At 41.2% G+C, this 144,179-nt stretch overlaps 2 protein-coding genes and 1 long non-coding RNA gene across 7 annotated transcripts; 1 reads left to right on the top strand and 2 right to left on the bottom strand.

Moving 5' to 3' along the window:
- The first annotated feature begins 33,904 nt into the window (after positions 1-33,904).
- Positions 33,905-69,500, top strand: THUMPD2 (THUMP domain 2 tRNA and snRNA guanosine methyltransferase). 4 transcript variants are annotated; one of them, XM_060653185.3, is made up of 10 exons: positions 33,905-34,059; positions 42,504-42,639; positions 44,275-44,684; positions 45,859-45,936; positions 48,356-48,408; positions 50,196-50,283; positions 57,069-57,140; positions 57,655-57,769; positions 65,247-65,355; positions 68,321-69,500. In XM_060653185.3, the coding sequence occupies exons 1-10, from the start codon at positions 33,934-33,936 to the stop codon at positions 68,643-68,645; spliced, it is 1,512 nt and encodes a 503-aa protein (XP_060509168.2). In that variant the 5' UTR covers positions 33,905-33,933; the 3' UTR covers positions 68,646-69,500. The 4 variants fall into 4 exon arrangements, with proteins under 4 accessions (XP_060509168.2, XP_060509157.2, XP_060509178.2 ...); XM_060653174.3 differs by having other exon boundaries at positions 44,275-44,702; XM_060653195.3 differs by lacking the exon at positions 45,859-45,936.
- LOC132691659 (uncharacterized) lies at positions 50,364-54,800 on the bottom strand. Its single transcript, XR_009615931.3, has 2 exons — positions 54,195-54,800; positions 50,364-50,624 (listed from the first exon to the last, which is right to left on the bottom strand). It is a non-coding gene; the product is annotated as an uncharacterized LOC132691659 (long non-coding RNA).
- A 21,671-nt stretch (positions 69,501-91,171) lies between the features above and the next one.
- TMEM178A (transmembrane protein 178A) lies at positions 91,172-142,930 on the bottom strand. 2 transcript variants are annotated; one of them, XM_060653157.3, is made up of 4 exons: positions 142,409-142,930; positions 105,693-105,806; positions 102,487-102,624; positions 91,172-92,156 (listed from the first exon to the last, which is right to left on the bottom strand). In XM_060653157.3, exons 1-4 carry the CDS (start codon positions 142,806-142,808, stop codon positions 91,915-91,917), a joined length of 894 nt encoding a protein of 297 aa, XP_060509140.1. In that variant the 5' UTR covers positions 142,809-142,930; the 3' UTR covers positions 91,172-91,914. The 2 variants fall into 2 exon arrangements, with proteins under 2 accessions (XP_060509140.1, XP_060509145.1); XM_060653162.2 differs by lacking the exon at positions 102,487-102,624.
- Between the last annotated feature and the right edge of the window lie 1,249 nt (positions 142,931-144,179).

Below are 144,179 nucleotides of genomic sequence, written 5' to 3'. Positions count from 1 at the left end.
GGAAGGGACAAGGGGAGTCAGCTATGGGGTAGATGAACAAGAAGTAGGACCCACATAAGGAGAAAAATAGATAGGAAATTATGAAATAATAGAGCTGGGTCATTTGTCACCTGAACAACCTCACCTAATGCAGGCTCTGATTGAACAGGTGCCCTATAAAATAGTGTCAGTCCAAAAGTTGAAATTTTTTGCTTGGAACAGCAGTTTTACTACAGTGTTTTCATTTTTGGCAGCCTGAAAGATATCAGAGCAATGATTGTCTCCTGCCAGCAGTGTGCTATTTTGTTGGCTGTGCTTGTGGCAAAACAGTTTGATTCTGGCTGTAAAGGAGGGTTTCTTCATTACCTGCGTTAAACCCCTCACTAAGGGCTGTGTGAACAGATTCTGGGAAGGGCAGGTTACAGGAGCTTCAAGAGCTCCCAAAAGAATCTAACACACACACACACACACACACACACACACACGGGCCTCTTAAGCACAGCACAGACTTGCTCACTCAACTAAAAACAAGACAGAAATATATGTCACCCTTTTTTAGAAACAAGCACCTTTTCTGGAAGACTCTGTCCCAATGCTACATGCACACAGCTGAAAATCAAAGGGATTCTATAATTGGCTCAAGCCCCTACCCAAAATGTGTATCTCAAATCCTCTAAATATCATAGGGGATGATTGTCACTCTCCCTCCTTGATGACTAGTACAATAAGCCCAACAATTTGTGTCCTTCCCACAAGTCTTAAGTCAACAATTGGGAGCAGCTCTTTCTCAAGCGAGTTCCAGCCCAGCAGATGGACTAGCAGAAGCTCCCAGAGGCAGTGCCTTGTCAGGGGGTTCTCTCCAGCCTTCATGGCTCCTGGCGTCTCACTGAGAGATAGAAACACAAGCATTGGTGTTTCAGAGCCCCAGAAGGGTCCTGCTGAGCCCTCTCTTAACAATAAGACACAACTCTTGAACAGAAGTTGTTCAGGATCTCTTAGCGTTGGATTCAGCACTCTAGTCTCTGAAATACCACCCAGTTCATACCCTTCCAGTCTGTTCTCTGAGGGAAGACATAGGTGTCCAGACTCCCTCTGCACCAGGTCATTTCCATATGAAAGGAAGCCTCTCCTGGCAGTTCTCTCCTGGCAAATTCATACATGGATATTGTAACAACCGTCAAGCATCACTCGGCATAGGCCTGAAACTGGGATGACAAATACCCACCCAGCTACCTCTCTTACTCCTGTGGCCAGCTGCAACAGTGGTGCTCCATCCTGCTGAGCTGGAAGTACTAAGGTGCTAAGTATGGCCTTCATGGAAAAATCATGAGTAAATGCTGCCCCGCCCATCTCGTTATGGAAAAAAATAAAGGAAAATATTACCAGAAGAGAATAAAGAGCTTGAGGCTACCTACATTACAAGGTCATATTTACTCAACTGTCTGGTTAGAGTTCTGCCAGATTTACTCAGAAGCCAAATCCCTTTGATATTCTCACTTCATGTGGGTCTAAATACTTGGATTATGCCTATTTAAGGGATCCACTTTTTACAGTTTGGAGAATCACTACAGATGATCCCTTCTCATTGTTTTTTTTTTTTTTTTAATGTTAAAAAAATTATTCACCATAATGTGCATTATATCCCCAGAACTTACTCGTCTTACAACCAGAAGTTGTAGCCTGGGACCACCTTCACCCATTTTCCCCATCCCCTCCTCTGGCAACAACCAGTCTATTCTCTGCTTAAAATATACTTGTTATACCCTTTTACTTTGAATGTTTCTGTAGCTTCAAAATCAAAGTGTATCTCTTATAAACAATATACAGGTTAATTTTGTTTTTTAATCCAGTCAGACAATCTTTATTTTCTAGTGTGTTTAGTCCATTTACATTTGATATAATTACCCTATACTGAGGTTTAAAATCTACCATTTACTTTTTTTGGTCACAACTATTCTATTTCATTTTTCTCATCTTCTTGCTTTATTCTGGATTAAGTAGTATTTTATTATCCCATTTTCCCCTCCATTAGCTTCCCAGCTATACAATACATTCTTTTATTATTCTTGTAATAGTAACCATAGAAATTACAAATGCAACCCTGTTTTATTAAAATATAATTTAAATTTGTGGTTTTACCAATTGCTGAACAGTGCCAAGATCTTTGAGCATGTTAATTCTATATCCCCTTCTGCCATGTATTTTAATTCTCCATATATTCTAAACCCCACAAGTCCTCATTGCCATGGTAGCTCTCTGATGTGCATGCATGCACACACACTCAGCTTTTCTAGTTTTTTTTTTTTCTTTCAATGCAGGAGTTGGTCAGTAACAAGCCAGTTCTGTCATTGTTGGACACGGAAATCCAAATAACTCTATTTTAAATGGATTAGTAAACTCTGATTTGTTCACTAATGTTTCTAAAGATCATATTTGTTATATTGTTATGATATATATTTTTTAATTTTTTTTAATCTTTATTTATTTTTGAGAGAGTGAGAGACAGAGTGAGAGCAGGGGAGGAACAGAGAGAGAGGGAGACACAGAATCCGAAGCAGGCTCCAGGCTCTGAGCTGTCAGCACAGAGCCCAATGTGGGGCTCGAACCCACGAACTGTGAGATCATGACCTGAGCTGAAGTCAGACACTTAACTGACTGAGCCACCCAGGCACCCCTTGTTATGATATATTAATAGATTTTTTATATTTTCACCAGCAGTTAACTTTAAGTTTCCCTTATTTAATTTAGGAGTTGGAAAACTAGTCTGTGGACCAAGTCAGGCCTGTCACTTGTCTTTGTAAATAAAGTTTTATTAGAAAACAACAGTCACACCCATTTACATATTGCCTCTGGTTGCTTGCACACTACAGGCACCATATGGCCTGCAAAGCCAAAAATATTTACTATCTCACCATTTACAGAAAAAGTTTACTAATCCCATGACTTAATTACCATTTTGAAAATCAGGACTTTTATCCATTCCTATTTCTCTGGTCTCCTTACCTCTACTACATGTATTCCAACCCATTCCGGATATCACCAGTAGATTAATATTTCAAAATTCAGTTATCATCACATAATTCTTCTGCTCAAAATGATAGTATTCTACTTTATATGTTATTTGTATGTGCTTATTTTCTTACTAAAATATGTATAGTATTCCTTCTTTGAAAGAAGAATTTTTCCTTTGTATTCTAAAGTTCCTTTTTACTATGCTACACATGATAGGTAATTAATATTCATTTAATTAAATAACAAGTTTATTGTTAGAAAAATTTAAATGTTCTTTTCTACTCCAGAGTCTGAGCATTGGTAGTTAGGCATCTGAAATGATACGTATTATTTCCAAATCATTTAACTGCAATTTTGCTTGAAAATAATGCACCACTGCCTCTACTGGGATGTTTCCTTCTCTGCCATGCATCATCCCCCATGGGACCTAATTTTATCTTTCCATCCCAATCTATGTTCTCACTGGCCAATTCAATTTTAAGCCCTCCTAATTAATTAAACATTTGTCCTTCCAACCACATCTTTCTCAGTGTGTATGAGATGTATTTTGTCTTAATCTGTCTTGCCTTTTTGTTCAGAAGTCATGATTTATTAGATAAAATCCTGCTCTGCTAAATTGTATTTATAGCCAACTCACCTCCCCACTCTCCTTTTGATTCTACAGCCATAGGATTTAACTAGAAGAATAAACTAATATAAAACCTCGGTAACCTTTGCCTTTCTCCTCTATTTTCCTGTTGAGAGACTCAAATCTCTGTAGAAAATTATAGATGACTCATATCAAGTGATTCAGTAGATGTAGAGAAGTTTGGGGTAGGCAGGACAAGCTACCAGGCTACAATACACATCAAACATTATTCTGAAAAGGTCTCCAACCAACTCTTCCTACACCCCTTTGTTTATTATTGAGATAGATTTAACTCAGAGTTTTGCACAGATCGTTCTTTAGAACATGGGTACTCCTCGTAGTGTACATCGGGATTGTGTAAAGATGACTTTCTTAGTTACATTTTGGGAAATTGTAAGTTAAACAGGTTTTTCTACTGCAAATGTCTAATGGGCATCCTGGATCTTCAAGGGAGGAGTACATAGCAAGAACTTTCCCAAGTTCATTTCAACTCATTTTTGGAGATCAGCTACTATATTCCTGATGAACTACCAGTGTTCCTCGAAAAACAGTTTGGTAAATGCTCATAGAACTCCCAGCTACAGATTGGTTGGGAAGGGAGAGAATCTTTTTCAAGCTAGAGCACTAAAGAAGATGTTTAAGACAGAGGAGGACTTTTGTTGAATTATATTCCTCTCATTATCAAACTGTTATTCCTTTCTATTGAAATACTACTTCACTGTCAACTTAAACTCATAGTTCCCACGAAAGCTTAATTTCTCACAGGCAGAGTATTCCCAGCAAGGCCTAACCTAGCTCTCTCTGAGCTTCCCTGGGGGGCTGTGAGTAGCAACATATCTCCTGATGGTGCCTAATTTGATTTGGATAATGCTGAAGTTAACCAGCCAAAGAAACTACAGAAAACTCTGATTTGGAGTCTTTATAGTTCTATATATTTTTCTTTTATTTTATCCTCCCTGTTTGATTTTAAATTGCTTTAAGTGATACTCAGGGTCAAAAAGGAAAGTAAATTACAATTATTCAATTATATCTGTCTTTCCCAACCCTTCTCTTGTCTCTCTTTTTTTTTTTTTTCCTTAAAAGAAAATAGCCCCGACTCATTTGTTTTGCGTTTCCTTTTCCTTTCTGGGTAAGATTATTAAATCAGTTGGGTATTGGTTTGTCACTTAGACCACCTTGTTGTAGAAGCAATTTTTTCAAACTTATTTCTCATCTCCAACACATTGATAGAGAAGTGCATGATTAGTTTATGAACAGATGCACACTGCAGATACCTTCAATAATGTGACCATATAAGAAGCAATCATGTCAGTCCAGGAGCACTTATGAGGCCACTTGTGATGATCAGAGAAGCCTGGTGGCATATTGGTAAGAAATGGATGACAGAGGGAAGTTATAGTTTACTAACCTATTTCATGTTCAGATGAATTTTTTAAAAATCCACTTTCAAGCCTGTTATTTTACTACTAGTTTATAAATAGAAATGGCTTCCTCTCAGAAACTTAAAATACTCTTGTAAAGGGATTACCCACTTGCAAAATTAGTAAGATTTAAAATTGCATCCACGTGCATTACTCCTGTCTCTTCTCCTTTCCCAATTTGTACCTCTTTTAACATGGGATGAAAAGGGAAACTTTAATGTGATTATTCAGGCATAATTCGATCACATCCTGATGTTTCAGTCATCTGACTCTTAGGAATTTTTTCTAGGAAAACACTTTAACAATACTCTAAGTATTAATAATAGGGAAATGTTAAATAATTTATCTGTAACATGACATTGGATAGTAATATTGATATAGAAATGTTGTATATATTCATAGAAATATTGTATAAATTAAGTGAAAAGGCAAAATGCATAAATTTTAAAGTCTGAAAGAAACATATACACATATGGATATACTAGGAAACGCAAATCAATGCACTGGCTAATTTTCACCTTATACAAATTTATATTATTTTAGGTGAATGGTTTATTGCTATTCTTTGTGAGGATGTACATAGCATAGAAACCACTTCAGCATCCTTATATCCTTTTTGGGCCTAGTTAAGATTGCATTTACCAAGTGAAAATACAGTATACACCATTAAACTTGAATTTCAGATTTTAAAAAACAACTAATTTTTAGTGTAATGAGAATAAAATATAATTTAGTATAATAGTTTAATTTTTAGTATAATATGCATGTAATTTGGGGATATACTATACCAAAAAATTTTGTTATTTTTATCCGAAGTCTAAAGAGGAACTGGAAAAAGAGGTTAGTATATGGGAAAAAAAGATCATTTAAACTCTAGTGACTCTTCTCATTTGTGTTCCAAAAGAAGTGCCCATATTGAGTTTCACACCAATATGGACGAGCTTCTCCAATGACTAACTCGTCCTGACATGCCTTGGCCTTAAACATTGTTCCTTAATGTGGTCAGAAATGGTTTGCTCTACAAACATAGAAGAAACCACAGAAATTTCATACAGATAAAAAAGTCTGAACTACTGGGGCCCCTGGGTGGCTCATTTGGTTAAGGGTCTGATTCTTGGTTTCGGCTCAGATCATGATCTCACAGTTTTGTGAGTCGAGCCCCGCATCAGGCTCTGTGCTGGCAGCGAGGAGCCTGCTTGGGATTCTTTCTCCCTTTCTCTCTGCCCCTCCCCCACTCACACTGTCTTTTGTCTCTCTCAAATAAAATTAAAAATTTTAAATATATATATTAAAAAAAAGTCTGAACTGCTTTTCTCAGATGGGGGTAAAAAAGCACTTAGATCTTTTGGACTCATCTCCATGACAAAATTCAAATGGAAGAATAAAATATAAAATGCTTCCCTCATGTCAATCTTAAAAATCAATATATCTATATGCAAATGAGCTTTTATAGCAATACTATCAGTACCTTGCTACAGGAGGCAGATTGGTTTGTGAAAACAGGATTATAGGAATCAAAATAGAATTTAATATAAGTATTGGTAGTCCTTCAAATTCTCAATATTTTCCTTTACTAACCTATACTACTAGTCTGGTTATCAGAATTTTTAATGAGGGAATATCATAAAAATCTCAAAAGTACAGATGACAACTTAGAGAGTAGAGAGTTACATGCCTTGTTTCACAAATAAAATGGAGGTACCAACAGGTTAAATGAGCTGTTCAAGGTCACATCTACTTCCTGACTTCCCTTTAGGAAGAATAATTGAAATTTTTCCATGTTTTTCACCAAGGCAGAAAGGTGATTGAGGACCAACCATTGACAGCAGTGAACTGATTTACTTGGACTAGGAGGTTTATGGTAAGCAAAAGGCAAAAAAGACTTAGGACAACATAGGTAATTCTTGACATTTTGCTTTCAACACAACTCAAAGATGAGTTCAAAGATTATGATTAACAAATATGTATAGATGTCAGCTAAGAATATAAAGACAATTTGATTAGGAATTACACTGATTTCTACTTTATAAGTCAAAGCTTTGCTGTGACAGCCTTCAATTTTACATTCAGATGAGTGTGTGTTGATGGGTGCATAGAGGGGTGTAGGTGTTCATAAAAGTAACATCAACCAAATCAGAAACAAACCCTGTATCCATTTTTTTGCTTTCATAGACAACAGATCTAAACATCTCTCTGGGAGAAAATTAGAAGCTTCAAATTGTGGAGAGTAACAATGTTATTTTGTGGCCTTTTGTAACAGCTTGACTCTACATGAAAAGCTACGCTAATACCAAGAACCCAAAGTAATAAAGCTTGTGCACACAACTGTAATCCATTGTCGGATAAGATGGAAAAGTAATGTTTCCATAACGCTTAAAAGAGTTTTGGAAATTGCCAATAAGGCACTAGTTTTCTTTCCTTGCCCCCAAACGTGATAGAACAAAAGACAATTGCTTTTCCTTCATCTAAGATGAAGTTCCTTGATGTAAAAGCAAGAGAAATGGACTCATAAAATACTTGCATTTTATCTAGTTATCTTAGTCTCTTCTTTTCAAGGGAAGGGTGGCATCTTGTGGCACAAACATGACTTACTTCAATAAGCTTACTTTCCCTGGGAGCAAAACAGTTTGGAACAGGACATCTGGTTCTGAGCAATTATGCGTATTTTTAAATTTCTTTTCCCTCTAGGATCAGCCCCTTTCCTGCCCTATTGTGGTTGCAGTTGCTGTCAGTAGACAGAGAGCAGTGGGTGGAAGGTGCTTGGTTTATTGAACACAGTGTGACAGCCAAACCACCGGAACACGATGCTTTCCACGCAGCTCCGCTCACCTCTTCCTCGCCCTATTCTACTGGGGCGGGGATCCTGATTTTCAGATTGCCTGAGATTTTTCTCTCCTTGCTAACTTAGCCTAAATGATTAACCCTTCCTATAATTACAGTCTCAAGCAGTTTGCTTCTAAAAGCACTTGGCCTATTTCTGGGGTAGAAAACAGTAGCTGTAGGTTTATAGCAATTCAGTGTTAGAGTTTTAATCACAGTGCAGGGAAGGAGGAAAGAAAGCCCTACCAGCTTGGGGCCATGGAAGAAAGAAGCAAAAGTGTTCCTAAAATGTTAATTTCATAGCAAAGGAAGGCAAGAACTCTGACGCTGTCATGACCTTTGTGGGAGTTAACCTTACATGCAAACTTGTGGCTTTTCAGACAATCTAATTTGGGGAGAGGGGTATTTTCTTTTAATTGTCAGTGACGAATAAGACCGAGGTCCACTGTGTTTCCTCCACGTGCTGAAATCACATCACCAGATACGGCAGATATACGTGTGCACAACACAGAGATCCATCCATTGAGCCCCTCTGCAGCTTATTCTATAACAACCAGACACATCAAAGGCTTGCAGAGAGGTTTTAAACCATGTTTACAGGTGCTCCCTATGCTACTTTATAAAAATAACATCAGACCACAAACTGTTTCATAAACAGATGATTTCAATATACATGTTGTGTGTGCAGACATTTGCCCATGGCATGGAATTTAATGACAACAGTTGTCTATATAGATATATTTTTTAACCCCCATCCTTACCACAACTGTTAAGCACTTAGGTAGTTCTCCCAAATAATACTTTGTACATCTTTGTGCACATTTCTGATTATTTTCTTAGGAAAATTGTCCTCAAAAATAAAATTTCTGGGTAAGACAATATGTATATTTCAAGAGTTTTGAAATATATAGTTTTGAAATATATTGCCAATGTGATCATCTAAAATATTGCATCAACTTACATTCCTTGAGCTATATTTTCACACGGCAATTTGAGTTTTATCACCTTTTTAAACCTTGCCATTTTGATAGGTGAAAACCAGTGTCTCATTGCTAAAAGATACATTTGTCCTAGTGGACAAAATATTTACATATTTTCACTATATATGATTATCTTCATTTTTACTTTTTCAAATACTTTGTCCATTTTTCTATTAAATTATTTATCTTTTTTATATTTGTTGGAATAGTCTTTTTGTGTGTTAACAAAATCAACCCTTTAGCACCTAAGTGCAAAATATTCTCCCCAATTTTTTAATTTCATCTTAATTCCATTTATGGTATTTTTCTTTGGATTCTGGTTCAGTGTGTTTATATATCTTACATGTGCCAGTAGCCTCTTTTCTTCTTTTTCTAGCACACTTTAAGTTGCCTAGATTTTGGAGCCTTTATTCCTCCCAGAAATTGACTTCCTTCATCCGTCCAATATTTGTAACAGGTTGTATTTCATGTCTGAAAAGAATGGATTGTGGTGCCTGGCTGACTCAGTTGGAGGAACAGGGTCGTGAGTTCAAGTGGAGATTACTTACATAAAAAATAAATAAACAGAAAACTTAAAAAAATACAATATGAAAAGAATGGATTGATTATTCAATAAATGGTAAACAGGCAATTAGATACCTAGAAGGAAATAAAATTTAGATTCTTACTACAGGCCTTAAACATACACACAGGCATGTGTGATTTCCCAATGAGTTCAAGATCCAAAGATAAAATAAATAATAAAACAAAACACAATAAATAATGAAGTAACTAGAAAAGGTAATGAAAAGAAATAAGGTCTCAAATCTCAGGAAAGAATCTTGTACTCAAGTCCAGCAGGGTAGCTGAAGCAATGGGGCTTGAAAAGCAGGCATATGGATGATATCCATATGGAGTATAGAGCCCAAGGACCTGGCCAAATATATTGCTCTGCCTAAGAGAATCTTCCCACATCCATGAAGGTTTAGGAGAAGAACCCCAATGATGACTACCATGAATGTCCATCTCTGGGAGGGTATTGTGAGAGATGCACATAATTGCATTTAAAGAATATAAGGTAATATGGTAGTTCCTACACACCTGACTGGAGTTACAGACTCAAAACTGATAGATGATAGATTGATTGATAAATAGATAGGTGATAGATAGATAGATAGATAGATAGATCAAAATCCAGATTCGGTGTATTTTAAAACTCCTGCAAAACAATAAAAATACAGTGAAAATGGGTGAAGTATATGAATATAAAACTCACAGGAATAATATACAAGTGGGGAACATACATATGAAAAGATCTCTAACTCATTATTAGTCAGGGAAATGCAAATTACAACAACGATGAGACATCATTCTTTAAAAAGCTGGCAAAAATCAGTAACATCGATAATATCCAATCTTGGGAAAAACTAGCAAACACTCTCAAAGGAGTGTAAATTGGCACAGTTCTTTTTGGAAAGAAGTACCTTCTCATGTTTTAAACGTACAAACATTTGAGTCAGAAATCCACATGTGCCCTTCCTAGAAAAATACTTGAAACTATGGGTAAAAGTGGTGTAAAACTTTTTTTTCAGCATTATTTTTCAGTTTTATAGGAAAAATTTCAATTAACACCTTTGTGCATTATTTTTGTAAGCATGTATTTCTATAGAAAAGAAGTGAATTTGCTGAGTCCAACGTATACACGTTTAAATTTTTTGTCAGTAAACTGACATTCCACCAAAACGGTCTTACTAATGTGCTCTCTACCAACAGGGTTTGAGAATGCCTATTTCCCTGTTTTCTTGGCAAGAACAGGTATTGTCAACTGTTACCAAACAGTGACTGAGAGGATAAAATCTGTTAAACAACTTGCCTTTCCCTAGTTATTAGAGAGGGTTTCAGTTTTTATGTGGTTAAACTGGCTTATAGTCTCTTTTATAGCTCTTGAGTTTTAGACATTTTTCCTAATGCTATTTACTTTTTTACCTTTTGAAAAATTGTAGTAAACTACACATAAAATGTACTAGCTTCACCATTTTTAAGTGTACGGTTCAGTAATGTTAAGTACATTCACACTGCTGTACCTCCAATCTCCAAAACTCATCATCTTGCAAAACAGAATTTCTGTACATATTAACCAACACTCCTCATTCACTTTTTCCCCAGCTCCTAGCAACCATCATTCTACTGTCTCTCTCTATGACTCTGGGTTCCTCGTATAAGTGGACTCATACAGTATTTGTCATTTTGTGACTGGCTTATTTCAATGCACTTTATTTGAAAAACTAGAAACGACTTAGTAAAAGATAGAATAGTTAAATAAACTATAATATATCCCTACCTTTTATACCATGAAATTATTTGCTTGTTTTATAAAACAGATGTAAATGCACTGGCCAGGCAAGAGGGAATGATGACTTGGAAAAAGATCACCATCTTGGATGCAGATGGTAAAAACTGGCCAGATTCTGGACACACTGTAAGTTAGCGCCAACAGTATTTACAAGTGGATTGGATAAGGGATTTGGAAGAAAGATGTCACTAGTGTTTCTGACCTGCGGAAAGGGAAGATTGGAGACAGATTGGAGATGTCTTCCCAAGATTGGGACGATGACTGGAGGAACAGTTTGGGATGTGCAGGAATCAAGAGTTGGCTTTTGGTCATGTTAAATCTAAGATGTATAATTGACATCTACAGTTGCATATGAAAATAGAAGAATCATTTAAGAGCATTTATTTTAATTCACTGTCTCATGCCTTGAGATTAGAGCAATATGTGTATATTTTTTTAAAGGATTCAGTAACTTCAACTGGCTGGATTTTAAATGTTTTTTTTTTAACATAAAAAAATGAGTACCATATGCAAATACAATCTTTTAGCTAAATTTGCATTTTAATATGGTGGCCTATTATACAATGCTACCACCTGTGTAAAATGAGTCAAACATGGCTCAATAGGACTTGGATATAATTTATAATGTAAAATAGAACTATCACATTTGGTGATTATCAAAACTGCAAGCTGAATAAAATGAGAAGTTCCATCTGTTACTACCTACCTTTCACCCTTACATGAAGGGAATATAAAAGGGAAGAGTTATAGGAGTTTCTCCAAGTGGTTGCATAGAATGAAAGTTCCCATTTGGCAAGGACCGTGTGTTATTCATTTTTGTATCACCCACAGTGGCTTGTGGGGAGTAGGCGTCCAATTAACGTTAGTGGAGTTTAATCAAAGTCTATTGAGCTGTAAAGAAAAATGTCACAGTCATTATTCAATACATTTGCACAAGCATTTGTTATGGGATGTTAAAAAAACATAGCTTAACTTCTGGTAACTTCAATTATCTACAACACGGATAGTAACTGAGAAAACAAGTGAAAAAGGATTAACTACCATAAGAATACTTGTACTTTGCTATTTGAGAGAAGTTAGTTGTCACCTTCAGGCCAGAGAAGGGCTTAGAATTAATTCTAAGTAAATTAAAATTCATTGATTTAATAATAGCATATACATAATAGCATACACAGGAGGGCATCTAGTTTATCCTAGGAGCGTATATAAGAAGACTTACTCTAAGTGCTGATACTCAGACTCAATCCTAAAGACTCCTAGTCCTGAAGCAAACAAACTCAGTGGAAGATGCCTTCAAAATCTAATCAGAGGACCAACTCGTCTCTACTCTTGAGCCCATCATCATCTGAAAATCGATTAACTTAATAATTCTATCAAGTATCTCTCTTAGAGCCTCATCCTCTCCTTTCATAAAAGCTCTTTCTTCTCAGCATAGAAATATGTTCATCATCTTCATCTTTGTTATCTTTTGCTCCCATGACTCTTCTAACTATTGCCCGACTTCTCTTCTTTCCTTTACAATCTTTTATAAAACGTGCTCTGCTCCCTCAGCTCCCATTCATTCTTCTTGTTACTTTACCAGTAATTAGTCTTGCCCAGGTTGCCAATGATCTTTTGCCTGCCAAATTCATTTAATATTTTACCTTGTCTTCCTTGACCATTTTTTCTCCTTCTGTGGCTTGTCAAGTCTTTCAGTGACTGTCCACTATATTATAAAAGTTCATGCTAACAGGATTTTGTGTGAGGACTTATCCAGTTTGAGAAACCAGTTTTTATTTCAGAAACAAATGCCTAGAAGGAAGTAGACGAGGATATATCACAGGGAAAGCATATTTAATCAGATAATCAATTTACAAATATAATTTAAGAAGCACGTGACAGAATTAATGGCCTCACCAGAGCCTTTACTACCAAGCTAGGGTCATGGACAAGAGCAGACCAACATTCCTGATCTCTGTAGACAGGGAGCTCTCAAGGAAGAAAGGAAGAGCAGACTAGGTAATTTGAACTAACCTTCTCACTGAGGACAACTAAGAAAACTGGACCAATAAAATAAATTAACTTACAAAATTATGCAGTACCACTAGGCCAAGACTAGACGAGAGTTAGAAAAAGTAAGCCCAGCTGCTCAAAGCTACATTTTTTCCAAAGGCACTTGCCTATGATGGAAAAGAAACTATGAAGTTCATTTGCATTTTGGTGTCCTCTTGAGGCCAAAGAGATAGGAATCAAAGCCTGGACACTGCCAAGGGATGGGACTCTGATCAATTAATTCCCACTTTCATTATGAAATTGAAATTTCAATTTATTTATTTCAATTCAAATTATGAAAAACATGCCCTCAGAATAGATGTGAACTAAAAATCAGTAAACCTCAGCAGGAATTTGTAATCTAGTCTCTAATCAGCAAGATATCCAGGAATCTCAAGCTTTGAATCAAGGTTAAAGAGGTCCCAGAATGGTAGCACTCCCAAACACCTAGCTGAACCAGATCAAAGTCCTCTTTGGGAGAAGACACCATCATCCTAGGCATCAAAACATTTCCCTAAATATCTTTTAAATACAATGTGTAGCACAGACTTACAGGTAACCAAGCATACAAGGAAATAAACACCTTAAGAAAAAAACAACATAAACAACAAGTAACAGAAATGATCCACAAATACAGTTTACTCTTGAACAACACTGTGGTTAGAGGCACCAACCCCTGTGCAGTCAAAAATCCATGTATAACTTCTGGCTCCTTAATAACTTTACCAATAGCCTACTGTTGATCAAAATCCTTACCAATAACATAAACAGTCAACATTAAAATAAGCTAAAAAAATGTTATTTAAAAAATCATAAGGAAGGAAACAACACATTTACAGTACTGTACTATATTGAAAAAAATCTCCACGTAAGTGGGAACCAAAAAATTCAAACCCACATTGTTCAAGGGTCAACTGTATATGATGTATTGAAATTGCCAAATACACACTACTAAAAAAGCAGAACAACAAAAACCAAAACCATGTTTATTATGTTGAAACAAATAAAGGTCAAGATTGAAAACTTTGCTGAAACTAAAAACCATAAAAAATAACAAAGGCAAGAAGAAAAACAACTAAAAGTCTAGAACTGAAAAATACAATTTTTAAAATCAAGAACTCAGCAGATGGTTTGAATAATATATTGTTTACAGAGAAATGTAGTCAACTGAAACACTGAAAGTCAACTGAAAGGTGAAAGGAAACTAGAATATAGCACAAAAAAATTCAGAAAAGAAAAAAGATATCTGGAGGATATGTTGAGAAAGAGGAGGATATCTGGAGGATACGTTGAACAACAAACGTTTTGTTGCTGTTCCCAAAGAAAAAGAGAAAGAGGATGTGTCAGAGGCAATAGCTGAAGACTGATGAAAGACATGCATCCACAGACTGAAGAAGACAAAAATATTCCAAGTAGGATATATACAAGGAAATCCACAATTAGACACATCATATCACAAAGGCAGAAACAAAGACTAAAGGGAAATCTTAAAAGCAGTCAGAGTAAAAAGAGTTTCAAAGCATCAAAAGTTAGAATTATAGCTGGCTTCACAATAGCAATAATTGAATCCAGGAAACAATGGAATATCTTCAAAGTATGGGTGTGGAATTCCATATCCAGCAAAAATATCTTTCAAAAATCTGGGGTGCCTGGGTGGCTCAGTCAGTTAAGCATCTGACTTCAGCTCAGGTCATGATCTCACAGTTCATGGGTTCGAGCGCCACATCAGGCTCTGTGCTCAGGCTCAGGGCCCGGAGCCTGCTTCAGATTCTGTGTCTCCCTCTCTCTCTGCCCCTCCCCTGCTCATGTTCTATCTCTTTCTCAAAAGTAAATAAATGCAAAAATATCTTTCAAAAATGAAGACAAAATATTAACATTTTCAAATTAGGAAAAAATACTAAGTCATCACCAGAAGACCCATGTTAAAGGAAATTCTAAAAAATATACTTCATGCAAAAAAATAAATAAATAAAGATCTGAGATGGAATCTGAAATGCAGTACAGGATAAAGGATGAATAAGGTGGTAAAAATAGGAGTTAAATATGAAAGAATATTAGCTGTATAAACTAAAAATAATGTCTTATGATTTTTAAATAAATTTTTAATAACAAGATTACCTGGAAACAATAGCATATTGGGAAGGTAATTAATGGAATTAATAAGATTCTTGGATTACCTTGGAGAAGGGTAAAAACCTTGATTAATTTAGGCTTTCACAAATTATTTTTGTTAATTTTATTTATCTATTTTGAGAAAGAGAGAATCCCAGGCAAGTTCTGCATTGTCAGCCCAGAGCAGAGGCCAACACGGGGCTCAATCTCATGACCCATGAGATCATGACCTGAGCCGAAATCTAGAGTTAGACGCTTAACCTACTAAGACACCCAAGCACCCCTTGACTTTCACACATCATTAATGATTATTTTTTGGTAACTATAAGGTAACTTCTAATTTTGAAGGTAACCCTTAATAGAATAAAATAAAATGTATAATTTTTTGAATAATAGATTTTTAAAAGATGGAATTATATAACTAAATTCAAAAGAAGACAAAAAGAGAGAGAGGGAGAGAGAAACAAAGAATGAGTATGACAAGTAAAAGACACATAATAAAATGGTAGATTTAAATCCAAACATCAGTAATTTCAGTAAGTGGACAGACTCAGAACTAGAAAGCCCTCCTCATCTAGTCACAGTAATGGCTGGAACAGTCACAGGCCTCTCATGGACACCGATGGAGGCAAGCCGCCTTGTAAATGTTGCAGCAGGGAGAAACAGAACAAAATGCATTCTTCCTTGGGGCAATTTGATCTCAAAGCAAAGCAGAGGGGAAGGGTGTCTGGATGCCCACTTCCTGTTCCCACGTTTACTAGGCAAATAATTAACTTTTCACAAAAGAAATGTATGAGGGGACAGAGAACTGTCAAGAATATTACAATGATTGATAAAGCTAGGGAAAAGTCCGCCCACCACCATAGAAATATTTATTGCTCTAGTCTAGGCCACTGTAACATACTTGGTTGAGGAGAGGTTAGGGACAGAGGAAGGGAGGGTACATATAAGGTAAATCTTAAGAAAATTATAAAACCTCTACCAGGGTTAGGGAGGAGTAAGGAGAACGTCTCAGATTTTTCCAGCACTTATTAGGACAAAAACAGAGAGCAACAGGAGCAGATAGGAATGATTAGGAGAGATTGAGAAGAAGAATTGGTTAATATAAAATTTCAGATGAAATATAATTCCTCCAAGGCTGTATGTCTGTCTTAACCTACATCCCTTGAAAAATATCATTAGCACAGAAGCGCTTTTAAAGAAGGTGCATTTTTCAGCTAAAATTGGACAGCAGTTTCAATCAAAGGACTCAAACAGAGTTAGAAGAGATATCACCTCAATCCCTCCATCTTTAAAAATAACCCTAAACTAGACACCTCAAAAAGCTAAAAATGTACCCTATATGTAAAGACCTCCAGAGAAAGATTTTACACGCCATCTCGGTGATTAATTTTAGCACTTAACACAAATTCTTTTTTTCAACTAAATTATCATTCACAACTTGAACAGGAATTTCTTTGAAAAAGAAAACAAACCCAATTAATTTAACCTACATCTTAAATCTAATTACTTTTCCTCCAGGAAGATAAATATTGTATGAGTTCTATAAGGCTGGTGGTAAGATGCCCTGTGGAACTCTAAGGCAAACCTCCCCACAAGAAGACATAAAAGTAGAAAGCGGCACAAAAACGGAAAGAATCGCCCTTCATCCTTATTGCCTGACAGATCCGGTGTAGTCGCAGGATTTATAATGCTGAAGTGAATTGCTTGACTTTGTGGAAATCAATGAAAGTAAAATTCAATTTAAACTTTTTATTAAAATAACATAAATTTTAAGATGTGACTTTCCTGTCAAAGTAAATCATCAAGACGTAGTAAGGATTGCTAGAGGTAGAACCAGAGAACCATCGTTCGAGCACATGAATTATACCCTGAGGAGCAGAGTGTTGACCCTTTCGGGCCTGTCACAAAAAAAAGAAGTTGGGTCAAGTCCATATACTCCAGGCACACCATTCTTTCCATGTCAGTAGTCTCTAGAGATAGTGATTGATATTGCCAAGTCCATTATACAGTAATCACCAGAAGATTAATTATTAAAATTACTGCAATTCCTAAAATCGCTGAAATTCGGGAAGGAGCCATGGTATACACCGTCCTTTTCAAACACCGTGATAGAGCTTGAAAACCGGCAATGCTATAAAGAACTTACACTTGTAACATGACATTGAACTAGCCCAGGCTGCTGGCTCCCTCTCCTGAACCCTACCCTAAAGAAGCGAAAGTAAAACAAAGCAAAAAACAACCAAGAAGGAATCAGATGTACTTTCAAAAACTAACATAAAACTCCTAAGATACCCCTGGAGACACTGAAAATGATTATGACTGTGAGTGGACTGGAAACGGTAGTCTCACCAGAAGGTTTATAAACCAGGGCCTGAGCTTCAGACTCCTTTCCCTGGATACTCATGAAAAGCCCACGTAGCAAAGACCCCAGGCAATATAAGCTCGGAAGGAAAAATGGCATACGAAGAACATAAATGCTATAAAACAAAAGACAATGAACAATAGCAAACAGCAAACAGAGCGAATTAACGGAAGGAGCAGATTAAGAGTTTAAAGTAGGCAGAAGATCAGGTATTGGTGACATGATGCAGAAATAAGAATCTTAAAGAACCAATGAAGAATCATGAAATGCAGTATATAGATGGAGTGGAAAACTAATTTAGTGAGCTGGAAGACCAAGACTAAGAACCAGTCTAGAAGGATTCAGGGATGGATTAACAGAATATATGTGGGATATTATGAGTGTATGTTAGAGATATGAAAATAAAGCATCACTCTCTGCTTAATAATATGATGGGAAAATAAACAGAAGGAAGCAAATATCTGAAGAATTAATGACTGATAGTTTCCCAGAATCAAAGATGAAAAGACTTCAGGTTAAGAAGGCATACAGAGTGCCAAGGGCCAAACAGGAGAGACAAAAGGAGAAGAAAATCCAAAATCCAGATATCAGTGGAGGAAAACCAAAGGACTTCAAAGTCTATGGGAAAATTCTAAAAGCTTCTAGAAAGAAAGAGTAATTCAACTACAAAGAATAAAATTCAGATTATTCATTCTCTCAACAGCTACACTAGAGAAAATGGAAAAATACTTTTAAAGTATTTCAAGAAAAGAACATTAAACTTAATATTTTAAGTCCAGTAAGTCACATTTAAATAGAAGGCAGTAAGAATATCCTTTACATACAAAGCCTCAGATGGTTTTTTTTTTAATTTTTTTTAATGTTTATTTATTTCTGAGACAGAGAGAGACAGACAGAGTATGAGTGGGAGAGGGACAGAGAGAGAGACACACACACAGAATCAGAAGCGGGCTGCAGGCTCTGAGCTGTCAGCACAGAGCCCGACACGGGGCTCGAACTCACAAACCGTGAGATCATGACCTGAGCCAAAGTTAGTCGCTCAACCAACTGAGCCACCCAGGTGCCCCCCCTTTTTTAAATTTTTATTAATGTTTATTTCTGAGACAGAGAGAGATAGAGCATGAGTGGGAGAGGGACAGAAAGAGAGGGAGGCAAAGCCTCAGAAGGTTTACCACACAAAGACCTGCTGTGAAAACATTCTTAGAAAAAATATTTTAACAGAAAGAAAAAATAAATAAAGCCAGATATAAAGGAAATCAGGGTGAGCAAATGACTTAATAAGGTTTATTTTGTCTAAAAAAGGAAGGGGGTATGTATATTATGTATATTAATACATAAAAATCCATAACTAAAACAGGATGATACTAAGTACCTTGCTTCAGAGAAGAGGGAAGTAGAGGTTGTAGTCAGAGAGAAGAAAGATTCCATTTTACAGATGAGGAAATGAGTCACAGAGAGGTTAAGAAACCTATACAAGGACACACAGCCAGTAAGAGGCAGTGCCAATCATTCAAAGTCAGGCCATCTGGGGTGCCTGGGTGGCTCAGTCAGTTGAGTGTCCGACTTCAACTCAGGTCATGATCTCACGACTCGTGAGTTTGAGCTCCATGTCAGGCTCTGTGCTGACAGCTCAGAGCCTGGATCCTGCTCCAGACTCTGTCTCCCTCCCTCTCTGCCTCTCCCCTGCTCATGCTCTGTCTCTCTTGCTCTCAAAAATAAATAAACGCTACAAAAGCATTTTTTTTTAAGAAGTCAGACCATCTGATTCAGAGTACAGTCTTCAAGGGGGAAGACATAAGTATTGACAAAATCAAGAACTATGAAAGAAAAGATAAACATAAGAGAGGTCTTAGTAAGGTTTAAGTAACCATCAGATAATTAAAAATATAAAATGTAACTGTCTTATGTCCAGGGTAAGAATATTTGATTTATTTATTGGAAGGAAGGAGAAGAGAAATAAATTAACCATATAAAAGTATGATAAAGAAATAATTTTAATTAGATGGCCTCAGTACCTCTAAATACGACCATAACTAAAATAAATGTAAATGGTTAAAACTAACCAAGAGAAATAGAGTGTCAGATTGGCATAAAAATAAACAAAAAGTAATATGCAAAAACAAGTCGTCTACAGAGATAAACTTAATACAGACAAGTTGAAAATGAAAAGGAGGAAACAGATATAATAGGCAAGTACGACAAAAAGAAAGCCAGAGAAGAAATTTTCATGTCAGATAAAAGTAAATTCAAGGCCAAAAATGGCAGGGAAAAACATGAATATGATACATGGATTAAAAGATATAAGCCAGGGGCTCCTGGGTGACTCAGTCAGTTAATTTCTGCTCATGTCATGATCTCGTGGTTCGTGGGATAGAGCTCCACACTAGCGCTGATAGTGTGAAGCCTGCTTGGGATTCTCTCTCTCCTTCTCTGCCTCCCCGCCACTCATGCTCTCTCTCTTTCTTGATAGATACATACATACATACATACATACATACATACATACATACAAGCCAAAAATGTAAAATGATTATATCCCTTCATTTAGTGCTTATCATATTCCAAGCACTATTCTAAGACCTTTAGATGTATTAATTCAACTAATCCTCAACAACCCCACGGGATAAATATTATTATCATCCCCCATTTTGCAAAGAAGGGAGCTGAGGCACAGAGGGTTAAGACACAGAACATGCTAAGACTGTCTGATTCAGAGTTCACATTCTCAACCTCTATTTTCTGCTAATATTCTAGATTGTAAAGTAACAACTGACAGGTTTTAAAGGAGATATATCAAGAATAAATGATAAATTTGGAAATTTTAACATACTCTATGGAAATTGATAGGTCAGGTAGATAACAAAGTAATAGAACATGGGTCAGCAAATCATGGCTTACGGGCTGGCCACCTATTTTTGCAAATAAAATTTTATGGGAACACAGCTATGCTATCTATTTGCATATCATATATGACTGTTTTGGCATTACAAAAGCAGAGTTGAGTAGTTATGACAGAAATTGTATAGCGTGCAAAGCCTTAAATACTTACTTTCTGTCCTTTAGGAAAGTTTGCCAGCACTTGCTATAGAAGATTTAAACAAAATTAACCGGCTCAACCATTGATAGAAAGAGCATTATACCCAGAGAAGAGACTCTGTACATCTTCCAAACAGTGCATTGATTACCATAAAGCTCTAATTCTACCCTCCTTGCACAATAACACAGGTCTCCAAAATATAACCGTAATCACAATATTATAGAATAAACAAACATGAAGGCCAAATAAATAAGATGAAAACCACTGCCTTAAGAAAAGGCATTTGAATGTGACAGTGAAATGCACAGATCTTTGGGGCTAATTTAAATGAGCGTAGAAGTATGGACTAGTAAAACATCTCAATGCAACTGTGACTATTAGTCAATGAATTTTTAATAAGCATTTACTATACAGTTACTTGAAGTATCTACTGCACATCTCTTGAAAGAGAAAGCCAGTAAGAGCCTGGGCATTGAGGTCAAGCAGCAAGAATTCTCTTCTCAGTTCTGCCCCTTAGCAGTCAGTGTATCTATGGAGAAGTCACTTAACCACTCTGTGCCTCAATTTCCTAATCTGTAAGATGAAGCTAATAATAACACCCACCTGATTACAGAGTTATTGGGAGTAATAACAAGATAATGTAAACGAAAGGGGACTAGCATAGTTCCCAACACACAGGAAGTTTTCTATGATACTACTGAAGAATATCTACTGATAAATGGGATACCACTCAATTGATAATTGGGAAACCACCATGACTCCAGAAACAATGTGCTGTGAGATTACTTCCTTCTACGTTTTTTTTTAATCTTTTTCCTGTTTTAGTCACTGAAGCAGCCATATTTTGAGAGACCAGTTTGCTGCTATCCACTATTTTCTCATTTAGTAAGAATATCCAAGCATAGAAGCAAAGAGGTTGTGGGAGAGGAGGCAGGGAAAGAGCCTGACGTGTATAGTAAAGGGAGAATAGATTCAAAATGTAAGGAAATCCAAGTTTAAGAGGCTATCTTTTATTTAGTTCTGTGAATATCTCCTAATAATGACTGTCATAAATGATGGTCAAGGCAGAGATGTTTTTATGATCAATACCATAGAAAGCAAGATGTTTGTGGCAAGGTTCTCTCTGATAGGGAATCAATTTTAAGAACAGAAGTACAAAGAATATATTCTCTTAGCTCTAACCATGATGCTGTTGTTCAAAAAGCTCTAACTCATTCTGATCAGGGGTGAAGAGATATAGAAACAGGGTTATCAGACTTCACCACAATTTAGAGAATCCAATTCTTATTACACAGGCATCAAAAATAAAGGCAAAGCAAGAAAAACTGGCAAAGCTCACAACTCAAAGATCGGGTTTAAGAGCAGAACTTGGACCCAGAATAGGTCATTAAAGACGCTTTGGGGGAAAGTTCAACTTTACATACCTCTTGAAAAACACTTTAATTTGTATACTCAAAAAATAACCATAACCTTTGTAATGAAGGAAGCCTAGGGAGGAAGATTAGAGTATGTCTATCATTTCAGATAAAACTTCTTCCAAGATTATGAATCTCTTTTGTAGGAAATTTCTAACTGCGAATATTATCCTTTATATAAATAGAACCAATTGATTCATGGCTGACATTGTGTATCATGGGTTTCATGTGATCTGAGACCCTTTATATAAAATGTGGGAACCTCATAAATGATCACTGGAAACCCTTAAGGCCTTCTTTTTTTCCAAAGCCATTTTTTTTCTCCTATGCCTGTAAGTCCTTGTAGGGCAGTATGCTGATTATCTCATCAAGGCTCAGCCATAAGGACCACAATTGGTCATTTTCATTGAGACTGTTTTTTAGAAATACCCAAAATAAACTCTGAAAAATCAATAGTTTGAGTTGTATCATTGTCATAAGGTTTCACTGGTAGAATTAAAATTTTTTATTTAAATAAATTATAGTATCAACTCCAAAGGAAAAATAACTAGAACAAGTTTATAGACACTCCATCTACTGATGTGCCTCTTCCTAGAGTATATTGAAAAAAGATTTTTTTTTTGGTTTCTAAATATTTTTATTGAATGATGCCTAACCATACACAAAACATATAGCCTTGCTGATTTTCAAAGTCAAAGCAGCAACACTAAGCAACTTGGAATTTGATTCATTTTTCATTCTGACATTTATCTACTGAACTTGTTGAACAGTAAAAAAAAAAAAAAAGAGAGAGAGGGAGAATAATGTCACTTCATAAAATCTCATTTCTATAGGCAGTGCTAGTGTTAATATAATCAAATAGCACAAACAGGAAAACACTTATAAAAAATTGTTTCCCGTGATGATTACTACTTTTTAAATTTGTTCCTCAGGTCATATCTTATCACACTTCTGTTTACACTTAATCCAGGATGCACATAGGATGATTTACCTCTGCCAGATATTGAAGCTTGGATAAAATAAACAGTTTTCATTTGGTGCCATAAAACTTGAGACCAGAAACAAGGCCATCACAATAACTCAGGGAGGCAAACAGAACAGCGCAGTCCAAACAGAACGTTGTTTTTCTCCTCTCACTTCATAAAACCGAACTGGGCTAAAACCATGCAGTCACAAGGCATCGGGCAGCCTAGATCACATCTCTTGAAGGCCCTGACCTCTAGAGACTTCTGTTTCTCCTGCAAAACTATTTTATGAGCAAAATTTTATGATTATCGGTTGCCCTAAAGAGAACATGAGGACTCCCATATAGTGCTACAGTTTGGCTAATGGTGAAGCTATCTCCCTTTTCATGGATATTTTTACAAAAAAAAAAAAAAAAAAAAAAAAAAGGCGTTCTTCCTGGTTTTTAGTGTTTGCTCTATTCCTTATCCCCCAAGTACATTTAAATGAGTACTCTTCTAGGGCGCCTGAATAGCTCAGTTGGTTAAGCGTCTCACTCTTTTTTTAAATTTCTTTAATGTTTATTTATTTTTGAGAGAGAATGAGAAAGAGAGAGCGTGAGCAGGGGAGGGGCACAGAGAGAGGGAGACAGAATCTGAAGCAGGCTCCAGGATCCCAGCTGTCAGCACAGAGCCTGATGCGGGGGTCGAACTCACAGACTGTGAAATCATGACCTGAGCCGAAGTTGGACGCTTAAACGACTGAGTCACCCATGCGCCCCAAGCATCTCACTCTTGATTTCAGCTCAGGTCATATACTCATGGTTCGTGAGATGGGGCCTTAGATCAGGCTCTGTGCTGATAGCACGGAGGTTGCTTGGGATTCTCTCTCTCTTCTCTCTCTGCCTTTCTCTCTCTCTGTGTCAAAATAAATAAACATTAAACATTACTTTTCTTTTAAAAAATAAGCCAAGGTGTAGCTAGTGAAGAATTTTCCCCACTGTGATCCCTACAAGAACCTCTATGTTTATTTATTTATTTATTTATTTATTTATTTATTTATTTATTTTTAGAGATGGAGAAGGAGGGAGGCGCAGAGAGAGAGAGAAAGAGAGATGCATGAAGTTTGACGCAGGGCTCAATCCCATGACCCTGGCATCACGACCTGAGCCTAAAGCAAGAGTCAGATGCTTAACGGAGTCACCCAGGCACCCCAGCCTCTTCTAGAACTTCCCACCTTCTGATATACTACATAGCTTCTTTATTATGATAATGGTTTCTTTGCTTGCCTCCCTCACCCCCTAACTAGAATGTAAGTGCCACAGAGGTATTTTTAAAGACAGACACTTGTTTTGTTCATTGGTGTTTCCTTCCCATGTGCTTAGCTAAAATCATGCCTGGCACAGGGCTGACTGATACTCAGGAAGATTTTTTTGTTCAATGAATGGATATTATTTTTTAAAAGTAGATATGCCATTCTACCACGCTTATGTTAATGACTAGAAATATAAAAACATAAATGTTAAACTGAGTAAGAATTATACCAGCCATGGTCTGTTTTTGATCATTTTATCCCAATATATTTTATGGGAAATATCATGAGCTTTTGTGATAGCTGTTACACATTTAGACAAATTGTTTTAGAGTTTTAGCCAGGTTTTCTGAAAATCATTTCATCCTGGGGATTTATTTGCATGTAGTTTGAGTTTGGTCTAGGATACCCTTTGTTTCAGTTCAGGATGCTTTTGTAAGCAGATAATTAAGGAGAGAGCCACTGTTAGGGAGATTGAACCATAAAGGCATTTATTGTTTACTTAACAAGAAAAGTAGGTAGTCCAAGAGTTCAACAATGTTATTCCGGATCCAGATTCTTTCCAACGTTCTGCTTCCCCATGATTAACTTGTTGGGTTTTTGTTCTTAATACTTGCCTCGTGGTTGCAAGATGGCTACCAAAGCATGAGGCATCATATCTGCATTCAAGACAGAAAAGGGGAAGAGGCTACACCATTGAGTTTTCTGGTATCTGTTTCTTTTATCAGGAAGGCAACAAGTTTTCCAGAAGACCCAGCAGAATTCTACTGGCCAGAACTAGGTCACATGGCCATCCTCAGGGAATAAAAAGCTGGGAAAAGCAAATAGCTAGCAAAGAAGAACAGGATAGCCTTATAATGGTTCTCTATCCTAGGAGACTTTTAAACTCCTAGTGCCTCGGCCCCACTTCAAACCAATTAAATCAGGATCACCGAGCGGGGGGAGCAGGAACCTGTATACGCAGGTAGGGATGAGAGCCACATACTGGATCATTCAAGAGTCTAGGATGAGGCAGCTAGTCATCACAAGGGAAATCTGGGTTTTGTCAAAAAGAGAAGAAATAAAGAGGATAGGTTAGGAAAGGAAATAACAGTGCCAGCCACAACCTTTTACTATTAGTCCCATAACTCTACTTGAAAAGACTCATTCTGATGTTCTTTCTGACCTTCATTAGCAGACATTTATTAAGCTCCTCCTAAGTGATGGCCCCTGGAAACAAAATATGAATAAGTTCCATAATTTAGAGACTAGTGAAGGGGGCAACCATGTAAGGAAAAAAATAATCTATCAAAACCCAACATGCCAGGGGCTGGGGGAAGAAGGAAATGGGAAGTTGTTCAGTTTTGCAAGATGAAAAAGTTCTAGAGATCTGTTGCACAACAATGTGACTACAGTCAACACAGCTGAACCACACAGTTAAAAATGGTAAATTTTATGCGAGGTGGTTTTTACCACAATTAAAAAAACAGAAACGTAGCAAAAAAAACCATTCTGGTAAATAAATCCAAATAGAGGGATATTTGGGAGGGAGGGTGGCCAAGAGCCCCTCCGCCGCCGTCACACGCGACCACCCGACTGTCAGCTCCACTCACGGGCTGCTCAGCTATCAAATCGATGGCAAAGTTTTCATTCACCTCTTTCTGGCGACCGACAAAAGCTGAAGAGCTAATGGGAGAAGAATGACTTTTTTTCATTCATCAACATCTTTGCAAGTGGGTAATGATCCAGCTACCTTTTTCAGCAACTGTCTCTGCCCTGTGATTTCAGGCTTTGTGATCTGATCTGACACCTACCTTGCTTAGAAAGGGATCAACAGAGATAAACGTCAGTCGCTGCCCTCTGGGACACCCAGAAACACCATAATGGGAAAGGAATCGGCAGGCCAGACAGCCAGAACATCAGACCATGGCATGTACGAGTTCCAAAAATCTTTAAAGGATTGAGCCTGCACCATTTTTCGGTCCTCTTTATAAATAGGCCAGTATCTCACTGATGATTCCATTCATATATTTGAAGATACTGAAGGCTTTTCTTAACCTTCCTTCATTTCAGCAAGCTAAACAATTTTAATTCCTTTTAAGCTTTCATGTAAGATTTATTTTCCTTAGCTCCTTCTTTAATTTTTCTCCCTGAACTTCTCCACTTTCATATCCATGTCAAAACGAAATGATTATAATAGTCTGAAAACTACCATGCTAAATCATAGTTAATAAATATAAAATTTGTGGTTAGCTTATAGTCTACTTTAGCAGTTAGGCTTATAACAGCTAGATTTGGATTAAACTTGTGCCTACTCTTTCTCCATATTTTTTCCTTGAATTTGCTCCCATCAGATTTATCTTATTATAAAGACATTCTTTTCTCAAATATTTGAATATCACTGAGAGTACCTGGGTACAAGGCGAACCATAATTTTTGGGACACCTGGGTGGCTCAGTCAGTTAAGCATCCAACTCTTGATTTCAGTTGGGGTCATGATCTCATGGTCGTGAGATCGAGCCCTGCATTGGGCGTTGTGCTGAGCATGGAGCCTGCTTGGTCTTCCCTCTCTTCCTCGCCCCACCCCCCATTCTCTCTCTTTCCCTCTCGCTCTCAAAATAAACAAATAAACTTTTTTAAAAAGAGATTTCTTGGGGCACCTGGGTGGCTCAGTCAGTTAAGCATCTACTTCGCCTCAGGTCATGATCTCACATTTCATGGGTTCAAGCCCCACATCCGGCTCTGTGCTGACAGAGGAGGGGGGGAAGGCTAACCATAATTTAAAGAAGAGAGAAGAGCAAGAAATTTCTAAATCAAGTTATCACCTAATGCAGTTTTCAACAAAAGTTATGTGTAGGAATATTTTTAATTCTGTGTATGGCCAGTCTGAAAGAGCAAATGTGTATCACATTGCTCCGGAATTATTTGGATTAATGATGGTTTTGAATTATTTGTTATAAGTGCTCTACCTTCTGAGGAAATCAAACCCTTTAGAAATGTCACTGCTATTCTTAGTCCACAGACAAAGAGCCTCTAAGTTTGTAACAGCGTTTCCCCCCCTCCTCCAACACACACACTCTTTCACAACTTTAGAAACTCATCATTTAAAAGAAGCCAAACTCACTACCACAGTGAGGAGAATGCTGCCAACTTAGAGAGCATGTGTGTTCAGCCTAAAGTCTGGGAAATCCACACTAGCATCTAACATCCAATGCAGACAACCAATATAACATCCAGTACAAACTATGTACAAGGTCCGGATAACGGCTTTACACAAGTCTGATTAATGTGATTAATCTATGTGCTAGTGCAAAGCTAGTACTATTTGAAATTTTATAGAAAAACTAGCAGAAAGTGAAAATCCAAAAATATAAAATTGAGAATGTTAGGCTCAACCCCTGATCATAATCCCCCTTAGTTAACCTGCCCTGGGTTGCCCCAAGATTGCAATGTCTACCCATGCTTAAACATTAGACACTTGGTTTATATCAAATTTATTGTTCCAGGTGAGGGACAAATTCAGCTGCACCCAGCTGTCAACGGCATTTTCATTATTTGCCATTGGCCTGCAGCACCCCTCTCTGCACATTCCTTGTTAATAGACCCACACACTTAGGTTTCTCTTGGCAGCTCTGCTCTGAGTTTCTGATTCTGCTGAATTTTCTGACCAAAGTCAACCAGGGTCCATGTAAAGGGTGCTGCCTCTTTTCCATATCACAACACCCTGACACTATGAATCCTAAAATACCTCAGGCAAAAAGCTATGTTTTGTCTGTTTGTTTTACTGAAATTTGGGGTCACTGAAGACAGTTCATGGCAGCACCAGAAACAAATTTCAATTGAGTATTGAACATCCTTAGAAGTCCTTCAGGTACCATACTATAGGCCATCTCTCATTGGTTGTTTAACCCCACCGGCCTCAGTTTCCCACACTGTTGCCCCATATGTCCCCTTTCCTTATCAGGTCTTTCCCCCTCAGGACATTCCCTATCTTCTGTTGACTTTAATGCAGAACAGTTTGATAATTTCTATATTTCTCCGCTTGGTGACTTGAAGCCTTGCTGAATTCCATCAAGGATATTTCTTAAAGATGATTTGGTACCTAAAATGAATTCTGAGGCCAGCTTTTAATATTTTTCCCAACTTGGCTACATTTAGATCTTTTGAACTGTGTGAGGCAGATAATCTGTATCGTTTAAGTTGACCAAAGTGACATGGCAATAAAACAACACGTCTTGATTAAAGATGTGAGTATTACCTGCCTATAGTCTAGGCGCTCAGCTAGTACCAAATAATTTCCAGCATCATGCCCTACTCTGAAGGTATTTCATGGAGGAACCAAATGATAGCCTAACCCTATATTGCAGGTTGCATGCTTTTATATTGTATCTATACTGTTTTTCTGGTTAGCCAAGTAATTCATATTATAAAAAATTATAACATTAAATATTAATATATTCTTAATTATTAAATTTCAAACTTTTTTTTTTATTTTAGAGAAAGAGAGTGCACGAGAGGGGGAGAGGGGCAGAGGGAGAGAGAAGTAATCGTAAGCAGGCTCCACACTCAGCATGGAGCCCAATGTGGGGCCCGATACCACAACCCTGGGATCATGACCTGAGCCTGTATCAAAAGTCAGATAGATGCTCAACGGACTAAGCCACCCAGGCACCCCATAATCAAACGTTTTGAGAGACAATTGTTGAAAGGCAAGCCTGATTATATTTTTCTGGTATGTATCAGAAAAAAATTTTCAAGGGTGCTAAAATCTATTTTTCAAAATAGCACAAAATGTTCACGGGCAGTGAAAAATTATTGCCCCTCAACAACAACAACAACAAAAATACAGAGTTGAAAACATAATAAGCTTGCTTGCTCCACAGTCCATTCTCAACAATCATGCCAACAATAGAAGGAAAGTTGACTGAATTAGGCCAAAATTCTAATAAAATCTTCAGATTCTATTCTGCCAAATACCATTCACATTAAAACAAGGTACTCTGTCTGTATTTCTGAAGAAATAGAATCTGTACCTTGGTTGTTTTTGTTTATTTGTAGATCAGATTTGCTTGAGTTTTAAGGTGATTCTGTTTAAATTGCACTGATAAAACAGGCAAAATAAATGACCATCTACTAGAAAGGAGGGAGTCTTACCAGAAAATGAGAGAAATTTCAAAATATGGGAATCCTAGCTGGTTTGGGATATTTGAGGGGCTTTCCTCATACTAAGAAATAGGATGATTGTTAATAACAAGCCTCTAATGGAAAAGAATCCATAGTAAATATACACATAAATGCAGTACAAGAAAAGGAATATTAAAACAACAGTCTGAGTGAGGTGAACATAACTGCAAGAAAATGGCCTTATTTTATTTAGGCAATATAGTTCATCCAAGTAAATTAAAGAAAATTGTATATTCAGTCATTTGTTCAGTCAGAAAATGTATCAAAGAAATAACTTCCATACCCCCTTCCAGATGAGATGTTATAAAGGTCTATCAGATGTGAATACAGTTTTATGAGCTCAAAATATATTTAAACAAATAAAATCACATCAAAACCCCTAGTGTTTTGAAATATGCGTTAAATGCATGTCGCATTTTTCCAAAAAAGCACTGGATACCTAGACTCTATTTGTACATCAAAATAATAATGAAATAATAAGTTCATGCACTGCATAACTAAAGCAAGATAATACATATAAAGGAATTTTCCCTCTAGATCACAACACGGAGATTACACTTTTTGAATTTTGATGTTACATTAAAACTACAGTGACATAAAGCTAATGAATAAATAATGCTCCACAGGCAGTATTGATATACACAAGGCATTAATGTTCTGCTAAATTTTCTCTTTTCTGACTATGTATGTCAAGGAAGCACCACTCCAGGTGGTTACCGTGTACACGTAAGTGACTACTCTACGGCCCATAGCTTGTTCTCAAACTGCGTTTGCAGTTGCAGCCGTAAAAATATGTTGTTTCCTTCTTTCACAATCCGCACTGACTTGGTTGGAATGTGTGTGTCCAACAGACTTCTGTGCCTGTATCTGAGGTTTTGCCACAATGCCACAACTCCATTGACTTCTAAAAAAATTGTAAGATCCTAAAGTTACTACACTGGGTTGTGTGAGCAAAATCCACTGTATCTCCACCGTATGCACAAACCTTGGGCCTCGGGAGCTTCAGAAGACAGAGAATGTCCTGATTTGGCAAAGATGCTCAGAGGGAGATGAGAAACCACAAACATAACAAATGTTCACTGGTCTTCAGGATAAGTTCACTTATTCAACTTCATTTACTTACTAAGTACCTACCATGTGCCAGGCTCAGCTGCTTTCTTTTCCTCACCATATATCACATTTTATTGTCATTCTTTGTATGTCTCTCTCAGCAATCCAGCACCATCACCATTACCACCCATTAAACCGAACGTTTCTCACAGGCTGGAACCTTGTCGTATTAACAGACATACTAACATGGAATCAATAAATATTTATGAATGAATAAATAATAAAGGTATAAAATATTATGTAAATGGAAGCATGCTAGAAAGGCAGGAGAGAGCATTCTGGAAGAAGTGGCATTCTGCCTCAGCCTTAAAGAAAATAAATGGAAGAGAGAATTCTAGACAAAGGGAGCAGTGGAAGCAAAAGCCTGGGAGGAGGGAAAGAGTGGGTGTTTCAAAGAAGTTGGCAATCGAATCCATTTGGGATACAGCAATGGTTCCTGTTCTCCTTAGGAGAGGGGCCTGGCTCAACACCAACCCCACTCAACCGTACCAGAATACAGGGTGGGGGGCAAATATGACATCGAAAAGACCCCTAAGGTCATTCTGACAAGTATTCCTTGTTAAGTGATATTATTTATAAATTGTGTGGGGAGGGATAGAACGGGGTCCCTCTATTCCCTCAGTGCCCTCCATTGGCCTTAGTCCTCCACCCTTATCCCCATATTGCACTCACAAAGGCCCCTGCTGGTGTGGTGGTTATTGCAATCCCTGCCGGCTGAAGAGGACGTCTTTAGTGAGTGGGTTTCCAACTAGTTACATTCCATCCAATTCAGCACACATTGATGGAGAGCCTACCATAGGCAAGCCAGTGTGCTCTTTATGGATGCCTAGATCAATGAGATCATCCCATCCTCAAGGATCTCACAACCTAAAGCATTTGCATTTTAATACCTAAGTACATGCATCAAACGCTTTTAAGAATGAAAGGAAATGCCAATTGCACCAAAACATGGAGATCTTGAAGCAAATAATCAAGCCCTAAATTCCTTAAACACTCCCACTTAAAAGTATATCTGTTGTAAAATTGTTTCTGACAACCACCAGCTTCCTACCCGTTGAATATGTGATATTGAAACTGCAAAGCTCAGCTGGATATGCAAAGCGTCTATAGGGATCAGTGGTTCTTTTCCAGTAGAGACATTTTTTTAATGAGAAGCAGAAATGATGGAGGAAAGAGTATTTGAGTCACACAGAGAGAATTCCAGGCAACTCTCCTCTCAGGGAACCAATTATTTTCTCCCTAAAGAGGCAAAACTCCACTTATTTCCTCTCATCTCCAATACTGTATGATGAAAGGCATTCCCGGAAGCGCTGTGCTACAGCAACGCCCAAAGATGAGCAAATGCACTTGACTCCCCGACCCCAACTGAAACAAGAGTAGCTCCAGACTGATAGTGCCGACCAAAGGTTCTGGGTGGCGGAAAGACCACAGAAGAAGAGAAAAGAGGATATAAGGGGAAGATTGGCTCTGCAGGACTGAGCCTCAGCTCAGCAGTGGTTTGGCAGGAGAGCATGTTGCTAGCCAGCCCTACACTGGAGAAGTCATTTCTTCATCCACCATGGGCAGTGTTACCATAACATTAGCCCTACCACCTGTCTACCTTGATCTCCATCAACTTCCCAACTCATGTAATTATGCTCTAATAGCACCTAACTGCTGATGAGGCCTTCCTGTCTGCCCCACCCCGCCCCCCCCACACACACTCAAATACTCACTCACATTTGCATCTGAGTCTGGCAGAGAGTGGGTATCCATAATTTGTTGAACTATATTTCTGGGTGCTTACTATCTTGGGTACAGAATGTAGGAAGTACTAAGGAGGTTTCCTGGGTGTCCCCAGACATACTAGAGTACCAGGAATCACAAAACATAAAGCTAAGTCAACTGCCAAAAGAATGAAAACATAAATATGGAGGCAAAAAAAAAGAATGAAGGAAACTAAAGAATTTGCCAACATGAAAGGTTCTGAAAAGAAGTTTGAGGACTGAAACTTTGATACAGTCATGTTACATGATTCCATAAGAATTTTCATGATACTGTCCAAGTAGACCATGAGCTGGGGTGAGGTGGGGAGGAAGAGAGGTAGTATCTGCCATTCACCTAGGTATCCCATTGAACCACATGAGAGGCACTTGCCAGAAAGATAGCTAGCCGTTCATTTAATAGTTTCTATATACTGTCTCTTCATATAACTACATGCCGACTTCTATACAACAGAGCTTATGTAATGCTGTCCACTTTGTCATATGGATTCTATTCCTCCCAAGTAATATTTTCATTGCCAATTCAAAATTCAAAATTGGGCACCTGGGTGGCTTAGTTGGTTAAGCATCCCAATCTTGACTTGGGCTCAGGTCATGATCTTGCGGTTTGTGAGATTGAGCCCCAAATAGGGCTCTTTGCTGCCAGGGCAGAATCTACTTTGGATTCTTTCTCCCTCTCTCTCTCTGCCCCTCCCCTGCTCTTTCTATCAAAATAAATAAATAAACATTAAAAAGAAAGAAAGAAAATTCAAAATTAGAGTAGTCCCTTCAAATACTGTTAAGACAGCCAATTAAACCAGGTGGCCCAAACTAGACAGTGCATTCATCATTACCTTCATGGTGAATGAACTTAGAAGTGCAAGAAATGTGAACATAAAAGCATTCCACTGGAGAGTGAGAATTTCTGCTCTTGGTCCTGAGGATTCCCAACTTTGGCCCAATTCTTGGTGAAGACAGAATAGGGCTCCTTATGTCAGGAGAGTAATGGCGAGTGATAAAGAAGAGGGGAGGAGAAATTTGGGAGAAATAGAAGCTCGTTATACTGGCTATCAAGACCAACCTCAGCTCTATGCCACCTGTCCCTTGGCCTGTTTAGGGATCAGCTTCCTCAATCTCAAAAATAAGGCAAATGGATTAGATGATATATACCGTTTATATAGATTCCAATTACAGATCCCAACTGTATGCCTTCCATATGTGACTCCAAATAGTTCCAAATACCTAATCAGGGAAATTCCGAGCAGTTAACCAAGGAGCCCCACAGCCACCCCTCCGAGCTGACCCGCCCCCTCGCCCTCCCACCGGCCCCACCGGCCCCACCGGCCCCACCGGCCCCACCGGCTCCCACTGGCTCCCACCGGCCCCCACCGTCACCCCGGATCTCCCTGACAACCCTAGCCTCCGACTCCACCCTGCCCCGCGGCCCCAGTGCCCGCCTCCGGGAGAGCCGGGACTCGCCGCGCGCGCCCCAGGCCACGTGACCCCGAGCGGCGGGGCCGCGCCCGAGCCGCCATGGCGGCGGTTCCTACAGATTCCGGTTCGCGGCCTGCAGCGGGCGCCCGGTTTTTCTGCACCGCGGGCCGCGGCCTGGAGCCCTTCCTGATGCGGGAGGTGCGGGCGCGGCTGGCGGCCACGCAGGTGAGTTGGCCTCGCTAAGCGCCCGGGCGGGAAGGAGGGCGGCCCTGCCCCCGTCCGCGCCGGGTCTCCCTCCCCGCCAGGGTCCGTGTAGACTCTGGAAAGCAAGAGCCTCGAGCCCCCCAGCTCTCAAGCCCCAGGCCTCGGAGTTCTGACACGTCCTTTAATTACTGCAGGAAAGAATCGCCAGTCGTTCTCCCTTCCACATTACCGCGTATCTCTCATGCCTGTATTTTTTTTTTAAGGCGGGAAGGAGTTTGAGGCAAGGTATTTCCTAGATTCTTTACAAGAAGGTACTGGATAGTGCCAATAGTTAGACCCGTCACAGAAGCCTTTCTCCAGCCTTTAAATACAAGTACAGCCTTCAGGTTGTTACTGGACTTGTCAGTTTCCTGACAATGATGTTATTTACCCCATGGGATTGATACAAGGTGCGTAAAGTACACCTTAAACACCGAGTAAATAGTAGCTAAAAAAATAATAGTCTTGGAGGCTTCGTAGTCCAGCTTCTGGAGGGAAGTAACAATTGCTAGTGTTAATTTCAATGACATGAACAAGGTTTTAAACTTGAGTTTAGGTTCTAGAACATGCTGAGCTGGCTTCTTGAAAGCAGAGGGAAAAGATGTAATAGAAACAGACTCCACTGACTTGATGGGCTGTATATGACAGTGTGAATCATGTGTTTTTGGAAAAGGAAAGCTTACTAAATGAAATTGACCAGTCAGTCTTGCAGCCCCTATAGTGTTAGAAGCCACAAAAGGATTTTCTGCAATGAGGGAGTTGGGGGCATGGGGGATAGAGGGGGTCACGAAAAATGACATCAGCTTTATTAGATTACCAGCCACTTGTGGTTTTGGTCGCAGAATTTCATAGAGCGCTGAATACGCTAATCTAAAAAAGCAACAATGTAAGAATTGCCCACATTGATTAAGCATGTTCTTAGGTCCTCAATCTGTACTCACCTGCTTAATTTTCACAACACTGTGAGGTAGGCTCTACATGTAACAGAAAAGGAAAATGAAGCACAGGTTAAGTCCAAGAAATTATTCAAGTCATGTAAAGCGGCAGACCTGGGATTCAAACCCAAGCTGTGAAATCAGGCATGAGTATATAATCATGTTTAACCCAGGCAGGCCAGTACCCAGGTCCAGTTCCTTCCATTACATCATGCTGCACTGGTTTTTTGTTTTTGTTTTTGTTTTTTAATATTAACTTAGAGCTCTTAGTATGAAAAATAGAAGCCTTCACCCAACTGCAATACGTCGAATTACCAAAATTATCTTCTCTGCTTGTCCTCCATCTTCTCTAAAGACAAAATGAGATGTGAGGGGAGGGGGTCTCCTCACAGCAAAAAAGTTCAATTAATTATAGGGACAAACTTCTTGGCAATGAGAGGAATCAACCACAAGATTTGGGGATTCCCATATTTTGATTGTGCCTGTTTTAAGGACAGATATGCTTGGAAATGGGATCTGAACAAATAACTTCTGAAATGTCATCTCTAGTTCGCTAACTCTCAAAGTTAAAGCAATCCCGAAAGAACAATGATAGCATCTAACATTTATAAAGCACTTAAAACGTGTCCGACACTTTTATGTACATGATATGATTTAATCCACAGAAGAATCCTACGGGAGACGTCATTTCCCCCCTCTGTTTTACGAAGAAATAAAGAGAAAACTGATGCTCTGTGGTGGAGCTGGGACTTGTATCTGGATCTTTATTGCTTTGAAGCCCAGGTGCTTTACTAGTACACTAAATTATAGTGGGAAACTTCCCCGAAGCTTGTAAGTTATTTCTGTGACAGCGTGGAAAAGAGTATATGTAGGGGCGCCTGGGTGGCTTGGTCGGCTAAGCATCCGACTTCGGCTCAGGTCATGATCTCACGGTCCGTGAGTTCAAGCCCCGCGTCGGGCTCTGTGCTAACTGCTCAGAGCCTGGAGCCTGTTTCAGATTCTGTGTCTCCCTCTCTCTCTGCCCTTCCCCTGTTCACCCTCTCTCTCTGTCTCAAAAATAAATAAAAACGTTAAAAAAAATAAAAAAAAATAAAAAGTATATGTAGATCTCAGAGGCAAAAAAACATGTGTTCAAATTTTAATCTTCCTTTCATAGATTTTTGAATTTGGGGTAAATACTCAAATTTCTGAGCCTCACTTTCCTTGGATAGAAAATGGAGAAGATTATACCTACTTTAAAGGATTAGAGCAAACCTTGAGATAAAAATTGATAGCACGTGTAGCACAATGTCTTGCAATTAGTAGGTGATCAATGAATGTTCCCAAAGAATGAGTTGCACAGGAATACTTAAAACCATTCGTGCAGTAATAAGAGTGTTAGAAACTTTGATTTGCTTCAAGAAAAGTAATATTGTGAAGTCCGCGTTTATAAAATGAATTTAGAAGTGATTGTTTCCTTTTACAGATTAGTCACGCCTTTCTAATCGTGTTTTAGTGGACGTAAGAATCACGCAGGGAGCTTGTTGAAAATGTGTGTCCCTAGTTGCCACCCCCCAAAACTTTTCTTTTGGTAGGAATGTACATAGCTCAATCGTTTGCATTTTAACTTGCAAACTCTCCCTCCTTGGAGGACTGATGCAGGTGCTTCCTCCAACATGCAGCTTGCAAGAGAAAGTGTCCTATGTATTCTGTTCAGCTTTTTATCACGGAGAATTTCAAACATACACGAAGTAGAATAGTGTGGTGAATCTCACGTGCTCACCGACCCGCTGCAACACCGATCCCACGGTGAATTCTGCTCCATTAATGCCCCTCCGCTCCACCCATGTTATTTTGAGGCAAGGCCAAGATATCACTTCATCTGTAAATGTTTGCCTATATAGTAGTCGTCCTTATCCATGGGAGATACACATTCCAGGACCCCCAGTGGATGCCTGAGAGCATGGATAGTACCAACCCTATATATACTGTGTTTTGCTATATATACATACCCATAATAAAGTTTAATTTTTAAATTAAGCACAGTAAGGTTAACAATAACTGAATAGGACATTATAAAAATATACTGTCATAAAACTTACGTGAACAAACATGTTTTCTTGCTCACTCTCCCTCTGCCCCTCCCTCCCTCTCAAAATATCTTATTTGTACTGTACTCACCCTTCTTGTGATGATGTGAGATGACAAAATGATGAGACGAAGCGTGGCGCATGACGTTAGGCTACTATTGACTTTCTGACGATACTTGATACTTCGGAAGGAGAATTGTGCTTGACGTAGCCTTAGGCTGTTGATCTTACCGTCAGAGTGGGGGGGGCGGGGTCATCTGCTTGGGAACCACGCAGTTAAATGCAGTGACTGGTTAAACGCAGTGACGGCAGGAGGCTATACTGTGGATAAGGGGACTATTGTATATCTATAATGAGAGGACGCACAGCATAATATATATAGTATAATATAGAAGACATCATACAATGGCTCTTTTTAAAAATATAGACCACAGGGGCGCCTGGGTGGCTCAGGCTCACAGCGCGCGGAGCCTGCTTCAGATTCTCTGTCTCCCTCTCTGTGCCTCTCTCCCGCGCTTGCGCGCGCGCGCGCTTGCGCGCTCTCTCCCTCTCTCAAAAAAATTTAAATTAAAAAAAATATAAACCACAATATCATCACATCTAAAAATAATTCCTTATCAAATATCTAGTAAGTGTTTAAATCTCAACTTTCTCATAAATGTCACTTTTCTTTTTAAGTTTGTGTATTTGAATGAGGATTCAAATAAGGACCATGTATTGTGATTGATATTCTTTTAAATCTCGTTTGTTATAAAAAAAATTTTAAGTCTCTTTTAATCTGTAGATTTCCCCTCCATCTCTCCCCCGCCGCCCCACCACCACCACCAGCAATTTATTATTTGTTAAAGAAGCAGGGTTGTTTGTTTATCCCATAGTCTAGAGCAGGGGTTGGCCAATTTTTTCTCTAAAGATCCAGATTGGGGTGCCTAGGTGGCTCAGTCGGTTAAGCTTCCGACTCTTGATCTTGGCTCCACTCTTGATCTCAAGGTGTGAGTTTGAGTCCCATATTGGGCTCTGCACTGTGCATGGAGTCTTCGTGTAAAATAAAGGCCAGATAATAAATATTTTACGCTTTGTAGTTCACATATGTGGATCACTTGTTGTTCTTCTTTGTTGTTATTGTTTGTTTTTACATCCCTTTAAAAATGTAAAAACCATTCTTAGCTCACCAGGCCTCATTTTCTGAGCCCTAGTCTAGAGCTGTGGTGTCCAATAGGGTATGGTGGCTATTTTAATTAAAATATATGACAAAAAAATTCACTTTCTTAGGCACATTAGTCACATTTCAAGTGCTCAGAAGCCATATGTGCTAGTGGTGACTGCATTGGACAGCACAGGTTATGGAATATTTTCATCATCACTGAAACTTGTTGGACAGCGCTGCTAGAAGTTCCCCTGATCTAAATATTGCTAATTGCATCTCCATGGTGTAGTTTAACATGTTTCTCTGTCCTCTCTATCTCCTATCAGTTGGAATCTTGTAAGTTGTATCTAGAGTTTGGTCAGAGTCAGATTAGATTTTTTTTCCACTTGGTGGTAGGGCAAACTTATTTATAGGTTCCTGGGTATTTTTAAATATTCAATTTATATTGTATAATTACGTATTTTTATATGTATAAAATATTTTATATACATACATATGTTTATTTTACCTAGATTACTTTAAAATTAAGAAAAATTAAGCTATAACAATGTATAATGTATTAAATACTGCTATTATAAACAATAATAGCAAGAACAGTTATTTTTAAGATAAAATTGAGTATAATAGAGGTGTGCCTAATACCAGCTAGTCAGAAAGGCCCTGTCAATGGATTAATTGGTCTTTATAAACCCACATAGCAAAGACTTTTAACCCAGGACCTGAACTTGAATAAGCCAACCAATTTTTAATTTTTTAGTAGGGTCATGGTGATAGAAGGTAGTGGGGTAGAGCTAACCAGATAATTGGATTATTTCATAATTATTTTATTTAAAGGAGTAATTGTGTAGGTTGATATTTTTTAATATCCTATGCATTTCTTGTAGATTGAATGCTTTTTTAAAAATTAATTAAAATATATTTTGAATCCTTTCTTCTAAAATGAACCAAAAAACCTCATGTACCACCTCAGCTCTTCACTTAGCAATGTATAATTAATTCTAAAACTAAATGGCATTTGTAAAATTAGGAGAACTTTGGTATCTCCGTATCTTCCTATGCATTTTGCCAAGACTTAAACTTTTAATTTTTGGGTTAGACTTGAATGCCTGAATTTTAAAAGAAAGGCAAAAATGCTAACTGCTTAGATATTCTAGCTGATAACAGAAGTGTTTTTACTTTAATAAAGGCTGTTATTTCATCTTCGAAAGTGTTAGACATAAAACCAGCTGGTTTTAGACACTTCGTTATGATTTCATTCCAAATGGAAAAAACAGATTGTATATATAAATAAATTTTCAAGTAACAAATATTAGGGTGAAGTATTCTAAAATGCCACATTTCTCCCCTAAGTATTATAATTGGATATGATCAGTTACAAGCAACAAAGAAAAAGGTTAACACCAGCTTCAGCAATTTCTGAAGTCATAAGCACCAAAATTCATTCTCCCCACTGCTTTAAGATATCATACTTCATCTTCACAAAGGGTACAACATTATAGTGCTTTCGTGTATATGATTATTTGATTCTCATAGTGACTGTTGAGCAATTTAGTAAACTACTTTTGATTACATGCTTATTACTTGTAAAAGGAATGTAGGCCTTACATTAATTTTTAAAGAAAGAAAATAATGTTGCTTTTGGTTCTGAGAATATATTTAGCATTTTAAGGCTTCAAGACATTATTCTTATGATTTGATTCCCCCAATAAATTAAACCTTTTAGGTCCTCTCAATTAGCTTGATTTTCAATCATGTTCTTTATTTGTTCTTCCCACCACCCCAAAACGATGATATTTTTAAAGGAAGTTTGCTGTGTAAATTGTTTCCCTTCATATTTCAAATAAGTAAGAAAAGATCTTTGTACAGTTAAATAACTATAAATTAATATCTAGATCACTGACTACTTAGATTAAAATCACTGGTCCAGATGTTTGCATCAGTTTGTTTATAGGACTTGAATCTTAAAACCATACATCTTCAGTAAAATACTTATTTCAATTACCCCATAATCTTGGCAGCGTATTTCATGTCTGTTAACTTGTTTTGTGATGGCTTTAATATCAGCTATATTTTCATGTCAGGTAACATAAAATCTAAATTTTTTAAAAGTTACTTTTTAAGGGGAGCCTGGGTGGCTCAGTTGGGTAAGTGGCCAACTTCGGCCCAGGTCATGGTCTTGAGGTTCACGAGTTCAAGCCCCATGTCAGGCTCTGTGCTGTCAGCTTAGAGCCTGGAGCCTGCTTCAAAATCTGTCTCCCTCTCTCTCTGCCTGCTTTCATCCTGTCTCTCTCTCTCAGAATAAACATGGAAAAAACATTTTTTAATAAAAGTTACTTTTGAATATTTTGTTTTCAAGTTCTAAGCATTTTGAGGTATATATTTAGTTTTGACTTAATGGGAAAACATCACCTTTGTAATGAGAAAGAAGTAAATTCTAGAAGCCAAAAGTTCTTATTTTAGTTACTTCCTTATGACCTTAAATATTGATTCCTAAACATTCTTCTCATTCCCTGCTTTCTCCATCTATCTTGGTCAGATGCATTGCTGGGGCTTTTATTTTTATTTGTTTCTCTGGCATTACTGAGATATAATTGACATATACCATTATGTAAGGGGTGTACAACATGTTGATTTGATACATTTATAAATTGCAAATGATTACCACCAGAGCATTAACTAACACCCCTATCCAGTCACATAATTACCATTTACTTTTTTGTGGTAAGAACATTTAAGATCTATTAGTAGCTTTCAATTATATAATATAGTATGAGCTATAATCACCATGCTGTACATTAGATCCCCAAAACTTGTTAATCTTATAATGAAGTATTTGGGCTTTAATTGGTGTCAACCTAGGGCTTCCTCTGCAGATTCTTCTTCATCAAGCTAGAATGGTAACCCCAGAAATTACCATCCCCAGAGCTTAATTAGACCATGTCAGATCAAAAGTACAAAAACACTTGGAGTTCAAGTTCCCATTGGACGGGAGCTGCCTAAACACATAGGAAACCCCAAATTCCCCATTACCTCAGTTCTAGGAGATAACTTAGAACCATATTAATCAGCTGATGGCCACTGCTAAAAGGAAAACTTTAAGGCATTCCACATCCATCCTGAGCTTGAGAGGGTTGGGTTGACTCCAAAAGTTTTAAGACCTTATTGGTATTGAGATCCATTTCCCATACCTCACTAGACTCTATAGTTAGTGCATTTTTCATTTTCTTTCTTCTCTGGCTTTTACCACATATCCATCTTGCCTCCAAAACCTCTTTCTGGTGATGCATATTTCTTGCTGTTATCCCTTTTCCAGTTCCACAGCCAAGTTTCATTATTTCTACCTTGGTAGTCTCCTTCTTCCTCTGACATCACATTCTACACTCAGTACTTTATGCCTCTTCCAAAGTAATTTTTTCTGCTAGCTAATTCAGTGCTGTCATAGCTTTCATCAAAAGTCTATAATGGTTGACCATTACCATCTGGGGTACTCAAATTTTCACGACCATTTATCAAGCTGGTCTGAGCTACACCATCCATCCACCTGACACTATCAATCAGTGTAAACAGCAAATTTTGCCATGCTGACTTACACTTTACTTCAGCCAGGCTGTCACTCCCACCTCTGCGTCTTGCCCTTTGTTCTTCTGTTAGAATCTCTCTTCTCAAATCTTGCAGAGTTCTTTCCCAAGACTTTTACTAATGATGGTTCCATAATCAGTGCTACTTATTGTACATACAGCTTATCAATGCATTTACATATTAACTTTTTTATTTGGGGTTTAATTCAAGTTATTTGCTTGTAAATATTATATTTTAATTTGTATGTCAATATGTACGTGTTACATTATTATTCATCTTTAGGATTTATGTTGCATGTTTCCTGGTAGACCACAAGGTAGGTGTTTAATAAATCCCTACTGATGATGTTAACCTTGGACTAGACGCCTGATTTGTCCTAGAAGTGTACTTTACAAATGGTAACATGGCACAGATTATGATCTTGGTCACTGTGTGACTTCATACCGGTTATTTAACCTATCCAAGCCTCAGTTTCATAATCTGAGAAATGGGGGTGATAAAATCTACCATAGAAGTTTGTTATAAGGATGAGGGGGAAAATGTATTCTGAGTGCCTAGGAGCATGTCTGACAAGTAGTACATCTTTCAGAAATGATTGTTTATTGTTAATCTAGATGCTATGTTTTAATTCGTTTAGAGGGGAAAAGGGAAATGATTCTTACTCTGACACAGGACTACATTAATCTTTTCTGTCTCTAGGTTGAATATATTTCAGGAAAAGTTTTCTTCACCACCTGTTCTGACTTAAATATGCTGAAAAAATTAAAATCTGCAGAAAGATTATTTTTGCTGATTAAAAAGCAGTTTCCACTTAATGTTTCTTCTGTAAGTAAAGGTACAGTATATGCCTATTGCTTTTACCCACATGATATATTGTACTCCAAAGTTTCCTGCTTGATAATTAATTTGTATCCATTTCATATTTTTAAGATTCATTCATAGCTGTGGAATCACCAATTATGTATTTTTCTGTATTTCCTGAATACTATCACCATATTAATCATATTATCACCTAATTGTGTCTCTTTGCAACCTGCTACCTATTTTCTGAGTCACATTTCTTCTGTTTTAATTATGATCAGACACCTTCTCTAAAGATACATGTGATCAGTTGCTTCTGTTTAGATTTAGAAGTGTATAATAACCCGGAATGCATGGTTTTAATAAGTTGATCAAAACTATCACTTTGTACTTTTTAACTGATGAATTATATAATTGGAAAAAATACTATGGTATAAAATTTCCTATTTGGGTGACCTTAAATTTAAAGTTTTGAATAAACTTATGCCCAGTAATAAAGCATTACAGCTAAAGGGAGTTAAGAGATTCCCTCTTCGCTCTCTAATTTTACACACATGCTGCTAAAATAATTTAAGGATCTTAATAGAAGCACCAAAAATAGTCAGATACTGCTAGACTAAACATTGCCTTAAACTTCATTTTAATTGCTGATCGTGCACAAGAGATCATGTAATATTACAGTCTGCACTAAACTGTGTCAGTAAAGATATAAATGGCAAGAAATCAAGACAGGGCAGAAATGTGGTTTTAAAGCAAATCCTAAGGTGTTATACCATGGGGTCGATATAATTTCATCCCAACATTCTACATTCTCATCTTTAGAGAACACTGTAATTATTGTTGGGTCATCTCGATGACCCTTCTTCATCGAAAAAAGATTACATTGTGTTGCGCATGCTGACAGTCCCTAACTTATGAATGGGTTGTGTATCTGAAGTGTTGCTTTATGAAAACTCATTTTATGATGTATGCTAGTAGTGTATGGTCTCAGATAGTCTCAAGATTCATTTGCTCTTGTTTCAAAGCTTTGTTGTGCAATTTATTCTGTTTTTTAACTTAGTTTTTATAGGCAAGATCTGCATTATTTCATAGATCAATACGTACTCTAGGCCTATGCTTATATTGAAGATATAGATATATATTATCATAAGACAAATGATCTTGCTAAAATACATGATAATTCTATAGGATTTTAAAATAATTTGATATTAATTATGAAATATAAGAATGAACTTTAGTGCCGCCTGGGTGACTTGGTCGGTTAAGCGTCCGACTCTTGGTTTCGGCTCAGGTCATGATCTCACAGTTTGTGATTTGGAGCCCCACGTCGGGCTCTGTGCTGCCAGTGCTGGGCTCTGTGCTGCTGGTGTGGAGTCTGCTTGTGATTCTCTCTCTCCCCGCCTCTCTCTCTGCCCCTCCCCCCTCACGCGCTGACTTGTTCTCTCTCAAAATAATAAACTTTGTTTAAAAATAAAGAATGAACTTTATCCTGCACAATATTTTTATGTTAAATTATATAAACTCCAGGTGAAGGTGAATTCACTATTCATGTAGCAGTTTAATAAAACTGATTTTAAAGAAATAAAGGTAATGGAATTTGGGGGTGATGGATGTAATAGACTGTCTTTAAAGCTTCGATAGAGGATTAACTGACATCTTACTTATTTAGGAAAAATATTAAGTGAGATACAGAGACTTATAAATGATGATCCAGAAAGTTGGTTGAATGCCATCTCAACTTGGAAAAATCTTCTTGAACTTGATGCAAAAAAGGACAAACTTTTTCAAAGAGCTGCTAACCCGCCAAAAAGAAAAGTGGAGGAAAATGACATCATCAATGCTAAGAAATTAAAAACAGAACAATCGCAAGAGTTACAAGAGAGTGGGGAATGCCTGCTGGAAAAGCAAACGGAAGAAGAAACACAGGAGCAAGGAGATTTTTTCACTGAAAGAGAAAAATCTCAAGAAGCATTTCAGAACAATGTAGTAAAAGCAGCTGATGCCAAAAACCAGAAGGACTTGACGTTCAGAGTTTCCTGTCGCTGCAGTGGAGCTATTGCAAAGACCTTTACTGCACAGGTACACTTACCTCCCAAGGTGGGGTTCCATTTTCTCAAAGAATTAACTACTCCTTAGCTTTAAAATGAGATGACAGCCTTTCACGGAACAGTTAAGTAGGCCGAGGCACATCACTAGGCCTAATGTCATGTAATTAAATCTCTTTAAAAAAATGCATTCTTTTTTTTTTAAATTTGTAATGTTTATTTATTTATTTTGAGAGCGCGGGAAAGGGGCAGAGAGAGAGAGACAGGGAGAATGCTAAGCAGGCTCTACGCTGCCAACACAGAACCCAGTGCAGTGTTCAAGCTCACAGAAGGTGAAGTCGTGACCTGAGCCGAGATCACGAGTCAGACACTTAACCGACTGAGCCACCCAGGCACCTCTAAAAATGCATTTGCCTTTTTAACTTCACCTCAGATGCTTTAAGAGTAATAGTATGCCATTCCATGTAATCACCTCCGTTTTTTCCTTTCTCACTCAAAGTTTCCCTTAAACTCATAGGTATTCTTGACGTTTGGAAATCCTGTGTTATTGTCCTAACCTTTTGGGTTTTCTCTTCAGTTCAGTCCTGTGTTTATTAAATGGCTGCTCTGCGCTCTGCCTTGTGTGCGTGATTGTCACCAGGACCCAGACTGCAAATACACAAATGCACAAGATACTCGAGGTCTCCGTGGGAGCGAATACCACGGTTTCCTTCAAAACGCTTTATTACTCGGCCCTTACAAAGTTCAGTGATGTCAGGGGGCAAAGGTCTGAGTCCTTTCACCAGCCTTAAAATCAGATAAACCCTAAAGTTTGAGTCTAATGCTACTGTTCTGGTAATTTGTAAACATATAGGATTGTAGTTGCTAAAATAGTTCATCTTTCACTTTGCATTTGTTTGCTAAAACCCACAATGACCATTTTTATCGATTCACGATCTGGTTATTTCAGCTCTCTCAAGTTACAAGAAGACAGATTACACATGAGGAAGCATCAGTGCCATAAGATATTTTGGGGGGTTGAAGAGGTCAAATGCAGCCTGTTTGCCTTGAACAGAAAATGCTTTAGTGTCATATTCTTATATTGCAGCCCTAAGTTACCATCAAATAGTCTGACCTGATTTTTCTGCATGCTCTCTTAGTTTTTGCTTACATTTAAACATAAAATTTTCAGTTTTAGTGCTCCTTTCTGTAACTTTCTGCTTTTCCAGGAGGTAGGAAGAATAACTGGAATTGCTCTTATGAAACAGTTTGGATGGAAAGCAGATTTGAGGAATCCAAATTTAGAGGTACTGAATGTTCATTTTATCCTCTGTGCCTATAACCTAATTGTTTAAAGACCACGTCAGCTATCCTTATTGTACTTTTCAGTTTTGCTTCAGAGTTTTTAAAAAGCATGTCTGCGTGGATCCAGCAGTCTCTTTTCTCTTTAATAGTGGAATAGTGCAGATAATTTTCCTAGTATTTTTCACTGTAAAAATGTCTTATCCAAATAAGATGTTTGGGGGTGGAATTATTTTGCCACAGTTGAATTTTAGAGATGACCTCTACAATCACTAGAATATGTAACAAATCTCTAAAATAGAAAATTCTATAAATAAATAAATAAATAAATAAATCTAGCTAATGTTAAAAAAAAAGGAAAATGAATAGAAAACAAAAATGCCCACTCAAAATTCAATAGTATGTTAATATGGCTTTGTTAGGATTCTGGGATTATGTTTTTCTTTTTTTTCTCTATTTTCAAAATTAATTTAATTAGGTTTCACTGTTTTTCATTGGAACAAAGTAAAACACTTATATGGGCAAACCAATGCTAGCCATAGAAAATATTCTTCACTTTTTTGAAAGCCATCTGATAAATTTGACAGGTGGTTTAGTCCTTTTCATAATTCATTGATTCATAAATTTATTCTTATATAGCTTTAAATAGAATAATAGCTGGCCATATTAGAACATTTTGTGTTATTTCATTTTTTAATGTTTCTATTTGGTATTTTCACTTTTACAAAGTAATGCCTGGTGTATGTCCTTCATTACTGTCATGAAAAATATTTTGACCCCAAGAATGTTGTAACATGAGGGGGTCCTCCTCCCAGTTCCCCTCTCCAGTTCCCTTATCTTGTGCTTTGCCAGTTTCAGTCTCCCCATTTCCCCTTGGCCCCATCTCACTGTCTGAGAATTAGTTTCCTCATAGTTTTAGCTCCTAAATAAATATAGCTAATTTAATTCCTATCAGTATTTAATGTAATTAATAATAGCTATTATTGGTAGAAATAACACAGAGCAAAATTGACAACAGTAAAATCACACAGTAAAATTTGTGAACAAAATTAACAGAAGAATCAAATCTTAACAGATTTTATTTGATAAAATTAATAGAAAAATTATAGTGGGAGAAGCTATTCTCAATAATATTTGATATATAAAAATATTAGTGTATCTTATCTTTAGAATCAATTTTAAATATAAAAGAATCCTAATAAATACTTTTGCTAAAATGAATAATGCAAAACATTGGAAAGTTTACTTTGCTGATCAAGGATTTAATGGACTAACTGGAGTCCATTCCAGATCATTCGGTATGTAATAAAAATTTGTCAATATTGGAGTAATTCTGATTACACTATAGAGTAAAAATAACTTTAGGGTGAAAGTATCAGGGATCAAATGCTCTTGAGATCAAACAACGAAGTTAGAATATTCCATAAACTTCATCAAACTATACAAAAGTAAGATTCTAACTTTTAAAATTTAATTGGGCTACTAATTATAACTTGAGACATTTAAATCCTCTTTGTGGCCTAACAGAAGAAGGGTAATGGAGAGAAAGAAACTCACCCATGGATAACGGAGAGAGAAAACATTACCCTTGCTATAATATCTTTGGCCTGAAGAAAATTTTGTTACCCTGGAAATATGTGTAGCCTATGATGATCCTGTGTGACCTCAACTCTCAATTTGAAGTTAAAATTAAGGTGGGAAGAATTAAGGTTAGAAAGTCTTCTCTAACCCCAAATGCTGAAAAGTCTGACCCAGTCATAATTCAGAGAACCCCAGGGAGGAAAGAACCCAAGATGTCTTCAGAACATGATTCTCCATATATAATACCTCGTATAATGAACTATCCTCAGAATCTTCCTATGGAATGTACTGAAAATTTACTTTGCCTCTGCCCAAGAAAAAATATTATAGTGGGGCACCTGGGTGGCTCAGTTGGTTAAGGATCTGACTTCGGCTCAGGTCACGATCTCACAGTTTGTGAGTTTGAGCCCCGCATCAGGCTCTGCATTGGCAATGCGGAGCCTGCTTGGGATTCTCTCTCCCTCTTTCTCTCTGCCCGTCCCCGACTTGTGCTCTCTCTCTTAGAATGAATGAAAAAATAAAAAAAATTAAAAAATAAAATAAAATAAAATAAAATAAATATATATATATTTGGACATTTTTTATTTATTTTATTTATTTTTTATTTATTTATTTTTTACATTTATTTGTTTATTACATTTTATTTATTTACATATGGACATTTTTCCATATATTTAAACAAGGCCTTAGAATTTTTTTAATATAGATTATTTAAAAAATTAAAAGTAAAATAAAAGATAAAATTTAGATTATATACAGCTTCAGAATAGAAGTTTTCAAATTGTCAGTGCATTTGGTAATGCATTTCCTGTTCTGTTCTAACTTCTCTATTTGTTCTTTCAGATCTTCATACATCTAAATGACATTTACTCTGTGGTGGGAATCCCTGTGTTCAGGTAGATACTGTTCTGTAAGCTTCTGGTTTGTCCCTTAGAGTTTGTGAAAGTAAGAATTTTATGCTCTTATTTATAGTATAAGACATCGATGTAACAGAGCGAGGCTAAGGACAAAGCATCGGAGTTCTCTACTTGAGCCAGTAAAGTGTTTTTTTAGTACATAACGCATATGATTTAATCTGGCCAGTTAGAGCTCTAAAAGATTTGATTATAATCATGCACTGATTACATGATTCGTACTGAAAAATTATATCTAATTATTTCTATTATTAAATGATTTTCACAGGCCCTTAGTCTGTTGGCATCTGGAATTTTTATTAAAATAGGAAATACAGCACATTTCTTAAAATTCACGTTTACACATTCTACAAATTTTATTGCCATTATTCTTTTATCGTGGGAGAGTATTTCCAACTTTTATTTTTATTTTTTAATTATTTTTTTAATGTTTATTTTTGAGAGAGAGAGAGAGAGAGAGAGAGACAGTGTGAGCGGGGGAGGGGCAGAGAGAGAGGGAGACACAGAATCTGAAGCAGGCTCCAGGCTCCGAGCTGTCAGCACAGAGCCCGATGTGGGGCTCGAACTCATGAACTGTCAGATCGTGACCTGAGCAAAGTCAGATGCTTAACCAGCTGAGCCACCCAGGCACCCCTATTTCCAGTTTTTAAAATCTACTTCAGGTATCTCTCTAATCTTGCAGGGTACTATATAATAATAAATGCAAATGATTCATTTCCTTATTTCAAAATATCTGTTGAACACTTACATAACAGGTATTTTTCTAGATGCTTTAGGAAGAGAGAGCTAGTTGGATGAAAACAGTGATTTCCAGTTCCTTGGAAGCATGTAGGTATTGTTGGCATCTTAATGAAAAACATTTTGTATGCACATCCCTGTTTACGTAGTATAATGTGATTTAGATACCCTTTTTCTAGATTCTAGGCATGGAATATTTTCAAAGATTATAAAAATTCTATAGGAATACCCCATTTTCCCTAAGCTCACATTTATGCATCTGTAAGCCCAAAGCAGGATGTAAAAAAAGAATGCTTAAGGTTATTGTAATAGCTTTTATCAAGCTTGCTTTTTCATTACATTGGAAAGATAGAAATAATATTTTGAAAACCTCCATCAAATCTGGAAACATTGATAGTAGCAGTAATGAAGCAAAGGATAAAGTATGTGGTGGTACATAATGGAGGCCAGTGAACTCATCTGGGAGATGTCTGCTTCAGCCCTTCATTCCATAAATTATTTTAGACAATGCAATGTCATGCTTCATTTCATCTTTTGAGAAAAGATGCAAATGAGCAAAAAGCAAACTTACAAAAGGGATTTTTTTCTAGAAAACAGATTTCAAGGGTTAGCATCCATTCAGCCCTACTTCCCATACCGCATCTCTATCACAGTATGTTCCTCTTGATGACTCCAGCAAGAAAAGGTCTATTCCACATGGGAAGACAGGGAAGTATATTAACACTTGAGAAATACTTCCCTCATATGTGATTAGATTTTTCTAAGTTAAATACCTAAGAGTTTAAATTTCAGTTGTCTTACAAATGTACCTTTCTGAAATACCACACTGGCTGGTCAGACGAGGTGCCAATGAAAAAAGGGATTTTTGTCATAAGGTTAAAATATTCTGTAACTTAGGGGAACTTAGTGTATGTTAGATGAATATATAAAGAGGAGGTCACAGATACGACAGGTTAATCAGTTTGTTTATATCACACTTTTCTTTAACATACAGTAATGTTGGGTACGTCATCAGGTTCTTTTCTTTGTAGGATTCCTTTGGCCAGCCGAGCTTACATCAAGACAGCAGGCCTGAGGTCTACCATAGCATGGGCACTGGCCTCTCTGGCTGAAATTCAGGTGAGGAAGTGTTTTCATCTTACGATAGCAAGGTCCTTTCCGTAATCAACTGATTGATGGGCATCTTGGTTGCTTGTTTGTTTTTCCCTTCTTTTCATTTCTCTTTTTCTTCTACCCTTCTCTTTCTCTTGCCATTACACTTCTGAACTGCTACAGCGATATTTTTATATATCGTTGAACTTCTGAGAGTGTTCTGGCTATGAAAATGCTGAGTCCAAAGATAGCTGCGTTTTTATGATTTCTAATCTTTCATGGCACAATCATGTGATCTGTAAATCCTCCACTTCTTAAAATTTAAGTTTTTCTCTGTGACCAAGATCTTGATAATTTTTGTGAATGTTCTGTGGACATAAGAAAGTAATTTTATTTTTTAGTCAACAAATGTCTGCTATATTAATGTTTTACTATCTGCACAATTCTGAAAGTGGTATTTCAAAATCTCATCATGTTACCGTATTTGCATTTTTGCTAGTCGTCAGGTGTGGTCTAGTTTGGTATATGCACATTTATGACTTACTGTTTCATCAGGAATGGTGCCTTTTCATTGTCACATAAAGTTCTCTTTATCTTGATTAGTGAGTTTAAACTTAAATTTCATTGTGTCTTATTAATGGTTTTTTAGTCCTTTCTTTTTCTTTGCATTTGCTGCATTTCTTTGCCATTGCTTTATTTTCAGCTTTGCTTTCAGTATGTTTTTTTATTTGTTTGTTTGTTTTTTGTTTTGTTTTTTATACAAATACCCAGCTCTGTTTTTATCCCATTCGATGGTCCCTGTCCTCCAGGGAGGGAATTCAGTGTTTATGACACACACTTGATTGTGTTCCTCCTATTTTACTCTGTTTACAACTTCTGACACTGTTTGTTTTTACTGGTTTGATCAAGTTACTTGATAATCACTTCATTGCTCTCCTTGAGGTTGGAAATTATACTTTATTGTTCTGTTCCACTAATGGTTCAGGTTGCCAGCTCTCTTAATTAGACACGTGGGACTCTGCTGTTGCTTTAAAACAAGATATCAACTCTTTCCTGTGTCAGGACACTGTTTTTACCACCCAAATACTCTAAGCTTACCCTCTTCCCTAGCACAGTATGAGGCCTCTCGAGTACTTTTCTTCTCTTCTCCTGACCCCCCTTTACTGCTCCCTACAATGAGACCTTTGAAACGTTTTTGCACCCTTCCACTATCAGCCCCCAACTACTAGATTGTAGTAAATTATTTATCACGTGTAAGAATTTCCCTTGCAATACACCCCTTGTGTTTCAAAAGTTCTTATTTAGCACTTACATTACACAGCCTGTCCTTAGTCATTAAGGTATCACTGTGCGCACACACACACACACACACACACACACTTTTTCGTATAAGCAAAGACGTGTTCCAAGGTGTATCATTCCTCCCCACTGTTCTTCCCTGTTTGAGGTGTCTGCTCTGGTTTATTTGTCACTTGGTCAAAGTCTTTTCTTAGGCAATTCCTTCAAGTGTGGTGTCCAAGTAATACATAGTCAGAAATTCCTATACAGCCTCAAATTTGTTTTTCGTCCTGGGGTACAGACCCATCTTGGCTGGCTTTAAGAGTTGTGTCAGTCCCCTGCCCTCAGAGGTCTGTAGACGCTGTCCCCTTGTCATTTAGTTTCCTGTGTTCCAGGTGAGCGGTATGTGCCAGTAGGATTTCCTTTTCCTTTAGAGCTGCTTAGGGGCTTGTAAGACTTTTCTCTTTAATCCTCCAAAGTTTGGGAATATTAGCAGGATGTACTTACATATGTGTGTTTTCTATTCAGCCCAAGCTGAGTTCTAATTCTGGTTACACCACTTCCTAGAAAACTTTGGGCAAGATATTTATATTTAACATCTGCGTGCCTCAGTTTCTCATTTGCGAGATGAAAATAACAACCTCCTAGGATCATGTGAGGATTAAGTGAATTAGCATGGATTAAATGGTTAGAACAGTGTGTGACATATAGGAGGTGTTTAAGTATTCGCTGCTGCTATGCCAGTAGTAACTGTAATAATTACAAAAGTTATTGTTACTATTTCTCTGGCTCAGGCACTCTTTTTTTCATTATGTAATTATTATTGTCCCGGCTGTTTTGCTTTAGTGGCTTTTACCTTAAACTACTTTCTTTTCCTGCTTCCGAGATTATAAACACGTTAAGCCTCCTGGAGCTAGTCTCCCAAGTTGCCTATCCTCTCTCCAGAACATGGTTTCCGTCTTTCCGTAGTTTGAGTCTACGTTTTGACTTATTCTTGAATGTTATCTTCCAGGCTATAACAGGAGTCATAGAATCATGTTCTCCTTTATTCATTGGAATGTTTTAGCTTAGAAATCATTGTTTTTTAGCTTTGAAAAGTTGTGTGTGTACTACACCTGAATATCTCCAGAAGCCCTTACCTCTTTTCTTCAGATACTTCCTGTCTCCTCCAGGAGTTCTGTTTCATTAGATGTATGTTCAGATTGTTCTACCCGTTTACTCTCTCACTACTGGTGGACCCCTACCCTTTAGATTTACCTTTTTTTTTTTTTTTTTTTTTTGGCTCACTGGGAGTCAATTGTGGTTACTAAAATATTTGAAATGGCTAAAATCCTAAAAGTGCTACAAGGCAAGTGGATCTGTGGCACTACCGGGCTTGGCAGTGGAAGGAGAATCTGTCAGCCGTGCTGAAAACTTTTTCTAGGTGAACACTTTTCTGTTCACTGGTCTTCCGGCACATCTGTAGATCTCTGAAGACCGGATTCTCCCCGGTTGCAGTGACTTCCCCGTCTGGGCTCCAGTGCTCGTCTCTAATCCCCCATCCAGCCTTGGCAAAGAGGCCCCATGGAGTTCCTTCTTCCAGGACCCAAACCAAGCCCAGGGCTTCTCTTGGCATTAGTTGCCTCCAGGTCTGAGCATCACTTGGGCTCAGGGGAAGTAAAGAGCTTGGAGGTGAGAGAAAAGAAGAAAGCTGCTTTAAGATTATCATGTTCCCAGAATCCATGATTTTCTTTGTTATTTGATTTTAATCTTTAGTCCAAATCTCTTTTAGTCTAAGGAGAGAGTTACCAAAACGCCAGTGATCTCACCACAGTTTATATAACAACATGTATATATGTGTGTGTGTGTGTATTATATAAATGTAAATTTATATAACCACGTACAAATTTGAAATGTTACCTTTATCTTGATATAAACATCCATTTGTCCGAAAAGTAGAAAAGTAAATTAAATATATCCAAAGATGATGCTTGTTAAAATTTTCCCTTACTGTCAGTTTGCCTTGCCAGAACCGAGAGTAAGGAATGTTTCTCTAAATGTGACCACCAGCATCGGAATGTTAAAGCATGTAAGAAGTAGCACAGCACAGTTGTTTTGGAGGAGTTTAGTAAAGACCCACAGTGTGAACGATCCCAGTACTCAGCCTTGATCCAGTCCCCTCTAGGGAGCATGGTACCCAGAGCAGTGCATAGACAGTTCAACCTTGGGTAAGCCAATGCTATTAGCACTGACATCTAAACATGAGCATGTTAGATATTTTTCATGTTTACCACACACTGTTCTCCTTCCTACATATCCTCAAAAGGAAGGGGCCCCTGGGTGGCTCAGTCAATTAAGCGTCCAACTCTTGATTTCAGCTCAGGTCATGATCTCGTGGTTTGTGGGTTTAAGCCCCACATCAGGCTCTGAGCTGGCAGTGTAGAGCCTGCTTGGGATTCCCTCTCTCTCGCTGCCCCTTCCCCACTTGTGCTTTCTCTCTCTAAATAAATAAATAAAACAAAAAAAAAATCCTAATAAGGGAAACCAAGTTCTGTAAGTTTTAGTTATTAATATAAGCATACAGAAATACTTGTCTGTTTCTGCCTGTGTACCCAAATGTCACAGCAAGACAAGGTCCTATGATAACGTAAAGACATTTATAGATACTAAGGTCAGGTTACCTCATTCAGCGAGGACCATGTTGGAGAGAGGAAGAGCACAGTGTTTGACACATATCAAGATCTTCATAAAAATTAGTTCTCATACCATTGTTATTTTTGACTAAATTTTAACTAAATTCTTTCTACTTGCCGCCCCTTCGTGGGGGCATCCGTAGGATACTCTCCTTAGAATTTCCTGCTGGAGCTTTCCCTCTCCTGAAGGACATTGTGTTTCTTTCCATTAGGTGTCCTCTGGCTCTGACCGAAACCTGGCTGTCCATTGAGGGCTCTGCTTCCTCTATAGACCTATCAAGGGACCAAGGGCCTGGAGGTGGTAGGTGTCAGCTTGAGCCTCTCTGCTCTTCTGCCCAGAACCTCTCTGTGCCTTTGAAGCACGTGCCGGGAAGTTATCCCAGTCATTGGCAGACCTCTCTTCTATCATTTCTAACAGAGTATAGGCCACTATGCCTGTCATAGTTCTTTATGATGTCAGAATCCGCTCTGTAACCTGACCCTTTAGTGTCTTGGCTTCCCTACCTCTGACGATCTGCCCTGCTCAGATCCTGTACCTCATCGTGCCCAGAGGCTGAATCTCAATTTCAAGAACCCTGCTCTTAGCCCCTTCCTCCTTCCCGTTCAGCTCCTCTGGCGCCCTGCCACACAGTTCCTTAGCCCCCGCAGGGGGTTAGTCATTTGCCCTCACCACCCTCCATCGCTCCTCACCCGTCCTCATCGCTGCTTCACGGCTTGGATTCTACGTTCTACCATGACAGTCATTTCCTTGCCCACGCTTTTCACTCTCCTGCTCCTTATTTGACTTAAATACTGGAATCAGCAGAGAACGTCAGCGGGTTCTCCTCACCGAATCTACCAGCATGCTGGAACCTGCACCCACATGCTTTGCCTCATCGCCATCACAACAAGGGAGCTGTCCTTGTTTCACTCCAGTGCTTGGGGACCGGACTCCATCACCTCGTGCCCACTCGAGGACTTTCTCTCTGCTGCGCATGCCCATCAGCACATATACTTGATTTAGTATCTTGTAATTTAAGAAAATAGCCCTTTCCTGAACCCACATGCTCCTTCTCTGCTTCCCCTTACAGAAAAACTCTTAAAAATAGTTGTCCATATTTGGTGTCGCCACTTCCTCCCGTCCCCTGTCTCCTGTGCCCGCTTCCGTCAGGCTGTCATCACCAACACGCCACTGACACTGCTCATCGCACTTACCTGTTAGCACTTTGATACTGTCATCACTCTCCTTGTTGAAACATGTTTCTCCACTTTTTTTGGAACACCGCTCTGGTTCTCCTCCTACATCAGTATGTGCTGCTGTCAGTATGCAAGGCTGAATCTTCATCTACCAACATCTATACTTAGGAGATCACCAGGGTCCAACCCATAGACTTTTCTTTTTTAACTTCTCTCACATTCTCGATGACTCATGCAGTTCTGATGCTTTAAATATCGTTTATGACTAACACTGAGTGTTCCCAACTTCATGTCTGTAGCCTGAACCTCTCCCCTGAACTCCAGACCCATATGTTCAACAAATCACTTGACATCCATACTTGCTCTAAGAGGCGTCTCAAAATTTAACCTGTCCAGAACCGTACTCCCGTCTCCTTCAAAGCTTCTCCTCCCCATCTTTTCCCATCTCAGTAACAGGGAAGTCCATTCTTCCCATTGCTCAGGTCAAAACCTTTAGTCATTTCCAACTATTGTCATTCTTTAACATTCCACATCCAGTCCATCCCATTGGCTCCACCGTTAAAATATATCTAGAATGTAACCACTTCTCATCACTTGTACCAATACCACTCTTAATTCAAGTCACCATCATCTCTTGCCGGTGTCCCCTAACTAGCCTCCCTTTTAACACTCTTACCCTTCTCTGGTCCATTCTCAGCAGAGCAGCCAGAGTGAGCCCTTTGAAGTGTAATGTCCTGTTACTCCTCTGCTCAGATCCTTCCAGTTGTTTCCCATTCTTCAGAAGGCAACCAGAATCCTTACGGTACCTACAAGATGTGATGTAATGAGACATCCCTCCCCCAGAACGGGAAAAATTAGTTTTTTCTCCAAATTTCCTGTTTTCCCAGGCACAAGGAGGATTACACTTTCTTCGCCCCTTCAAACTGCGCGTGTCATGTGACTGACATGCTTTAGCCAGTTAAATGTTGGTGGAAGTAATGTGTCTCATTTCTAGATGGCACCTTTAGGAAAGTACACGATTTGTCATGCTTCTTTTTCCCCTCTGATGGCAGGGCTCTGGATGGTGACCACTTCATGAGTTTGGCTTCCAGAAGCCCCAGATGTCCTTCTTTGGAGATGTAGCATTAGCTATGTGTTGTTTTCAACCTCTGAGATTTGGGGATTGTTACTACATGCAGCATAACCCAGTCCATCTTTTATATATATATATATTTATTTATTTATTTTTGAGAGAGAGAGACAGAATGTGAGTGGGGCAGGGGCAGAGAGAGAGAAAGACACAGAATCCGAATCAGGCTCCAGTCTCTGAGCCTTCTGCACAGAGCCTGACACAGGGCTCAAACCTACAGACCGCAAGATCATGACCTGAGCTGAAGTCGGAACGCTTAAACGACTGAGCCACCCGGGCGCCCCATAACCCAGTGCATCTTGACGGAATAGCCGATCTCTAATGTGAACACCACATTTTCCATCTCACTCACTGTGCCTTGGCCACACCAGTGACCTTCCTAATCTTCATACATGTGGAGCATACACTTATCTTGTGGCTTTGACCACCTGAAATTCCTAATAAAGTGTAAAAAGGAATCTCTGCTCTTGAAATGTTGATTCCTCAAGTTTTAGGTTTCTTTTATAATATACATTATGATAGACTGAATAATAACAAATCAGTATTTCTGTCTGCAGGCTGGTGCATTTGTTTTAGATCCAATGTGTGGACTCGGAACAATACTTTTGGAAGCTGCTAAAGAATGGCCCGTAAGTACTCACGTTTGGTAAATCAAGCATTATGTTTACTTTAATCATTATATGTATTTTCACTGACCAGTTATTTAGAAGTAGATTGTCTATTCAGGAGTATTAGTTTTGACTACATGAGTTGCTATGTACTATTGTCAAAATGGATTATGAAGGGTTAATTAAATCACTGTTTCATTTCTTAAACAACTATTTAGGAAATCGTATTTTAGGGAATTTAGGAAAATGTGAGCAATTTCAATAACTAGTCATGGCAGATTATGATAATCCCCACATTCTTTAGGCATTTGTTACTGGAAAATATACTAATAGTTTCTAAAAATTAACAAAAACTTCTAATTTTTTACTATTGAATATCATTTTAAAGAAATACTACAAATTTGTTTTAACCTGAATTAAGAAATCTATTAAATTCATTTTCATTTATTTGAGAAAAAGCAAGTAGGTTTTCTTAACTATGTAAAATGTCTGATAGTCTTATTTATACTTAAAATATGAATTTCTTTCCTCATAGGATGTATATTATGTGGGTGCTGATGTCAGTGACTCACAGTTACTAGGTGCATATGACAATCTGAAAGCTGCAGGCCTTAAGAATAAAATTGAGTTACTTCAAGTTTCTGTTATAGGTAAGATATAAAAAATGCAAACATTTGGGAAAATGAACATATGTAAGTATACTTAGAATCATAATATTAAACAAAATTCACTTTCCGTATGTAAATGTTTCCATATGTTGAATTCTTTGGAGCTAATACTTGGTTAATTTCCAATACTATAATTATAACTTATTTTTCAAAAGGTTATTAGTACCAACATTTATATAGTATCCCTAAGCATTTAAGTGAAAGGCCCTTTTTTTTTTTTAATGTTTAGTTGATTTTGAGAGAAAGAGAGACAGAGTGTGATCAGAGGAAGGGCAGAGAGAGAGAGGGAGACACAGAATCCAAAGCAGGCTCCAGGCTCTGAGCCATCAGCACAGAGCCCAATGCAGGGATTCAAACCACAAACCACAAGATCATGACCTGAGCCAGAGTTGGACACTTAACCAGGTGGCCCACAAGTGCCTTTTTAAGATGTGTTTGTTGTATGTGAACTGTTCTCATATCATAACCACAGACCACTTAATATAGGGATAAAATAAAGAGGACAGAATCATCATCATCATCATCATCACCTTCTTTGGATTTCTTTCAGATAAACTGAAATGTTCTGAATTATCTTATCTTTCTCTTGCCTCACATTGGACAGTAGTCCTGTGGTATATAGGAATGAGGTTACCAGCCATCCCTGTCTGCTAAACCAGTACTTCCAGGGCTAAAACTAGGCAAGTCTGGGGCAAACCAGGATAGTTGGTCACCCTGTGAGGTAGAGGGAAACCTGTTGGGGAATCAGCAGTGACAAACAGACTAGGAATCAACTCTACTGAGTCCAATCAAAATAATATTTCCCTAAGACCCATCCATCTAAAATGGTGTTTAGACCATTTTAGACAAGTCTTACATTCCTTAGTTTCTCTCCTTCCCCTAGTACATCTTTCTCCCTTAGAAACGAGCACATTTAATTCCCAACTAAGAAAATGGCATTCTCTTAGTAGATGGTCCCAGTGTTAAACCTATAATCTGGAGGAACAAAATAATTGTTTAGAAATTTTTTAACGTGGGGGTGCCTGGGTGGCTCAGTCGCTTGAGCGTCCGACTTCGGCTCAGGTCATGATCTTGTGTTCTGTGAGTTCAAGCTGCACGTCAGGCTCTGTGATGACGGCTCAGAGCCTGGAGCCTGCTTCTGATTCTGTGTCTCCCTCTCTCTCTGCCCCTCCCCCACTCATGCTCTCTCTCTGTCTCAGAAATAAATAAACATTAAAAAAAATTTTTTAAAGAAATTTTTTAATGTAGTGGAGGAATAATAGAGTATCAAGAAGAAGATATTAGGGTAACTATGGGTAAAAACATAGTAAAGCAGCCCCAGAGGAGAAGGTGTATTGGGGTTTGGGGTTTTTTTTATTTTTATTTTTTTAATTTTTTAAAATATAATTTATTGTCAAATTGGCTGACATACAATGTGTACAGTGTGCTCTTGGTTTTGGGGGTGGATTCCGGTGATTCATTGCTTACATACAACACCCAATGCTCATCCCAACAAGATGGTATATTGTCGATTGAGATCTCAGAGTCGTTTGCTGCCAATGACTGTTTTTTCAACCTTTCTGTCGAGGTTTTTAATGGGATAAGACGCGGGTTTCCAGAGGAAACTAAGGGGTGATGAGGCCGAAATCAGCTTTCATGAACTCTAATTTCTTTCAGAAAGCTATTTGGGGGAGGGGGGTACTTGCAAGAGGACTGGACTGGCTTCATCAGCTGTTGCAGCATGGTGGTCTTTCAAACCCTTTACTATCTCCTGAGCCTCGGGCGCGTTGGGAAGGAAGTACTGAGCTGTCCATCTGACCTCCGCCACAACTCCATTTTTATCTGTTTTCATGTGGGGGGCTTTTCCCACAAGATTTCACTTTAAAAACAAGCAAAAGGCACAGTTGTCTTAAAAATAATAATAATAAAAGTGTTAAAAACAACGTTCTCTATGGCACCAAGGAGTCAAATAAATTGTAGTTTTTGGAAGGATCAGTCTAACTGCCATGTCAAGAATAGACTACAGCAGGGAGGATGGAAAACGGGAAACAAAGAAACTAAGTACAGGATGGAAACAGGAAACAAAGAAACTAAGTACAGGCTAGTGTGATAATCTGGTAAGAAATGATGGTGGTTTGGCCCAAAGTGCTATTCGTGGGGGTGTTGAGAAGAGGTCAGGTACATAATTTTTGAAGGTGAAGTGAGCAGGATGTGTTGTTGGATTGAATGTGGCATGTGAAAGAACAAGAGTGACGACCTAAGCAGCTGGAGGGTGGGGTGGCCACCCTCGGAGTTGGGGCAAACTGCTGGGGAACCAGTTGGAGTTTTGGAACCTGTTAAATTCCACGTGATCAGTAGGCACCTAGTGGAAAAGATGTCAGGTTAGTAGCCCCACCCCCAGATCTGGAGTTTAGGGGAGAGGTGAGGCATCAGCAGCATAGATAACGTTTAAATCCAGGAGATCACCTCGGGAATGAGGATAAATAGAGAAGGGAAAGCACTTGGGAATAGAAGTTGGGCGTGGTTTCTCCACGCCAGCTGCTGCTGTAAGTGCACGTTTCCCTAAACCATTGTCAAGACGAGATATTATCATTTTATTGCAGTTTTTTTAAACTGCAAATTTGATACATTTTTCAGACTTACTTTTCCTTAATTACTAGTGAGATAAAACATTTTTCACATTACGTCATTTGTAGATTTTTCTTTTGCAAATTAATTGTTTTCAGGGTAACACTCTGGAGGAAAGAATAAACCATCTATTTTAAATTGTTTCATCATCCTAACCTTTTAATGTTAAATTTCAGTCTAGAGGGAACCATATATATCTTGTGTGCAAAGGGGCCGATATGAACTAATAATTCGCCCTTCATGACACATCTCTCTGCTTGAGAGGTGGAATTGTAGCTGGATCCAAGTGTTTATTTTTCTTCGCTAATTTGGTTTTACGTTTCAAAGCTTTAATCATAAACACAACTTAGAGTGGGGAGACCCATGAACTGCTCGACGTTCACAGGTGTGAGGATTTCACATCTTTTTGCTATAGTAAGTAAGAGCATGTAAAGACTTCAGAATCAAACAGACCAAGTATAAATCCTGGCTCCACCATCGTTTCTTTATTCTGTGGCCTTCAGCAATACCCTGGACCTCTGTATTTTATCATCTAGAGTCTGAAGGTAATCCCTGCTTCATAGAGCCTGTGCTGAGGATTTATCACATAAGCACACAGAGCACATTGCCTAACACGCAGCATGATTAAGGACCTCTGTAAACATGGAGATGTCTGGGAAGTTAGTAATATTCCCGTTGTGATTTGTTTCTGCAGAATCACCATCTTTGTTCTCTTTGTGAGCTTTAATGACTATATCTTTTCTACCTTTTTAGTAACTTTCACCTTACAACTTTCTACTAGTATAAAAAGAGATGATCCTTTAATATGCAGGAATTGCATGTGTTTATTCCTAAGTTTTACTTAGGAAAATTTGGAACCAAATGAGTATTATGTTACAGGCTATCTTAGGAACTAATTAGTCATTGGCTAGGCTTTGTTTTCTGTTAATCTACAGATACATATACATTCCTAGGATAAGATGGAGAGCTGTAATATATACAAATTTGAGCAAAAGAAACACATATATAAATTAATTAAAATGACAAAATTGTTGACAGGTGAGAAAAGGAATGTTTTCACTCCTTTCAATTAGACATTCTATAGCCTGTCACACATTACTTCAGTGAGAATTTATAACAAGCTTATTGCCAACAACTGTGCTTTGTTCTTAGGTGTTATTCATTTCCACCCTTGTAGGAATAAGGCGTGCTTTTTCAGTACACCCACAAGCTGCCCGTAATGTAGTGGCTGCATTTTCTTTCGTATCAGTGTGTTTTTCTCTAATTCCTATCCTGCCCTTGCTGGCCTGGGCCCTGGTGTTCCATCCACATGTCTTGTGACCTGTGCCGAATTTTGCAAGATTCATGAGGCTGCCAGGCTCCGTGTTTGGGAAATCAGAAGGAAATGTGGGAAGTGATGGGTTAGGTGTATGTAAAGTATGTGGAAATAGGGGATAAGAAGCCTACCATATTGAGAGTTTTCTTTGGTACAGTGGCCTTACAGTTTATTGTATGGTATCCTTTCTTATTGTTTGGCAACACTTGTATTCTGAAACAAACTTTTTCAGCATTAATAAGTTCTTAAAAGCATACATCTAATGAAAAAGTGAATACAGAGTTGCCATTTTGTAAGAAAGCTGATGAACACATATCTTAAGTAAAATGTTTGTTGACATTTATCATCCGCTGGGAGGGCCATGGTGGTATCACTGACCAAATGAAATAAATCTGTGTATAGAAGTGTGTAGCATTTATTTCAAAACACTGCAGGTATTTTAAGGGGACAGAGCCCAAAGACAGCCATTTATCAAATGCAGCTAAAGAAAACGCATTTAACTATCACTCTGTAAAGCATGACTTTTCATTTAGATCAAATGACTATTCTAAATTAATTTTGCTCATCTTCAATACCAAGTTTTCTTATGTACATAAACAAAATGAAGCTATAGCTATTAATTTGTTGGTTCCATTAGTAGAAGACCTTTGCAGACAGTTAAACGTTGCCAGTTTTGTTTCAGGGTTATCAGATGCTTCGAAAAGATGCTTCCATAGGGGTACCTGGGTGGCTCAGTTGGTTAAGCATCCGACTTTGGCTCGGATCGGGCTCTCTGCTGTCAGCGCAGAGCCTGCTTCGGATCCTCTGTCTCCCTGCCTCTCTCTCTGCCCCTTCTCTGTGCACGTTTGCTGTCTCTCAAAATAAACATTTAAAAATAAATAAATAGGGGCACCTGTGTGGCTCAGTCGGTTAAGCATCCAGCTCTTGGTTTCAGCTCAGGTCACAATCTCATGGTCTCATGAGTTCAGGCCTCATGTCGGGCTCCACATAAGGCTTTGCACTGGCTGTGTATAGCCTGCTTGGGATTCTCTCTCTCCCTCTCTTTTAGCCCCTCTCCCATTCACACTGTCTTTGTCTTTCTCAAAACAAATAAATAAATAAACTTTAAAATAAATGAATGCACAAAAAGATATCCTGAAGGCTCTTAAAACCTATTGGAAGAAAATATATTAGAGCCATAATTCTGAGTTTTAAGCAGTTCTTACCCATTTTTCTTCTGGCAAGAGGGAGAAATAGAGCAGTTCTTTTGTTCAAGATACACCAGTATTTTACATTTTTTTCATGTTCTTGAGTCATCCTGCAGAGTCGTACAAAAGGGATGAGTTTTATATATTTGTTTTGAGCTATGTTTCTATTTCAGAATCTTATCTCCTTAGCTACAAGCAAACTCTTTGTTCACAGGCCGTTCAAGGCATTTAATAATTGAAAAGATTTAATGTGTTGAAAATTATGGGTCAGGTGTTCATGATTTCAGGAGTTTCCTCATCAGAAACTCAGGAGGTAGGGCCAATGGTCTGTGTTCTACCAACCCTCCGGTCAGTTCTGATACGCACTACATAGTAGGTTTGGGATGAAGGGAGCGAGACTTTGCACTTATGGTTCCCAGGAGATTCTGATGCTGCCGGTGTCTCCTGGGGATGCTGCGCAGGAGGGATGGCTGCAGCCTTGAGAACCGCTGCTGGAGGAAGAGCAGGAAAGAGGCCCACCTGGAAGCGGTGGCCCTGCTGGGCATTTGAGGAGCCGTGAGAAGGATTCTGCAGAGCTGCTTTGAAGGATTCTGGCCCGCCGGTCTCCACCTGGCCGTCATCTGCCTGTACACCCAGAGAGGACATTTTACATAATCACCACAGTCATCGAGTGCTCACTGGGTGCCAGGCACTGTCCTGAGTGCTTTCCATAAGTGACCTCACTTGTTAGGACCCTGAGATAGGTACCCTTACCTCACTTTACAGACGAGGAAACTAAAGCAGTCATTTCCCGAAGTCCCACTGCTGGTTAGTGGCAGAGCCAGATGCAAGCCGTCTAATAGCAGGGCCTGCCCGCGCTCTCAGACACATCAGCAAAAACTTGTTTTATGCTCTGTTGTAAGATAGCATCGCTTAGTTCTAGAACTTTTTGAAAAAAAAATTATTCCATTTAAGTTTATTCCTTCAACTTCTAAAATTATTTAAAGCAGTTTAGCAAATTATATAATACAGAGTAGGAAAGTTGCAAATAAAAATAGAGACTGACAAGAAAAAAAAATGTTACCAAACCTGACCAAACTGGGCAGCTTGTGTGTGTGTGTGTGTGTGTGTGTGTGTGTGTGTGTGTATGAATGCAAAAGAAAGATGTGGACTCAAACTCTAGAGTCAACTACTGCATGGTTTCTCCGGTATAAAACATCTGATAACCATGATTGCCTTCACGGTACATTTACCTTGAGTAGCCCTGCATAAAGTATAGAAACGGTATTTAAATGTACGTGTCCTGTAGCAACATCCTAAAACTAAGTGCATGAAGCTAAAATATGACCTGGAAAAAAAAAAGAATTCATGTCTAGCTTTAAAAGAATATTATCCTGAGCCTTTTTTTCTGACAACCTATTATTTTTTTCTACTAATCTCAAGTAAGGGTTAGAACTAGGAAAGATCTTCAAGTGTTCCTTAGACTTTCCCCGATAATGGGATTTTTTGTTTTGTTTTCAAATTTCCAGCCAACAAAAATGTATGTGGTATTTAGAAGAGCAGAGGTTATTTAAATTGTATTCTGTTCTTACAGAGTTAAATGCTATTCAAAAAACGAAAATTGGGACATCTACCTTATGAATATACAACTAATTTACATGATGGGTGGGAAGTAAAATAAGTAGAAAGTGAAAAGTACACTCAGAAAGTGTGGAAGTTAAGATTATGTGTATGACCTTCTGGGAAGCTAATTTCTGAGAAATGTAAAGATGAGAAAAAAATTCAGATTCAGTAATCAAATACTACATTTAATTTTGTTTAGTAATGATGTTCATTTTGTTGATTCGTTTTTTAGCCTTTTCTCTAGCCTTAGGATTTATGTCAATGTTCTTAACCTTTGGGTCTCCTTTAAAATTTCAGTGAAAGCTAAGATCATCTCCCTTTTAAAAACACATAGATATACACATGCAAAATTTTATATGTAAGTATGAAGAAGGAAATGAAAGAGCATATAATTTGTAAAAGTTTTTTCTAGACAATTTAATGTGTTTCTTCTTGGGTCTGGCAACTTTGTATTCATGTAATATGTTTAGAGAATTCAATTTTCTGATTAATTTAAGATTTTGCTTAACTTATGTCATATTTTATCATAACAGAAAAACCAATTTTCAAAGAACAGAATCTAATAACTTTATCATTTATTTTTTAGTTGAAAAGCCTTTCAGGAACTTATAATTTCTTGGAGACAATGTTAGCAACCCTAAATTGTACTTAATATGCAAAAATAATTCTCCATACTTCAGTTTTCTCATAGTTAGGTTGTAAATATTTGAACTTAATGTAACGGGTTTCTCTGGTTTTTGTGTTTCAGACTTGCCATTGCCTTCAGAGAGTGTCGATATTATTATTTCTGACATTCCATTTGGGAAAAAGTTCAAGTTAGGGGAAGACATCAAAAGCATTCTACAAGAAATGGAGAGGTAAGTTTTGAGTTTATTTTCATGATTTTTGAGTTATTGGTCATTTAACTGAAATATATCCTAGTTCTTCAGCTAAGATTTGATTGCATTTCAGTAATTTCCCAGAGTTTTTATACTTAAATTTTCTAAGGTTTCAAATCAGAGGGTTATCATTGAAATAGTTATTCCATATCATCTTACACTATATTAAGTTTTATTCCAAGAAAGGTACTGAGTTTTCATTATTGGCTAAAATTTGAGTATCTGGATTAGTGACCTATATTTTAATCACTGAGGTAGGTAATTTACATATTATAAACCTCACCAAAACCCTGCCTCCTAATGTGTTAATCGGCCACATTTTACAGATGAGAAACTGGACCCAGAAAGATGAACTTTCTCAAGATCACAGCTACTAAGCCCCACAACAAAATTCACATAAGGAGCATTCAGTATCCTAGAGAGGCTACAACACTGCTGATTGTAAAATGAAAATTTAGAGGTGTTATTCATGTCAGGGTGTCTAAGGTTGGCCTCAGGGAATATAATTCAGGGAAAGTATTTCTTTGAGAAGTTCAAACAGTGAAGCCTGAATATATATTTTTCTGATCATTTAAGCTGATAAAGGAGAGAACCTAGAACACATGGAGGAATAAATAGATATGACCAAGAAGTCAGTTCATTAAATTGTCTCAGTTGGACATTTGATAGAGCAAGACAACGTAAATGGTCAAGAACCTGTATATAAATAATGCCACCGATAGAAAAAATGAGCCATGGGTTTTGGATGGAGAAAATTCAGTGTCAAGGCTGACATTCTGTAGGGAAAATTAAAGACTTAACTTTATATGAAGACTTGACATGAAGTCTAAGTCCAACTAAGAACCGTCTCACCTCCATCTTGTGAACTGGATGCTCCACACTTTTTTTGGATGATCTTATTTCTAAGCAACTTCCCCTGTCACACAGTTACCTAACCTGAGATCTCTTTCTGGGCACCACCTATAATTCAGGCCTGCACTCCCTTCTGCCTGATAACACCTTCCCCTCAAGCAGATTTTGCAACCCTGACTTCATATTAAAATCATTTCAGGGGCTTTTGAAAAACAGTGATGCTCATTCTCCACCCCTCCAGTTTAATGGGTCTAGAGTAGAACGTGGGTGTATTTCTTAACCACTCCCAAGGTGATTCTGTCCTGCAGCCTGTGTTAATACCTGCAGCCTTTGTGCCCAGTAGGTAATTCACCAGCCACACTATTAAGCCAACTCATAGTGAAATACTAATATGTGTGAGCAGTGACTTATATTTAACCTGAAACTTCCCAGAAGATATTCAAGATTCCCCCCATAATTTCAATGCCTCAGTAGGATCAGTTGAAAAGTGTATGTATTTGAACATAAGGAACTCCTATGACCGCGCTTCCTTGACACCTGCCCACAGCCTTTATGGTTTGATTTTTCACTTTTTATAGTTGGAGGTTTTATATAGGCAGTGGAGCCTGATATAGTGGAGTTCGGAGACAAACTTGTCTTGATTCACTGATTTTTTAGATGAGGGAAAGCTACTTAAGCTCCTGATATCTTTGTTGGGTGTGGGGGAGATTCCCTTTAACTCTTGACCCTCTAGCTGTCACCTTGTCTCCGTACCTATACAACCAAACTTACTGAAAGAAGAGTCTACACTTGACATCTCTGCTTCGTCACCTTCCAGTCCCCCTTCGATTCTGGCAGACCAGCATTTTCTCGTGTCCTCAACTAGGATTGCTGTCCCCAGGTTCACTGAGGACCTCTTGTAATCCTAGTCACCTGTTCGTCCTGTAGCATTAGACACTGTGGAGACCATTCCCGTCCTGAAAGTGTGCACCTTTCGCTTCCATGCCATCACTGTTGTCCAGACTTTCTCCCGGGATTTTGTTCCATGGCCCGTCCCTCCTCTCTCCTTCCTTAACTGTGAAGCCTCTGTTCCTGGGCCCTTTTTCTCTTCTCACGCTAACCTGCCTCCCCAGGTGATGTCATTCACCATCACAGCTATATCTACCGTGTGCTATTGACAGCTCCGAAATCTCTACCTGGAGCCCTGGTCTCTTCGCCTCCAGGCTGTATATCCAACTGTGGATTGGAGCTCACGTTTCCCTGTCCCTGAGGTCCCTCAGCATATTCCAGACAGCCCTCTTTTCCTCCCTCCTCCTCCCAACCCTCTGATTCACCCTCACGCTGAATTTCTTTCAGTGCCTCCTCCTCCTCACTTCTTCCTTTCTGCTGCTTTTCTGCCTCCAGCTCCCTGCCTCGCTCCAGCCCCTCTCTGTCACTTGGCCTGACTTGGTCCCGCTTGTCCTTAACTCATGGTGCACGTTTGGGACCCAGCTCATGTGTTCGCAGGGGACCTCGTACTTGCCTGGAGGGTGGCATCGCCAGCCTCTGTAACTCTCCACTCGCCTCTCTCCCGCTTTCAGTAATCTCTTTAGCAACTCCGAGGACTGTGGTTGGGCATCACTTTTTCCACACAGAAGTGCTCTGCAGAATTTGGTCAAGTGATTGAGCAATTCTCCTCAACAGGCTGACATTCCGAGGCCTCCCCTTTTCCCTTTCTGAGCTTCCCCGTTGTCATTCCTTTGTCCACGTCCTGACTCTTTCTGGTGCTTTTCTTCTGCCATCAGCCTAGTGTATGCTGATTCTATAGGATTCTTTCATCCGCCTTTTCCTTTGTACAATCACTTATTAGAATGTGACTATGAATTACTTTGAGGCTTGCCTTTTAAGTAGAGTAAAAATAGATAATTAAAGCAGATTTGTGCTCATGATTCCATAATTACTATAATGAATATGCATTATGGAAGATACTACCTAATTATCAAAATCCTTGTGTTTAAATAGATAAAATTAAATTTCAAATTAAAAACCCCAAATATTTTAAATAAAGTGGGATTGTTTGTTGTCTAAAAAGAAAGAAGTACTCATACCAATTACCATTTTTTTTTTGTCACAGGGTGCTTCACGTTGGCGGAGCCATTGTATTGTTGCTTAGCGAAGAGCACCACAGGCGCCTTAAAGATGGCGAACAGAGCAGCATCCCTTTGAATTCTAAGGACAGCCACACAGGTGAACCTTCAATCAAAAAGTGCTTGAAGCCTGGAGGAAAAACTGGCACATCAGAGACCGTGTCATCTTCATTGGAAGCCAGTAGCCAGGAGTGCTTAGACAAAACACCACCCTTTGGCTCTTTAGTGCCAGTGGAATGCCACAAAGTTAGCCTTGGGAGAACAGATGCATTCATATGCAAATATAGGAAGTTGCCCTCTTTGGGACTCTAGCAGCCTGGCTACTGCAAGCTGGTTCGAGTCCTCGCCGCAGTGTCAGCCAGTGTCAGCCAGCCGTACAGCCGCGAAGGTAGTTGTCATAGGATCTTGATGGGGCCACAGAGTTCCAGGGAAGCAGACTCCCCTGGGGTCAGGAGGCATGGCTGCTGGACGAGTTCCAGCTTCATCCTGGAAAGAGCTGAAAGTTGCCAAAGACCAGTGAATGAATATTCCTACTAAAGAACTCTCAAACTTTGAATTCTGTTGGAATGTGAGGAGTTGTGCCCCGCCTGCAGTTTCTGAGAAGGAGCTGCAACTCGGAACACAAATTTTCAGAGGTTCACATAAAGTATATTGCACTCATCACAAGGTTGATGATATTTTAACTATCAGAGTTTTTCAAAAAAAATTTTTTTTTAACATTTCTATTTATTTTTGAGGGACAGAGAGCGAGGGAGACACAGAATCCAAAGCAGGCTCCAGGCTCTGAGCTGACAGCACGGAGCCCGATGCGGGGCACTCACCAACTGTGAGATCATGACCTGAGCCGAAGTCGGATGCCTAACTGACTGAGCCACTCAGGCGCCCCCAACTATCAAAGTTTTTTAAATGTGGAAACTTCGATGTGTTACTTCTTTTGATATTAAACTTGATTTTTAAGCCGGTAATTTTCTTCTCCATTGGAATGAAAATAATTTTTATTTGCAATACCTTTTATATGTCCCATATGTCCCTTTTTTATGTCCCATTTTATAATGTAAAACATTAATGGGAATAATAGCAATAAGAATCCAGCCAGTATCCTCCAACATGATAGAAAATAAAGTTTGCTCTTTTTCTAAAAACATTAATAAATGTTTTTAAATGTCACCTCTCTCTTATTTAAATGAAATGCATTCCTTGTGTTTACAACTTGAGAAGAAAATCTTCTTAATAGAAAGTTGATGCAAATATGGTTTTCATTTTTTTTTTTTTTTTTTTTCAATAAAGTAGTGACTTGGGTTCTTGGCTGCTTTAGTACTGTTTGAACAACCTTTCCATGTTTAGGCAATTTCTCACCTTGTGAATCCCACCTCTCCAAAGCAGAAGCAGAAAACTTATTTTCCAGCTAGGGTGTGGCATGTAACCTTGGCCCAGTATCAAGCTAGGCCCACCAATCAGTCTGGGGCTAGTGGAGCACCTGTGATAAATGAAATTTACTTAGTTACTACCTTACTGATCTGAAAGCAATTCACAGTAACCCCAGCAGGACCTAGCCTATCACATACTCATACAACAAATATTTATTGCACAGCTATTATCTGCCAAGGCATTGTTCACATCTGTGAACCAGAGATACTTGCCCTCAGAGGACAACACTCTAGTAGGGGAGACAGGTAAGAAACAGTAGACATAATGAATAATTTATTTGATGGCTTAGAAGGTGATATGTGTGGGTTTGGGGGAATGAAAGAGCAAAGGTTTGGGAAACACAGGAGGATGGGGATAGAAGTGCCTTCCATTTTTAAATAGATCAAGCCTCGTTGAGAATATGGGAGTTGAGCAAATACTTGAAGGACGTGGAAGAGTGTACCAGGCACATGGAACAGCCAGTTGCAAAGGCCGTAAAACAAGAGCCTGCCTGATGTATTTGAGGAGCGGCAGAGAGGAAATTTAGCCCGAGCAGAGTGAATGAGGGGGAGAAGGAGAGGTTGGAGATACGTGAGTGGCAGGTGGTGGTGGCTGGTTAGACCAAAGGGGGTCTTAAAGGCTTCTAGGAGGACTGACTTTGACTTAAAACTATTGGAGGGGTTTGAACAAGTAGAAATCTAACCTACATTTTACAGAATCACTGTGACAACTGTATTGTGGACAGGCAAAGGTGAAAGTAGACCCATTGGGAGTTTTTTGCAATAATCCAGACAAGAGAAAATGGTCACTTGCCCCAGGGCAGTGGCAGTAGACGCGGTAAGAGGCAGCTAGATACTGAATATATTTTGGTTCTTAAACCAGCAGGATCTGCGGATGTGTTTGATGTGTGGTGTGATAGGTGGAGAGGAGACAGGAGTGGCTCTAAGATATTTGGCCAAGCAACCTGAACAGTGCAGTTTCCATCAACTGATGGGGAAAGGCTGCAGAGGGGGCAGGTTGGGTGTGAGAAGGCAGAAGCTCATTTTTAGACTTGCTGACTTTTGAGATGCGCATTAAATATCCCAGTGGGGGTGTTGAGTAGGCAATTGAATACAAGAGTCCAAAGTTCTTAAAGTTCTGCCCTGGAGATATAAATTTGGGGATTTTCAGCATATTGGTGCCATGAAACTGGATGGGATCGCTGAAGGACTAAATGGAGGAGAAGGAAGAACAGGGGTTCCTCCAACACTAAGAGGTCAGGAGAAGGGAAGGGGTCTGCAAGGGAGACTGACGAGGAATAACCAGTGAGGCAGGAGGAAAAGGAGTGGTTGCCTGGAAGGCAAATGAGCAAAGGGTCTGGAGGAGGAAGTGACCTATTAAGTACTGCTAGATAAGATACTGGAAATCGACCCTTGGATTTAGCAATGGGAGTTTTGGTGGAGTGTGGAAGGAGCAAAGTCACCCTGGGTTGGAATTAAGAGAAAATAGGGGAAGAGCTGAAGGTAATGAGTACAAACAACTCTTGCAACTAGTTTGCTGAAAAGGGAGCGAAGAATGGAGTTAGTAGGTGGGTTAGGGATGTGGAATCAAGACTTTTTTTTTTTTTTTCTTTTTAAGATGGGAGAAGCAGCAACATGTTTTTCATATTGAAGAAACTGCTCCGAGAAAGGCAAAAAATTCATGAGGTAGGAAAAGGATAAATGCTGGAGCAGTGTCCTTGAAAAGGGGGTTGGAATACATTCCACACATGGGGGAATTAGCGTTCGATAAGAGCATGAATAATTTCTCCATGGTTACGAGTGGGAAGGCGGCACACAGGCATTTCTGCAATAACGTGATAAATGTGCTCCTGAAAATTTCTTATTCTCAAATTCATGCACTAAAAATAACAGAATTCACGGAAGAAATATGGGGCAGACCATTTCAAACCTGTCCGACTTTGGAAATTGCATACCAACAAAAACACCAATTAACATAGTTTAAAAGAACATGTTGCATTCCTAATAAAGTTGACCCTTGAACAACACAGGGGTTAGGGGGCCCTGACCCACACCCAGTCAAAAATCCACATATAATTTCTTCCAAGTCCTCCACAACTTAACTACTAATAGTCTACTGTTGAACTGAAGCCTTACCGAAAACATAAATAACTGATTACCATATATTTTTTTGGTGTGCATTTTACACTGGATTCGTATATGAATGTAAGCTAGAGAGAAGAAACGTTATTCAGAAAGTCATAAGAGAAAACGCATTTGCAGCACTGTAGGTGTGTTTATTGAAAACAAAAGTATAGGCTGGTTGGGTGAGCAGGTCAAGTGCAGTGGCAGCAGAGGGTCGAAGCCTGGTGGCCTTGGCTCAGCAGCAGCAGCCAGAGGGCAGACCTGTGGGTAGCGACATTGGCCAAGTACGGTACAGCTGCCCCGTCTCCCTGCAGGTGTCCTCCACCCTGTGACCGTCCTGCAGGGAGGGGTCTGCACCTGGCCCAGCAGAGGCCCCAGTCCTGGAGCCAGGAGCCAGGAGGACCAAGGCGAGACTTCCCAGGCTAAGCTCCTGCAGCATTTTCCCCGCCTTCCGGAAATGGTCTTCTGCTTCAGCCCAGCCTCCTGCCCACCAGCCGGGGCCCTTTGCCCAGCCACCCTGTCAGCACACGGGGGACCGGCAGCCTTGCCTGGTCCTGGGCCCCTGGGGTCTGCCGATGGCCTTGATGGCCTCACCAAATACTCAGAGGGCAGCAGCCATGACCTCTGTACCCTTCGCCTTTGATTTGCTCCCAAGGAGACCAAGGTGGGCAGTTGTAAATAAATGCCTTGTGGCTTTTGCCGTCACATAAAAGTGGACCCCTGCTGTTCGAACCCCTGTTGTTCAAGGGTCGACTGTACATCAGTAAATAAAGGATTTCGCCTTTCCAAGAAGAAGGCAAAGGCAGCTTGATAGAATTTGGCAGAAGGATGGGTAGAACCAGATATGTACACAGTAAGCACTTCCAAGACGGAACCTGTAGCCCAACGGCCCCAATAAGAAGATGCAGTGAAAAGGGCTCACGTAAAGTACCTGATTTCTTCGGCAGTTTGCTCATTCAGCTCATTCCACTGGTGTCTCCACATTCAGCTGCTCTTATCTGATGGCACAAAATATTAATGGGGGAAACATCACTTAGGAACCGACCCAATTTCCCCATTATAGTGACATCATCCCCCACCTAGCAATAATATTTGAGTTAATGCCTATTACAGAAGCACGCATTGTAGAACAGACTGTAAGTGGGAGCAGATGCTGGGAGGGGGGCGGATGTGGCGGTGGTAGGGCTGTGGAAGTTCTCTTCTGCCTGCTTCAGTTTTCCCAGTGAGAAATTATGTGGTAATTTCCTCAGATCCTGCCTCTGTACCTGGAACGGTGCCCTCAGCAAATGCAGCAACCCCACAATGGCTTCCACAGCATGGGGGTAAGCATGGCGTCTGTTAATGGAGGGCCAAGATGCCATCCTCCCGGGGCTCCCCCTTCCTGCCAAAATGGCCAAACAAAAGCAATAGTTCTTCCTTTGTAGGAACTGCAACGATTCGTGCCATTAAGGACAAAGAAGCACGGAGGCCTCGCGGAATTCCTTGGCAACAGAAGGCAATCGATGTCACCCTCGGGTTTGCTGCTCTGACTCATTTACTTTTAATGGAGCCTCGTGCAAGGGAGGGAGCTCTCCAGCTGGCCCAGGCCCCCTGCGAGCAGCTCTGCATACTTGTCCTTATGACCCCGTGCTCAGAAAGCCTGTGACCCACCTGGCCACTGTGCAGAGCCTGCAGCAAGTCCTAATAGGGGAAGCATAGCTGTCGCCTCTTAGCTTTTGGAACAAAGCCAAGCTCTCCCGTGCAAGTAATTATTCTCCTTTCAGAAAGAACTCTTGGCTGGCCCCTGAGGGCTTGACCACGGGGCACTAGGTGACCCTGGGACCTAAATTGCCCATGTTGAACTCAGAGTAATTTTTTTTTTTAATGTGTATTTTGATTTGGGGGAGAGAGAGTGAGAGAGCATGGGTGGGGGAGGGGCAGAGAGAGAGGAGACAGAGGACCCGAAGCGGGCTCTGGGCCAACAGCAGAGAGCCCAACGTGGGGCCTCGAACTCACGAACCGTGAGGTCATGACCCGAGCCAAAGTCGGACGCTTACCCGACGGAGCCACCCAGGCGCCTCTAACTGAGAGTGATTTGACCCGCCACACCAGAGTTCGGTGAGCCCAGCGCACCAGCACGTTTGCATCAGATGGAAGGGGTGTATACGAGCACCATGGCTGATGGGCCTTATGAGCCACAGGAACAGTCGGCGCCTTATCCTGCCATGTGCCTCCTGACTTCTGCGCCGCTCCCCTCCCTCACCACCGTGTTCCTGTGGGGGAATCCACACCGAGCCGTTCGCCAAAGAGGAAAAAAGTCACATCTGGTTTGCGGACGGTCCTGCAAATTTTGCTGGAACCTACTGGAATTTAACTGCGGGGGCTCTCCAGCCCCACTGGGGCTGAGAGACAATGGGGAAAGGAAATGTTCTCAGGGAGCCGAACTTGGAGCAGTCCACCTGGTACACTTTTCCTGAAAAGGAGAGAGAGCCTGAGAGGCAGATGCTAACCATGTCGTGGTAGTGACTCCCAGGTTGAAAGGACAGTCAGCGTCACGAAAGAAGGTCTGGGAAAAAGGAACGGGATGGACGTCTCCGAGCTGGGCCCGGTCTATGGGAGAATATTTGTGTCACACTGGAATGGCCACAAAAGCTACCACCGTGGAGGAGGTTCTGAGTACGCAGGTGGGAGATCGCCTGTCCTGTGCCTTCCCTTTTTCCCTGGCCACCCTTGCTCAGCGGCTTCATGGACAAAGTAGCTGTGGTTTCAAGCATAGAGAGAGTTCAGTGGTCCAGCAAGGACTTCTCCTCACCAAGCGTCTGCTGCCCACTGCTGATTCACTTTCAGGAGCAGTGACCAGCCCTGAGATTTGCTGTAATACCACACTCAGCAGTAAGATTACAGTGGAGACCCCTTCCATTGTGGAGAGGGCAATAACTTGTCCTCACTGGAATAACGATGCATTTGGGGTTTGGATTCTCCAGGCCGGCAGCACGTCGCATGGACTTAGCCAAACTATCTTCTTCAGCATCGTTTATTTCCGGGCAGCAATGCTTCTCACCAGAGTTCAGTTACAGCGATGGGAGGGAGACGATAAGCCTATGCTCAGAGGATTTCTCACCGTGTCCCCCACCACCTAAAACAGAAGGTCTCATGGCATGGTGGTACAGCCTACCGAACGCTCCATTACTGTGCTGGCAGAGATTATTCCTTGAGAGGGGGCAATGCCTCCCTGCAGGATGCTGTGTGTGCTCTGATCCAGTGACCAATAGATGGTGCTCTTTCTCCCAAAATCAGAAGACAGAGACCAATGGGTGAAAGTGGGAGGGGTGTCTGTTACCATATCACCTCTTACTCAGCAAGCACCAAAATGGAGCCCACTTTCTGGAAGGGTGGTAAAATAAGCATCTGGTCCCAAGGGTCAGCAGGGACAGAGGGCAGCATTCAGGGCCCAACATCAGTGGTACAAGCCGTGGTGTGGGTGCTCAGCGGAGGTGTCAGCGGTAACAATCCCATCATACAGTTTGGATGGTGTTCCCAGTCGTAGAGCCAGCCGGACAGGTTTTCTGGCCCTCTTAAACACCTTAATATATTTTAAAATAAACTCCTTTTCTTCTAAGTCACCTAACGTAGACTCTGTTGATGGCAGCGGGGAGCTCTGTCCCACACACCTCGGTCACTAAGCACATTCCTGTCGTGCGGGCGCGGCCTGTCCCAGTCTCACTGGAGTGCTTCCGTATGGTTTGCGTTTGCCCTGTGGCCATATTTTCCAGGTCTCGATTTTCTGTTTTGCGGCCCCTCCCCAAATTACTTTCATAATGTTTTGGCCTCCTAAAGATTTTGAAAAATACAGTCTTTTTTATTCTGTGTCTAAGCCTTATTTTCATCTTGAGGAGAAAAAAAAAAATACATGTGGGGGTGGACATCTTTGTGTGTGTAACCAAGAGGCAGCAAATGACAGAGAGAAAAATGTGTTTCTTCATTGACTTGAATGACAGCAGCGGAGATCATTGGAGGCAGTGGTTCTAATGACCTTAGTGTATTTCACAGAATTAAATCATGGTTTCAGGTTCTGCTAAAGCATCTTTAATATCAAATGCATAAGGTAATAAAGCCTTTTGAGGATTTTCCAAAATTTGAAAATTATCTTCTAGTTGGGAATATTCTGTAGTATTTTTTCCCCTTTGGCACAGGGCATAGCACATAAGAACACTTAATATTTCTTGGAACTACATTGCACTGGCTCCTGTTAGAGGGGAACAGATAAATACTCGTGGATCTGAGGACAGTGAAGGGACATTCAGAAAGCCATGCAAGAGATAGACAGCTGTCAGGGGGATACCTACTTCCTATAGAATCTAGGAAGCTAAGTCTCATCAGGGATTCAAGATATATTGATTTTCAAGAGGAACCACTCACTTAGATATAAGGTAAATATGATTGTTCAAACCACTGTGCAAGAAAGCCTTTGGACTAAAATTAGGTGAGATGTAAACTCTTCACAGAGAAATCCTGGTCATTATGAAATCTCAAGTGTGGGGCACCTGGGTGGCTCAGTCAGTTAAGCATCTGACTCTTGATTTCGGCTCAGGTCTGATCTCACAGTTCATGGGCTTGAACCCCAAGTTGGGTTCTGTGCTTCTGGTGTGGAGCCTGCTTGGGATCCTCTCCTTCTTTCTGCCCCTCCCCAGTTCCCTCTCTCTCTCTCTCTCTCTCTCTCTCTCTCTCCTTTTCTCTCTCTCAAAATAAATACATTTTTTTTAAAAAGAAAGAAATCTCAAGTGAGTATTTTTATACATGTTATACCAACATTATTTCCTACAGTGTATGTAGCTTCTTCTATTCTCCTATTCTTTTCTCACTTATTTACTCCTTTTTTCACTGAGCTATCAAGCATTTACTGAGTACTTGCTATGTGTCAAGCTCCAGGGATGCTCCTTGGTAGACTGGCCTTGCCTGAAATGCTGCCATGACAGCTCTGTAGAAAGAAAGGCAGGTGGGGAGGGAGGTGGGGTGCCAGCTGGAAGTCTGAGTATATAAGAGAAAAGATTATCCCCAACTTCTGGAAATGGAGGGATGAAACCACTCAGAAAAAGCTTGACCAAGAAAGAGGAACAAAGTCCAGGAAATGTTTGAATGACAAGCAATGGATTTGTTGGGAGTTTAAAGAAACAACTGAAAACATGCCTAGATATAAGAAGAGCTTAGCGGGGCGCCTGGGTGGCGCAGTCGGTTAAGCGTCCGACTTCAGCCAGGTCACGATCTCGCGGTCTGTGAGTTCGAGCCCCGCGTCAGGCTCTGGGCTGATGGCTCGGAGCCTGGAGCCTGTTTCCGATTCTGTGTCTCCCTCTCTCTCTGCCCCTCCCCCGTTCATGCTCTGTCTCTCTCTGTCCCAAAAATAAATAAAAAACGTTGAAAAAAAAAATTAAAAAAAAAAAAAAAAAAAAAAAAGAAGAGCTTAGCTTTCTTTGTCTTTCAGTTAATTTCCATGAATCCATTATGTTCAAAAGAATCCGGAGATTTGAAGTATAATTTTGCCATCTGAATGCGACAATCATTTAATATTGTCAGTTTTCATCAAGTTCCTTCAACGAGTAACTGCCTTCTCGAGGGTGTAACAAAGGAAAGTAATTACTCCAGGTCCCCTCCCTGCCCACCCTCCTCTCTCTTACTAATTATTTCTACCACTTCGTGGTCATTCTTCCACCTGCCATTTTGTACTCTGCCCGTGATACCTCCACACTGTTTGAGATTGAGTTCATCTTGGAAGAGCGGATACATTAACCATGTGTTCTGCCTGTGTGCTCCAAATACCCAGTACTGGCCTCTGGATATTAACATGGAAACCAAGGAAAATTAATTCACTGAGCCAGAAGTTTTTTGTTTTTATTTTTGTGTGAGTCAGACATATCACTGTCCTGCTCAAAACCCTCCAATGACATTTCATTTTACTCAGAATAAAACTTGGCGTCCTGATGTGGCCTCTAATTTCATCTCTAACACTCGTTCGTTCTGTCCTCTTGCTGGCCATGGAATATGCAAAGCTTCGTCCCATTTCAGGCCTTTGTCCTTCCTGATCCCTCTCCCGGGACATTTCCTCCCACACCTGCCTTGCTCAGCCTCTCTGCTCAAATGTCCCCTTATCAGCGAGGCCATCCCTGATCTCCCTATCTAAACAAACCACCACCTCACCCTTCACACTATTCTCCTCACCATCTCTATTTCTTTTCCTAGCCCCTAGCCCCAGCACAAGGGACATGTTTGTTTGTTGTCTGTCTCTCTGGCTATTACTGCGACAGCTCCTGAGGGGAGTGGCTTTGTCGATAGGCTCACTGATGATTCCCCACACTGAAGTCAGTCACTGGCATATACTAGTCACTCAGTATAGATCCGATAAATAAATGACCACACACAGGTTACTTTTCAAGGTCATCTGCCCAACCAAGCGAACAAACCAGAAAGTTCCAGGATGATAGACCAAGTCCCCCCGTTGCCCGAACCAAATCCTCACATTCCAATGTCACCAAGGGAAAAGGAAAACGTTTTTCAACTGTTATTCCCTGAGGGAAGATTTTTTTTTTTCCTTTTTTCCCTTTGTGACATTGGGATGTATGGAATCATGCAACACAGAACCAATCGTTCCTAGGTAAAAGCTTGACATTTTCTGTGACACCCTTCTTGATTATGTAGGCGTATCACAGACCCACAGGCTGATTGCTTTAAAAATAATGAAATTGCACTAAATTCCATCTTAACCCGTTGCATTCTTCACTCCTCTGGCTCCCTGCCGGAACTGGTATTTTTCACAAGGTGGAGAGAGGGGTGCATCCACATGTCCTGCGTGGCATGGCTGCCTGTGGCTTTCGAGGCTCTGTCCCTCAACCCACCTCTCCTCACTCCGCCTCCGACCTTCCTCCCTCACTTTGCTCCAATTCTCTTGAAAACCATTCCCCATTCCCGTGAACACTCTTTAAACTGTTACTTTATTTGGAAAACTCTTTGTTTAAGAACTGGCTCATCCTTTGAATCAATACTGCGTTAATCACTCATGGTATCTCCCCCAGATTACCTTTCACAGTTGGTTTAGTTTCAATTCCCACGTCCATTTTATTTGGGAAACGTGTTGGCATGAGAGCGATTTACTGTAGTCACCGCAGAGGCATTTCAAGCAGAGGCTAGTGGTTTATCTACGTGTTTGCAGGAATACAGATACTTAGCTATGTGAACTTCAAAACCTACTTAGCTCACTTGCTAGGGAGTTCGACACCTTGCCAGAGACTGGCCAAAAGACTTTAGGTTACTGTTCAGTGTCTCAGTTTCCTCTATTTTTGACAGGAATGGCATTCAGAGCCTCCATATACTCCCAAGGCTGTCTTAAGGTTTGGTTTTGAAGTCAATGCACAGGGACGAACCTCTCAAAGAGAAACAGAAAATGAAGTACCTTTCTTGATGTGTAATAAGAAATGTGGAAGATATCCTTTTATTGACTCAACATTGGATAGCTTCATGCCATTGTTTCTGTAATTTACACTGTAGGTTTTCATTTATTTTTTAATGTTTGTTTATTTATTTATTTATTTATTTATGTTTTATTTATTTTTGAGAGAGAGAGGAAGACAGAGTGCGAGCAGGGGAGGGGCAGAGAGAGAGGGACGCACAGAATTCGAAGGAGGCTCCAGCCTCTGTCAGCACGGAGTCCAATGCAGGGCTCGAATTCATGAACCATGAGATCATGATCTGAGCCGAAGTCAGACACTTAACTTACTGAGCCACCCAGGCACTCCTATTTATTTATTTTCTACGATTTAAATTTTTTTAATTTTTCACAGTGAAAACATTCACTTTATTTTTTTAATTATTTAATTTTTTTTTAAATTTTGGAAAAGTATTCATGTCTTTTGCCCATTTCTTCACGGGATTATTTGTTTTTTGGGCGTTGAGTTTAATAAGTTCTTTATAGATTTTAGATACTAACCCTTTATCTGATATGTCATTTGCAAATATCTTCTCCCATGCCATTGGTTGCCTTTTAGTTTTGCTGATTGTTACCTTCACTGTGCAGAAGCTTTTTATCTTAATGAGGTCCCAAGTGTTCATTTTTGTTTTTGTTCCCCTTACCTCCAGGACGTGTCAATTGAGAAGTTGCTGCCTGCCAGTTCAAAGAGGTCGTTGCCTGTTTTCTCCATGAGGGTTTTGATGGTTTCCTGTCTTACGTTTAAGTCTTTCATCCATTTTGAGTTTATTTTTGTGTATAGTGTAAGAAAATGATCGAGGTTCATTCTTCTGCATTTTGTGTCCAGTTTTCCCAACATCATTTGCTGAAGAGAGTATCTTTATTCTATTGGATATTCTTTCCTGCTTTGTCAAAGATTAGTTGGCCATACGTTTGTGGGTCCATTTCTGGGTTCTCTATTCTGTTCCGTTGATCTGTGTGTCTGTTCTTGTGCCAGTACCATACTGACTTGATGATTACAGTTTTGTAATACAGCTTAAAGTCCGGCATTGTGATGTCTCCAGCTTTGGTTTTCTTTTTCAGGATTTCTTTGGCTATTCGGGGTCTTTTCTGGTTCCATACAAATTTTAGGATTTTTTTTGTTCTAGCTCTGTGAAGAATGCTGTTGTTAATCTGATAGGGATTATATTGAATATGTAGATTGCTTTGGGTAGTATTGACATTTTAACAATATTTGTTCTTTCAATCCATGAGCGTGGAATGTTTTTCCATGTGTGTGTGTGGGTTTGTCTTTTTCAATTTCCTTCATAAGCTTTCTATAGTATTCAGTGTATAGATTTTTCACCTCTTTGGTTACGTTTATTCCTAGGTATTTTATGGTTTTCAGAGCAACTGTAAATGGGATCAATTCCTTGATTTCTATTTCTGCCGCTTCATTATTAATGTATAGAAATGCAACCGCTTTCTGTATATTGATTTTATATCCTGCGACCTTGCTGAATTCATGGATCAGTCCTAGCAGTTTTTTGGTGGAGTCTTTGGGTTTTCCACTTTTTATGTCATCTGCAAAGAATGAAAGGTTGACTTCCTTCTCGCTGATCTGGATGCCTTTTACTTCTTTGTGCTGTCTGATGGCTGAGGCTAGGACTTCCAACACTATGTTGGATAAGAGTGGTGAGAGTAGACATCCTTGCTGTGTTCCTGACCTTAGGGGGAAACTCAGGTTTTCCCCATTGAGGATGATATTAGCAGTGGGTCTTTCATATATGGCTTTTATGATCTTGAGGTACCATCCTTCTATCCATACATTCTTGAGAGTTTTTATCAAGAAAGGATGTTGTATTTTGTCAAATGCTTTTCTCTGCATCTATTGAGAGGATCCTGTTGTTCTTGTCCTTTCTTTTATTGATGTGATGTATCACATTGATTGTTTTGCAGATATTGAACCAGCCTGCATCCTGGATATAAATCCCACGTGGTCATGGTGAATAATTCTTTTAACGTATTGTTGGATCCAGTTGGCTAGCATCATGTTGAAGATTTTTGCATCCATGCTCATCAGGGAAATTGGTCTGTAGTTCTCCTTTTTAGTGAAGTCTTTGTCTGGTTTTGGAATCAAGGTACTGCTGGATACATAGAGTGAGTTTGGAAATTTTCCTTCCATTTCTATTTTTTGGAACAGCTTCAAAAGAATAGGTGTTAACTCTTCTTGAAATGTTTGGTAGAATTCCCCTGGAAAGCCATCTGGCCCTGGACTCTTGTTTTCTTAGGAGACTTTGATTACTAGTTCAATTTCTTTACTAGTTATGGGTCGGTTCAAATCTTCTGTTTCTTCTTGTTTCAGTTTTGGTAGTTTGTATGTTTCTAGGAATTTGTCCATTTCTTCCAGATTGCCCATTTTATTGACGTATAATCGCTCATAATATTCTCTTATTATTGTTTGTATCTCTGCTGTGTTGGCTGTGATCTCTCCTCTTTCATTCTTGATTTTATTTATTTGGGTCCTTTCCTTTTTCTTTTTAATCAGATTGGCTAGGGGTTTATCAATTTTGCTAATTCTTTCAAAGAACCAGCTTCTGGTTTCATTGATCTGTTCTACTGTTTTTTTGTTTTGTTTTGTTTTTTGGTATAATTGATTTCTGCTCTAACCTTATTTTTTCCCTTCTTATGCTGGTTTTGGGCTTTATTTGCTGTTCTTTTTCCAGTTATTTTGGGTGTAAGGTTAGGCTGTGTATTTGAGACCTTTCTTCCTTCTTTAGGAAGGCCTGGATTGCTATATACTTCCTTCTTATGACCACCCAGAGGTTTGGGGCTGTCATGTTTTCATTTTCATTGGCTTCCATGTGCTTTTTGATTTCCTCTTTAATTTCTTGGTTAAGCCATTCATTCTGTAGTAGGATGTTCTTTAATCCCCAAGTATTCATGGTCTTTCCAAATTTTTTCTTGTAGTTGATTTCAAGTTTCGTAGTTTTGTGGTCTGAAAATATGCAAGGTATGATCTTGATCTTTTTGTACTTGTTGAGGGCTGATTTGTGACCCAGTATGTGATCTATTCTGGAGAATGTTCCACGTGCACTCCATGTGTATTCTGCTGCTTTTGGATGAAATGTTCTGAATATCTCTGTTAAGTCCAACCAGTCCAGTGGGTCATTCAAAGCCACTATTTCCTTGTTGATTTTCTGCTTACACGATCTGTCCATTGCTATAAATAGGGCGTTGAAGTCCCTTGCTATTATGGTGTTATTATCAATGAGTTTCTTTATGTTTGTGGTTAATTGGTTTATATATTTGGGTATTTTCACATTTGGAGCATAAATATTTACAATGGTTAGATCTTCTTGGTGGATAGACCCCTTCATTATGATGTAATGCCCTTCTTCATCTCTTATTACAGTCTTTATTTTAAAATCTAGTTTGTCTGACATAAGTTTGGCTACTCTGGCTTTCTTTTGATGACCACTAGCATGATAGATCGTTCTCCATCCCCTTACTTTCAATCTACAGGTGTCTTTAAGTCTAAAATGAGTCTCGTGTAAGCAGCATATAGATGGGTCTTGTTTTCTTATCTATTTCTGATACCCTGTCTTTTGATTGGAGCATTTAGCCCATTGACATTTAGAGTGAGTACTGGAAGATATGAATTGAGTGTCATCGCGTTGCCTGTAGAGTTGGTGTTTCTGGTGACGTTCTCTGGTCCTTTCTCATCTTTGTTGCTTTTGGTCTTTTTTGTTTTGTTTTTTCTTTTCTCCACTTAAAGAGTTCCCCTTAAAATTTCTTGCGGGGCTGGTTTAGTGGTCACCTCTGCCTGTGGGGAGGCTGTATGGCCTCTACCAATTGCTCTCCAAGCAGGAGAACTGCTTCTCCTTGTGTGCACACAGACCCCTCAGACCCGGCTGTCTGCTCCTGGGGATTCGTTCTGCTTCCTCACCAGAGCACCACCAGGCATTGAGCTCTGGAACTTCAGACTCTCACTCCACTGTTTATAGAATCCTGGTGGTATTGAAACCCTCTCCTTTCTTCCCATCAGTGGTTTTGGGGCACAGATTTCTTGTTCAGTTGCCTGCGAGTGTTTTCACTCTGTCTCTCCAGCTACTTTCAGGGGAGTGTTTTTCCTGCACTCTCCCGAAGTGCTGCACTCTCCCCCTTTCTCTGTCCTTCCTCTGCAAAAACAGCTCCCTACCCTCCATGGCTTTTCTCTCCCCCAGTTCACCTCTCCCCCAGTACACCTGCACCGTGTACCTGCCAAGTTCTCTGTCTCAAGTTATACAGATTGTTGTGTTAATAGTCAGATCAATTTCCTGGGTATGCGAAATGTTTTGGGGCTTATCTAGGTGCGTTTCAGGGATGAGAAAAGCGGAGGGTCTCCATGCTGCTCCGCCATCTTGATCACAATCCAGTGTTTATTTATTTTTAAGAGAGAGAGCATGAGTGGGGGAGGAGCAGAGACAGAAAGAGGAAGAGAGAGAATCCCAAGCAGACTCCACAATGCCAGGGCAGAGCCTGACGAGGGAGTCAAACTCACACACTGTGAGATCATGACCTGAGCCAAAGTTGGATGCTTAACCAACTGAGCCACCCAGGTGCCCCTATATGCTGTATTTTTAAAATTCGTTCACATTACAAAAGATTAGTTCACATTCAACTTGGAAAAGAATATAAAAGTTTATAGAGGTGTTCAAAGTATTTCATGGGCTTCTTAAACGGGTGGTATTGCCAGAGTCCCTGGAAAGCCCATGAGCTCCTGAAAGTCTCCAGAGGTGCATGAGAGATGATTGACTTTGTGGAACATGGTCACAAAACAAAGACTAAAAGTCATGTGTCTCTGAGTTCCTATCCTATCTCTAACCACAAGACTATATAGCCTCCTTTTTTGAGTAATTGCTTTCATTGAATAATTTTTAAAAAGCCACCAGGGATGCTTTTACAGGACAAAGTAAGGAGGATCTACCCATTTAAATATTAATCTTTGAGCAGTCCTGGTGACATGGGAATTTCTCAAAATGTTCTGTGGGAACAGTGCCAAGAAGGTAATTAAAATTGCTGTCATACCTTTAGGCTACTGCAGAGGACAGGGGCTCCTGAAGGTCAATCAGTAAGGAGAGGTTCTGTGCTTATAAAAATAGGTCTGGCATTCTTTACAGAATTACAAAGGGTAGTGTGTGCTCTGGTTTAGAAATGCAGCTGCCTGATTAAAAACTGTAGAGCAGGGGTGCCTGGCTGGCTCAGTCAGCAAAGCATGCGACTCTTGATCTCAGGGTCAGGGTCCAAGCCCCATGTTGGGTGTAGAGATTACTAAAACACAAATGAATAAACTTAAAAAACTGCAGAACGGTAACTTCCAAGGGGAACCACGAAAACCATGGGGGAATGTGAATCTATCTAGATGTGTATAATCGGGGGAAATAAGCTCAGATATGGTTAAAGATGCACTGTTGCTGCTTGTGCTGGGTCTCAGGTAGGATGCTATGTGGGAAAGCAGAAAAATTCACCACCAAACCTTGGCTCTGCCACTTAGGATCTTAGGGAAGGTTCTTTAACCTCTATGAAGCCTTGGTTGTGCCATCCATAATGTAGAGGCGATAATAACAAGATAGAGTTTGGCACTGAGGAAATGCTGAATCAGTCCTACATGTAGCATCTCCTCAATGCCAAAAGACGGGTCTGGAGAGGATTTTGAAAATCAGAGCTTTCTTTTCCACTTCTCGTTTACGTCCAACATTTACATGAACGTAGGAGACATCCGGATTGGCGGGAATGGAACTCCAGCACCATCCGTTTAGAATCGGGGACTTCAAAGCGAGAGAGGTGGGGTTTTTTTGAGCACCCAGTAGAATCCAGGAGTAATGAAAGGAAGCCCAGGGCTTCAAGAGAAATGAGAAAGCCTCAACAATCTCTGCAGCTTTCTGGGTTCCTTTTGTCCTCTTAGGCTCAACAGTTTCAACCCGTGTGATGAGACAGGATTGTGTGTCACGGGCAGGGAATGAGTTTGAAGCCCGCTGAAGCCACTGTTGAGTGAAGTTCGGTTCAGGCAAGTTTGTAAAGCAAGTACTCATGTGCTAATCACAGTCAACTTGACTGGCAGGCAAAACCATGAGGATAAAAATGAAAGGTGTTATATGATTCAAGAACTAAGCACCCTGATTTTGACATCTGGCTGGGATTGATGGGTACCTATTGTGTTCTGGGGATGTAGTCAATGGAGTCCCAGTCCAGATTCTTGTCCGGATCTAGTAGACCCTCCAGGAACCCCCGTTCTAGCAAGGCTTCCGTGTACTTTCCAAATTCCCAGAGGATGTCACTCCACATCTATGCAGATATTGGGGGAATTTACCTCTAAGGTCCTTTGTAGATTGAGGACATTCCCGAAGAGCCTGAGGTATAGTTCATCCATCCGCACAACCTGCACTCGAGGCCGTGGTGTCATCAGAGCCTCGGTCATCCAAAATGAGCAGATCATGGGGCAGCGGTCTGTGCATCTTGCGCACGTTGGCAATGCCAGTCTTAAGACATGATAGAAACGTAATAAAAGCGGACCAATAGTCTATCAGGTATGATGTACGCTGGGGAGGCCCGTGTATGACCTGTGTCTTTTCCATTCGCTTCCAATCACTACATGCTTTCCCCTTGTGCCTGGACTGAAATCTTCACAGTCACCGCGAATTTCTCAAGTTCACACTCAAACTGATTAGTGCCTTGGGCATAGGCAGCTCCTGGAGAATAACTAGAAATCAAAGAAGATGAGGCTGGTAGTTGGATCAATTAGGGAGAAGGTGCATTGGGGTCATTGGACCATACTCTCACCTGTAGCTTTTCAGTCCTGGGTTCTACTCAGTTAAGGATAAATGCCATCCGAGGTGACACTGGGTTCACCATGAAACTTAGTATCTTTTCCCTCTTTTTCAAATCCGTATCACTTTTTTAATACAAGAATCATAATTTCCTTAGTAAATAACCTCACTCTAAAAATTGCTTAGTTGTCATCCTTGATAATGTCCCTTTATTTCCCCCTCTCCAGCCACCCAGCAAGTCTTGTCAGACCCATCGCTGAAATATATCCACGCTCACCTTCTTGGTCCGGGCCACCATCACGTCTCCCGGACTCCTGCAACACTCTCCTCCTCAACTGACTTCTTCACCTCCACTGGCTTCTTCCAATCCATGTTTCACCCAGTGGCCACACCAACATTGGAAAACAACAATCAGATCACATCACTGTGCTTCCTTAAACACTCTCATGGCTTACCGCAGCCAGAATGAAACCCAGCTTCCTTAGGGCAGCCAACATACCTTTTATCTCTGCAATCTCACTTGCTCCTCTGCCCCTTTATTCTCACCTTTCCAGCCCCGTGGTCTTCTCACAGTTCCGGTCTGCAGAGAAGCCCGAGTACAGCCCCAGACAGCAGACAGCAGGCAGTATTTTACAGTACATGCCACGGGGAGGAAAAAAAAAAAAAAAAGAAAAGAAGGACAGAAAAGTATCTTATAGCCGACCAGTTTGTTTTCCTTTTATGGAAGCTACCAGAAGACATATGCTAATAGGTTTTAGAATAAGTAAAAATCTTGCTTTGAAGGTTGGAAAAATATAGATTGCATATGGGGGGAAATACATGGGACAGCCATGTTCCCAGTCTCCAATGGGGGTGCCCTGAGCATCTTCAAGCTTTTGTGGCTGTCCTCATCTCCTTTGAATCTAAGGACAGGGTCCTGGAGAAACTCAACCAACACAATTTAAAAGGGTTCTTGGTCAGTATAGCTATTTGCATTCAAAGGAAGTCATTTTTGAAGTGTTCCTTTCGGAATTCCAATTAGAGATTTAAAACATACCCGCACATAAATGGGAAAGCTTTAAATTGAGGTGTAGAATCATATTGAGGTTACTAACTTAATAGTATTTGAGCCATCAAGTAAATGTTCCATAGTACTTAGTTCATAACACATTTCAAGTTACATCTGGGCTAGTTTGGGTTAATAGTCCCTTTAATTATTCTAATGAGGCTTACTTGCTTGCCAAGCTATATTCTCATTCCATTTAGCCGATTATACTACCGTATATATTTTGATGAGCTCCCTACAAGTGGTACAAAGGGAGTCACTTCTGTCCAGGGGAGATGAAAGTTTATCTTTGTGACTCGGAATTCATGCATTTATTCCACAAAGATTGACGAACACCGACTGTGTTCCTCGGCTGAGCACCGGAGACAAAACAGAAACAAGACACAGTTTATACCCAGTTAGCATGCAGAGCGTAACTGGCAAAAGGCAGGCTCCAGGAGCATTGCACGGAAGCTGAGACACAAGGAAAAGTCAGCGTGAGCCAGGCAAAGTTTGAGTCCCCAGCGGAGGAAACAGCCTGAGCAGAGACCTGGAGGCAGTGACCATGTGGCATTAGCATCCCAGATGGACCGGCTTTTATTGGGTAGTTCATCTTGACCTTGCAGATTTCTGAGTCTCCAGGATCCTAGATTCCTCTTCATCTTTAGCTTAGGTAACCTTAAATGCCCAAGAACCCGGGTTCCTTAGCTCAGGTAAATTGAGGTTTACCTGTGCCAAACATCTTTGTTGTTCTCAGGTTTAAATTTCAAATGGGAAATCCTGGAGAGCCCATGCCCCAGCACCCCCAGAAAGTTAATAATGTACTTTTTGTGTAACTGAGGATAGATTCAAATAAGAATGATATGAAGTGCATAGCCAATGAAAGTGTAATTCAAAAGAAACTTATTTTAGTAACTGTGTTGAATTAATTTAATCCTGGATTTATGAAATCATTTGGGGCTTAAAAGGGCGACTTTCATTTTTACTTGTACTTTGCCGCATTTTACTAGAATAAGGTTCACAAGGGCAAGAACCTTTGTTTTGCTTCATTGATGTTTTCCAAATGCCTGGAATAGTACTTGGCACACAGTAGGCACTCAATAAATAACTGTTGAAAGATATAGTGCTCTTATAGAGGAATCACATTCTGTGTAAGTTTCCTACATCCTGGACTCTTGACTATCAACGGTCCATAATACTCCAATGAAAGAGGGGTTGGGGTTCTCTCAGAGTGGGCTGCAATAGTCCCAATGTTGCAAAGAAACCAAGGACAACATTGGTAAAAGGAGAGGCCTGTGGGGCTTATGATTACCTCATCAAGGTTTAGGATAAAGCTCTCTTTTTTGGTAAATGTTGTCTATATATGGCATATGGACATGACTCTTAATCTAGTCAATCCCAAGTGTTCTGTAAATCCACTTACTTTCTATTCAAAGCTCTATCTTGCAGGAGTGGGGGAGGAAGGCAGGAATTAGCCCTCAGTTTTTATTGGGGAAACACACACACATACACGGTTGTGCCAATATCCCTGGGTCAGGGGTCAGACTGGCTACGACTGAGAAGCCCATTGTTCCAAGGGCTTCAGTTTCCCTGAACACCCTGGTTTCCCTGGACGCTCCACACAGCCATCCTCTCTGTGGTCCTGATACCTTTTGGGGAGGGTACAGTCCAGCCAGTCATGTGGTTGTCATGATTGTCTATTTCAGTCTCTGAGATGCCCTTGAGCACTTTGAGCCCACAAAGTCAGCCTGCTAGCCTGTCCTCCTTTCTGGATCCATTGCATCATTTCAATGAACTCAACCACCTCTGCTTTGTGCCCAGCAGAAAAATCCCCAAGGCAAAAGAATATAGTCCGGCTGCCAGCATGCAGACAGAAGCGGGACAGAGAGGACGTGAAGAGAACAAATAGATCGTCTCCATACATTATTCTGTTCCATGCAGGACCGAGCGGCCATTTCAATCAGTCTTCATTGATAAGCCAATTAAGAAAACACTCCTAAGAGAAGTCCAAGGACTGGGGACCCAGTGCCTGACGTTGGCAACATTTGCTCACGGTAAATAGAAAGCAAGGAACCGTTGGGCACATCACTCCTTGCTCTGAGCTCACTTTGGCTGGAAGGCAGGGGCGGCTCTGTTTTTGCCAGCACACGTTTGAATGTAACTGAACCCCCCTGGCTTCTGGGCATCTTTGTGGTGTGTGAACCCTTCAACCTTCTGTCACTCGAGGCTTTTTTCCATTCTCACCTCGAATCCCTAGGAAGCTTCTCAGAAACTTCAAAAGTCACTCACTCAGACACTGCTTTGGTGGTTGGAATATAAATGTTGAAGTGTCTTGACATCTTCTATGGGGATCTTTAAAGAAGACTTCAAAGAAACAGCTCTCCTGCTTTGAGCATTTCCCACATAAGTAATAAATGAAAATAATTCCCCTTGCTATATGTCTCTGATCTCATTCAGAGGGATGGGTTTATTAAACAGACCTGAGAGATTGCTGAGGAATCTCTCCACAGGCCCTGAGAGCCTGTGTGGTCACTGGAATCATTTAACCTCTTCCAAAAGGTTTATGTGACAATAGGTGGACACTGTCATTTGGAAATCAGGCTTTATTTGTAGGGGACGGGAGGGGGGAGGGGGTAGATGATCATTATCGTTATCCTTCCGCAAGTACCAAAGCAGCTTTTATAATAAAGAAAAACATATCTGTCACGAAAATAAAATCTGAAACAACGTCTTACTTCCGGATAGGGCATCTTCCCCTATTTTACAGAGTAGCATTAGCACACCTTGTGTGCAGGAAACAGGATAATGTCAGAGGGAAAAGGAAAAGCTTAGAAGTTCGCTAGTGTCCACCCTTCTATTTAAAAATAAGGAAACACAATAGAAGGATTTTAACTTTTGTCCTATACCCTGACATAGGAAAAAGATTGAGGAAAAAAATGAAGCAAATTGAGTCGGAGTCTGATCCTCAGCTCCTTATCATAAAAATAGAATAAAAGTCCCTGTCTCACAGAGCTTTTTAGCAGGTTAAGTGAAATCATACCGGGGCGCCTGGGTGGCTCAGTCGGTTGAGCATCCGACTTTGGCTCAGGTCATGATCTCACTGCTCACGAGTTCGAGACCCGCACTGGGCCCTGTGCTGACAGCTCAGAGCCTGGAGCCTGCTTCAGATTCTGTGTGCGTGTGTCTCTCTCTCTGCCCCTCTCCCACTCGCTCTGTCTCTCTCTCAAAAATAAATAAAAACATTAAAAAAATTTTAAATGAAATCATACCTGGGGGGAAAAAAGACATAGCCCACTTACTGGCACACTTTCAGTGTGAAATAAATGTTAACTACTAAGGAGGTTACCACAATGCTGGCCCAGAACAGGGACCTCAATCCAGCTGCACATCGGAATTTTCTGGGATATTGCTTCAAAAATACTCAAGCCTGGGCCCTGCTGCAGACATTCTGAGTCAATCGGTCTGAGGAGGGGCCTAGTTTCTCTGGCTGAGAAATTCACCAGGTGACTTTCTTTTATAATTTTTTTTAATGTTTATTTATTTTTGAGAAAGAGAGACACAGTGCGAATGGGAGAGGGGCAGAGAGAGAGGGAGACACAGAATCCGAAGCAGGTTCCAGGCTCTGAGCTGTCAGCACAGAGCCCGACTTGGGGCTCGAACCCACGAACCGTGAGATCATGACCTGAGCCAAACTGGGACGTTTATCCAGCTGAGCCACCCAGGCGCCCCTCACCAGGTGATTCTTCATGTGCAGCCAAGATTGAAACCCGCTGGCCTAGGAGGTCCAGGGACAAAGGAGACACCGTGGTTCCTTAGCATGGGCTGACTACCAGAGAGATGATAAAGGAAGAGAGAGGAAAAATTTTTAAATACCAGGGAAAGAAGTTGGAAAATGACACACACAAATAGCAAGTGTGTGGCTGCCACAAAAGATAACTTATAACCCACCTAATGGAAGCAACTAGGAAGCCTTAGCAAGAGTCTTACTAAAACAACAGAATTCCTACTCTGTGCACATGGGTAAGGAGACCCGTTACCACTGCGGAAAGAAAGCACACCCAGACTAACAAGAGGGCAGTCATTTAATGCAGAAATCCAGTTAACAGAAAGAGACAGAGATTAACCAACAGGGAAGACATCGAACAATACTGCATAGTGTCACGGATTAGCTCTTACACGGTTGGTCTGTTTTTCTTAGGATTTGGATTCCGGTACAAAGACAGAGAAGAGACTTCCATTAAAAATAAATAAATAAATAAATAAGGCAACAGAAGAGGAATCTTCCCGTGACAAGGAACACCCACCAACGATGCACAGATATTTGGTGCTGACACAAGACATCATTAGGACACGTCCCGAAGGGACCGCATTAAAACTTAACAAGCGTGGTACAATGACAAGAAAATTATACTTGCTTTGTTATGAACCCTTTTGCAAATAGAAAGGACTCTCGGGTAATTGTTATATACAAACTTTCTGAAATAAACGGCAATCATACAAATTTTCCCATTGCAATTTCCCCTTTTTTCTAAACCTAGAAATGTTCCATGGCACTGCTCCCAATTTCTCACAGTCAAAGCATAAATAGTCATTAAAGCACTTGAATCCACAGTAGTCTTGTCCGTAGAAAGGTATGGAGGTTTTGCGTGATTTTCTATCAGTCGTCCAGAAAGGGCTGGCAGGCAACGGTTCGGAACGTAAAAGACCGCTTTGTGCTTGGGATCCCGACTTGAATTCCACCACGTTCCTCTCAGGAGTCGTCGGCACTGTGGACGGGCCACCGAGCAGTGAACTTGAGTGCGGACAGTCATACCGTGGAGTCCCTGCCAGACTTTAGATGTGCAATCTTGGTCCGGCTAATAAACGGATAAGCGATGCACAGACCTCCGGCTGCCACGATAAAGCCCAAACTGCACCAGGCACAAAAGATGGACCAGCTGTAGCCATGTTCCACGTCATCAGGCAGGCTATAAATGAGCTTCGGGAGCCGGTGCAAGTCGTAGGAGATGCTGGCAGCATACGTACAGAGGGAGATGGTGCAAAATATCCCTATAAATAATGCAAAAGAGAACACGGTTACGGTGTTGCCTGCTAGAAGGCAAGGGCCACACAGGCTTCTGTGAAAATCGGGCCAACTGATGAGGTGGTCACTCCAAATTTGTAAAGGAGCTGTAATTCCTGCGCTGGAAGTCGCCTGACTTCGTTCCACAAACACTGGAGAAACTTTCGTGCGCCAGGCTGTACACGAGGTGTTGGAGGTAGAAGAAGAAAGAATACAGGAGGAAATTCCGACATCTTGAATTATTCAGAATTAGCTTGCTTGGATTTTATGTATGTTTGAACTTATTTTTGGCTTTTGTTCTTTTTTTTTTAAATTTTTTTAATGTTTATTTATTTTTGAGAGAAAGAGAGAGAGACAGAGAGAGAGAGCACGAGAAAAGGAGAGACACAGAATCCGAAGCAGGCTCCAGGCTCTGAGCCGTCAGCACAGAGCCCGACACGGGGCTCGAACTCACAGACCGTGAGATCATGACCTGAGCCGAAGTCGGAAGCTTAACCGACTGAGCCACCCGGGCGGCCCCTTGGCTTTTGTTCTTAAAACAATAAAATAAAAATTCTAACTATTTTTGAGGAAACAATCTTTTCTATAATCACTCACACCTAATACGAGAGTCTTCCTTTCCCCTTGTTCTGTACATGATGGGATACATTTTTATGCAGTTGCAAGCATCACACAAAGTCTGTTTTCTTTTTCAATTACTATTTTCATTAGTATTTACCATGTTCCCTGTAAATAATATCTTACATGAAATTTTCAAGTGCTAAATTATGTTTTAAGGTACAGAGCATGGTGTATACTAAGGCCTCAACAAATCATTGTAGGTTTTTTCCAATGGATGAATAAAAGCTTTTAAGTGATATAAATTAAATCCAGGATGTTGGAATTGATGTAAAATATCTGAGTTAGGAGATAATATACTTCAACCATTCAGAATATAGGAGGCAATTTGAGTGACATAAAGAAAATGGACAGGGACCCCTGGGTGGCTCAGTCAGTTGAGCGTCCGACTTCGGCTCAGGTCATGATCTCAGGGTTCGTGAGATGGAGCCCCGCGTCCGGCTCTGTGCTGACAGCTGAGAGCCTGGAACCTGCTTCGGATTCTGTGTCTCCCTCTCCCTCTCTGCATCTCCCCTGCTTGCACTCTGTCTCTCTCAGAAATAAACATTAAAAAAAAAAAAAAAAGAAAAGGGGCGCCTGGGTGGCTCAGTCGGTTAAGCGTCCGACTTCAGCTCAGGTCATGATCTCATGGTGCGTGAGTTCGAGCCCTGCGTCCGGCTCTGTGCTGACAGCTCAGAGCCTGGAGCCCGTTTCAGATTCTGTGTCTCCCTCTCTCTCTGCCCCTCCCCTGTTCATGCTCTGTCTCTCTCTGTCTCAAAAATAAATAAACATTAAAAAAAAATTTAAAAAAAATTTAAAAAAAGAAAAGAAAAAAAGAAAATGGACAGACCCCAAATTTTACTTTTTTGTACCAACACACATATGTATAATTGTCTTTCCAGAACGCTAAAATCAAGACTTTGATAAAAATTCTCCAAACACAGTATTTTTAGTACTTAAGTGATGTTCCAAGGATATAGATGGTCTATTCCACCACAATGGACTGCCAGGGGTGCTCCTTTTGATGGGCAGGGGATCAGAATGTGGCAGTTGCTGACGATGGATAATGAAAACAGAAATGAACACCTAGTGCAGTAATGGGATGCCCAATTCTGTTCCAAGCCCGGTGCCTCTCTGCTTCATACTTTGGTTTATCCCAGCGTACAATGGAGGTTGTATCTATTTGCTTGAAAATTGCATTGAGGATATATTAAGCATCTCCATAGGTAATAACATAGATTTGAGGGCTAAAAAGAGAGGGCCTAAAGTAACAGATTTCCCTTCATCCTTTTTAATAGAGCTCTGGCGATCAGAAACACTAGCAGAAAACCAAATTCAGTGCAAGCAGCAATTGGGAGAAAATGAAGGTGACCTTAACGCCATTTTTAAGTGCCAGAATTCTGCCTGCACTTAAATCACATAAGGGCACATTGCCTGAATCCTTTTCCAATTGTGCATTTAGAAAAGAAATGTTTCAAATTAAGAGGATACTTGATCTGAGATAATTTGATATTTCCGACTCTTTGTCTAATTCTGTTTTTCCAAAAAGGATACAATCTTATCTTCTGACTTCCTGCTCCAGATTATTATGGCAAACATATCATTTTGAGTTCCCCAAAGATCAGATGGAAATAATTCTTCCATAAAGGAACAGGCCAGTCGAAAAATAATACTCCTCTGCTTTTTTCAAACCTCGTGAAGAGCAAACGTTCTTACGTTTACATGAATGTTTTCACTGGCACCAAAACAAAGCCAGTGTTTCTATATAACAAAGTCCTTCTAAGGAATGCTGGTCATAGAACAATAAGGCAGTTAGAAAAAATTGATCTCTGGAGTATCAACAGGTAAAATATCATAATAGAACAATGACCCATTCACAGGAAAAACAACTCTATTCTGCATTCAGCTGTCTGCACAGAGCTGAATGCCTAAAAGCAAGGCTTTTTACAAGTAATGCAGGTTTAATGACCTCTGAAAACTTGAGTTCAAACTAAGACTTTTAAGCATCCTTTGATGTCCAAATGCATCGGGCTGAGATGCGGGAAATGTGTATTCTGGTCCCCAGATCTACCGCTGATCACTGTGTGACCTTGACATTACCCGAGTCTTAGTTTCCTCAACCAGGAAAAAGAAATGGGGACTTAGTTACTGCAGACCCTTACAATATCAGATTTCTGTGATTCTGTTATTCCAAAATAAAGGCACGGAGCAAGAACATTCCCCACGCCCACCACCAAAAAAAGAATGCCATGTATATACTATATATGCTCCCGTTGATTTTATACTGAACATTGATTTTATTAGCACCTCTCCCCTGCCAACTCCATAAAATTGCTTTTGGTGAAATGAATTTTAGTATAACACCACTGGCACTGAATAGAAGCGGGATTATAAGAAATCATCTACCCTGAAGGCTTAACCAGAAGGATGATTTTCTCTGCCCCCGGTGTCATGAATGATTGTGCCTTATGTCTATCCATAGATATCCATAGCTCATGGAGACTGGGAAAGATGTCACTAACAGAAATTCCTTTCTCTGGGGCACCTGGGTGGCTCAGTCAGTTAAGTGTCTGACTTCATTCAGCTCAGGTCATGATCTCACGGCTTGTGAGTTTGAGCCCCGCATTGGGCTCTGTGCTGACAGCTCAGAGCCTGGAGCCTGCTTTGCATTCTGTGTCTCCCTCTCTCTCTGCCCCATCCCCACTCATGCTCTCTGTCTGTCTTAAAAAAAATAAAACATTAAAAAAAAAAAAAAAAGAAATTTCTTTCTCTGACCAAGTTCCTGAAACTCCCTAAAGCTAATCAGTGGCCCACCATGAGCAAAAGTTGGGTACTTCATGTCATGCTTTTTGCTACTGATCTCACCCTCGGACCCATCTTGCCTTGCAAACCCAATTGTCCCTGTGTCGTATTTGTATTACTTGTATTTATTTTATGGTGAAATATCTATGTCTCTCAAGTTCTTTTTGGAAGAGGGCACTTGTCAGATCTGGATGAAAACCTGCCTTATTTTCTGCTGCCTTTACTCACTTTGCTTAAAGTTGGCGGGAGGGTTACTGCGAACCCACAAAAATTCCCCCGTCTGCCCTTCTCCCTTCCCACCAGTGTTCTCACAAGCTGCCCTTCGGTGACATTTTTAATTCTCCCAAGATGCTTTTGAAATTGTTCTGAGAAAGAGGAAAGCAAAGATGAACAAAACAGCATATGCAAAAGTTCCTCTTTTTCAGACTCTCACATCGTTCAGAGAGCTTGAACATAGGTCGCTGCCACAGCTGCCTTTTGTGGGATGGGAAGGCCTGTTTGTGATTATTTCCAGGAAATGTACTGACAGGAGACAAAACATTGTTTCCACCTTGCCCAAAAAGACTTTATAAAAGAGGCCCAACCCACTGAAGATATTTTAAAAAGGAAAAAAAAACTCCAACACTAAAGACACCAAGAAAGAGTGTTGATCATATTATAGGATTAAGGCCCACCTTCATGACCTTATTTTACCTTAATCACCTCCTTAAAGACCCCATCTCCAAGTAATGGGGGTTAGAACTTCAAACATCCGAATTTGGAGAGGGATACAACCCAGTCCATAACATCATCTGTGGGTGTAGTCAATGCGTGAAGTATATTTCTATTCCTTTCATAGGTCTTAGCAAGAGTTTACTATTTTAAATGTTACTTGATCAGTTATTCAGTGATCAGTTATCAAGCATCTACTATGTCCCAATCCAGTTCTGATTATATTAGAGGTGGTTTAACGAGTCCTTGTTGGTCACAGCCATGATGGGTTTGACGTCGCCATGATCAGGAACCCACTTCGCTCTCCGGCATGCATCTCAGGGCAAGGTAGTAGAGACCTCCTAGACTTTTGGTAAGTTCCCCATGGAGTCTAATAGAGCTGAGCACATGGAGTCAACAAAACCTGATGAATGAAACTGAATTCTACAACACACTGAGTTCTACCAATCTAAGGACCAGTTCATCCCAAATTACCCTGTGTAGGACTTACCCCCTAGAGCCAGTTATTGCTGTTAATGCTGCATTTTTATCATTAGCAATCTAATTAATGCAAGGTATGGGGCAGGGGTATGAAAAGATAAATAAGGTACCACGCCTGTACTCAGAAAGTTCAAAATCTAATGGTCCTTCCTGATGATCCATGGAGAGAGACGTCATCTCTCCTCCATTCTTCCCCAAGGCGTTCCTTCCCTTTCGCTCACTCCCTGACCAGCCAGAAGTCCCCCTCAGCTACCACTGACAGTCTTCAGCCCAGCTGGTGGTGCCTGGGGAGAGAGGTTCTTGAGTCCCAGCCTCGGTCATGGTTATTGCTGGTAGCATCTTCAAAACAGTGAGTAATTGGGGGTATAGCTCAGGGGTAGAGCATTTGACAGCAAAAACAGTGAATAATTACTGGTTCTGAAAAGCCCTGTATGCAACTCCTTTTCTTATAAAATATTAAAAAGTTTTCTACCAATATTCTTAATTAGAAGATACCAGGATATCACAGAATTATAGGGTTGGAAGGGATCTTTTGCGGATCAGGATGGAAGTAAATTTATGCAGCCGTCCCAGATCATCAACCTAATTTCCTTCCCTGAAATCTTCAAGGTGCCTGTGGCCAGCTGGCAAGCTGTAATTAGGGTAACTGGGCCCACTCTTCTGACCATCCTCCTTTGATGTGCTTAACAGTCCGAAAGGAGTGAGGCCGCCTCACCCTGGTTAGCCTGCTTGATAAATAACACAACCGCAACACCCCAAGGCATAAACATTGATTTTTTTTTTTCACTCCTTCAAAAGACAGCCTGCCCATCATTCTGGTCTCTTTGCTCTTCCAGCAAAAATGCCTCCTGCGATTTTTCACGCAGATTGCCCAAAAAGCCATTCCTCAATTGTCTTTCCTAAATGAATAGGCAAGACTAACAGCAACAGACAAAACTTAAAAAAAAATAAAATAAAATAGAAGGTCCACAATCTGCAATTATTAAATCCAAAACATCCACTCTTTTCCTGAAAGGTTGCAGCAATCTTATTTAATGCAAACCCTGACCTGATGTGACATGAGTCTATTTATAGTCCTTATTGATCCTGCTTCATGTGAATATTCATATGTTTTGCTGCAGAAATGTTAATGTGTTTGATTTCAGACCCTGCTGAGGGTGTTAGTCACCATATTTACCTTTCTAAAATGAAACTTAAAAATCCTGAATTCCAAAACACATCTGGCCCCAAATGTTTCAACTGAGGTCCTAAGGACCTGTGGTTTTAGGTCATAATCAATGGATAACCTAGATAATTTCATTTATCTACTACAGCGAAGTCTTTCCCCCCCCCCCCCCCTTTAATGCATCGAAGCAAAGGAAGGGATAACCCAACATGGGTGTTGACTGTCCCTGAGCTTTGCTGGGCAGCCTGGGCTCTGTCACTTTTTGTCGGCTGTCACAACACTCACTGGACAGCCCTGCCTGTGAAGGGGAATGATCCAGTGGGCAGTGAGGCCCCCATCGAGAAAGGCCCAAGCTTTACCCAATTTTTGAGATTCCCAAGATTTTAAAAGATAATAAGACAAAAGCAACAGCAACATAAACGTTACATTTTAAAATGTTTGCTTTGAATAAGTTAACCCTTTTAAAGATTTGTGTACATATAACTGAAATTATAAGTATCATGATTATATCACCACGGCGATGCATCATTGAATGTTGATGGAAATAGGCTTTCACAGCACCCCGAGAGCAGAAGATAAACTGGAAGATGTCTTAATCCCTCAGTCCTCTGCGGCGGGCCTCTTCAATCCTGTGTGTGTGTGTGTGTGTGTGTGTGTGTGTGTGTGCATGTGTGAGAGAGAAAGATAGAGAGAGGGAGGGAGGGAGGGAGAGCTCAGAGGCCATGAAGTCAAAAGGCTGTATCTGGGGGGCTCTGGGGGATGTGAGGCCTTCCCCGGGTCCTGCTAGAAGGCCCCTGGAGAGGCCCCAGGGGAGAGGAAGGGGCCCAGAACGCGGCTCCCATTGTGAACAGTCAGCAGCACTGCTGGTCCACATGTGGGTTATCAAGAGCTGTCTGTATGCAATAAGGCAGAAGGAGGAAGACTGTTTCAAAGTTTCCATTTTAACATCTCAAACTGTCACATCCCTGATGCTCTCCATTGAAGGTTTGGCTAATAAGTTCAGGCGGAGAACGAAGATGCCAGCGCATTAGAAGGGGCTAAGTTTAGCATCAGAAATCTGTGGGAGAGATGCTGACAAGCGCTGCCGAAGACACTTCTGCTTAATTAAAATCAATTCTTTTAACCCTTAGTTGCTCTCTTCCACTGCTACTACATATGAACATCCTCCAGCTAATTTATCTCGTGCAGTGGATTAATGTCGCTACCCCGGCATTTACAAAGGAAATATAAAGGCACGATTTGAAATAGCAAAAATCAAACAAACCTCTCTAAACCCTACAAGGAAGGGAACAGATGAACACAACACAGCATATCCACCCCTCGGAAGAGCATGTAACTATGGAATACCATTGAAAACAACAGAGCAAAAAAACAGCAGAACAATGTGGGGAAAGCTTATGGCAGGGTGTTATTTTTTTTCCTAATTTTTTTTAATGTTTACTTATTTTGAGAGAGAGAGACAGAGAGCCAGAGCACAAGCAGGGAAGGGAAAGCAGGCTCCAGGCTCTGAGCTGTCAGTAGAGAGCCCGACGCAGGGCTTGAACTCACGAGACTTGAGATCATGTCCCAAGCCGAAGTCGGACTCTTAACCAACTGAGCCACCCAGGATCTCCCCTTTCTTTTTTAAATTTTTTTTTACCGTTCATTTATTTTGAGAGAGACAGAGACAGAGTGCAAGTGGGGAAGGGGCAGAGAGAGACAGGGAGACAAAGAACCCAAATGGAGGATGTTAAATGGAAGCCCAGAAGACTAAATACTTTACTGTGATCATGGTTACAAACATCTTTTTTTTTTTTTAAATGAGGCAAACTCATGGGCAAGATTTGGTCCAGAATAAGAAAAATATTTCAACAACCTCCTTTTTCAGCTGGTGGGATCTACAAGAGGATTTTCTCCTTATTCCCAAATGTTGGGCCAACCAAACATTTGTTTGGCCAACCAAAAGGCAAGAAACCTGGACGATGTCATGTTGTGTCTGTTAGTCCTTCAGGACTGGTCATCAGACTTCAAGTTTCTAAGCCTGGGGTATGTTTTTTTTGGCTGTTGTGGGGTTTTTGTGATTGTGGCTATTGTTTTGCTTGTTTCGTTTTTGTTTAACAATTGCACATGGGCTTTTGATGATAAATCCTGAGGATGCCTGAGTCAATCTGGCTCGGAGTTCTAGTCCACATGAGGATCAGAAATAAGGGCTGAGCATGGAAATGTGGAGCGGGGGCAGGACGCTTGGCTGCTAGCCTTTCTCCCTGCCTACCCAGTGCTCAACAACCACCCCCCTTTATTTAAAACCAGTCCGGCCTGCGACCTTCCTAGGAACTCTCACTAGCCCTGGCTTTTATGGCCCAGTGGTTTATTTTACTGCTAACGATTGTTTTATATCTAAGAGCATCCTAAATTATTTATGCCTTACCCATATTAAAGTGTGCTTTAAAACCACCACTAAGGTTTTCTTGTCTACAGCTTCTCTCATTTTCCTGACAAGGGGATATAAGGTGAGTCTTTCCAGGGTTGGGAGGGGAGGCGAATCTGCAGTTCTTTGATGTATACACGGACAAGAGTCAGGAAAATGGGGGCTCAACCAATAATGGTAGGGAAGAACATGGATGAGATTTTTAACGACCATTATGCCCCAGCAGAGGCTTAAAGGGATCCTCTGGGCAGACAGGCCTCTCTGCTTCTTTGCTACCCTGACTCATCCATTCTGCAATTTGGATTTTAAATGAGGTACCCAATGGCTAGTCTGGAGGGTTCAAATCTTCCTCCAAAACCTCAGGACCTAGAATTTTAGCCTCCCTGTGCTACAATCTAAGAGCATTCACCAAAATATGGAAAGCTCAACTTGGTTTTCTGCTCAGACTACTCAGGGGCCGTGTGACCTCAGACTGTTCTGTCAGGGTGCTTACGACGATGACCCATCTTGCTCACAGAGAGAGAAAGGGGCTGAAGGAAGGGCCCCTGCCTGTGACTTGGGTTACTTAGGCTGCCGATTGTCCGACCACACCAGAAAGCAAAGCGCCACCTACCTGTCAACCCTGAAAGAAGGACAGACGGGAAACGGTGCCAGCCAATGGTGTCAGGCATCATTGCCCCCAGTTAACAGGTGGGGGAGCGGCTATTAAGGAAGAAGCGCTAGCAAACCCAGGTGTGGTCGTTTGAAAAACTGAACTCCAGAGAAATAGGCAATAGGCTTGTTCAAAATGGCGACATATGCAGAGTCATATTGGCTCCGATACTGAGTAGACTTGTGAAACTGTTAATTTGGCATTTACTAATCACTAATACATTAATTATCTTGTGAAAGAGGAAAAGGGAAAAAAAGGTTTCTTCCCTGTAGCCGCCTTCAGTGTTAGCTGTCAACTCAGCTCCTGACTCCTTTTTAGACAAAAGCACCCTTCACCTGCTAATCAAAGAGACCACAGGCCTGTCTCCACACACTACCCCCTTTCCAATACCCTGCTTGAAGATCCCTCTTCTGCTTAAAACCTGGTGGCTTCCATTACCCTTGGATTGAAATCCAGCCACTGCCTACATCTCCCACCTCAAGAGACACTATCCTTTTTCTCCCTGCCCTCCAACCACACCGGTCTTCTTTCCATGGCTCGAGATACACCAAGCCACCCCTGCCTCAGGACGCGGCTCGCCCTGCAGCACATGCCCACCCTCTGCCGGCTGCTTTCCATGATTTAGCTGGGAAATCACCTCAGCCAGGTGTTCCCTGAGACCCCTATTCCACCTTCTTTGTTTTCCTCACAGTATTTATCATTATCACAAGTTATGGTCTCTGTCTCCCTGCGACAGAAATGGAGAAGGATTCTGTTTGCCTTATTCATGGTGTCTCTGGTACCTAGAGTAGTAAGTCCTCAAAAAACATCTGTGGAGTAATTTGTGTGTAAAAATGACACCACCACGGTGCCTGGGCGGCTCAGCCGGTTACGCATCTGACTCTCGGTTTTGGCTCAGGTCATGATCTCACGGTTCGTGGGTTCGAGCCCCGCGTCTGGCTCTGTGCTGACAGTGTGGAGCCTGCTTGGGATTCTCATTCTCTCTCTCTCTCTCTCTCTCTCTCTCTTTCTTTGCCCCTCCCTCACTCATGCTGTCTTTGTTTTCTCCAAAGAAAGAAAGAAAAAGAAAGAATGAAAGAAAAATGACACCAAAGACACCATCACTAAGAGAAGTACTTTGAGTTGACTTTCAGCCTTGGGGGCGGGGGGTGGGGGCGGGTTGTGCTGATTACTCTTTCTCTCCTTGCGGGCTCCTGATAAATGATGACCAGGGCTTGCCAGGAGTCCAGGCCAGGGCTAGGGACATGGTATGAAGCAGAGACAGAAAATACAGGGCTGGCTCATACGGAGATCAAGCCCAAGACATTTCCGTCCAACCTTCTCAGGGCCCACAGTGGAGAAACCAGGCCTGTACTATTAACACTGCTGTTTTCTTTAAATTGTGTATTACCCACAAAAGCCAAACGACCTCTGGTTGCCCTTTTCACAAGTGAAAGCAAAATTAACAGAGCGAGGCGGGCCACAGGCAGGCAGCCTCCACTTTTGCTGAGGTGTTGGGCGTACCTGTCATGAGGAAAAGGAGTCCGGCCACGTGTTGGGTCAAGCTTTCCTCCCAGAAGAAACTGACCGTGGCCACGATGCAGCCACAGAGCAGGACGGCTACAGCCATGCCCAGGAAGCCGGCAGTGATTCTTCTCAAGTCTACTCTCGAAACACAAACATTCCGAATGAAAAGCAGAAGCAGCAAAGTCATTGAAAACCAGAGAACGAAGAGCTTTGTATATACATTGTCAGAACTACTAAGTGACACAGGCAGTCTTAGGGTCTGTGGGGCTGAGGTGGTTTAGGGAAGTCTCTCCCCAGGTATTCCAGAAGAGGACAGACGGGGTCCAGCACATCCGGGGGGCAGAGTCTACCTTCTCTGAGTCCACGGAGAAGTCTGTACCCCACGGAGAGGAGGCCAGAGGACAACGCCAGGGTAAACCTGGGTAATAGATAGCAAGTTCCTTAATGTACTGAGAGTGAGGTAGGTAAGAGAAATATCTTTACTTCCCTTAACAGAGTGATGGAAATGTAGCTTACCACCACTGTACCGGCCCTACTTAATCCGGCTTTGGAGAAAGAGCCCACAAAGCGTGTTACAGTGAAATATGGTTTTACCTGAGCACCTCGATGGCCGATTGTTTTATTTCTCGCTTACATCTACTCCCGCCTATTTTCAAAAAGGATTTGAGAAAGTGGAGGCAATCGTGGTGACTGAAATGGGGCCCAAAGTGCACATATGGGATATCTGCTCGTAAACTCCCTCTCCCCTTAAACACAGGCCCCACAACCCAAGTACCCATTTCCACAGGCTGAGGAGAGACCTTTCTCATGGCCAAGTGTCCGCCGTAGACACAACCGGCAGGTATGGTCTGTCACAAAGACGCAATCGGGATCCCGGAGCCAAAAACCCAGCCCCTCCACCACCTCCTAGGCAAAACCAAGAGATGGACGGACTGCAGGCACCTGACATTGTCACTCTGATTGCCCACCCTCTGCTATTTCACTTCTTCTATCTCCTCACCTTTTGTTTGAACAAATGTACATTTTTAAAATTGTTAGCTGAATACCTGTGACCCTTCTTAAAACAATAGATCTCAAGCAGAGATCTGGTGCCCCTGAGGCCAGTCGATAGCTCTGGGCACCCTTGGACCATCCCTTTTTTTTTTTTTTTAATTTATTTTAATTTAATTTAATTTTATATATGTATATATTTTTATTTTTTAATTTTATTTAAATACAAGTTAGTTAACATATAGCTTAATAATGATTTCAGGAGGAGAATTTAGTGATTCATCCCTTACATATAACACCCATTGCTCATCCCAACAAGTGCCCTCCTTAATGTCCATCCCCCGTTTATCCCATACCCCCCACACCTCCCCCCAGCACCCTCAGTTTGTTCTCTGTATTTAAGAGTCTCCTATGGTTTGTCTCCTCTCTTTTCATCTTATTTTTCCTTCCCTTCCCCTATGTTCATCTGTTCTGTTTCTTAAATTCCACATATGAGTGGTATCATATATTTACTTTCAAAGGGATTTCCCATTTTCAGCTCAGAGCATTAAATGAAAGCAGAGCATCTCTGCCTGGATGAGGAAGTGTAGACACCTCAGACCAAGGGCCAGGGACAGTGATAATTTAAAGGGGCTGAGTTTAATGTTAAGGGTATAAGTCATTTGGAGACATCCACATCTGAACAGGGGAAATGTCAGAAGAGTTCAGTCATTAGTATCTCAACTCCCTAAATTCCCTGTGGTTTCAGTAGTAATTCTGTTGTCTATGACCATTAAAAGGTACAAGGTTCAGATATAACCCACATAGGATTTGCATCAGTACCAGACATGTTAAGTTTATCTGATAAACAAGGTACAAATCACCAAATATAACTTTCTCAGAAAGGGCTATGCATGCAGATACCGAAAGTCTCTTTCTGAGAGAACCTCAAAGAGGATGAAGGGAACACTCAAATACCGTCTTGCTGGGCAACAGCAGGGCACAGACTCCTTGAGTACAGAGGTGACGCTCTTTCTCAGGTTCCTATGTCTATCTTTTCTCACCAGACAGAAAAATCAGTGACTGTGTGGCTTTCTAGACTTGTTGATTAAGGCAAAGAATTTCAAACACGCTCATAAAGAATTCAGATGTGAGAACACTTAGATAAAACTCTCAGATCTGCTGAGAAATGCTTGTTAAGATCAGCCAACAAGAGAGAGTTCTCAGGGAGTCATAGCACTAAGGAAAAAACCACATTTCAGCCAATGACTTTCCAAGTCCTAAATCTGCCAATCAGAGTATGTGTAACAAACATTGAGACTGCTGCTGGAGCCGTGTCATAAGAGCTTCCATGGTCGGGTGTGGAGTTCAAAACAGAGCCTTTTTCATCTGCAGAGATTTCCTCACAAAATGAGGTTCTGCTTGTTTTTCTGCAGTGGCCTTGGCCACCCAACTGGATCACCAACGTCCTCGCTGCTTACTTCATTGGCAAATGACAGTGTCGGCCTCTGATTAGAGTCTAGTTTTTCTCTCTCTCTCTCTCTCTTTTTTTTTTTTTTTTTTTTTTTGCTTTCCTGAGTCATCTATCACCAGGCAGCATGAGTCAGCAATTTTCAGGTAGATATCTGCCCTCTTTGGTATCACATGGCATGGTCCTTTCTAGATTTTCACATTTTCCTGACAGTGAAAAAGAGTAGTTCCCATCATTGGGATGTCCTCTGATAACAGACATCCTCTGAGAAAATTACAACATGCACTCATGAAGATATTTTGGCAGAAATACCAAGGTCTGAGACAGACATGGTAGCTAAAATGAATATTCTACAAACGAAACAAAACCGAGAGTACCTAAGGTATAATCTCCTTGGTTTACTAACCTAAGTGGCAGAGCAGATCTTCATGCACGATGACTTGGTAAAAAAAAGATGCAGGAGGCCATTTGGGTACAGATCAGATGCACCCAGGGCAGAAACACACACACACACACACACACACACACACACACACACTGCCCTGTCTCGAAAAGCCTCAGGCCTGATTTTCACACGTTCCACCTGTAAACAAGTTGTGACCGCAGCCTAGCGAAATGACTCCCTGAGTCTCTGACCAAGTCGGATGGGGCCCACGTAGAATCAGCACAACGTCCTTCCGTCCAAACCTGAGAGGGCTGGTGGGAATACTTTTTGTGCGGCAAGACACCATGTCCTCTCTGACCCGTTCCCAGAAATACTCACGAAGCAGGTGCCATTCATCTTGCTGAATTGTCTTGGTTAAATTGAAAGGAATGTTTCGTAAGCGGATTGGCTGAGAAAAGTGGTACTTGATGGCTGTGCATCGCTGTGCAATACCTTGAAGGAAATAAGAAATGCGATTTACTAGTCCGTGTATTTGTAATAGAATTCTGGAGATCTACAGCCCAATAACGTGTCCTGAACTGGGTTGAACGGGGGGAGGGATAGGAATCACCTGATGACTCTCAGTGATACAGGCAAGTCAGAGCAGTAAAAATCTAAAATGTGAAATAATTTTTTAAATCATGTGTCACTTGTGAATGTCATAAATTTGATAAAGATCTAAACTCCCCAAATTGTTTTTCAACGCTGAGTTTGTGTTAACTAAACACAAAACTCCTCAAGGAAAAACGGCCTAAAAGTATACATGTGGTTGGGGGAAATCAGCTTAAAATTTTAAGTTAACCCAGATAAATTACATGTGTCTGAACTCGATCCAATCTCAAACTCTAAAACGGGTTGCATCAAAAAGTTCATTAGGAAGTGTGTTATTTGGAAACCAGAAGACATTATTCCATGAAGACAACCCTCTACGTGGTGGCTTAGGTGGTGATTCAGTCACCAGATAACCCTCAAGAGCCTATTTAACCCCAGGGCAGCTGATACATTTTCTTAATACAAATTTTACTGACCTAAATTCTGGGTCCCAAGAGAAAGAGTAATACTAACAGTAGAGAGGGAAACGAAAATTATAGTAGAGAGGAGAAAGAAAAAACTTTCCCTACCTTTTCTGGCTGCATGCCCAGCCCTAGGCACAATATTTTGAAATTAGCAAGCATACCCATCGATTTATCTAGTATCTTCTCCTACCCTCTCTCCCAACCCATGCTTTTATTGCATAAATAAATACGGGCTTATTTTTCCCCTAAAATCTTCTGAGCCCCATGATTCAGCCTGAATCCTATGATAACCCTGCAGCTACTAAAAAAAAAAATCCTCATAGATGCAAATAAGTCTACTTTCTGGAATTTAATTACTTATAGAAATAAAATAAAACTTTGGGGGGCACCTAGGTGGCTCAGTCAGTTAAGCGTCTGACTCTGTTTCGGATCAGGTCATGATCTCATGGTTTTGTGAGTTTGAGCCCCACATCCGGCTCTGTGCTGACAGCTCAGAGCCTGGAGCCTGCTTCGGATTCTGTGTCTCCCTCTCTCTCTGCCCCTCCCTTGCTCGTGCTCTGTCTCTCTCTGCCTCTCAAAAATAAATAAGCGTTAAAAAAATTTTTTTCTTTCAAGTTATAAAAAAAAAAAAATGTACATTCCTGGATGGACCCCACCCAAGATATTCTAAATCAAAGGATTTGGGATGGAGCCAGGAACCTGAACTTTAACAAACATCCCAAGTAATTCTGAGGCAGGCAGTCCTTGAATCTCACTTTGAGAAACACTGCCCCAAGACTACCTCTGCTTTGGGGAAGATTTTTCTTTTTTTTTTTTTTCATCATGAAACCACCAATTCCCTCAAAGTTCGAAGCTCTATTTTTCTCCTTGTTTTTTCAACATGGGCCCGTGGCAGTGGTTCTGTGGTCTAAGGCACATAAGTTAGATGTTTACATAGAAGTCAGAAAACGCCTGTGCTTAAAAAGAACAAATAATCTAGAACGAGAATAGTAGCAGATAACATGCTGCAAAGGTATTAATAGCTTGCATTTGTATTTTTCAAAACTGTCATTCCAAGCGGTATTCATCCTCTGGCTGACCTTGAGGCTCTGTAAAGCAGGGAGTGAAGGCTAAGGCAGAGCTGAAGACATGAACGACATCCACACAGAGCCCATCAGCAAACAGTGGGACTTATTAGTTCCAGGCAGCTAAGGACATTTCTGTCCATTAGCTTCACACACAGCTGGTCAAGCAGAGACTTCAGGGGCCACATATGACAAAGAATAGAGACTTTACAGAATCAGTTAAGGAAAGACACTAAAGAAACCAACAACACCACCACCAAATAATAACAAACCCTGAGGAGGAAGAAGAATCTAATTTCTAGAGTTGCTACATAATGTGGTTTGATGAACCACAAATAGGATAAACTCAAAGGGAGCCACACCCAGACACATCATAATCAAACTCCCAAAAGCTAAAGAGAACATTTTGAAAGAAGCAAGAGAAAAGCAACTTATCACATACAAGCGTTCCTCAAAAGAGTAGAAGATGATTTCTCATCAGAAATTATGGAAGCCAGAAGGGAGTGAGATGACATATTCAAAGCAACGAAAGAAAGATAATTAATCAAGAATTCTATATGCAACAAAGTCATCTTTCAGAAATGAAGGAAAAATTAAGACATTTCCAGCAAAACAAAAACTGAGAGGGTATGTCACTAGCAGACCTGTCCAACAAGAAATACTAAAGGGGGTCCTTCTGGATGAAAGGAAAGTACAGTAACTGAATCTACATGAAGAAATAAAGAACATTCGTCAGGGTGCCTTGGTGGCTCAGCCAGTTAAGTGTCCGACTTCGGCTCAGGTCGTGATCTCACGGTCCGTGGGTTTGAGCCCTACATCAGGCTCTGTAGTGACAGCTCAGAGCCTGAAGCCTGCTTTGGATTCTGTGTCTCCCTCTCTCTGCACCTTCCCCACTCTCTCTCTCTCTCAAAAATAAATAAACATTAGAAAAAAATAAAGAACATTTGTCAAGGTCATGACATGGGTAAACATAAAAGACAATATAAATGTACTATCTGTGCTGTAACTTTTTTTCTATTATCTGATTTAAAAGACACAAAACATTAACCAATAATTGTAAATCTCTGTTGAGGATCATACAATGTAATTTGTATGATAATAACCATGCGAAGGAAAGGAGAGGGAATGGAGCTATAAAGCAGCAAAGCTTTTACATACGAGTGAAATTCAGTTGGTATTAACCCAAACTTGATTGCTATAAATTAAAATGTTAATTGTAATTCACAAGGCAACTTGTGTGTGTGTGTGTGTGTGTGTGTGTGCGTGTATACATACATATATAATACATATTTAAAAGGTTACTAGAAAACATCCATTTAACACAGAAGAAGACAGTAATGGAAGAATAGAGGAACGCATAGAAAACAAATAGCAAAACGGCGGACATAATTCCTCCCTTATGAGGAATTACATTAAATCTAAACAGATCAAACACTCCAATCAAAAGACAGAGATTGGCATTATAAATAAAACAGCGTGATCCACCTATATGATGTCCACAAGAGACACACTTTAGATCCAAAGATGCAAATAGTTGAAAGTAAAAGTACAGAAAAAGATATACCATGCAATCTCCAAAAGAGAGATGGGAATGGTATACTAACATCAGATAAAATAAACTTAAAGACAAAAATTTTTACTATAGGCAAAGACATTTTAGAATGGTAAAAGGGTCAATCCCCTGGGACTTTATAAAATTATAAACACATATGCACCTACTTACCAACAGAACCCCCAAAATACAGGAAGCAAAAACTGAAGGGAGAAATAGAAAATTCAACAAGAATAGTTGAAGGCTTCAATATCCCACTTTCAAACATGGTACAACATTTAGAAGATCAGCACAGAAATAGAAGATTTGAACAACACTCTAAAACAACTAGACGAAACACATCTATAGAGCACTCTACCCAACCACAGCAGAATACACATTCTTTTTGAGTGCACATAGGATGTTCTCTATGATAGACCATATGTTAGGCAATAAAACAAATCTCAATACATTTAAAATTATTAAAACCATATGGAGTATGTTCTCTGACCATACTACAATGAAGTTAGAATCAATAAGAGAAGAGAACTTGAGACATTCACAAATTTGTGGAAATGTAGTAACACACTCCTAAACAGCCAAGTGTTCAAAAAATAAATCACAAGAGAAATTTAAAAGCACTCTGAGATGAATGAAAACTAAATCACAGCATACCAAAATTTATGGGATGCAGCTAAAGTGGTGCTTAGAGGAAAATTTATAGCTGCAAATGCCTACATTAAAAAACAAGATGTCAAATCAATAACCTGTCTACCTTAAAAAACCAAAAAAAGAAAAGCAAACTAAACCCTAAGCAGAAGAAAAGAGATTATATAATTACAGTAGAAACAAATGAAGTAGAGAATAGAAGAACACAGAAAATAAGCAAGACCAAAAATTGGCACTAAGATTAATAAAATTGAAAAAATTAAGATTAATAAAATTTAGTTAATCTAACCAAAATAAAAAAAAAAAGAAGACTCAAGTTACAAAAATCAAAAATAAAACAGAGGGCATTACCAATATGGAAATAAAAAGGATTGTAAGAGAATATTGTGAAAAAATTATATGCCAACAAATTAGATTATACAGATGAAATTTGTAGAATGACATAAACTACCACAACTGACTCAAGTAGAAATAGAAAATCTGAAAAGATCTATAATAGGTAGAGATTAAGGTAGTAAATAACTTATTAAAAATCTTCCAATGATGGAGTGCCTGGCTGGCTCAGTTAGTAGAGCATGAGACTCTTGTTCTTGGGGTTGTGAGTTCATGCCCCGTGTCAGGTGTAGAAATTACTTAAAAATAAAATCTTTACAATTAAAATCTTCCAGTGAAGAAAAGCCCAGGACCATACATCCTTACTGGTAAATTTTACCAAATATCTGAAAAAGAATAACGATCATTCATAAACTCTTCAAAAAAAAAAAATAATAGAATTCCCAAATCATTCTAGGAGGTCAATATTACACCTGATACAAAAACCAAAAACGTAACAAGTAAAGAATATTTCAAAATATTCTTGTGACTATTATATACAAAAATCCTCCACAAACACTAGCAAACTGAATTCAGCAACATATAACAAAGACTATGCATCATGACCAAGTGGGATTGATATCATGAATGCAAGATTGTTCCAACATGTGAAAATCAATTAATATAATAGGCCTTATCAAAAGAATAAAGCACAGAAACCACAAGATCATCTCATAAATGCAGAAAAAGCATTTGACAAAATCTATTTGATGCTCACCCACAACCCTATGAACCAGATTAAAAAATAATAAGTATGATTTGCTCCATTAAGTAGGTAGAAAAATGTGAAGTTCAGAGACATTAAGCAACTAGCCTAAGGCCACAATGCAAAGTAGTAGTAACCGAGCTTTTTTTTTTTTTCTCTTTTTTTTTTTTTAACGTTTATTTATTTTTGAGACAGAGAGAGACAGAGCATGAATGGGGGAGGTTCAGAGAGAGGGAGACACAGAATCCGAAACAGGCTCCAGGCTCTGAGCTGTCAGCACAGAGCCCGACGCGGGGCTCGAACTCATGGACCGTGAGATCATGACCTGATCATGACATGAAGTCGGCCGCTTAACCGACTGAGCCACCCAGGCGCCCCATAACCGAGCTTTAACATGTATGCTGTCATCCAAATTTTGTATACTAGTCACTCAGGAAAGTTAGAAATCCTTAATCTTTTAGAAGTGCATCTTAATTCTGTGGGTGGCTACAACGAGTTATTAAGCAAATTGTCAGTTTACAGGGAAAAGCACATTTTTTTCATTTTTTTTTTTAAGTTGGCTCCACGCCCAAAATGGAGCCCATTGCAGATCTTCAACGTGCAACCGATCAAAAGTCAGTGGCTTAACTGACTGAGACATCCAGGCGCCCCCATTTTTTTTGGTTTAGTAACAACATGTGCTCTTTTGGAAACAAAACTTAATTGAGGCTTCTGTCTGTATATTACCCATACCTTTTGATAATGTTATTTGGAGACTGGATTGACTCTATGGCTGACTCAGTGACTTCATTCTACCTGCATCTCACAGAAGCTGCTTCATGCTCAAATGGAGTGTGGACTGAGTAGAAACCGTTCTCCGAGAGCGCGAGGGGCTGGCCCTAGGACAGCTTCTATGCTAGGGAAATACATGGTTCCTTTTACATCACAGGGGACATTCTCAGGGCTCATCTCAGCCCCTTGCTAGGAACAGGCACGATCCCAGGAGGAAGAGCCACAGAAAGGAGGAAGGCAGCTGGCCAGTGCTCTCCTGCTTCCCCAGGGGCATCCAGCATGTGCCAGGAGTGAGGTAAGCAGTGCTCACGTAGCCAAATTACCTTTCCTTCCCCGCTAGGCTCCCAGGCTAAATTTAAACTGCCAAGCGCTCTGAAACGAGAAGAGAAAGGAGGTGTGGAGAGTGACAAGGTCTGGACCGGACGGTAACAAGCAGTACTCAACAATCCCACTGATTGGGAGCCTGCTGGCAAGCCCAGAGCCCCTCAGCTGAGCTTGCAAGAAAACAGTCTACGGCTCCTGTGCTCCACTCCCTTGGAAGATGATCAAGACTCCAGGCAGAATTAGGAGACAAAGTGGGAGTGAAGGACAGATCAGCAGCAGTGTCAGGGGCCCACATTAGCTGTTGTATTTCCTTGTTCTTAAACTCCGCTGCTGTCTCAGAAAGTCAAATAGATTCGAAGCGGGGAGTATATTATTAAGGTCTGGCTTCTTACAGCATACGCTTTAAACTGACAAAATGAAACTTGACAAAAATCACACAGGAAAAGACCTGTAGTTGCTTGACAGCTTGCCAAAGACAAATTAGGTCCTTTTGATGAAAAGACATGTGTGCGTGTATGTGTGGATGGTGGTAAAGACCGAAGTTCCGTGCGATGTTATGTTAAAAAGTGATACTGTGGAAATCCACAAGGAGGCATTAGCTTCCAATTTTTTCAAAGCCATGCATGCAAACTTTGAAATTAACTGGCTTTCTGGGTATAGACAGCAATGAATCTGGCTCTCTGAAAAGGAACACAAAAAGCATGAGCTCATAGCACCAGATGGCATCACACAATGGGGGGAAGAAACATGCAGAGGGTTGAAAAGAACAAGTTGTGATCTATATTTAGTGATTAATTAGCTTCTTAAAGGGCCAAGTAGAGCTGCTTTAATGATGATATAAACCACAGAAGAAGATACATAAATATACTGCACAGAGGTTAGGAATAGGGTTTATGGTCTGGTGAATATCTGTTGTTTCTGGTGCTTAGGGAGATGAATCAAATTCTAAGCTAAGTCACAGAAACTCATACTCAAGGTTAAATGAGAGACAAACAGCAGAAGATGCTGTAAAAAGTCACTAGGACCAGGCAATGATGTGGTGGCTAAAGGTCTTGCAGTCAGACACACTTGGATTTGAAACCCAGCTGTGCAGCTTTTGGCAAGTGACTTAAACTCTCTGAGCCTCTGTGTCTTCATCTGTACAAGGCGGGGGGTGGGGGTGGGGGTGGGAAACGGCAGATGCCTTCTGTGGTTATTGTGAGGAATGAAAGAGGTCATTCAAGGACTTAGCATGGGACGCAGCCAGTCGAAGCACTCGATAAATGTCAGCATTTGGTTATGAAATATCTCCTGGCACTTGCTCACATTCACCATACAGAACTATTGCCACACACACAAGGAGTCTGCCCCCCAAATGTGCATCGCAGATTAACCCAAGTGTACAGAGAGATAAACACATGCAATGGAACGCCTGAACGGCGGTCTACCCAATGGCTCTCGTGTTTCCTCTCCACTCAACGCTCAGTGCAAGACTCCCATCACTACACTCCTGAAGAGCTGGCCGACTGGCCTCCTTACCGCTCTTCTCTCCACCCTCCAACCCACCCTCTTGCCACTGCTGGATAAATCTGCTGTGGAAAGTTCTGGGGCCTCTGGAGCCTCAGCTGCCCATCTGTAATGCAGACTATGACAACCCTTAAGATTTTGCTATAAGGGGCACCTGGGTGGCTCTGTCAGTTAAGTGTCCGACTCTTGATTCTGGCTCAGGTCATGATCTCGCGGGTTGGTGAGGTTGAGCCCCATGTCGGGTTCTGTGCTGATAGTGCAGAGCCTGCTTGGGATTCTCTCTCTCTCTCTCTCTCTCTCTCTCTCCCTCCCTCACCCTTCCCTGCTCACGCTCTCTCAAAATAAATAAATTAAAAAATAATTTAAAAAAAACAAGATTTTTGCTATAATCACCCGCCATTTACAGTACCATGCACTTAATATGTTTCTTTAAATTGATTACTACAAGTGGGACACAATTTTACCTCCCATAATGTAATTAGGTATTTATTGTAGAATTATGTACTTATTTTAAAATGAAGTACCCAGCACATAGTAAATGCCACCTGTTTATTAAATAGCTTTAATGCTGTGCCAATGTACCAACTTCCACACTTGGGCAAACAGAAGATGAGAAAATTCGTGGTCCCTGAGAGCAATAAAGCCTGAGGTTTTCATCATCTGGCTCTGTCTTGCCTCTACATAGTAACATACCATTGGCTTCCCCCTAATCAAAACCAGGCTCTAGGCCCTTGTCACTTATCCCCGCCCCCCACTTCACTTACTTTTACTGCAACTGGTCCCCAGGGCTATCTCTCCACCGCTCCCAGACATGTGCCTTGGCAGGGTCAGGCCCCTTTCTTCCTACAGCTATACAGCCATCACCTTGGAACCACCCCAAACCCCCTAAGCCCCCCAAGCCCAACACCTTCATTCAAAATGCCTTCCCGAAGGAACACAGCAGCCGTCACAGCTCATTTCTCTTCTCTGGTGTTGCGATGTTAGGGGCTGAGCCTCACAATCTGGCTCTGGATCATTTCCTAATAGATCAGAGAGTCTGCCTCCGTCGGAGTGTCCCGAGTTCCTTAAGAGCCGAGGCTGTGACTTCTTTCTGGGTCCTTGACGTGTAAGAGCTATGGCTAGCAGATGAAAGGGTCAGTGAACAGCCTGCACTGTTTCCTAAAACATTTCAGAGGCAACGTGGAATTCCATAACTGGCCCGTGGACAGAAAAATAAAGAACTCTTTTCACACCAGCTCTGCCGGCATGCATCCCGGTCTGAAAGGAAAGATCCATCATGGGGTCACAGGGCAAGGGGGCTGCCGTGTTCTCATCAGAGAGATTTCGTTTCAGAGGGAATCAGGTGCTAAGCAGACAAAGGAAAACGTCTTCCTTGTCGCCTCCTTTAAGGGGTACGAACAGCCTTCACTGAGATAAATAAACCAAATACAGTGAGTTTAGTGGGCTAATCTGGCGATTTTAAGCCTCAAATGGCCAAAACCAGTCCTGAAGTCAAGCCCTGAGGGCAAACCCATCATCAGGTCTCCAGAGCTGAGAGGAGAGACGCACAAAGTTAGTGACTGTGGAGTGGCACTGTCCAGTGGAAATACAAGCCATATTTAGAATTTCAAGTTTTCTGTGGCCATGCTACAAAAATAAATAGGCAAGAATAATTATCTCCTATTTTAATTTAACATAAAATCAATATTTTAAAAAGTATCAGTGGAATTTTTTTGAGTTTACTTATTTTTTTTAGTAATCTTGACACCCAGCATGGGGCTTGAACTCACAATCCTATGCTCTTCCAACTGAGCCAGCCGGGCACCCGTTAGTGAGTTATTTTACATACTTTTTTCACACTAAATCTTCAAAATCTGCTGTTTTTCACTTAAAGCACAGCAAGTCTCATCCCCAGAGCTCAACAGTCTCACGTGGCTGCTGGCCACTGTACCGGAGAGAGGAAAGTTCCAGATGAAGGTGAACAAGACTCCAAATGAAGTAAAAGCAACTGAGAGCAAGTGTTTGATCTAGGAAGTACCTGACAGGTGTCAAAGTCGTTCTTGTTTAGACTCTCCATAACACACTACTTTGTCCTGCTACTCTTGTGTCTTATTACTAATGGGGAATCACCTCACTTGCGTGGAATTATATCTGTGTTCGCTCTATATTCTCTCTCTTTTTTATTTTTTTAAATGTTTTTATTTATTTTTGAAGGAGAAAGAGAGACAGAGCATGAGTGGGGGAGGAGCAGAGGGATGGAGACACAGACTCCGAAGCAGGCTCCAGGCTCTGAGCCATCAGCACAGAGCCTGATGCAGGGCTCAAACTCACGAACTGTGAAATCACGACCTGAGCTGAAGTCGGACACTTAACTGACTGAGCCACCCAGGCACCCAATTCCCTCTCTTTTTTTAAAAAAAAAAAATGTTTATTTATTTATTTTTGACAGACAGAGAGACAGAGAGGCAGAGGGAGAGGGAGAAAGAGAGAAGCCCAAGCAGGCTTCAAGCTGTCAGTGCAGAGCCCGACTCGGGCTCCATCCCACGAACCACAAGATTATGACCTGAGCCAAAATCAAGAGTTGGATGCTCAACCGACTAAGCCGCCCAGGTGCCCCTCTATGTCCTCTTTGAAGCAAGACACCTGGATTTGCATTCTGGCTTCACCACTCACTAGCTGTGTGTCCTCAGCAAACTTCCTAACAGCAGTTTCCTCAGCTGTAATATGGACACGGGTAGTCCATCTATCCCAGAGGATTAAATGAGGCATTCATATAATACTGTTAGTGTTAGCTTCTATCATTATCGTTATTATATTTATCATTATTATTATTCATTATTATCATTATTCTGCTACTGCTACTTTTTTTTTTTTTTTTACCTGAACAAACCCAGACAACTGGACTATTCCTTGAAGGCAAGACTCTAGTGAGTTCCTTGAACTGTAAACACATGATCTCTAGGGGCCAAAGAGGGAGGATTCAGTGACAAGTCTGACAGATTCAACCTACTGCAAAGAGAGTAAACATCACCACAGGAAGCTGAAAGGAGGAGGGGAGCAGGGGAGCAAACCAGAAATAACAGTGCTCAAACAAGCACGATCTTGCGCACAGGTAGCGGCTGTCACGGGGTTAAAGCAGCGAAAGACCGCTGGTTTGCTGAATCCATTTTTCAATTTCCTTTAGTGTAGTTAGTGTATCTACAATAAAAAAAAAAAAATAGAATTAAAAAAATCAAAACCAGGGCTTCTCAGCTTCTCAAAACCGTGAGAGCACGCAGTTGGGGATTAGCCGGTAGGACACGGATTCACGATTGGAGATTAAAGACAGGATGTGATTTTATGTAGCCGATGGGGGATTTCAGCCCACCGGAGTGCTGTCGGCTTGTTTCTCTCTCCCTCCACTTTCTCCTCTCCTTCCTTTTACCTTCTCTCTCTAACGGGAGATGGTGAACCACAATGTGGAGCCAGGTTCCATTCTTTCTTCTCCATCTCAGAGCTGCCGATGTAGGCAAGGGAGATATGATTATGCCATTGGTGAGAAGGCGGACACAAGCAAGAACCGACACCCGTCCCATACCTTGCTCCCTGGGCCCCGACCCAGGTGAGACCAAATACAGCCACGAGCTCAATGGACGTTCCAGCTCAGTCCACAGTGGTATTTCCCTTCCCACGGGGGATGTCATGTTACAGGGACAGGCCAACAGTTGCTGCTCGTTACTCTTGCTCTGATCATGACCTGCTGACCTCAGAGAGATCGATACAGTCTGAACAAAACCTGTCTTAATAGTACACGAGTCTAAAGCTGTTAATACACACCTGAAGTTCAAATCTCCTAGATTCTGGAAGGCATCCGGTCGGTGCGGGAAGCAAACCTAAGCTTTATTCATTCACTCTCCAGTGTGACTTTTTTCCAGTAGTACGAACATTGATGAATATGACTTTTTTACTTGGAAGTTTAAACCTGCGTACTCTCAAATATCGGGACTTTTCTACATTTAATATGTGCGTAGAAGCAGCGGCACGCAAGTGTGTAAAGGAGAATATTGTTTTTAGAACCAGCTATGTGACTTAGAGCAATAAACTCAACCACTCTGAGCCTCCCTTTCCTCATTTGTACCATAGGGGTAATACAACCCCACAGAATTGTCATGAGGACCGAATGAGATAATATATATAAAGTGTCCTAACAGTGCCTAGTGCACAGGGACAGTGGTCATCCACGCCCTCTTCCTGCTGTCTTTGTAAGTAGCACCAGTAAAGTGTGAGTCCTGACCTGAGGGACCGCAATACTTGTAACCTCATCCTCACCTCCAGCATTTGGTGAAAAAATTAGGGGCCAAGGATCAGTCATTACCTTTTGCCATCAAAAGTCATCATCTCCTCATTTAGTCTTTCTTTCACTCATTCATTTATTCATTTGTTCAACAAACATTTATTTAGCAAGTGCCTTCTAGACAGAAGACCTACTTTCTGAATCTAGACTATGGTTCCACAAAAATGCCATGACTCTGAAACAGGGAGGGAGGAAGGAGGGATGGAGAGATGGGGGGGGGGGAGAGAAATCTCCCACATGCCACATGGGGACCCATAACTTCTGATGACGTTAGCAGTTTCCCAAATACTCAGAAAAGAGCAAGTTACTGGAGAAAGACTGCCCATTGTAGAGTGGGTTGGCAGTGTTCCAGGGCAAATTATCCTTAAAAACAATGCACTCTTGGCTGTTTCCAGGTGCCTTCATAGAGTCTTCCTAATTGAGCTACACTTTCAGAAGTTTGTTTCCTTTACGAAAGTGAACCCTGGATCAAGCTGAATTGACTAATTACTGGCGGATATGGAGATTAGGAAAGCAATGTTTGGTAGAGCTAATTTATGGCAGTATAGGCAAGGGTAATGGATCTGCTCAAACTGTGAAAAAATTTAAACATATTTGCTACCATGAACAATGTTCTTATGTCCCCTTCACCAGATGGGCTGCTGGATTTATGATGAGACATGTCACAGATACATATCAAGATAAATGGAAACTGGGAGCCCTTTAGAGCCAGACTTCGGGATCTATAGAGCACCTGTTCTATTGCTGGCTTGATAATTGATAGAGTTGTACTCCTGGGCTTCAGTAGGCTATTGAAATCAATTTCAAAAAACAATATAAATTGATTGGAAACAATATTTTCAACTTTTTCGCAGTAATGATCAAGAATGAGCAACGACCGAGCAAACCTGACAAGTCCGATTTCATTTCCTTTCCCTTCTCCAGCCCCTTCATAGTCAGGTGGCCGGGAAGACACCAGAGACAAGAAGTGAAGGGGGACAAAATCTCCAAATTGAATGGGTTATCCAGGATTCACTGCAACGTGAACGATGGAGGATGACACTCACCGCCTCCCAGCGGCAAGAACTTTATGGTAGGAAGAAACCACATCCCAGAGCCTTTTGAGGCAGCGGCAAGGAAGATGAGAGTCCGGGCGGGACCCTCTTTCCCACTATTTCCGGTGTGTGCCGGTTCCTCCAGCAGCTCCAGAGACACCCCTAAGTCATGACATAAATCTGCAGCCAGGTAAGCACAGGTGTGGGACCACCAGAATTGCTCCGGTGTGGCCTACAGGAAAATGGCATAATCATGCTTTTATTTATCACGTAGCCTGTTACGCTGTGTTCAGAGTGTCTCGTCACACATCCTCACAAGTCATATATGGACGACATTCTGTTCCTTGTACAAATAGGAAGAACAAGGCACAGACCCCTTAGGTGGCCTGTCCCGATTCGTGAGTCCAAGCCCCACATCAGGCTCGCTGGCGTCAGCCTGTCGGCACAGACCCTGCTTCAGATCCTCTGTCCCCTCTCTCTGCCCCTCCCCAACTGCTCTCTCCAAAAATACAAAGATTTTAGATAAATAAATAAATAGTTGTGAGCATAGCTTTCTGAAGGATTGCTAGATGACGCCAGACTCTAGGCTCAGAGCTTTACTCACATGTCCCTCGTGAGATAGACTCTGAGGCTACCTCTGTTTTACAGAGGAGGAAACTGAGGCTCAGTGAGGCTAAACCATCTGTCCAAAGTCCCAGGGCTAACAGAGCTGGCATGGAATCTGCATCTCCTTCTAAAGCCAGTCTCAGATATCTTAACAGACCTTGTCAGATGTGAGTCACTAATGACTACACCTGATCGTGCCCAATTGGTCCCCTTAAAGGGACGAGGACAAAGCAGGCAGGCACGGCTGGACTTGTGCGTTGCTTTTATCCGCAGTATTATTTGTATGCTTCCATTTCCTTTGTTCTCATGCTGCCCTCTACCCACAAGGAAACAGAAGAAAATACTCGAGGAAACCACTGTCCAAACCTCTGCATGCACAGATTTCTTTCCCTGCTGGCCGAGCAGGCCGTCAGGTGCCTAAAACCCCAGAGGAGGGCTGAGAACAAACAGAAGGGGCACAGGGGTGCCTGAGGAGAGGGCAGCAGGTGGAGCACGGTGGCCAGGAATGAGGGCTCGGCTGCATCTCTCTGTCACCCAGAGCCCCACACCTGAGCCCCAGATTGGTGGGGCAACACTCCAAACCTAGAGTGAGGATGGGAAGGGAAAATCTTCCCCTGGGCCAAATTGGAACCGCCATCCATTTGGGAATCTCTATGTGGGGAAAGAGGCCCACCCCCACGGCTGCACACTCCAAAGTGAAGTCCCCATTCTTCCTCCTACCACAACTCCCCACCCACCCACACAGCTCAAAGGGTCAAAACAACCATCAAGTGCTTGGGCCCGAAATATAAAACGTACTTCTGGTCCAGTTCCAACGACAGCGTGCAGCGAAGCTGGGCTTCTCTCTCTGACCACCTGTGCTTATCACATGCAGCCCCCAGAAGCCTCGGCGGAGGACGTGGGGGGGACAAGATAACTCGCGAATGGTCCAGACCTGCACCTCACCACTGTGGCCTCGCATCACACACGAGCCCTGCCACGCTCCAGCCCACATTGCATCAGAACATGCCCACACGATGTTTCCAGCCCTAATTTTACCTCAGGCAGCCTGAATGACAGAGACAGCCAGACAGGGGGAAAAAAAAAAAGTGCCAATAAGCAGTTTTGCTAAGCATCATTCCAATCCTCTGAGAATGCCGTGTCAAGAACCAGGGAGTGGGGGAGGGTCTATCAGAATCACAAAAATTAGAGATTAACGCTCAGCCCCCCAGTTGCCCGGTGGGGCCACCCTCCCTCCCCCTGGGGAGGGCAATGCAGACCCTGAGCCTCTTATCTGCTCCCCGCCCTGCCCCTGGGCCAGTGCTCAGTGAGGCCTCTGCCTTCAGCCACCAGCTCAGCCCAGAGCACAGCGCATTAGCATTCCTGACACTCCCCACAACCCAAGGGGAAAACTTCCAGCTGCCTGGTACTTAAGCATCACCCTCGGCACCATAAGCCTGAGCCTGTGCATAATTGACAAGGAATATGTTGATAAGGAATGGGACTGTTCCAAGTTTCTGAAGGATAACTAGGTAATTAAAAGGAAAACCTAATTTAAGAAAATCCTGAAGAATTTTTTTTAAACTCTCTGGCAACATCCTTTCTGGATTATTCTCCTTTGCCAGAAGACTTATGTTTTGCCTCTGTTGGGTTTTCAAAGCCTGGGGCTAGAAGTCTGGCGTTCCAGGGAACCCCACGGTTCTCAGCCTCCCGTAGGGGTGGGGGTGGGGGTAACTTTCGAAAGCCTTGGACTAGAAGCGGAAGGGCCACCTCGTTTCCTTGCAGGGCTCAGAATACCTGTTTCCCTAGTCTCAGCACTGTGCCCAGGACTTAGCACAGTGCCCTCTGAGGATCCCGGGACCCTGGCCAGGAGCTGCCCCCACCTGTGTAGGGCAAGGCAAAAGGACTGGGAGAGCACCATTAATTGCCAGGGGCACAATGTGCAGTGATGAAATCGGCCTCTGCCGATCGCCCTGCTTCTGGCTGCACGTCTTTGCTGCCTGGCCGGTTTCAGACCACGCAAACGAGTCAGCCAGCTGCCAAAAGACAACCTGGGACACATAAAGAACATGTGGGGCTCTACAACAATACCCCAAGAGGTCCATCACTTCCTCGTAGACAGCCTGGACTGGCCTGTCCTTCATTCCAGGCTGCCTCCCCATCCTGAAGGATGGCTCAGCATGAAATGATGGCCCTACCACCTGCCATCTTTATGAAATTCTCTGGGTCTTCGTTAACCTGTAAAATGGGGCTGGTAGTATTGATTTCATAGGGTATGCCCAGGACTATGAAAGAGCAGGTACTTTTACGCATGACCACCTTTAATCCACAGCTCCTGCGCTGCCCGACTTGGTCACATCTATCTCACATCTATCCAGCTTGATCTCTTTGAAGACTTTGTTCTAACCTCAGCTAGTGGAAGTGGGGATTCTTCCCCCAATCCAATTCTATCTATAAAGTGGATGAAAACGAACAGAGGCCCTACCCTCAGAGAGCTTAGAGTCTAGTGAAAGACACTGACGTTATTGAAATAATAGCACAAATAGATGCGACATTACAACTCAGACATGAAGGAGAAGTACACAGTTCCCTGAGACCAGGGGACAGGATGCCTGAGCCATGAGGGCAGTCCAAGACAGCTGAGGTCTTGAGGATAGGCAGGAATATTCTCATGGGGCAGAAGGAAGGGCATGGACAGGACTTTGAAGAGTATGATAGGATAAGATAGGATAAAATAGGCAGAGATGGAAAGGATGGGACTTGAGGTCCCTGGGTGGGGAAAACACTTATTTTGCAACAATGCCGGGAACAGGCGACCACAGCAAACCCCCTGAAGGCATAAGGTTCCTCTTAAGAATGTAACAGACACCTCCCACTCCCCCCTGAGGTTTCCCTCAGGAATCTGACAGAAGATGGCCATAGACCACCCCTCCTACAATGGAAACGAGCCAATCAGGAATGGACAACACAGCACCTAAAACTATCAAGCCAAGAAGGGTAGAACCTGAGAAGGAACAAGGGGGAAGGGAAGGAGGAGGGCATCAGACCCTTATAAAACTAGAACCCTCGCCTATAGTTCGCAGGCATTCACTTTCGAATGTCCCCTTTCTGTAAAGAGAGCTTGCCTACTATTCTCCCTTTCCAATCTTATACTCTGATAAACTTTTGCCTGCTGCTCATTTTGTGCCCACCTCTTCATTCTTCAAAGTTGCAAAATCCTGCGATAAGAGGAGGGTCTGCGGTACTGGGGTGCAGAGTGTGAGGGGGCCAGGGAAGGTGTTGCTAGAGAGCTGAGTGGGGACTAGAACACAGAGAGCCTGAAGGCGGATTGAGACAGAGCCTCAATGGGAGTCGCCACAGATTACAAATGATCAGAATTGAGGGCAGGCTCAGAATTGATTTTTTGTTTGTTTTTGAAACAAACAAGCATAAAGCACTTCATTCTTGCCTTCATGTGGAGAACGGATTGGAGGGGGCCAGGAGTCACTTAAGTGATGGGGGTACAAACAGGCTGTTACAGAACTGCCCGGAGAGACCCGTTCCCCGTGAAAGGGGGAAGTCAGAGATGCCATCCAGGAGTGAATTTTAAAACTGAGTCAGCGTCAGCCAGGTCACGGGTGGTGACGTCAGGGGAAGGAATGGGCATTCCGGACAGAGGAAGAGCTAAGGCAGAAGTGCAGAGGGAAGGAGCGTTTGCAGGGACTGACGGACAGGAGGGTCAGTGCTGCCGGAGCATGAAGTGTGAGACGGAGAGTGGTAAGAATAAGGATCTGAAAGGAGAGGTTGGCAGGCAGCTGGCAGCCTAGCTTTCTCCCCACTGCAAGGCCTCACCCAGTAAGTTATCAGGAGCCACAGAAGGGTTTCAGCAAGCCAGTGATAGGATCAAGTTTTATTTCAGATAGACGATTCCGTCAGTTGGGGGGAAAAAAAAGGGATATGAGGACATAGGAGAGTCAGAAAGAATAGTTAACTAGAAGACTGGGCGTCCACACATTAAAATACTATGCAGATATTAAAAATGATGAAAACTGCAAAAATTCTTGTGGCTTAACGCTGGCTGCAAAGCAGTATATATTATATTATCCCAAATACGTCTTTGTGTATACATTTGTGTAAAGTCTGGATGAGAAGAAATCAAACTTTACCAGGCTTCTCTAACTAAGTCGCAGGGTTATAAATGATTTTTGTTTTCCTCTCTGCGGTTTTCAGCATTTTCTACAACGAGCATATGTTTTTGTAAGGTCATAATGAGAAAAATATCAAGATTTAAACGACATAAAGTCAGCATGAATGGTCCTGTCAAACTGGTGGCAACAATTTACATTTTGCTAGTGCCTGATATCCAGTGACCCTAAATCTTAAGCCACAAGATCATATCGTTCTGTGTTCACAGAGAGGAAAATGAAAAACAGGGAGGCGAAAATGATTCATTTAACGTGACACAGAGGGCTAGAGGCATAGTAGATAGGAACGAGGTAGATGTATACACACTCTTCAGCTGGTTCAATTCTTTTTGCTGAGAAATTATTTGAACAGAACAGATCATGCACAATCCAATAATTAAGATAGCCAGAATAATTAGGAACAGCCCAACAGACTGCATGATTATCAGCCCTGATCAATAAAGAAGAAGTCAATCCGAAGCCTCGGATAAATAAGCCCACAGGCTTATATACCTTATATACTGTTATATACCTTATATATACCTTATATATACCTTATATATATATACCTTATATATACCTTATATACCTTATATACTGTTATATATACCGTTATATATTCCAGAATCCTGAGCTCAAGTCTGACAGCATTTTTCTGGAAGTGAGGCGGGGTCAGCATTAGTAGGGAAGAAGGCAGAAGTTGTTTCCGCAACTGTGCCCATCGTCACCCACGCTGATTGTGTTAAAAGGGAGGACAAAGCTAACACAGGTGGTACACAATCGTGGCACACGTAACTTCCACGACAAAAGAGTGGCGCAGGTAGCCCCATTTCTCTAATTACTGATCACCTCGTGGCTTTCCCCCCCATACCTCCCTATTCCCCTCAGGAGGTACATAAACACGATCCTGGATGAAACCACAGCTGCCGACTTTAGAGCCCCCGTGCTCCCCTCCTACCCAGGATGAGCTCCTGTCCCCCACCTGGGCAAGGGAGCTGTGGTCCCAGGAAGCACCAGGTCTCGCTGCTTCGTTGGGTGCACCCAGAAAGCACAGCAAAGAGAGCCCTAGGAGAGACCAACCTATGCGATGCTTATTAATTAATTAATTTACTTCAGAAAAGCTTAGAGAAACCCAGTGGTATTTTTTAATATGGCTCCTACAGCGTGAAGCAACATTCTTGGCTTTGCCGGATGGGTGAGGTGAGACTATGGGGAGGGAGGATGGTGGGAGGGGTGTAGGAGGCTTCCCAAAATTGCCAAGCTTGCAAGATTAAACAAGTGCAAATTAGTCAGTGTCCAAATTTATGCTGAAAGGGAAGATACTGTATTTTGCAAGCTAATAAAGTGGCATTTCCATGTAAATATGCAGAAAATGAATAACCAATTTACCTTTTCTTAATCTACTACAAGTGGCCTTGAGGATCAATACGATGAAAATTAACCAGAAGTTCAGCATCCATGGGTCCTAATTCAACTCAGCCACTGCCAATCCCCCGTATCTGCTTTATCTAAAGGAGGTAGTAATGGGCTGTCACGGTAGAGAATGGCTGGCAAGCCAAGGCTGGGAACAGGATGATGGTGGGGGATGCCCTACGAATGAGACCTGGCCTTGCCTGTTCATCATCTGACACTCTCACAGATCCGCCCATTTGCCCTCTCAGTGACCCCTTTCTATTTCTGAGCCCTCTTGGCATTCTTGCCCTGCCACCGTTCATGTCTTCTCCTGCAAGGAGAATGGTCACAAACTTGACATCGTTCCGTAAATACACCTTCATACTGTACTCATGCAAGGCTTACTTACTGCAATGGGGAAGAACGCCCCCAAAAGCCTCAAGCGCTGGCAATCAGGTCTTCACTGGCAGGAATACCTCCTGAAATCCCTCCTAGAGGCTGTTTGCTCTAACTTCAGACCTTATTCCTACTTGCTTCGTCTCCAGCCCCCTGTTCCTAGCCCATTCAAACCAGCAAAGTAGAATATAAAAAGGGAAGTTAGAGGCGGCAGGTCAGATAACAGAAGCAAAAGGAAGTGGTATTTAGAAAAGCAGCAAGCCAAACAAACAAAAACAAAACAAAAAAGAGAGCAAGCACAATTTTTTTAAGAATAGTAGACTGTGGTGTTACTTAGTTTTGAGGCCAATAGTTCTACATACTCACTACATTCCCTACGGGTACCTAAGTACTACATCATTGTTCATAACGATAACCTGAATCACTACGCAGAAGTTAAATTTAGTGCTGTTTCAGAAGGCAGGGATGTGCATAAGGCATTGAATAAATATATCCATCCATTTAGATAAACACCAGTATTGATGCACAGAAAGGCAGGTTTCAGCTATCTGGAAAACTCACCCCGATGTCCTGATGCTATAAATAAACCATAAAATGTAATAATTTGGAAAACTCTTAGAAGTCATGAAGTCCGACCCTTCACTTTAAAAATGACCAGCTGAGGGGCGCCTGGGTGGCCCAGTCAGTTAAGCGTCTGACTTCGGCTCAGGTCGTGATCTCACGGCTCCTGAGTTTGAGTTTGAGCCCCACGTGGGGCTCTGCACTGACACCACAAAGTCTGCTCTGGATTCTCTGTCTCCCTCTCTCTCTGCCCCTCCTCTTTAAATTTATTTATCTATTCTTTTTATTCTACTTATTTATTTATTTATGTATTCTTAAATAAATAAATGTATTTATATTCTTAAATAGATAAATTTATATTCTTAAATAAATTTATTTATATTCTTAAATAGATAAATTTATTTATATTTTTAAATAAATAAATTTATTTATATTCTTAAATAAATAAGTTTATATATTCAAATAAATAAATTTATTTTTAAATATAAATAAATGTATATTTTTAAATTAATATTTAAATGTTTAAATTTAAATATATTTAAAAATATACATTTATTTATTTAAATATACAAATTTATTTATATTTAAATATAAATACATAAACTTATTTTTAAGTATAAATAAAATTTATTTTTAAATCTAAATCAATAAATTTATTTTCAAATAAAATTTATTTATTTTTAAATAAATAAATAAAAATAAGGAAATAATGTTCACTTATTTTTAAATAAATAAATAAATATAATAAATAAATACATACATACACACATACATACATATACATACGTCCAGTTGAGGTCTAGAGAGGTTTACGTGACTCGGCAAGGTCTTACATGCATACAGGTAGGCCTGTAGCTCCTGGTGCCCAGGTTTCCTCATCTCTCCCCTGCCCCCATATCCCACCACCGCTGGAACACTTGAACCCCCTCTGTATACAAATGGTAACTACCAGCAGTTCTAATGTCCTTCTCCTCTACCACATGTGCTTACTCTGGAAACACGTCTCCTCTTTCTCCTCGTAAAAAGCTGCTTCGAGTGACGTGGAAGGAACATGCTGCGTACATTTAAGGTGCTTTTTTCTTACCCCATAAGCATCACACTCATCATATGGCTACGACAGAGTAATTTCACTTACCTAGTTCATAATCTCCCAGGGATTGTCTAAAACTCTTCCCTAGCATTACTGTTTATAAAAGGAAAGACAGAAACAAAATCCCAAAAGAATGAAGAAACTTTCTAAGAAAAATATTCCCAAATCAAGGGACCAAAATTAAGACCATTCTGTGATGCCTCTCATTCTCCATGGACTTGCTTCTCTCCCATCTTTCCCATCACCATTCAGTGTGGTTTCCTTAACCTTTTTTCCCTCCTCTTAGACAATCTTCTAAGTAGGTCTCCCAAATAACCAAATGCTTATGACAGGGGCCAGGTTAGGGACCACACTCAGTACCTTAGACCACATACTATCTTCTGGAAGTCACACTCTGGCTGTCTCGGTGAGAACCAGCCTGACCCCAATGGAGATGATGTAGATAATTGACCTGTCTACCTATTCTCTGCTTCGTGTGGAAGGATTTCAGTGAAAACAACTGTTCCTATCAAGGATCAGAAGTTGAGCAGCAGATGTGCTATCACGGCCAGGGATGACTAAAGAGGTTACCTGGGTATATCCTTTCCTCGGCAAAGGAGGAAATTTGGGGTCAAGGAAAGTCATGGCATGTTCAAATTTTTTTAATAAGGCTTTCAGTAAAATTAACTATTTAAAAAAAATTTTTAAAGTTTATTTTATTTTTGAGAGAGAGAGAGAGACAGAGCACAAGCTGGGGAGGGCAGAGAGAGGGGCAGACACAGAATCCGAAGCAGGCTCCAGGCTCTGAGCGGTCAGCACAGAGCCCGACGCGGGGCTCGAACTCACAAACTGTGAAATCATGACCTGAGCCAAAGTCAGACGCTTAACCGACTAAGCCACCCAGGTGCCCCTAAAATTAACTATTATGCCAGTTACAATATGTGGCAAGCAACCTAAAATATCATTTGAGGGGGGGAAAAGAAACTGAAATGAATAATCAGGATTCATAACAAGAATTAAATTAAACTGATCAAATATAACTTTCAGGTATCACACACAGTGGAATATTAAATTTAGAAAGCATATCTTTAAAACTTTTGAACAAAATGAAGTGTAACACATAACTGTAGACTTCTCATTGACTTCACATGGATTATAAGTATTAAACACTCTTCGAAGCAAAGAAGGAATAAAGCTAGAATTTTTTCTGTGGTAACAAAAAAAAATATGGGTTTTTTTTCTTTCATCAAAATCTTTTCAAAACTTCCTCAAAGACATTTAAAAATGAGCAAGTAAGGCAATATTTAAATGATACTATGCAATTTTCTAAAGGGTAATCCTTTTTGTTCTCTATTATAAACTCTGACTCTAGTCCCTAAAACCAGATATAACTTATTATTACCAATTCCCTATAAAATCCTCTAAGAAGAAGAAAAAATTATACAGGTGAATTCTTCCAACCAAATGGCAAACATTGCTCCCACAGAAGAGAATTCCCGGAACAATACAGAAAAGTCCTGCTTTCTCCTTTGAAAGCCTCAGGAAACGAAAAAGAAAATTAAGCAATAAGAAAGCCTGTCACATTCAAAAAAGCAAAGAAAAGAAAGACATACGGGGGAACAATCTGAACACAGGAAAAGCCTCGCAAATTTGAATTGTCCTAATGCTCACCTGCTTCTAGAGAGAACTGACCTTTTCCTATCCTTACACTTTGCAAAGTCAATTAAGCTGCTGTTTTCTGGGCATCCTGTAATTACCACCAGGTAATGGTGAAAGAGACCCTACAGGTTACGCTGATCCAATCTCTGTATGTACGAATGAGAAAATGAGGCTGGAGAGGTGAGGCGACTTGCCCAAGGTCACAGAGTGAGTTAATAACAGAGCGGTGAGGATGCCCCAAGTCTCCTGACTCCTGTCTCCTCAGAAAACTGCAAAATAAACGTGTTGGAGAGAGATCACTTCAGAATGCCAGCAAAGCTCCTGGAGAGCCACCTCTGCTGGGAGAGCCCTAAAAGTGCTCTTGCACCCCGTTCGATTCTCTAGCTGACGAGAGCCTTCTAGTAACGAGCCCGACTCAGCGGACACCTCGGTATCGAGCCTGATGAAGGGCACAGCCAAAGGTCCTTCTGCAGTTTATTCTAGCTATTCAGGTTGCTGGTCAAAGGAAGTATGTAATTGGGCTTGCAACAATGCTATTGAAAAAAAAAAGAGTATTTAACATACCAAAACTGTACAAAGGAACACTTAGAACAAGCTTTGCAAAAACACTACGTATGTACCGGGTTCCTAGTATTTATAAAGCGCCCTGCTAAGTCCTGTGAGTGAACAGGGACAACCTGGGCAGTTCCTTGAGGGGAGAGACTTCCTGTGGAGATAAGCAGAAAGACAAGAAAACCTCAATAATAATATAATCCTTTAGTGCAGGATTAAGAACATTTTAGGAGGAAAATCCCTCGTACAGAAGCACTTTGTTAATTTTACACTGATTGTTTTGAACACTTCAAAAATAAAAGCAGGTCATAAATGCTTTTTTACATCTAAACTATGACTACTTTTTAAAAATGCCAAGTACTTTGTCTTGAATTCATTATTAGAGTCCTAGGCTTTGAAAACTGGGAATAATTCTCCCTTCTCCTTGCCCATGAATTGCACAAAAAATGATGGAGGGGGTGACAAGAAAATGAACCAGATAGGATGACCATGATTTGAATCAATCCAATGCAATTCTCTCAACAGCCATTCTATGGAAAGATCACCATGTGCCAGATACTGGGCTGGGTGGCATCTGTCCCTGGCCGTAAGGTAGGGAGAAAAACGGACAAGGAAACAAACCACAATACAATGTAAGAAGTGCTTTCATAGAGGAATGTATAAAACACACTGGGGTCTCAGCTAATAAAGCAATTAATTTTGCCGAGCGAGGGGCTGAGGCTAGGGTCAAGGAAGTTTAGAGAGGAAATAACAAAGGCACTAAGCTTTCAAGGAAGAGTGCCCAGATGGACAAGAGGGCACGGTATTTCTCTGTGGATTGGCCTATTCTGGACATTTCTATAAATGGAATCATACAATACTTTGCCTTTTGTATCTGGCTCCTTCCACTTAGCATAATGGTTTCATGATTCATCCGTATTGAAACACGCATCAGCAAATCATTCCTTTTTATGGCTGCATAATGTTCCATGGTATAATATACCGCATTTTGTTGATCTATTCATCAATGGATGGACATCTGGGTTGTATCCACTTTGGGCTAATATGAATGGTGCTATGCACATTCGTGTAGAAGATTTCATTTGAGTCCCCGCTTTCGATTCTTCCGAGTTTATTTCTAGGAGTGGAATGGCTGGATCATTTGGTAATTCTGGGCTTAATTTATTGAGGAACCCTGCAGACAGAGACTTTTAATAAAAGGAAAGGCATGTTAAGATTGTATTTTAGAAAGATTAATGCACTAATAGATATTTAAAGAAATAAGATCCACATAGAGATGGTCCTCCAACGATTCACCAAATAGTTGCTCATTTGTTCTTTCCTGCTTTCTTTCCTTTCCTGCCTGCTCTCTTGCCTTTTTTTTTTTTTTTTTTTGAACCTACAAATTGGCATGCAATCTGGTGGTCCAAATATATGTCCACCCACATACCTTGTGGCTCTCCACCATCTTCTGAGGCTTCTGTGCTAAAATCCTGCTAGCTCAGCCCATCTGTAATGGTTCAGATTATTTTCCTGCCTTGAAATTCCTGCTCTAAAGAGGTATCAAGCTTTAATAAATAGGCCGCTCAGTTTCAAGTAAGATGTCCAAGAGGAGCGTAGCAATTCCATCAAGAAATGTGAGGTGCACTGGAGTGGGCTGGCTTTGAACATTCCTGCTGAGATGACTGAGATTCATCCTGACACGGTCTCCCTCCACCCCCTCCTCCAAACCCAAGATCATACACGACCAAACAACTGCCTCCTCACGTGGCCTTCCGGATTTGCAATTCTGAAAGCAAACAGTTCTTCACAGAGATCTCAAGGATTATTCAAGCCCCGTAAAGACACTGGTAAAGCGGCTCTTCTTCAGATTAGAATTGGTTAGCTTCTCAGGTTTTGACTACGTGCCTGTACCAACACATCAGGACACAGACAACCGCAGAGTGAGTTGCTCATTTCCTTTCTCCAGTTGTTGTAGTGACAGACACATGCTGTCTCTAATAATGGCCACTCGGTCACCAGTCAAGGGATGAGAATGAAATATGTTATGGTCACCATGGTTTTCCTACAAGAAATTAAAACAAGTCATACTATGGGGTGAACAGATTTTTATAAACCAAGCTGGCTTGAGGTGGGGAGAAAGGTATATTCAGAATAATGGTCACCACAGAGCTCTTCTCTAATGTGCACTGAACTTCTACATGGGTTGAGTTGGGGGGCGGGGGAGGTTGGGGATGGGGGCAAATGTATATCCAGGAAGCACTAAAAACATTGAACTCACCAAAGTAGTGTGCATCAGATTTATAGCAACTGCACTATCAAATCTTAGAGTACATCCATATCCCCTAACACACACAATTTTGAACACTTTACCTTCCATGTCTAAAAGTGCAATTATAAATAAGCCTCCTTAGAAATAATCATGAAGTCTCTAGGTCATTAGAGAGTAAAGAATCACAACGGGCTCTTCACAAAGGCACCGGGATTTCACCTGGGTGGTGACTCAGTCGGTTTCTGACTCTTGGTTTTGGCTCAGGTCATGATCTCACAGTTTGTGAGCTCGAGCCCTGTGTCAGGCTCTGTGCTGAGCCTGTGCTGTCAGCACAGAGCCTGGAGCCTGCTTCAGATTGTGTCTCTCTCTCTCTCTCTCTCTCTCTCTCTGCCCCTCCCCTGCTCACGCTCTGTCTCTGTCTCTGTTTCAAAAATAAATAAACATTTTTTAAAAATTAAAGAAAAAACAACAACAACAAAGGCACTGGGATTTCAAGGCACTACTGTGTGCCCAAGAAAGTTAGCAGAATATGCTGCCCCAGAACATACTACTTTTGCATAAGGACTATTGTGAGCTGAAGGCAATTGAGAAGAAGTAGATATAAGAATACTTCTCTGCCCTCCTCCTTCCCCTATCTACCAGGAAGGTTGGAAATTCATCTCTAAGTGCTCCCGTGTATATGCACCATGCGTATGTTAAATTTCTGTTGTTTTCCTTTTGTTAATGTGAATTCCATAAATCTGCTTTATAAGGTCCCAAGTGGAGAAACTAGGCGTGCAGAGGGAAAAAGGTATTTTTCTTCCCCTTTGCCCATAGGGCAGGATACAGAGAGACAACATAGTAAATCTGGGAAAGCCGGTAGAAAACCTGGGTTCTCCTCTCAGTCCTGATCTACCTGCAGAATAACCACAGCTGGGACAGGACTGCCATTTGAACTTCCCTACTGTGGCAGGCACTATGGTTATAAACACAACAACCACATTTCCTTAGCTAACAGAAACCAAATCTTGTTCCCCTGTCAGGCAGCCAAATGCTTCCTGGGAAGACTGGGCCCTTCCTTCTCCAGGGCCAGAAGAAAACTTAATTGGTCTACGGGAATTCTGATCATTCCATTCCACTGCCAGGGATTGGTTTAGGGAATGGTCATGTGACAGAATTCTCACCAATGAGACCTCTGGGAAGTCTGCTGGGAGACTTATGGGAAATTACACTTTTTATCAAAGAGGTTCACCAAATGGGGTAGTCTCCCTTCCTTCCTAGTTTGAACTGTTGCTGTATGGGGAAGTGACTCATGGCACCGCTGTGACCAGGAAGAGACAAGCCTGGAGGCAAAAACAGCCATGTTGGGACTACTAAAGCCCAATAGCACTGAATCTTTAATCAGCCCAGGTGCAGGCTTCCTCCAGACTTCTTGTTATGGGAGATAATACATTTTCCTTGTAGGTAAAGCCGTTTTTATTTAGGTTTTCTGCCATTTGGCACTAAGAGATCCTCAACTGATAAACCCACCTAGGTAAGTGGGTGTTTATCAAGCACTTTATTAATTGCCTTTTATAAAAATTAGACCCACAGCTCAAATTATAATGTTTCCTACCTAATCAGAAATGCTGCTCTACCTGACCTTTGCAGAAATAAAAACAACTCCAGAAAACTCCATATATAGACTACTTGGCCAGGGGCAGGAAATAAGTCTGCCATTTTAACGGTAAATAGAACTGGAAGCATGCTAAAACAAAAACTCTGTGATAGTTTAGAAATAAAAAACCAACCAACCAAACAAACAAAAAAACATGCTCTAAAAAGTACCCATGCCACAAATTTCCAAAATGAAAATCTGGCCAATTAGGAAGAAGCGCTCAATTTCCCCCATGGCGTAATCAAAATATTACTGCAGAATCATCTGTATGTGTGGATTAGAGAACAGGGAGTGACTCCGTTTAAGGTCTCTCAGAGGCTCTCAGACATATTTATTTCAATAACCGTGTCACATCTGGAGGGCATACAAAACTGTGCTCCTGTCACTTTTAAAAAATTGTCCCAAATCAGGTGTGTTGGGGCCAGTTCAGAAGACTAACCGGTAATGAGTTATTTACACAGCTCCCAATTTTCCAAGTCAGTAGTGGTGTCCGGGATGACTCCGGGGGACCGAAGTGCCCATGCGCACAATATCCATCAGCCCCCTTCACCGCCCTCCACGAAGAATATGCAATGTGGATAAAGCACCCCCCGCGCCCCCCACTGCCTGTCAGACGGCGATCTCTCAGCTTCTTCTATACAAGATCGAAGGGCCTCCTTTCTCCAAATGATAGACTGTTTTATAAATTAAAACAGATTCAAAATGCTGCTGATTACAACATCCCCTCCCTCACAGGCGTTCTGATAATGGGCTTTCAGGAAGAAAAGGAAAGGAAATTCGGGCCGGTGTGCTGGGAATTGCATGTAATTGATAGGCATTCGCAGCACACATGGAAACCTTCTACCACAGGCATTATCGCAAAAAAATTGGGTGAGGATCGTTGCTCAAAGTTCCTTTCAACTCTGTGGATCTTTGATTCTACATGTGCTTACCTATTTTCCTCCTACCATGCTGAGTCTCCTTCAGAAAGAAAAGGTAACTCTTGAGAAAAAAGGAGGAAAGAACTACAACTTGACTTTGATGCTTCTTGGGCGGACATCTTCTGGCTGGATGTTCTCTTCTGCTGAATAGTAAACGCTTTCCTTGCATCTTTTGTTTTGTTTGTTTCGACACCCGAACAAAAAGACGGCGTTTTTCAGAAACATTTGTGTTAGCAGTCACTGTCACTTTTCCCGCCACACTTTTCTTCAGCTCGTCTCATTATTTGTCTAGTACTTGTGAGTTTTAGCTTCCTTCAGTCAAAGCTTCCATTGTCTGAACACCAAAGTTTCCTCCAATGTGTTGGATGCGAAGAAGGAAATGATCCAGAAGTGATTCTGAAGCATCAGTGACATAAAACAAATACTGAGCTCCAGTTGGCCTGGGCTCAGTTACTCCCATTGTAACTCCCACTGTCACCGTGATGATCTGTTTCATGATTTCTCAATCCCATGACAAGTGACCAGTTCTGTTGTTTTTCGGAATAACTTCATTGAGGACCATTTTACGGGAGGCACACGCTTAAAATTCCATGACAGCTGTAACCGTTACTGTAAGCAGTTTTCAAAATCGTGAGAACTTAAGAAATGGCATTTGAACCCAAATTAACGACCTACCCAAACCTCCTTCCTCACCGCTCTGGGTACGGTTAGGGAAAGTACAACCCCACAAGACAGGAGGACATAGCACCCATATTTTTCACTAAGCAGCCTCTTATCTTCAAAGGCATTTCCTTTCCAACACTTAGTAACATTTGTTGACTGATCACTGAGTGAAGCAAATGCTCACATCCCCTACACCAAAGAAAAATTCCTTAAAATGTTAAACAAAAGAGATCCGAGCCAAATATAGGTTCCCCACCCTCCCCACTCCACCATTCTCCCAACCCTGCCTGTTCCCCTGTGACAGACCCGAAGTCTGCATGTCAGTGCTTATTGGCAGATGAAAGGATCAGTGTTGATTTGCAGTTGAGTGACCTGTTGCAAAGGGACAGTCAAGCCCCCCTGGAATTATCGATACATTCAGAATTTCCAACTTCTGTTCCTGGAAACTTTTCCCTCCGTACCTATATGGTATCAAATTACCCGGAGAGACCAAAAGGGAACATAGTACATCCTCTAGGTCCTTAGAGGAGAAATGAGTCGATTGATTTTTACCTGTGAACAAAACATCGAAAAGTCTGAACACTTTTCTAGCAAGTTCTAGAAAATCATTCCATGTGTCCGCAGTAATTTAAGATCACAGAAACTAAAATACGGTTGGTATTGTTTCCCTTTTTTCCCTTGCTAATGCATCCTCTGATGGATGCCCCCATGACATTATTGTTAGGTCTGCAATCAGGTTATCTGGCTGAACTCCAAGAAAGATGGAGCGCAGCATATAGTTTCCAGTTAACTCTGCAGCAAACAAAGGCTGTCGGCCTCAGACGGCCAATGCCCACTCTCATGCTCCAAGTTCAGTCACATCCTTTTAGTTAAAACTTGCAATAAAATAGATTAATCACTGCAATCACTTTTAACCACAGAGAAACACTGTAAGAAAGTGGGGAAAAAAATAAACTGACATAAATTTTATCAGGTTTCGAAGACAACGTCCACTCTATTTACAGATGCCTTTATTTTGATAAAAATCTTTACAACCAGTTGTGCAATGCTTTAGACAATATCAATATTGTGCTGGGTTTGTTTGGTTTTTTTTTATCGTAACTGTAGGAAAACAAATTTTTTAAACCTAAAGGAAGTCTACACGGTCTTAAAAATGATCTTAGCTGAATTGCCCCAAAATGTGGAGTTAGGTTTTACTCCGAAAGAGACATGTTGGCTCTGTGACGTATTTACCAATCTTCCAGTTTGATTGTTTTTAACTTGTCCTTTCTATTTCACCAGTTGCTTTTGCAAGGGGGGAGGAAGTGAAGAGGATGACCAAATCTGATTATTTTTATTCTTTTAGCCAGCAAGCAGTACCAGAAAATGGAACCCAGATGTTCACGCGATTGGGTAGCAAAGAACAGTGGAAGCTCCCTGAAAGGTAAGATGGGAACAAGCAAGGTGGGCTGAGGGAATGAAGAGACAGCCACGCCAAGGTCACAGCTTGCTTGGCAGAGGTCACAGACCAATAATCTGGGGTGCACTGCACTTCAGGTATAAGGGAGATCAAAGGAAAGGTCATGCTTGGTAAGTGTTGGGAACACCGGATGGCCCGCCTAAATTCCTTCAATGTTCCCACTCATTACGGTCTCCAGCTCAGCATCCACACTGGGAGTCTCCCTTGCTCCCTCAATGGCATGTAACGTCCAGATGCTCCCCTAACAAAAGCTTATCTTCTACAGCAATCAAGAACGCTTGCAATTACCAGTAGCCTGCCTGATGGGATTTGAGGGCTCTTGTTGAGCTGTGGAGAAGAAAAATCAGTAGCTAACACAAAAAAATCACAGCAACTTGGATATAATTGGATATGAACTTTCTATGACATAGCAAAAACTCTTCCTTTTTTCTCCCTCAAAGCTATTGCTAAATGTTATCCATGAGACATGGTGGATACAAATGTCATTGATTCTGGCAATTTTGATCACAAGCCACTTAACACACCATCCACTTTTGTGTTTAGAAGTCCGTTTTAAAAGACAATTCCTATGTGCAGACGGAAAGAATTTAAGCAAGTTTTTTTTTTTTTTTTTTTTTTTTGCTAGCACAGTGGCAAGTCAGAATTTAATTTCTCTTCAAGATAACCTTCAGGAGCGTTAGCTATAGAACGTGTGGAAACACACTCCGTTCAGCCTCAAAACGCTGTGCGGCAAAACTACAAATCTAGTCGTTAAGAGTTGTGTGGTATGAGCCGGCGGTTGTTTAATCAAAAAGAGCTCATTTAATACTGTGCCTAGTGTCAGAAATGATGCAGAAAGAAAATGTGTCTTCTTCCCCTCGTGCAAGATGAATGTGTGTGACATAACAGTGCACGGGGAGATCCCCCATGAAGTTCAGCCAGGATGGGAAAGATCACTCCTTTCTCTGCTCAGATGAGAGACTTGGCTCTGCTAACGAGCCGGGAGAGAAACGCTCTTCAAAGTGGGGTGTGTACGTGCCACCTTTTGGAATGCAGGGTGAAAAGAGTTGAACTTCTGTCGATATTACCACATCCCTTCAAAATTTGCTTCTGTCTGTGCTTTATGATGCATGTGTTAGTATGGTCCATGCACATAATTTAAAAATGAATAAATACAAGCGATATGGAGTGCTGCTCAAAACGGTTTCAGAGACCACTTGCTTTGAGAAAAAAGGAAGAAAAAGGAAGTCTTATTGATATCCCCAACACCCCCAAAACTAAGGAATCCCTTTGCCAGCGGCATCTTCTGGTCCAAGAGAAGATCTGGGGACAATATGTGACCTAATGGGTCAGAGGGGAGAAACAGTGCTAGTCTCTCAACTTTCCTAGATATAGCTACTCTTGGGAGATAATTATTCTAACACAAATGATACTTTGGTCTACAAATGAGCTGAAGAAAAGCATCAATCTAATTCTGTGTCAGGTAGAACTTTGTGGATCCTGTACAGACTATTAATTTCATGGAAAATAAGCAACAAGGGAAACAGATAAATCATTAGCAGAGTGATCCAGTGAATTTCCTAGCAATTTTCCTACTTTCTTTCTCTTGCAGAGAACAAAATGACAAAGTATTTGTGTCCCACTGTCTTTGATATCTCTGTTTATCTCATTAGATGAAAAATGCTTCTGAAACCACAAGGACATGTTTTATTTCAAGTTTCAAGAATTCAATCCCAAATGATTTATACAAGTTAACATTATGCATACAGAATTATGATCTTCACATTTCTGAAATTCTATCCCTTTAAATTTCATAAAAACAAAACACTGCAACATTCATTTTCTTTTTGTTTATTGCAGGCAATATATGATTAGAATTTGATCTCCATCAACAAGGCACATATATTTGAAACGTAATGTTAATTGCTTTTAATGAAGATTTTTAATTAAAAAATTTTAGGAAACTAAAGTGAAGGCCAGTAAGAACAGTTGGAACTTCTGATATAATTTCAATGACTAATCCCCATTCAAAATTAATTTCTCCAAAGCTCACCACATAATGTATTCACAAGTCTCATCAATGTTTATTTATTAAAATCAGTGTTTTCAGTTACTGAAAGCAGCATTATATAATGTTTCCAACTGAGATTCCTTCCATCTGCCCTCCTATTTGAATGTTCATCGGGTGGTTTAAACAGAGGAGTTGTACTTGGAACAGAAGGGCCGGGGACCCCAAAGGGCAGAGCACTCCATCACTATGCACTGTACACTCTATCATTTGCCAACCAGTGCTAGCTGCCCTCCCCAAGTGCTCTTCCCATAACCTACTAAGTGCGGTTACTACATAACCCACTAGAAACTAACTGCACCACTTGATATGAACTCTAACGAGGAGAGACGTTTGTATGCATTGATTCATTCCTGTATCCTCCACACTGACAGTAATACCGGGTACCTAATATATGTCTGTTGAGTGAATAAATCCGATGGATGAATGAATGAGTCAATGAATGAATGAAGATCCTGTCTTTAGGTCACCTCTTCTCATTTCCTGGGCTTCTTATTTAATCCGTGCCACATCTACCCGCTTTACTGGCTTTCTGTGACTTTTGCATGGACAGGTCGCATTCAAAATTCTAGCAGTCCCGGTGGCACTGAGGGGCCTGAGGCTCTATGCTTTAAGTCTATTCTCTCAAGTTCCTGCAACCGGGGTCTCTCAACTTTTATATCCTTCTTACTGCCAAGTGGAGGATGACTTCTTTGGATATAGTCCCTACTTTGACCAGTGAAGCTTCCTTAGCATCAAAAGTTAGCTGCAAGAAGGAACTACACGGAAGAATAATTTAGAATCAACGGACCAACTCAAACACAAAAGAGCCGCACATGGCAAATCTTCCTCATATTGCCTTGAACATAATAGGCTTTCAGTGGCCACTTACCGCACTGGATAGTAAACTATGGAAAAATACAGTGTGAACCTAGTATCTCTAAAGCCTTTACAAGCTATCCCAGTGGGCAAGAGAGTGAAATGTGGACTGGTCAGCGTAAGGCTGGTTAGAGGACTTTCAGCTGGAAAAACAAATGTCTTCCAATTGTGCTGTCGAATGGCCCTCTGTCAGCCTGGTAGGCTCTATCTAGTCTTGGTTCTTAATGGATTTATCAATAATAACTTCACCACCATTCTCACTGAAGGTCCTGCTTGTAGGGCCAGTCTAGACCTCCTAGGGTCACGCTGGGCTAGCAGTGAACTAGAATCATAAATGAAGGGTGACGATCAGAATTTGGTGACTTTTCCCAAATATCTGTCCCATCGAGACCAATGCTTTTCTGGCTCGTGATTTCTCTTCAGTAGAGTAAGATGACATAGACTATCCGTCTATCCGTGTCATTTCTAAACTAATCTCTCATTCTCTACATTGAGACTGTTTCTGTCTCCTCTACATCTCTCAGAAATACTTGCCTGGCCTCCAGGAACATGAAATACAAACGATCCCAACTATGAGAATGTTTTCCACATTATCAACCCACACTTTCTTCTCCGCAACTTTTACTCACCTCCAGGCTTGGCCTTCTAAGTCCGTATGTAGAACAGCTAATCTCTTTCTTTTTCTCTCAAAAGCTCACTAACTATCCCAGGCGGTTCTGTGGCCCTTGCCCACCCCACCCCACTCTCCCATTTGAATCTACTTTCCTTCATTTCTCATGGTTAAAATTTCTGAAGGTTAGAACTCATAAACAAGGCAATTCAGAGAAGGAAGTAAAAATAGAACATAAGACCCTAGTTATCTAAATTTTTAAGAGAGATGTGATTTCAACTGCTAGATGTATATGACTCATTTAAGAAATTCATCCCACAGCCACTAAGGTCCGATGCCAAGACAAAGGTAATAATGTTTCCCTAATACTGATGCCAAAATCAAATTGTTCATAGAATCACAGAATTTTAAAGCCGTTCATTTTGCCCATTCATTTCGCAGCTAATGAAACGGAGATCCATAAGAGTTATATAACCAGCCCAAGGTAGATTAGTAGGAATGTTGAAAGTACTTGACACATTTTTGGCCATCTCCCAAAAAACAAATTATGATCCTATAATGTACTGATATCTGTCATTTTCTCCAAACTCCTCATGTCTTAATAATGTCAGCTCATTAACTTCCCAGAAAGCTAAATTTACACTGTTATTATTACAACAATGTTAAATTTTAGAACTAGAAAATTCCCTAAAGAGTAGTCAGCTTTCCTGATACCACAGACAAGCGAACTGAAGGCCAATGAGACCCAGACACTTCTTGGAGGACACATTGCAACTGAGCAGCAGAGCCCGTGTCTTTTGGTTACAGCCTAGAACCCTCTAGTGCTCTGCGCAAAGAATGAGCTAAACACCATCAATATTACAAAGTTGATATTGCTTTCATCTAAAACACCGCATTCATGATGAGAAAAATATAATTCTTTTAACTAGTATAGGAATCTTATGGAAGTGCTAGTCTGGACAAACATTTGCCAGAAAGACTGTAGAAGAAGGGATTTTGAACAATAGGCAGGAGATTGGATTCAGTGACCTCTAAAGTCCCTTCCACCTTTAGGATCATTTGATTCTGGACTGCCCAAGACCTGGGCACCACAGCTAGCCAGGGCACTTCCAGAGGTGGGGAAGGTGCAGTATCCCAGGGTGGGGGTGGGGAGGTGGTCCCTCTCCTGTTGTCAGGTTAGACTCTGCCCTGCTGTCCCAGGCATTCCTCTCTAGCCAATTTACATGCAATCAACTACCGTAGGCATAGAAAGAGTGTAAGGCAATGCAGCTCTCTCGTTTCCAAAGACAGACTACACTGCTTAGCTTTCAAAATTGCCTTGCCTAAATGAGCATTCCATAACTGAGCCTCCAAATTCAGCTTTTGCAGTTTGTTCATGTACTATGCTACTATCAGAATTAATTATGCAGCATCTTCATGAGGTGAAATCAGATTTGGATGCGAGTTAGGAGAGGAAAGAAAAAGGTTTACTTCCTTAAGGAAGGCTTCTGTCCTTATCCTCCCCCCCCCCCCCCCCCCCCGCCAAAAAAGCTCTGGAGTCCTTCCATGCACAGACAGATTTCAGATGGCAGTCCCCAGCTGAGCTAGCCATGGGAAGGAGGAAGTTGACATGTATGAGAAATGAAGAATATGCCAACTAACAAGACTCTGAAGGCCAAACCGTTATTAACCCCCTCCTTTCTACGTGATTCCGTTCCACACTATAATTCAACACAAGTCCCTTCTCTGGCTTTCCTGAATGGCTCCTAGATACTAAAACGTACAGATTTTAGACTTTTTCCTTTTTGCAAGAATGAGTCCAAGGGAAAGAAGGTATGCTTTTTCATCTCAGAGAAAAAGAATGTACATTAAGAGTGGAACCCTGAAAGTTAGAAGGAAGCTTCACCCATATGACGGAATCGTTGAATATTTTTACATGAATGAGATTACCAAAAAAAAAAAAAAAAAAAAAAATCAAACTTTTGATTACATGCATGGGACCCAGGTGTTGCACAGACTTCAGAAGAGCAAACTGATGCTGTACAACTCAGTACCCAAAACCAAAACAACAAAAGCAGCCTTACACGGTATCCCAAACACAAGAGACTCCACTCCAAACCCAGAAAGCTGCACTTTAAAGGGCTTTGGAGGGTTCTCTCCTCTCACCCTGGCGTGCCTAGACACCGAGGATGGTGTGAGGAGTGATGGATCCGGAAGGCTGGAAAAAAAGTAGACGTCCTATCTGCGTGCAGCTGCCTCACCAATGAATTAATGCTATCTGAGGTCTAATCAATACGAACCCTGCACTTTGGGGTTGGGAAGAAAACCTCGGGCCTCCTTAGCTTCCCATTAGCCTGCCAGGCTGGGATGACCACACCAGTTCCGTCTAATGCCAACAGGAGGACAATACAAGAAAAAGCCCCTTTCTGCCTCTTCTGAGGCTTGCACCACTTTACTTCCAAAGGTATTTCTAAAAGGAAAGCACAACTTGAGAGGTGGCCGGCTCGGAAAGGTCGGGTCTTTCTTATTGTTACCCTCGGTAGGGGAGCAGCGGCGAGAAAAGCTGCACATGCATTCCAAGTCTGGCAGGTGTACAAAGACAGAGAAGGACGAGGGGAGAGGAAAGGAAGAGGGGCACAGGAGGCAAGGAAAAGAAAGAAGCAGCTAGAAGCCGGGGGTGGGGGCTACAGCACAGGCTTGAGGGAAGGAGGAGAGGGCAGGATGAGAAGGGAAGAGTCGTGGAAAGAAAGAGCGAGAGAAGAGAAGAGGGGAGGGACGGGGAAGCAAGAAAGGACGAGAAAGGAAGAACCGAGGCGGCCGGGAAGGATGAAAGAATGGGCCGGGGAGAGGGGCGCGGGGACGCGGCCGCGGGGACCGGCGCGCCCCGGGGGAGCCGCGGGCTGCGCTCCCCGCGCGGGCGCCCGGGGCGCAGGGCGCGCCCGCCGCTCACCTTTCAGGATGAGGGTGTCGATGTCCCGGTCGATGCCCAGGAAGTAGCACTTCCTCCAGAGGCCCGAGTAGGTGGCGAAGAGCGGCCGGCCGCACTCGGCGTCCAGCCCGCCGAGCCCCAGCAGCGACCGCCAGGACTCGGGGTCGGCGCGCCCCGGGCCCCCCGGGAGCAGCCGGCGCCCCAGGGGGGGCGAGTCCCGCAGCGGCAGGTGCGACAGCGGCATGAGGCGGTTCTTCTGGTCCGGGGGGTCGGCGCCCGCGCGGCTGCGCTCGCAGCTCTCCTTGTGGCGCCGGGGGTCGGTCTCGTACCAGTGGTCGGTGAAGATGGCCGTGACCAGCAGCCCCAGGGAGCAGAGGCTGAGGCCGAGGCTGAGCGCCGTGACGAGCGCCCGCGGCTCCATGGCTTCCCGCCCCGCCGCAGCCGCCGGTGGGCTCGCGCGCCGCCGCCAGACACAATGCACTTGGCCTCGGCTCTCCGCCGCGCTCCCTCCCGCGCTCCCCCACCTGCCCCCCACCTCCCTCCCTCCCGCGGCCTCCCCGCCCCCCGGCTCCCCGCCCGGCTCCGCTCTCCGACCGCCCCCCCCCGCCCCCACCGGGCCCCCGGCTCCCCGCCGCCCCCCGCGCCGCTCGCACTTTCTGGCCCTCCCCCTCCCCCTCCTCCCCGGCCCCGCGGCGCCCCCCACCCGCTCACTCCCCTCGCCTCCTCTCCACCGCCCGAGCCTGCCGTCCGCCCTTCTCCCCGGCGATTCCCCCTTCCCTTTTAATCCCTCCCCGCCGCCCTCACTTTTCTCTCCTGTCCTCCTCTCTCTCTCCCTAACCCTGGCCCCACTTCCCCCTACTTTTCTTCAACTCTTCCTCTCTCTTTTCCCCACTCGTTTGGTCTCTCCGTTTGCCGACTCCGTGTCCCTTTATACCCCTGCCCTGGACTGGAAGCTTCTCTCCACCTACCCCCGAGCACGCTGCCTCGCGTCCTCTCCCCTCCAACGACCTTAAAAGACATCCACCGAAATCAGACTCAGTCTTGTCACTTGTCCAAGTTGATTTTGATCAGTGTCCCGTTTTGCACCCAGAAGCAAATCCCATCCAGAGCTGGCTGCGTGGTGATATTTAACTCTTTGGAATCGTGATCTGGAGCTGGAGCCCCTGCCTCTCGACGCCTGAAGGATGCAGCCTCTTAGACCCCTTGGCCGCTCTCTGTCGGTGCTCTCTTTCCCTCTCACTTGTCCACTGCAACCTCCAAGCCTTCTCTCTGCTCCAGCCCCTCTTCTGGGGGCGGGGGCTGGCGGGGGGGGGGGGGGGGGGGGCGGGAGAGGCACCGAGTGTCACTGGAGCGATGGAACGTTGGCGGGGGATGTTCTTCCACTTCCCCTGAGCCTGTTGTGAGACGACTGCTTTTTTGTAGACCACCTCTATCTCCAGGCAGAGTGACGGCCTCCTGGAATTTCTAGAAGAGCACAGGATCCACGAACCCTTGCAAAGGCACGTGCTCTGTGAGGCGATTATTGCATTTGAATAAAGAAAGCCCCCAGGGATAGATCAGTGATTTAAAAAGAAATGATTTTCTCCCGCGCAAGTTTCTTGCATGGGATGGGAGGGTCGACAAAAAAGCAAAGCTGCACGACAAAGTCCACAGCTCAGCCCTCTTCTGGTCTTCCAGGGCACTCGGCGGTCATAGATGTTAATTAGGAGAATGACAGCTTCACATTTCCTAAAATGAGGAAGTGTTAGAAGGCAGGGTGACTGAGGGATTCAACGGGCTTATGTTGTGTCGT

Source organism: Panthera onca, chromosome A3 (assembly GCF_046562875.1).
Source record: "Panthera onca isolate mPanOnc1 chromosome A3, mPanOnc1 haplotype 2, whole genome shotgun sequence".
Classification (NCBI taxonomy): domain Eukaryota; kingdom Metazoa; phylum Chordata; class Mammalia; order Carnivora; family Felidae; genus Panthera; species Panthera onca.
This window is presented reverse-complemented; position numbering and strand designations above follow the sequence as displayed.

What these genes read in the sequence shown, in the direction of transcription:
- THUMPD2 (XM_060653174.3), top strand. Translation starts at nt 33,934, where the DNA reads ATGGCGGCGGTTCCTACAGATTCCGGTTCGCGGCCTGCAGCGGGCGCC. An exon ending in TGAGGAATCCAAATTTAGAG is followed by an intron (nt 45,937 to 48,355) that starts GTACTGAATGTT and finishes TTGTTCTTTCAG; the next exon opens with ATCTTCATACATCTAAATGA. An exon ending in ATTCTACAAGAAATGGAGAG is followed by an intron (nt 65,356 to 68,320) that starts GTAAGTTTTGAG and finishes TTTTTGTCACAG; the next exon opens with GGTGCTTCACGTTGGCGGAG.
- TMEM178A (XM_060653157.3), bottom strand. Translation starts at nt 142,808, where the DNA reads ATGGAGCCGCGGGCGCTCGTCACGGCGCTCAGCCTCGGCCTCAGCCTC. An exon ending in CGACACCCTCATCCTGAAAG is followed by an intron (nt 105,807 to 142,408) that starts GTGAGCGGCGGG and finishes ATTTCCTTCAAG; the next exon opens with GTATTGCACAGCGATGCACA. An exon ending in ACTCCTTTTCCTCATGACAG is followed by an intron (nt 92,157 to 102,486) that starts GTACGCCCAACA and finishes CATTATTTATAG; the next exon opens with GGATATTTTGCACCATCTCC.